General features: G+C 37.0%; 1 protein-coding gene across 4 annotated transcripts; it reads left to right on the plus strand.

Moving 5' to 3' along the window:
* Positions 1-658: 658 nt before the first annotated feature.
* CEP120 (centrosomal protein 120) lies at positions 659-81469 on the plus strand. 4 transcript variants are annotated; one of them, XM_023197146.1, is made up of 21 exons: positions 659-742; positions 1227-1307; positions 5646-5802; positions 7822-7936; positions 11366-11507; positions 22704-22852; positions 28534-28731; positions 30696-30923; positions 31921-32137; positions 33478-33652; positions 35309-35458; positions 36848-37030; positions 38907-39003; positions 39101-39253; positions 39774-39863; positions 48515-48607; positions 49406-49567; positions 54116-54238; positions 62191-62289; positions 75023-75168; positions 79621-81469. In XM_023197146.1, the coding sequence occupies exons 2-21, from the start codon at positions 1259-1261 to the stop codon at positions 79853-79855; spliced, it is 2961 nt and encodes a 986-aa protein (XP_023052914.1). In that variant the 5' UTR covers positions 659-742; positions 1227-1258; the 3' UTR covers positions 79856-81469. The 4 variants fall into 4 exon arrangements, with proteins under 4 accessions (XP_023052914.1, XP_023052909.1, XP_023052907.1 ...); XM_023197141.1 differs by lacking the exon at positions 659-742 and adding an exon at positions 859-970; XM_023197139.1 differs by lacking the exon at positions 659-742 and adding an exon at positions 862-1129.
* Positions 81470-144179: the final 62710 nt, after the last annotated feature.

The raw sequence follows: 144179 nt of genomic DNA on the forward strand, positions 1-144179 counted from the left end.
TCCACGATTGCTCCAACCAATTTGGTTATTTAGGTTTCAAGCTAGATAACCTCCAAAAGAATTTTGCCTTTGACTTGAATACATGCTTCATGCAATTTCAGTAGTATTTAGGAGGCCGTTCCCTTTACAAGTCTTGAACCATTTCTTAAGTCTGAATTTGGGAGATGTTAAGTGGAAAGGGTCAGCAGACAGCATCTCAGTGCCTTGGTTTTGACTTTGCTAATAACTTTGTGATGGGTGGCGGGGGGTTGGAAGAACCTATACCTTTATGTTTCATTGCCCACGTGACAATGTTTTTGTTTTAGGGGGAATTTCTAAGGCACAGGAAATTCTCGGGGAGTTTACGTCAGCTCCAACGAGTACTGTGATTACCGTATTGACGCTACTTGTTTTCAAAGGTCGGAAATTTGAGGTGCCGCGTGAGCCCGATTTAGGGACTTCAGAGTTTAGATTTAAGTTATTATTTTTCTGTGATTTAATTTTTTAAGCAGTGTTGACACTGGGTACCTCAACTTAGCTAGGTTTTTTTATTTTTTTAATTCCCACTAACAACTCTCAGGTTGTCGCTGAGGTGTACCTCAGCCACAACCTCAGCTTTGTAAAAGCACGTAATACGCTACACTCATGCTCCTTAAAGGCTACGCAGTTTCAGGAAGTGTTTACAGCAGTAGTGCGCCTGCGCAGCTGGTCCCACACCAAGTCGTCCGCCTCTCCCCGTCCGGCTAGCAGAGGGCGCTGTGAGGTAATGAAGGCGTCCCCCTTAGGGCTCTGGAACAGAGCGTAAAAGGGCGGGAGGCGAAGCTCGCTGACGGGCGTTCTAGCCTTGACTGCTCTGTCTCTATCACCCTTTGTCCTCCAACCTCCCTTGGGCACTGGGCCTGCGGGCCTGGTTGCTAGGCGGAAGCTGGGCGCGGCGGCTGCCGCTGCGGCCGCCGGGGCGTTTGAAAAGCGGCTACGCAGGCGGCAAAAGGTCCTCGGGCGCCGGGCTCGTCTCTGCCTGCAGACTGGCAGGGCTACAGAGCGGCTTTTCCCTTGAGTCGGGGCAGAGTTAGGGTCTGGGCTGGCGGCTCGGGGCAGAGGAGCCGGGCGCGCTGCAGCAGACGGCGGTGGGACCTGGCTGCGGAGCGGGGTCCGGGCATCAGGGACCGGGACCCGGGGCGGGCAGTGGGGGTCCCGCCGGGGGTCCCGAGTTACCCGCGACTCACCTGGACCTCACTTCCCCCCAGGCGACTTCGCCCCCAGACCGCCCACCGCAACCATGGTCTCCAAATCCGACCAACTGCTCATCGTCGTGTCCATCCTAGAAGGTGAGCGGCCTGGGGCTTGCTTTTGCAACTGCTGCCTCCCGAGTTTTAAAAGATTAGTGTGGGACCGAGGCCTTGTTAACCTTAAGAACCCTGTCATCTGTGCTTTTATGGTCCCCACAGACTTGTTCAAAGTTGTACGTAGTGAAGTCTGTTAGGCAATTGATTTAAAAATCTCTCCAGGGATATGAGCGCTATTAGGAGTAAGTGATATTTAGCGTGACTAGCCATAGCCCCAGAGAATCTAGAGAAAACGATTTTCATCCAAAGCAGCACGTCGATGGCTTTTATATATGAGCTGAACGTGGTCCTGGAAAGCGCGTTCTGATCAGCGGTTCCCAATAATAGCACTTGTAAGAGCTTTGACTTGAATACAGGTTTCCTGCAATTCCAGAGTGTTACGGAGGCAATTCCCTTTACACCTCTTGGTGGAGGACTCAGGGGACAGTTCTTAAGAGGGTATATTATACATTTCTTTTAAAGTGTGTTTTAGATGAATGACATTTGTTTATTGGGGACTCATTGAGTGTCAGACACTGTGCCGGGAATGTCATAATAACAGTCCTGATTCTAAAAAGCTAAGGATGTAGCTTGGAGAGGGTGTCAGCAAATAATTCATGGGGATATGAAAGACCCTGATGAATGACCACCTCTGTCTGAGGAAACTGGGGAAGAGTCACCAGAGGAGGTGGCATTTTTTTGGGTCCTACAGATGATTAGGAATTTGTCAGGTGAAAAAGGGAAGGGCATTCCAGGCAAAGGGAAGAGCAGGGAGCATTTCAAGTATGGAAAAGCAAGACACGTTTTGCGTTGCTTCGTTACATTCATTCAGTAAATGTTGCTTACATTCAGTGTAGTTGGAGAACAGATTTGCAAGAAAGTGGAGAGCAGAGGAGATAACAGGTGAATTGAGGACACTTTACGAATACTATGTTAAGAAGGAGTCATCTTGAGCCAGAGCAGAGGCCTGGCTGCGTTCTTTCCCCCATGGGAGAGTATTTTATAAAGGCCTGGCGCTGTGTGAGGGATGAGAGCAAAGGACACACTGTAATCCTAATCTTTGAATTTTGAGACAAGAGACCAGAAGCCATAAAGATTTGGAGCACTATTAGCTGTTAGATTACTTACTGTTTAAAAACGCAGGACTGAAATAACCTTAAAATTTGGTTAACAACACTTTTTAGACTTAAAACTGACCATGTTGTGAGAAAACAAATATCTACTTTCCCTCCAAGGATGCAGAGGTCTGTCCATGTGGGGCGATCACAGGACACAGTATGTTGGGGTATAATATAATATTTAAAATATGTGATATGGATTGTAAATATAGGTTTGACGGTAGGGTGGGTGGGATGGCTGAAGTTCTTTAAGTAATAAGTGAGCTTTAGATATGTGACAGTTGGATTCTATGGACAACCCGGGACATACATGCAATTCATTTGGGGAAGCTAGTTTTAGAGCAGCAGAAAATGAGGTCCTGAGAGAGGCCTGTTAGTGCTAATTGGGAGAGCTGTGCGATGTGTGTTAATATTCCTGATACAAAGTTTCAAGTGAGAGCCTCAGGCTTAAACTAAAAACGTTAGCAGTCAAGGTCTTTCTGACCAGCTTGATTCCCAAACAAGTAGCTTGTGCCAGGGTGAGCATGGTGGGTGGAACATTGAAAAGATCAGCAAGATGACCAGGGTGAATATTTAGAAATGTCATGGTAAGAAATGAGCTTGTACAACTAGAGCAAATAGGCCTTGAAAGCCAGTTTAGAATTAATGTTCTAAGAAATAGATTGGCAGCATGTATTCCTAAATAGAATGCTTTTCTCGAGTTCAGTTTAGTAGCAGTGTGCAAGGAAGAGAACCTGGAGTCAAGAATTTGTCAGTTAGGTTGTTACCACAAACATACCCGAAACTAGCATGTGGTCCTTTCTCCAAACTATTCTTCTCTTTTGTTTGTACTGTATTTCCATTCATAACCATGCTGTTGCCTCAAGCCAAGAACCTAGGAGTCATCCTTAGCCTGGATTCACTCTCCATTTCTAACTTCCAAATGATCGCCAAGTGAAATGGATTTTATTTCTGAATAATAATAGATTCTACATGTGAGTTTTTGAACGAATGAGTTAACATTGTGAGTGCCTTAGTAAGGGGCGCTCATCATCCACCTAACTTACTGTAATAGTCTTTTCAATAGTCTGATTCTTGAATGTTTTCTTCCTTTCCAGAAACATCTAGACTTCCTCCATTACTCACTAGGGATAATCTTTCTGAAATACAAATCTGATTTTCTTAAAGTCCTTCAGTGTCGTAAAGGGTTATGTCTGTATTTCTCAGAATGGCATACATGGCCCTTTGTGGTAGACCCCTTGCCTACCTTTTCAGTCTCATTTCCCCTCATGTATTCCCAGCTCTTCGGCTTGGTAGAGGACTCGGGACTATAGCCCTTAAGAGTTACTTGCAGTTTCTTGACTACACTTTTAGAAATGCCCTTTATTCAAAAGAAAATGGTTAAGCTTTTACCGTGAACAAAATTTGGGCTATGTACTAGATTCCAAGGATGAAGAAGACGGTTTCTATTCTCTCTGTATCATTGTCTGCTGCGAGGCAGGCACCTGTTTGTTCCACTTCACATCCTCTGTTCTCAAGCTTGTTGGAAGCTGTTGGTTCTAATAATATGGAAAATATAGGTTCTTTGACATATATGACATTTCATTTGGGGAAGCTGGGTATCTTTTGGAGCAGAAATGAGGTCCTGAGAGGGGCCTCTGTTAATGCTAGTTGGGAGAGCTGTGTGATGCGTGTTAATACTCCTAATACAGAGTTTCAGTGAGAGCCTCAGGCTTAAACTCACAAGGTTAGCAGTCAAGATCTTTTTAACAGCTTAATTCCTACACTTCCCCCACAAGTAGCTTGCGCCAGGGTGAATAGCAGCAGGGATTTCTTTATTAATCAGTGGATAAAATTCCCCTCACTAGGATCCACCTTAGCAGATTTATAAACAAGAGGACTAGTTGACTCAGGGCAAGATTCTTAGTGTTTCTTTGTTGATGTTCTTTAGCTTCCTGTTTTCAGTTTTTTTGGTTATTTCTCTTAACTAGACCCTCAGGTTTTTTAGAGCAAGTACTCTATTTTACTCATTTTGCACTCCACCATCTGATATAATACCTGACTCTGAATATGTCTTCAGTAAACATTGATGAAATGGGGTTTAGCAGTACAAATGAAAAGTGATGTGTATTGCTTGATAGAATACAGTGTTGTCCTTGAGAATAGAATGAAGGAATCCATGTGGCTATTTTTCTTTAGCTAATTTGGAAAGTATTCTTTTTTTTTGAGATGGAGTATTGCTCTGTTGCCCAGGCTGTAGTGCAGTGAAATGATCTCGGCTCGCTGTGATCTCTGCCGCCGGGGTTCAAGCTATTCTCCTGCCTCAGCCTCCCGAGTAGCTGGGACTACAGGTGCTTGCCACCACGCCTGGCTAATTTTTTGCATTTTTAGTAGAGACAGGATTTCACCAGGAAAGTATTCTTAACTGAGTTAATGGAAAAATTAAGATGCAGACAAGTTTGTTTTTACTAATTTATCTCCCAGCTCTTCAGATGACTGTTCTCTATTAAGTACTGCTGTAGTAATGTCTAAAATTCATGTAATCACATTAAGTCTTTAATTCCAGATGTTGTTGAGATCATTCCTACTCAAAGTGTGAACCAAGGACAGCAGCATTCACATCACCTTAGATCTTGTTAGAAATGTGGAATCTTAGGCCCACCCTAAATCTACTGAGTCAGAATCTGCATTTTAACAGGGTCCCTAAGTGATTCATGTACACACTAATGTTTGAGAAGCACAGATTTGTAAATTATAGCTTTCCATTTGATTCATGTTTCTTATGAATTATGAAGGTGGGTGTATATGTGAGCCTGCATTAGTGAGGTAGCTTATGGAATGCATGTCCACCACACTTAACAGATACTAGTTTTAAAAAACACGTGCTAGGCTGGGCGTGGTGGCTCATGCCTGTAATCCCAGCACTTTGGGAGGCTGAGGCGGGTAGATCACCTGAAGTCAGGAGGTCCAATGTGGCAAAACCCTGTCTCTACTAAAAATACAAAAATTAGCTGGGTTTGGTGGCGTGCACCTGTAATCCCAGCTACTCGGGAGGCTGAGGTAGGAGAAGAACCTGGGAGGCGGAGGTTGCAGTGAGCTGAGATCGCACCACTGCACTCCAGCCTGGGCGACACAGTAAGACTCCATCTCAAAAAAAAAAACAACCAAACAAGAAAACACATACTCAATGATCCTGTTTGATTTTTGTACACTTTTAATTAATCTGTATATTCTGTTTCTCCAGGTCGCCATTTCCCCAAACGTCCAAAGCATATGCTTGTAGTGGAAGCAAAGTTTGATGGAGAACAGTTGGCTACTGATCCTGTGGACCACACTGACCAGCCAGAATTTGCTACTGAGTTAGCCTGGGAAATTGACAGGAAGGCACTTCATCAGCACAGGTGATTATCATTTTCATTTTAAAGTAGCTTCTTTATTGGTTTCTTGTTTTTCAGGCTGTTATAAATAAATGCGGGTTGAGTATTTAATACTTGCGACCAGAAGTATTTCAGATTTTTGGAATATCTGCATAATCAAATACCTCGGGGATGGGACCCAAGTCTAAACATGAAATTTATTTGTGTTTTACATTATACACATAGTCAAAGGTAGTTTTACATAATGTTTTAAATAAATTTTTCATAAAATGAAGTATGTGTTAAATGCTTGTGTGTGGAATTTTCCATTTGTGGCATTACGTCAGCACTCAAAGTTTTAGAATTTGGAGCATTTCAAATCAGGAATGTTCAACCTATAAATTTTGTATCTCATTATGTTATAGTAATAATTACAGTTATTGAGTGTTTTTTTTAATGTGACAGGAAATTTTTAAAGTGCTTTGCAACAAAAACAGTTAAACATCAGAAGAACACTATGAAGCTGGTATTTTTATTTCCCCTGTATTATAGGTGAGGAAACTGAGGCCTGATAGGTTAAGTATTAGTAACTTGCTTTGAGTCTGTTAGCTTAGTAGTGGTAGAGCCCAGCCAATCCAGCTCCAAAGCCTAAACTTTTACACTACACTTACACTGAGCTGTTTGGGTTTTTTTTTCCTAATGTGTGAGACAGTAGATATTCTAGAAATACCTTGATGGTACCTACTCAGTGCTAAATATGGTTGGAATTCATTAATTCTGTTAATTGTTGTATATTTACCTGGCTTGCCAAGGATATATAGAGGGGTATCCAGTGAAAAGCTATGAAAGTAATTCTATCAAGGTTTCTTTCTAATTAATTTATGTTTGATTTTAAACAAAACCACTTTATTAGTATATAAAATAGACTTAAAGTTATAGTATATATTTTTTGTGAACTCTGTGACTGGAAGCAGGCAACAACAATAAAAGCAATACTCTTATTTATTAAAGGATTAAAAATATATTTTCTTCTGGGAAACCTGTTATCACTTTAATACTTGCTTGTTCTCAGTACTAAATTAAATCAAAATGGAAAGTTAAAGGAAAGCAAGGAAAACTCAATTTGCCTCTATTGCTAGAGTAGTCCATGGATTTATTTGAAGAATTATTGCATCTTTAGAGAATATCAATGTTGGATTTCCTTTTAGTGGTGTCTGTAATGGAGTCCTGCTATGAGTTGTTAGGGCTTCCATTTTGTTAGTGCCAGGTTAGTACCACTCTGATTGTTGTAGGCTGAGAAAATACAGATAAATTGAATTTATAAGTGATGAGTTTGTGCTAAGCGCAGTTCTATAATAATTCCACTAGATAAAAGCAGTGGCAAAATCTATTCAGCTTAATGCATGAGCCAGTTTAGGGGTTCCCAACTAAGACAGAGCCCATGCTAAACAAGCCAATATCACTCTTTCAGAATATTGTCTTGTGTTAAATTATTAATTTAAATTTTAATTTATTTTATATTCCTGTTTGTTTTTTTAGCTACAAAAGAGCTATAAGCATGTATTTCTAATTTTATATATGTTACAGTATAAGAAAAATAAAATAGATCCTAAAAATTCATGGTAATTTTTTACTTTCAGAAAGTTTTACACGTTACAGAAGCTTGAGAAACATTGACCTACATGATGGCTCCCAGGTTCACGTGATTCCCCTGCCCCAGACTCCTGAGTAGCTGGGATTACAGGCACATGGCACTACACCCAGCTAACTTTTTTTTTTTTTTGTATTTTAGTAGAGATGGGGTTTCACTATGTTTGTCGGGATGGTCTCGATTTCCTGACCTTGCGATCTGCCTGCCTCAGCCTCCCAAAGTGCTGGGATTACAGGTGTGAGCCATTGCACGTGGCCTAGTTCTTGCCTGTTGAAGAGTTTTTTAGACAATATGAAATAGATACAGTTTTATCCATCAAAATTATAAGTATCTTGATAATAGGTAATATTTTCAAGGCTAATAGAAAGTTTATTAAGCAAAAACCATTTTATTTATCACATGTTTTGTTATAGGCTACAACGTACTCCTATCAAACTCCAATGTTTTGCCTTGGATCCTATAACTTCAGCCAAGGAAACCATAGGTTACATCGTTCTCGATTTAAGAACCGCTCAAGAAACAAAGCAGGTATTGCCTTTTTGATGTTTTGCTAATGATTACGTTAGACAGTTGATTATTTTCAGTAGATAACAGATTGATGAAAAGGACATGAAATACTAGACCTGATCAATCATAGGCTTGAGCCAATATGGCAGTTCTTTTTTTTTTTTTTTTGAGATGGAGTCTCTTACCCAGACTGGAGTGCAGTGGCACAATCTTGGCTCACTGCAACCTCCACTTCCCAAGTTCAAGCAATTCTCCCTGCCTCAGCCTCCTGAGTAGCTGGGATTACAGGCGCTCATTGCCATGCCTGGCTAATTTTTGTCTTTTTAGTGATGGAGTTTTGCCATGTTGGCCAGGCTGGTTTCAAACTCCTCACCTCAGGTGATCTGCCTGCCTCAGCCTCCCACAGTGCTGGGATTGCAGGCGTGAGCCACTGCACCCAGTCAGTGTGGCAGTTCTTATGTTTTAGTTTATGAATTAGATTTAGAAAATCTCAACATTTTAATCATTTCCTTGGCCAAGAACTGTCTTTCTCAAAAAACGTCTCTGAACTCACTTGTATCCAAGTTGCTATTTTCAGAAACTTAACATGCCTAGCCCCTGAGCTTTCCTTTTGAAGGTGGTTCATCCTCTTCCAATGTTGCCTGCTTCAGTGAATTGTCGCCACTCCCCTTTCAGTTATACCAGTTAGAAATACAGAAGTCTTCCTTGACATTTTTCCTTTTCCTTCCCCTATAACCACCTATTCCAGTTTTTTCCCTCCTGATCTCTCTGCTATTCTGCTTTTCACTGCTGCCTCTCCAAATTCAGCTGCTATTGTTTCTTGCCTTGGCTAGTATAGTAGCCTCCCTGCTTCCTGCTCTTGCATTCCTTGCATAGCAGTCAGAGCAAGTGAACTTATTGAAACACATTTGATGTTATCCAACCAGTACCTCTCTCTCTGCCCCACTAGTCCCAAGAAAAGGAACTCAGAATCGTCCTGATTGCTGTGATAATAGTGGCTTTTATTATTTAACATGGTGCTCTTTAGGGCTTTTTTTTTTTTTTTTTGAGATGGAGTCTGCCCAGGCTGGAGTGTAGTGGCGCGATCTCAGCCTATTGCAAGCTCCGAGTCCTGGGTTCACGCCATACTTCCGCCCTAGCCTCCTGAGTTGCTGGGACTACAGGTGCCTGCCACCATGCCCGGTTAATTTTTTTTTTTAATTTTTTTTTATTTTTAGTAGAGATGGGGTTTCACCACGTTAGCCAGGATGGTTTCGAACTCCTGACCTCATTATCTGCCTGCCTGGGCCTCCCAAAGTGCTGGGATTCCAGGAGTGAGCCACTGCGCCCAGCCGCTGCTTAGGGCTTTGAGTCTCTTCTGCCCTTTTCGTATGTGACTGCCTTTAGAAACCTCCCTTGCAATGTTTCTGCTTGTCTTGGGTCATAATTTTCTTAAGGGGGAAAAAAAGTTAAAAAATTAAAATAATATCTTCTCTTTTATTTAAAACTCCTTTCTTGATTTGAATCTTAATTGATATTCTGTGAAGAAAAATTTATCTCTTACTAACGTTTTTGCTGCTGATAGCAATGATATTTGCATATGATCAGTCAGCCTAGCCCAAGGTTGGAATAATTTAAACTACAATTTTAAAATGCTTTAAAAGAGGACTTGTTTTCCTCCCATCCTTGGTACTCATTACCTCTCTGCCCCTAAATCTTATCCTGAAAAGGTTTTTCCTTCTTTAGTTTTAGACCCTGGGCCTTGATGGGGCTCTTGATGTTTCTTTTAACCACCTTCTCTCATGTAATGTGCAAGTGTCTAGAAGACACTTCTGCAGTCAGTTGAGTTGCAGAGAAGGTAAATCCTCTTAGGAGGGTATCTGAGGGATGAGGTCTTGCCTCCAAATAGTCTTGGCATTCCTTGTCCCCTTGTCCTTTAGGACAGTTTGTCAAAGTATTTGTAATCAAAGTTAGGGAGAAATGGCTCAGTTATTTAAACCAAATGTTGTATTGCTTATTCTCTCCTGTTTGTCAGCATAAATATTTGAAATTGGATGGTACAATATTTGAAGTTCAAAATAAATTGATTCTCTGTAAATAAATATAAACAGAAAAAAATCCAGATTTATTTTTCTGAGTTATGTAACAGAAAAAGTCATCAATTCTCTGAGTAACTGAAAATCTTTCTTTCAGGCTTATATTCAAAAATATAACATATTTGTCATAAGAAATACATCAACAAGTATTATGCGTTTTTATCTTTAAAAAATTAGGTTGTTGATTTTTATTTAAACCTATGGCCTACTTAATTCTGTTTTACTTATCAAACATGACTTGAATGTAAAATAGCAGTATAGGCATCATTTATTAATGTCTTTATATAACAAAGACAATATAAGCACCATCTACTATATCTTTATATAACAAATTATCAGAGTAAAAAATGCTGTTTCCAAGTATTGAGATGGTGTTCCCACAGACCAGTGATTCCTGCACTAATAATATATGTAGGCATGATATTTTTCAGGTGGTCTTGAGTACTAGAATTTCTGAGGTTGGTCTAGTGGGGATATTCAAATAATTTAGGATGCTTTATTCTGTAAGAAGGATTTTGTTTCAATATTAGTCAAGTACCTGGTTCATAATCCACCACTCTTCCATCAGACCTTGACTTTAGTATTTTGTTAATGCTTTTTATTAACACTAATAAGATTTTCTTTTTTCTTTTTCTTATTTATTTATTTTTTTTGCAACAGGGTCTCTCTCCTGTTGCTCAGTCTGGAGTGCAGTTGTGCGATCATGGCTCATTGCAGCTTCAATTTATCACGCTCAAGCAATCCTCCCATCTCAGCCTCCCAGGTGTGCACCACCATGCCTGGCTAATTTTTCGTATTTTTAGTAGAGACAGACGGGATTTCGCCATGTTGCCCAGGCTGGTCTTGAACTCCTGGACTCAAGTGATGTACCCACCTCGGCCTTCCAAAGTGTTGGGATTACAGGCATGAGCCATCCATCCAAGATTTTCCTTTGCTTATTGATATAAGCAGAACGAAGCAGGTCTATGGCAGAAAGAAAAGGTATACTTTTAAAATGTGAGAAGATAGAGGTTAAGGAATTAGAAAACTGGTAGTTTTTTGTGTTGCTTAAGGGATGGAGTGAGATTGGGGATATAAGGTGCAAGGTAGAAAGAAATATATTATGCTTTCTTCCTTTTAATATTTTACCTCTTGAAGCATAGAAGACAAGCAAAGAAAACAATTTAAACTTCTACATAGTTTTTCCAGAGGAAAATTCAGTTGATGGCTTCCTAAGGAGGATTAATTTGTTCTGAGGAAAATGTGAAAAAACATTGTTTATAGAGGATAAAGTACTGAAAAGCTACAAGAAATTTATTTAGAACCATATAGCATTTCCCAGTATTTTTTTTCCCTTATTAACTAGTAGGTGTTTTGTTATTTTGTTATTCTCTAGGCACCAAAATGGTACCAGTTGCTGAGTAATAAATACACCAAATTCAAGTCTGAGATACAGATAAGTATTGCTTTGGAAACCGATACAAAGGCACCAGTGGATAGCTTTAAAGCAAAGGGGGCTCCCCCTCGAGATGGAAAAGGTTTGTGCATCATCTCTAAAAACATTCTCTGAGAAGTTCCATCTTTGGACTAGAGCTTTAGGAAGGGGGCGTGTTATAGGGAGATATATGCAGGGTATAAACTGTTCATCAGACAAGTGTTGTGACATTGTTACACATGCAGCACTTGTTGCTCTTAGCTCTTGTTTACAAATCTTAGGACATTTTTTTCTTTATTTGTTATGTAATAGAACAAAGCACAATGTTGTATAGTTTTAAAAATTTGCTACTTAGGACAATTTTCTTCCTAGGATGAGTACAGGAAAGCCCAAAATGGTCATGCTGTTCTCTATTTATTAACTCAACTGTAGTTTAACAAAACCTTTATATTTTTTCTTTTTTAATTAATACACTTTATTTTTTAGAGCAGTTTTAGTTTCACAGTAAAATTAAGCAGAGAGAAATGAGAGTTCTCCTATATACTCCCTGTCCCCACGTATTTGCAGCCTGCTTGCTGTCAACATGCCACACCAGAGTAGTGATGCTACAGTGCATGAACATATATCATTCATATCAGTGTCACCCAGGGTCCATAGTTTTACATTGGGTTTCTCTCTTGGTGTTGTACATTCTATGGGTTTTGACAAATGTAAATGACTCGTAGTATCCACTATTGTAGTATCATACAGAGTAGTTTCACTACCCTAAAAATCATCTGTGTTCCTCCTATTCATTCCTCCCTGCTCCCAGCCCCCTTGGCAACTATTGATCTTTTTTACTGTCTCCATAGTTTTGCCTTTTCCCGAATGTCATATCGTTGGAATAATTTCATATATAGCCTTTTCCAGATTGATTTCTTTCCCTTAGTCATAGTGCATGTAAGATTACTTCATGTCTTTGCATGGCTTGATAGCCCATTTCTTTTGAGTGCTGAGTAACAGTCAATTGTCTGGATGTATCACAGTTTATTTTTTCACTCAGCTCCTAAGGGACGTCTTGGTCGCTTCTAACTTTTGGCAATTATAAATAAAGCTACTGTAAACTGCTGTAAACATCTGTGTGCAGGTTCTTATGTGGACAGAAGTTTTCAGTTCATTTGGGTAAATTTCCAGGATTTCAGTCATTGGATCATGTGGTAAGAGTATGTTTAGTTCTGTAAGAAATATCCACACTACTTTCCAAAGTGGCTATGCTATTTGGCATTCCCACCAGCAATGAGTGAGAATTTCTGTTGCTCCATATTCTTACCAGAATTTAGTGGTGTTAGTGTTTTGAATTTTGGCCATTCTACTAGGTATATCATAGTATCTCGTTGTTTTAATTTGCAGTTCCTCAATGACATAGGATGTTGAGCATGTTTGCACATGCTCACCTACTATGTGTATATCTTCTCTGAGGTGTCTGCTCAGGTCTTTGGCCCATTTTTAAATTGGGTTGTTCATTTTCTTGTTGAATTGTAAGAGTTCTTTGTATATTTTGGATAATAGTTCTTTATCAGATATAAATTTTACATATATGTTTTCCCAGTATGTGGCTTAACTTCTCATTCTGTTGACATTGTCTTTCCCAGAGCAGAAGTTTTAAATTTTAATGAAGTCTAGCTTATGAGTTGTTGCATTCATGGATTGTGCCTTTGTAGTTGTATCTGAAAAATCATTGCCCCCACCGAAGGCCATCTAGGTTTCTCCTTTGTTATCTTCTAGGACTTTTATAGTTTTGCAGTTCACATTTAGGTCTGTAATCCTTTCTGAGTTAATTTTTGGAAAGGTCGCAAGGTCTGTGTCTAGATTCACTTTTTGCATATAGATGTCCAATTGTTCCAGCACCATTTGTTGAAAAGACTTTCTTTGCTTCATTGCATTGTCTTTCTCCTTTGTCAAAGATCAGTTGACTTTACTTATGTGAGTCTATTTCTGTTCTCTTTATTATGTTCCATTGATCTGTTTGTCTATTTGTTTGTCAATGCAACACTGTCTTGATGACTGTAGCTTCAAGTAGGACTTGAAGTCAGTGCCAGTCCTCTGACTCTATTCTTTGTCTTCAATATTGAATTGGCTGTTCTGATTCTTTTGCTTCTCCATGTAAACTTAAGAATTAGTTTGTCAGTATCTACAAAATAATTTGCTGGGATTTTTATTGGGATTGTGTTGAATCTGTAGATCAAGTTGGGAAGAACTGACATCTTGACAATATTGAGTCTTCCTGTCTGTGAACATGCACTCCATTTATTTAGTTCTTTGATTTCTTTTATCAGAGTTTTATAGTTTTCTTCATATAGATCTTACATATTTTGTTAGATTTATATCTGAGTTCTTTATTTTTGGGGGTGTTCATGTAAATTTTCTTTGTTCATTGCTGGCATATAAGAAAACTGTTGACTTGTGTATTTGTATCTTGTAACCTTGCTATAATCTTGTGTGTGTGTGTGTGTGTGTGTGTGTTTTGCTTTTTTTTTTTTTTTTTGAGACAGGGTCTCGCTCTGTCACCCAGGCTGGAGTGCAGTGGTGTGATCTTGGCTTACCGTATCCCTGTCTCCCGGGTTCAAGCGATTCTCCTGCCTCAGCTTCCTAGGTAGCTGGGACTACAGGTGTATGCCACCATGCCCAACTAATTTTTGTATTTTAAGTAGAGAGAGGGTTTCACCACATTGGCCAGGCGGGTCTCAAACTACTGACCTCAGGTGATCTGCCTGCCTCAGCCTCCCAAAGTCCTGGGATTATAGGTATAAGCCACCACACCTGGCCTTTTTAAAAATTCTTTTCGTCGTCGTCGTTGATTCTTTCCACAGACTTTGTTCTCTGTGAACAAAGACAATTATAGTTTTTCTTTCCTAATCTGTATACTTTTTCCTTTTCTTTTGTATTAGTAAGGCTCTAAGTATGATGTTGAAAAGGTGTGGTGAGAGGGGACATCCTTGTCTTGTACCTGATCTTGAATGCTTCAGGTTTTTCACCATTAAGTATAATGTTAGCTGCAGGTTTTTAAATATTCTTTATTAATTGAGGAAGTTTCCTTCTAATTCTGGCTTACTGAGAGTTTTTATCATTAATAGATAATGGATTTTGTCAAATACTTTTTCTGCATCTATTGATAAGATTATGTGATTTTGTTTTTCTTCATTAGGCTGTTGATGTGATGGATTACATTAATTGATTTTCAAATGTTGAATCAGTCTTGCATATCTGCGATAAATCCCACTTGATCATGGTGTGTATTTTTCTTTCTAAAAACCTTTTGTAGAGATCGAATCTCCCTATGTTGCCAAGACTGGTCTCGAACTCCTGGGCTCAAGTGATCCTCCCACCCCAGCCTCCCAAAGTGCTGGAATTACAGGTGTGAGCCACCATGCCTGGCCTATAATTCTTTTTATACACTGATGGATTTGATTTGCTAATATTTTGTTGAAGATTTTTGCATTTGTGTTCATGAGAGATATTGGTCTGTATTTTTTGTTTTCTTTATTGTAATGTTTTTGATTTTGGTATTAGGATGATGCTGGCCTCATAGAATGAGTTAGGAAGTATTCTCTATGTTTCTATCTTCTGAAAGAGATTATAGAGAATTGGTATAATTTCTTCCTTAAATGTTTGGTGGAATTCATCAGTGATTTCTAGACCTGGTGCTTTCTGTTTGGGAAGGTTACTGATTATTGACTCAATTTCTTTAATAGATATGGGCCTATTCAGATTGTCTATTTACTCTTGTATGAGTTTTGGCATATTGTTTCTTTCAAGGAATTGGTCTGTTTCATCTAGATTATCAAATTTGTGGGCCTAGACATCTTCGTAGTATTCCTTTATTATTATTTTAATACCCATAGGTGCTATAGTGATCCCATCTTTCATTTCTGATATTGGTAATTTGTATCCTTTCTTTTCCTTTTTTTTTTTTTTCTTTCTTATTGAGCCTGGCTAGAGGCTTATTAATTTTATTTATCTTTTCAGAGAACCAGCTTTTGATTTTGTTAATTTTTCTCTCTTGATTTCCTGTCTTCAGTTCCACTGATTTGCTCTAATTTTTATTATTATCTTCTGCTTACTTGGACCTAATTTGCTCTTCTTTTTCTGGTTTCCTAAGGTGGAAGCTTAGATGTTTGATTTTAGATCTTCTCTTCCAACAAACGTATGCATTTAATGCTGTAAATCTTCCTCTAAGTACTGCTTTCATTGCATGTCACAATTTCTGTGCCCAGCGAAATTTTCCTTCAAAAGTGAAGGAGAAATAAAAACTCTCAAATAAAAATTGTGTCTCACAATTTTTGTTGTGTTTTCATTTTCATTTAGTTCAAGATATTTTAAATTTATCTTGAGATTTTTTTTTTAACCCATGTTTTATTTAGAAGTATGTTGTTTAATCTCCAAGTATTTTGGGATTTTCCAGTTATCTCTGTTACTGATTTCTAGTTTATGTAGCCTGACAGCAGACATGATTACTATTCTTAAATTTGTTCATATGTGTTTTATGGCCCAGAATTGCTCTGTCTTGGTGAACTTTCTATGTAAGCTTGAGAAGAATATGCATTCTGCTGCTGTTGTTTGAAGTGGTCTATAGATATCCATTGCATCCAGTTGATTGATAATGTTGAGTTCAACTATGTCAATGATTTTCTGCCTGCTGGATCTGTCCATTTTTGATAGTGTGTGTTAAAGTCTCCAAGTTGGATTCAACTGTTTCTCCTTGCAGTTCTGTTAGTTTTTGCTGCATGTATTTTGATACTCTGTTAAGTGCATTCACATTAAAAATTATTTTGTCTCTTTGGAGAATTGACTCCTTTATGATCGTGAAATATTCCTCTTTCCCTGTTAACTTTCTTTGGTCTGAAGTCTGTTCTATCTGAAATTGATATAACTCCTACCATTTTCTTTTGATTAGTATAGTTTTTAATCTATATTTGTTTTTATGTTTACAGTGGGTTTCTTGTAGATAACATATAGTTGGATCTTGTTTTTTGATCCACTCTGACAATCTGTTTTTTAACTAGTACATTTAAACTATTGATGTTCAAGGTGATTATTAATATGTTGTGTGAATAACCTTATTTGTTAGTGTTTTGTATTTGTTTCTCTTGTTCCTTAGTCCTGTTTTTGTCTGTTACTCTTTTCCCACATTTGTGGTTTTAATTTTATTTTCTCTTTCTTGCATATCAGTTATACTTTTTTGTTTTTGTTCTTTTTTTACTTTTTTAGTGGTTGCCCTAGAGTTTGCACTATACATTTACAAATTTCAAATAACAGTATACTGCTTTTACTTTGAAGGTCCAGCTTCAGATAGCACTATTCTGCTTCACAGGTTGTTTTAGGTATTTTAAAATAAAATATTACTAATCCCTCCTTTTTGTCCCTTGTATCATTGCTTTCATTTCAGTTACACATCAGCATACACACGCACATGCGTGCACACACACATAATTGAAGAACCTTTTATCTGTTAGATCAATTAAGAATAAAAAACAAAAGTTTTTATTTTACTTTCATTTATTCTCTGATGATGTTCATTTCTTTGTGTAGATCTGAGCTTCTTACCCATGCCATTTTTCTTGTCTGTGAAGAGCTTTTTAATATTTCTTGCACACAGGTCTACTGGCAACGAATGCCCTCAATTTTTATTTGAGAGTTTTTATTTCTTCTTCACTTTTGAAGGATAATTTAACTGGGCACAGAATTCTAGGGTGGTGGTTTTTTTTTTTCCTCTCAACATTGTAAATACTTCACTCTACCCTTCTTGCTTGCATGGCTTCTGAGAAATTGGATGTAATTCTTATCTTTGGTCTCCTAGAAGTAAGATTTTTTTTTTTCCTGTTTGACTTCTTTCAGCATTTTCTCTTTAGCTTTGATTTTCTGATGATGTTTTTATATGGGATGCCTAGCAGCAAGTTTTGTTTTGGCATTGATCCTGCTCAGTGTTCTCTGAGCTTCCTGAATCAGTGGTTTGGTGTGTCATTAATTGGGGGAAATTCTCACTAATTATTGCTTCAAATATTTCTTCTGTTCCTTTCTCTCTTTTTTCTGCTGGTATTCCCAGTCTGTGTTTATTACCCCGTTTTTAGTTATCTCACAGTTCTGAGATGTTCTGTTCTGTTCTGTGTCCCCCCCGCCCCCGGCCCCCCCAGTCTTTTTTCTCTTGATGTTCCTGTTTTGGAAATTCCTATTGTCATATCAAGCTAAGATTCTTTCCTCAGCCTGTGTCCCATCGACTAATGAACCAATTCTCATAGTCATTCATTTCTGTTATAGTATTTTTTTGTCTCTAGCATTTCTTTTTTATTCTTTCTTACACTTGATCATCTTTCTGCTCCCATTATCTCTCTGTTCTTGTATGCTGTCTACTTTTTTTGTTAAATCCTTATAAGGCATATTAATCATAGTTTAAAAATTTTTTTCTGTTTTGATGATTCCAACATTCCTGCCATATGCTTGTTTCGTCTCTTCAAAACTGTGTTTTTTCTTTCTGTTTTTTTTTTTTTTTTTTTCCTTTTAGTATGCCTTGCAATTTTTTGTTGCAAGCCAGACATGATGTATGGGGCAAAAGGAACTGCTATCAGTAGACCTTAGTAATGTAGGGGTCAGGAGTGGGGAAGGGGAAACATTCTATAGACTTATGGTTAGGTCTCAGTCTTTTACTGAGCCTGTGCCTCTTGGGTCTGAACTTCACCATTGCTTCTCAGTTTTTTCTCCCCGTAGATGAGGCAGAGTGTCTGGAGGGGCTGGAGTTGTGTATTCCCTTCCCTTGCATGGAAGACCAGAGGCAGCTGGAGTTGGGTATTTCTCTTCTCCCAGGTCAGTTAAGCTCTGATAGAACCTCAACAGGTTAGGTTTTGGCAAATAGTTTCTCCCAAGGGCAGGTCTTGTTAACAAAAGCAGAATTGTCTTTTCTCTTCCCTATGCCAGAAGAATGAGGGAACTTTTCTCTGATATTCACTCTGAGGACCTGGTAGAGCTCCTGGAGGTAAAAGTCACAAAAGTGTGGGGCTCCCTTGTGACTGGGTCCCCCTAGAGTTTTTATCTCTCAGGCTGGTCCACACCAAGCTAGTAGCAATTCCTCCCAGTTCAGGTTTTCCTACTTCCTGCATTGGCTCTTTCTGTTCCAAAATTGTGATTCTCTGTAGCTTCCTGTCTGTTTCCTTACCTTTTGGGGAGCAGCAGTTTTCCTGAGACCTCACTTCTCTGACAGATCTATGGAGAGTTGTTAATTTTTAGTTTGTCCAGCTTTTTATTTGCTATTAGGGCTAAGTGAAGATTTCTAAGCTCTGTGTGCCAGACTGTATTATTTCTTCCTCAATGTTTTACAGTCCCTATTTTCTTTTTGGTAAAATGATGGAATTGAATGAGATAGTCTCTAAAGTTCTTTCCTACTCTAATATCTTGTGATTCTATCTCTTGTGTAAACTTTTTCTATAGAGGAAGAAGGTGTCTTCTGGAAGTGAGAGAAACGAATAGTGAAATTGAAATCATACAATTGGTATTCTGTGCTTCAGTCATGTTGCATGCAATGTCCTAGACTTATCTGGAAAATAACGTTAATAGCGCTCTTTGTATTGGCACATATATTCTTAGTTCAGTGAATTTATAAATAGTCTTGTTCTAAAAGTTTAATTCTGAGTTGAGAATTACCTTTTGAATTGAGAAGATAATTATAATTCAGTATTTTAACAATAACTTTTCCTCAGTTTCTTCTCTTACCAGTACTTCTTAACTTCCTTTTAGCCTTTTCATCCTCTTCCCAACCTTTACATATTAAAGAACTCTTTTCTCATTCTGTATACACTCTTCCAATGCAATCTTATTTATTTACCAGGCATCAATCATACTCTTCTGTGCCAAAGACCCACCACTTAGGCCTTTGAACCCAAATATCTATTGCCTCCTGGACATCTTCTTTTGGATGACCTCTAGGCACCATGAACCCAATAGATGGTTAAATTGAATTTCAGCAATGTGTTTGCCAAAATGGCATATGTCATAAGTAGTGAAATCAGGATATGAACTTGGAAGTCAGATTCTAGAGCCTTTATTATTTTTTCCCTCAGTGAAAACATATGTTTAAGAATTTGTTTTCCGTTGTGAAATAATCTTCCCCAAAAGTTGGAAGTATGTTATGAAGAAGAATATTTTTCCCTGGACTATTTGAGAGGAATTTACTACCTAATGCACCTGAATATTTGGAGTATTTATTAGAGCATTCTCCTTCATAATCATGGTATATCCATCAGAACTGGGAAATTTACATCAATATATGAACACATGTAACCTTATTACGTTAATGAAATATTGATACATTATTACCACCTAATTTCACTTGAGTTTTGTTTTACCAATTGTCTTTTCCCAATAATTTCTGTTATAGGTAAAGGATTTAGTTTATAATTAGATGTTTACATTGAATTGTTGTATCTGTGTATTCTGAAATAGTTCCTTAATCTTTCCATGACCTTGAAATTTTGAAAATTGCAGGCCAGTTAATTTGTAGATTGTTTCATGACTTGAGTTTGTCTGATGTTAGATTTAGCTTATGCATCTTTGGCAGGAATATCACCGAAGAGATGCCACGTTCTTCCCATTGCATCTTATCAGGTGGTGCACAATTTTGATTTGTCCTATTACTGATGCTAACTTTGATGACTTGATTAAAGTGTTGCGTGTTAGTGTTCTCAACTGTAAACTTGTTCTTTTTTCCTTTGTAATTAATAATTTTTGTGGGGCAGAATTGTGAAATTATGAATATATTCAATTTCTTATTAGACCTTCAATTCGTTTATTTATATCAGTCTGAATTTACAGTTTTCTCTTTTTGTTTAGTGTTTTATAATATTTAACTACCCTTGAATATTTGTCCCAGATTTGGGCAGCCCTTTCAAGTTGCTTTAGTTTGCTTTTGAATGTCTCCATGATTCCTTGAACTTATCAACAAGTATTTTCAGGCACAGCAAGATGTTCCAACCTCATCTTGTGCTTTCCCTGTCTCAGCTCTGGATTCAGCCATTTCTCTAAGGAGCCCTGCTTCCTTTTAGTAAAGAATGATTTTTAGAAGCCAAGATCTAGGTGCTAGGTATGTTAGCTGATATCAAGGTGTCACTGCTCCCAGGCCCTTTCAGTAGACAAAGCAAGGGAATTTGTGCATATATGTGTACACACATTTGTATATATACATATGGTCTTACCTGTTTTGTGCTGCTATGATAGAATACTACAGACTGAGTAATTTATAAAGAACAGAAATTTATTTCTCGCAGTGCTGGAGGCCAGGAAGTTCAAAATCAAAGCACTGGCATCTGGTGAGGGACTTTGTCCTGCATCCTCACATATTGGAAGGCTGAAAAGCAAGAGAGGAACTCTCTCCACCAAGCCCTTTTATAAGAGCGCCTGATCTCATTCATTAGGGAGGAGCTCTCATGGCCTAATCATCTGTTTAAGACCTTATCTCGTAATATCATCACATTGGCCATTAAGTTTCGACACCTGAGTTTTGGAGGGGACACGTTGAAACCATAGCACATATACACCATTTTGCTTATGTTTATCAATATACATTGAACAGGGCCAGGTGCAGTGGTTCACACCTGTTCCAGCACTTTGGGAGGCTGAGGCAGGTGGATCACTTGAGGCCAGGAGTTCGAGACTGGCCTGGCCAACATGGTGAAACCCCTTTTATACTAAAAATACAAAAAATTAGTCTGGCTTGGTGGCACAAGCCTGTAATCTTGGCTACTCAGGAGGCTGAGGCGGCAGAATTGCTTGAACTCCGGGGGGGCAGAGGTTGCAGTTAGCCGAGATCCACTGAAGCCTGGGTGACAGAGCGAGACTCTGTCTCAATTAAAAACAAAAACAAAAAACACCATATATATGTGTATGTATATACGTGATATCTGAATTGATGCTGTTCTATATATATTGAATTCAGATTCAGTATCAGAATTGATGCTCTTCTATATGTGTATATAGATTGATGCTTCAGTATATATATTATCAATTCAGATTGACACCTTCAATTCCATTCCAACACCACAAGATTTATTCTAGTTTTCACCTTCACCCTATTTGTAACACCCTTCCCTGTCAGTGAGAACATGTCATAGTTATTTTAACTTCTAAGCTCTGTCGGCCTTACTATGTAATGGCTACCTTTATTAAAGTGCTTAGTGGGTCAGAGGCTGTGCTAAATGCTTTGCTTTCAGTATTTAATTTGAATTTTCAACAACTCTATAAAAGCTTTCTAGAAAAAAAAATGGAGACTAAAAGAGATGGATATAGTTTCCCTATGCAACAAGTGAAGGACAGAACTGAGATTGGAACCTTGGTCTATGTGACTTAGATATCTGTGCTCTTAATCATTATACTGTTTTCAGCCACTGCTACTGTGAGCACAACTCTTCAGGATTAACTCCTAGAAGAAGGATTGCTTGTTTATAGGGTATGCACATGTAAAATTTTGATAGGCCCTGATACATCACCCTCTAATAAGTTATTCTAGTGTATACCTGCCAACATTGAGAGCACTCACTTTCCTGCATTCTCCTCAACATTGGATGTTATCAATTATTTTCGTTGTGTATATTTTTTGTTTTTTAAATCAATTTGAAAAACCCTGTCCCTCTTCAGTCTTCTCATACTAAAGCCTATTTGATTACGTCAGTTTTCTTCTCAAAACTTGTTTCATGATTTTCTCTTATTCTTAGAAAACTATCCAAAAATGTGTCTGGATAGCATACAGAAAGAATGCATGGTATGGCTTCTGCTTATCCAGCCCCACCTCCCTCTGTATGGCAGCTCTCACTCTGTAATCTGGCACCCTCTGCCTGTGTCAGTTTTCTCACACATGCTTTCTCTTGCTTGCTTCTGTGTTTTTGTACATACTGTCCCTTCTGTCTAGAACACTCTTTTTTTTTACTCCCCCATTCCCTGTTCAGCTACCCTTTTCTTCTTAGCCAAATCTAGTTTATTCACTTTCCAGTTTAGATTCACTATAAAACCTATGTTAGATGCCTTTTCTATGTGGTTTATTACCTTAAGGTTTTAAAAGGTTACTTCAGAATTTTATATACAGAAAGAATATGCTGGTTAAGTAAGGTTTCTTTGGTGAGTGAGTATGTAAGAGAGTATGTAAGAGAGTAAAGGAAACCTTACTAGATATTAACTGTATTCATGAAAATTACCAAGCAAATTAAAAAATATCAGTTTTAAAAATCTTATAATGGTTTATAACAAACTGCAATGTAGTTTAATCGTGTTTTTCTCTGTAAAGTACCTGCCATCCTGGCTGGACTTGACCCCAGGGACATTGTGGCTGTGCTCAATGAAGAGGGAGGCTACCATCAGATTGGACCAGCAGAATATTGTACTGACGCCTTCATTATGTCAGTGACCATAGCATTTGCCACCCAGTTGGAACAGGTGAGACTTTCCATGAGATTGGTGACTTATGAATAATTTGAAAACATTATGTAAAACATTTTAGCTTTCAGCTATTAAAGAGACTTGCAAGTAGACTTTTTTTTTTACTTTTGAAAAATGAGTAAAAAACATGTTTTCTTTCATACTAGAAAGAAAACTTTTTAATTTAGAAAAAAGAATAGATTTTGATGATCTTGATTGTGAGAGAAGAAATCTTCAGGATTTAGGAGAGTGACCATCAGTTAACATTGTTTTCCATTGTGCTGTGTGGCATTGTAAGGACTGACATGAAAGGATTTTTAAATTTGTGAATAATTTACTTTTTGGAGAAACTTAAAATGTCAGGAATACTTTCTGCCAGTAATACTTAATGCATATACAGTTTTGGGTTCTGTTTTACCTTGTTTATAAACTAACAAATTGAGCTGTTACTATCATGGATGCTAGCAGAAGACACAGGTTCTTGGATCAGACGAAGGAATTTATTACCCTTAGCACAGCAAGAACATGAATATTGGTGTATTTCCTTCAGTTGCCCTTACCCCAAGTCCCATGGGGACTACACAGAGGGGCCCAGGTGGTTGCTCTGCACATAGTGGGTTTTATCACAGCTGAGGAAACTGAATTTGGGGAACCTGCCACTTTTATTGTAAACAGTAAGCAGGCCTGGTGTTTGTCCAGGAAGACACATTACCTTATCTCTCAAGCTGCTTAAACGACCCTGGGAAATGGGCTGAGTAAAAGAGTGGTCTGGGCCTTGCAGTCTTGTCATACTCTGCAAGAATGTGTAGGGATGCTCAGGGCTCATGGTAGATTGCTTTCCTCCCAACAGCAGCTCAACACAAAACTAGCTGTTGTTCCACTGTCCTTCTCAAGTCTACTTCCTTTTTTTTTTCCCTCCTCTGCCATCACCTTGGTTTTAGAGGTCTACTTTTCTTGACATTATGTTGTTCTGTAGTAGCTGAAATGAATTAATACTTATAAAAATAGATGATATGGCTTATAACTGTACAATTTTTATCAGATGATTCCCCTTCCCCTTTTTTCCCCTAAGAGACAGGTCTTTCTTTGTTGCCCAGGCTGGAGTGCCTTGGCATGATCATAGCTCACTGTAGCCTCAAGCTCCGAGACTCAATTGATCCTTCTGCCTCAGCCTCCTGAGTAGCTGGGATTACAGGCATGTGCCACCACACCCAGCTAATTTTTAAATTTTTTGGAGACAGGGTTTCACTATGCTGCTCAGGCTGGTCTCGAAATCCTGGCCTCAAATGATCCTCGCACCCGAGCCTCACAAGATGCTGGGATTACAGGTGTGAGCCACCGTGCCCAGCCTTGTTTACTTTCTTAGAGGAACAGAATATCCATGTAATCCACATTCACAAATGAAATATGCAATTAGTGACCACATTTTTATTTTACTTGCAAGGTACATCAGGTAAAGATTTTTATCCGGAAATGTGTTTACTTTGTCACACTGAATTCATGCCCACTATATAAAGAACTTGGTGTTCTTTGAGTATTTACTCTTCCTCTCCCAATTTGGTACTGTGAATTTCCTTGTTGATACATACATACTTTTGCGTTTATATCGGTTTCCCTATTTTTCTTCTCTTCTTAAAGCTCTGCTTCTGGATTTGTTATAGTTTAATATGCCACTCTAGTTGCAAGGAAAGACAGATATCTGTTGGCTTTTTATTTATTAACCACATCAGAAAACTCTTGTCCACATGTCAGATAATTAGGAATGTACTGTATTTTTACTGTGTTGTTACCATATTTGCTAAGCTTTTTATTTTCTATTTTTATTTTTTTGAGATGGAGTCTTGCTCTTGTCGCCCAGGCTGGAGTGCAATGGTGCAATCTCAGCTCACTGCAACCTCTGATTTCCCAGTTCAAGAGATTCTCCTGCCTCAGCCTCCCGAGTAGCTGGGATTACAGGCGCCTGCCATCACGCCTGGCCAGTTTTTATATTTTTGGTAGAGTTGGGGTTTCACCATGTTCGCCAGTTTGGTCTCAAACTCCTGACCTCAGGTGATCCTCCTGCCTTGGCCTCCTAAAAGTGCTGGGATTACAGGCGTGAGCCACCATGCCCAGCTGAATTTTAAATCACTGTTTTAACAATTTTATCCTCTTTAGGGAGGCATAATTGTTCATATTTATTGATTACTGACTGTGTAATGCTTTGTATAATAGACATTGTGCCACCCACTCTGCATATTTTCCATTTAATCCTACCACAATCTTAGAGTTGATCATTTATTTTCATTTTAGAGATAAGGAGACCAAGTTTTAAGAAGATCTTACGGCTAGTTAATGGCCCAAGTATTTCTGACCATGTGGTCATTTTTAATATTCTTTTGGTCCCATATAATGCTCTCTTGCCTCTTAATGAGTTTGGAATAAAATAGATTTGAGTTGTAATCTCATTCTATTTTCTAGTTCCTTGAACGTAGGCAAGTTACATAACCTTTTTGAGGCTTGATTTTATAGTTATACGGTGGTGATATTTACCATCTTTTCAGTTGTGCATGAGGAATGAGGTAATATTAGTAAGTTGCCTACCATGTTGTTTGTGAGAAAGTACATTTGTATGGTAAAGTTTCCTGCGGGTAATTGACCTATTGGGTCCATAACTTTTAAAAACCAGTATAATACAGTTCTTGGTAATACAGGTGAATCACTGGGACAAATTACTATTTCAGTTTAGTTTAAAAAAAAAAAAAAACACACACACACACATACAGGTTGATGTCTGGCAAACTGTTTACTATCTCTATAAAAAAGTAAGCCAGATAGATTCCTCACAATGTTAAACAGAATTACGACATGATCAGCAATACTACTCCTAGGCGTGTACGCAAAAGTATTGGAAACAGGTGTTCAAATAAAAATTTGTATGTTAGTGTTTATAGCAATACTATACACGATAGCCAAAAGGTGAAAACTACCCAGATGCCCATCAATAGATGAATGGATAAACAAACTTTGGTATATGTACACAATTAAATACAATTTAGCTATCAAAGTACTGCCTGTGGGTGGTGTGGCACACAGCTGTAATCTCAGCTCCTCAGGAGCCTGAGGCAAGAGAGGATCCCTTAAGTCCCAGCAGTCCAAGACCAGCCGGGGCAACATAGCGATATTTACTATATCCATCTTTATAGTAAAAAAAAAAAAGAAATGAAGTACTGATACATGCCACAACATAAAGGAATGTTGGAAACATGCTAAGTGAAAGAAGCCAGACACAAAAGGCCACATACTGTGTGGTTCCATTTATATGAATCATCTACAATAGGCAAAAGTTCCTTCAAGCAGATTTGTGATTTCCAGGGACTGGGGGCAGGAGAGTATGAGTGGTGGGGTGTTGCTGCTTAATGATTGTATTGTTTATGTTTGGGATGAAACTAGCTGTTTAGTTTTTTCCTCTCAACTTAGTCAAAGGCAATGTGAGAAAGCATCTAGCAATAAACAAATTTACAAACCTTTTCCGATGCAAATCAGTGGCTTAGCACATGTTACTATAAAGTTTTAATAGAATGGAGGATTGAGTTTGGAGCAGGAACACTGGCTAGTGACAATCTTGCTTCCTTCTTTTCTTAAATATTGAAAGTTAAGAGTAGGAAAAAAATACAGTCTCTAAATATCAGGATAATAAATAATTTTTAAATAATTTCTTCCCATAATGGGAATAATTTAGAATTAAATATACTGTAAAATAGTTAAGGGTCTTTATTTCTTAATATTTTTATTGCTTTATGATTATGAAAGAAAGTAAAAGAAAATGAAAATCTTCTCTAAACTCCTCCAGAATAATCACTGTAACGGATAGTATGTTCTTCCCCAGGATTTTCCATTCTCACATAACAACAGCTAACTGTGTGCTAGGCATTGTTGTAGCAGCAACTATGTATCTCTTTTAATCCTTCCAACCCTAAAACAAGTGGATACACACAGTGATGAAGTAATTTTTCTAAAATTTCACAGTAAGTTACTGATGGAACTAGAGTTAGGGTTTGGGATCTGACTCCAGAATTTGTGACTGTAACAATTATAAGTGCATAGGTGCTCCTCTCAATGTGTGTTAAGTCCACATGATTAAAATCTCCTCACTTAAACATGAATACATTTTAAAGTAGGATTAAAATAGCTTACATTTATTATGTGACTGGTACTGTGCTGTTGTAATCTAACTGATTAGTACTTTTATTTTCACAAACTATGCAAACTATCCTGTAATTTTTTTAAACCAACAGTGTATCTTAGAGAGGGCTCCTCAACCCTCAGGCTGTGGACTGGTACAGGTTTGTGGCCTGTTAGGAACCGGGCTATATAGCAGGAGGTGAGCAGCGGGCAAGTGAACATTCGGCCTGAGCTCTGCCTCCTGTCAGATCAGTGGTGGCATTAGATTTTAATAGGAGCATGAACCTTATTGTGAACTACACATGCAAGGGATCTAGGTTGCATGCTCCTTATGAGAATCTAATGCCTAATGATCTGAAGTAGAAGTTTCCTCCTGTAACTATTCCCCCTATGCCCTCCTGTTTATGGAAAAATTGTCTTCCATGAAACCAGTCCCTGGTGCCAAAATGGTTGGGGACCTCTGTCTTAGATAACTTTCAAGTTAGTATTGTTACTGTTTAGCAGCCATGGTGTATGGTAATTATATTTAAACCATCCCCTATTGATGAACACATTGAATGTTTATAGCTTATTGTTTAACAATATGCTAGTGAACATTAAAGGTCTGTTAGAAAATATTTTATATTGGCCGGGCGCGGTGGCTCAAGCCTGTAATCCCAGCACTTTGGGAGGCCGAGACGGGCGGATCACGAGGTCCGGAGATCGAGACCATCCTGGCTAACACAGTGAAACCCCGTCTCTACTAAAAAAAATACAAAAAACTAGCCGGGCGAGGTGGCGGGCGCCTGTAGTCCCAGCTACTCGGGAGGCTGAGGCAGGAGAATGGCGTAAACCCGGGAGGCGGAGCTTGCAGTGAGCTGAGATCCGGCCACTGCACTCCAGCCTGGGCGACAGAGCCAGACTCCGTCTCAAAAAAAAAAAAAAAAAAAAAGAAAATATTTTATATTTTGTAGGACAGGAATCCCATCTCTTGGTCATATGTGGCCATGAAGCTAGCGACTCTGAAGAGTAACACTCATAGTACAAAAGGTATTTTTTTGGTGTTAATTCATAGGCCTCTAAATTTTGACAGAATAGCTAAAAACTTTAGCGGAGACCTCAACTAAGATGTTATATATTGAATAGCCTGGATTAAATTTTTTACAAACCTTTTTTCATTCATAACATAGACCCTCTGATGGCTGAGGAAGTATAAGATGAAATAAAATATGTGAAAATAAGGAAAGCTCAGTTTGAAACACTTAATCTCTTTCTTCTAAGTAGAACTTTCACATATTCATGGACCAGTTGAATGCAATGAAAACTTTAAAACAACATAAATCTATAAAGTCTTTTAGACTCTGCTTTTCTAAGACAACCCTTTTTTAAAACAGTAATTTCGTAGCAATTTGGCAGAAATTCAGAAATTTTATTTGAGGGTTAAGACATCAAATTAAAAAATCAACATTTTAGCAAATATTTTTGGAATGCAATAGATACGCTAAGCATGTTTAGTGGTTTAGAAAGTAATACTGTTTTCTTTTTCCTGAAATGTTTAGCTAATTCCATGTACCATGAAACTTCCAGAAAGACAGCCTGAGTTTTTCTTCTACTACTCTTTACTGGGAAATGATGTTACAAATGAACCCTTCAATGATTTGATCAACCCAGACTTTGAGCCAGAGAGAGCATCAGTTCGCATCCGTAGCAGTGTAGAAGTTCTTCGTGTTTACCTGGCTCTTCAGTCTAAACTACAGGTGAGTACTGCAGCAAATCGTTTTTAACTGGAGGTGGTCTTTTAAGCGTTAATTTAGTATCTAAACTAAATGAGAGTTTAGTACCTAAACTTAATCCTATTTCAGTAGTAGAGGTTATCTTTCTGCCACATCTTCTAAATTTTTTTAGGTACTATCCTGAGTCATGACGTTGTTGGCATTACAGTTACTTCAGAATTTTATGAGATAGCACCTCTTTTCCCCATAATTGAGAAAAGAGGTATATCAATTACCAGTCCTTTTGCAGTAAAAACAATTATACCTGGAGCCTAGAGCAGTGGGCTTGGGCAGGGTTTGATTATTGTTAGTGGAGATATTATGTGTAGTCACACAGATCACACTCTTGGTTTCAAAATATATATGCCTTGCTGCTATTAAAAGCAATGAGGTAAGACAGCTTTCTAAAATCTGCCCTTGATTTGAGTATTTTTTATGAACTATTTTTGAATTGGACTCCATTTAAAAGCAAACACTGGCTGAGCATGGGAGCTCACGCCTAGAATTCCAGCACTTTGAGAGGCTAAGATGGGAGGATCACTTGAGGCCAGGAGTTCAAGAATAGCCTGGGCAACATAGCAAGACCCTGTCTCTACAAAAAATAAAAAGTTACTTAGACGTGGTGGTGTGTGCCTGTAGTCTTAGCTACTCGGGAAGGTGAGGTGGAAGGATTGCTTGAGCCCAGGAGTTGGAGACTGTAGTCAGCTATGATCACACCACTGTACTCCAGCCTGGGCAGCAGAGCAAGACTCTATCTCAAAAAAAGGACAAGTTAACCTTACCTAGTAAACATTACTCTTCTGTCTTTTATGACACTTCCTTTTGATCAAACTGAAATAGGGTGGTGTTGTATATGGTTAGATATTCATTTGTTTACAATAAAGTAATGGACAGGAGGTGAGAAGAAGCATTGGGAAATTTTAGTAGAACTGAATTTTAGAGATGGTTCTACTAAACCCAAGATATTTAGAAAACTGAAGACTATATAAAATGATGGCATGCAGGAAAAAGCAGTTTGAATTTTATTCTGTATCTGACGTATCAGTCCTTACCAAAAGTATTGATTTGTTTATTAGTTTCTAATGGAGGACATTTACATCATATAAATACTTTTTTTTCCAGCCCATAAAAATATTACACCTTAATATAATAACTTTGAGACTAAGTTCCAGGTCTCTCTTAACTCTTTCACTGATGATATTAGAGCTAAATATATTTTACAGCATGATTGCTTGTTGATTATTCATTAAAATACAAAGTTTGCTAAGGCTTCAATATAGTAAGGGAAAATAAGTTATATATAATTTTCTGGAGCAGTCTTTTTTTTTTTTTAACTTGTCAAAAAGTGGTAATATTGAAGTTTTAATTAGCTATCAGTGATTAACAGTATATTCCACTCCAGAGATATTCTTTTACTTACTGTTTAGCACTCTTTTTAATATGAGGTCTGAAAAGCAAGAAAAGAGAAATGCTCAAGATATCTTATGAGTGAAAACAAAACTATTTGAGGTTTTTAAATTCCAAATCAGGATTGATCCACTGACTTAGTTTTTGAAACCGTGTTTAAATTAATGGTAAAATGGAAATAGAAAAATGTTGAGGTTTTTTTTTTGTTTAAATTCATGCATTAGTTATTTTCTTATACACTTTGCATAGTAAAATATTACAGTAGTTCATCAAAGAGGCAGAAAAAGGAGCAATAACATATGATTATGTAATACCAAAAGAAATGAAAAGGGTAATAGCTATTATTGAGTTTCTAGTAAACTGTGTTTTATCACCAGTTTTAACAGTTATGTGTGAGAATTCATTACTTAGTCACTTCAGGTCAATGAGGTGCATTATATTTTCTTTCCGTGAATCATTTTACAACTTCTTATTAAGTTTATGATGTTTAGGAAAAAGGAGAAAGTATAAAGCCCTATTTTGATTTTTCCCTTTCATATTAGATTCATCTCTGCTGTGGAGACCAGTCACTTGGAAGTACAGAAATACCTTTAACTGGATTACTTAAAAAGGGCAGTACAGAAATCAACCAGCACCCAGTCACAGTCGAAGGTGCTTTTACCCTTGACCCTCCAAACAGAGCCAAACAGAAGCTTGCACCGATTCCTGTGGAGCTAGCCCCAACTGTGGGAGTGTCTGTGGCTCTGCAGAGAGAAGGCATAGACTCCCAGGCAAGTAGTGGCCCTCCTTCATTCCCCCAGCTTCACTAGTCCCACTCATGATTACTTACAAAAGTTGAATTTCGGAAGAGTTACCTTCATAAGGATGTGTTTATTAATCTTAGTTAGTGTCCTGTGTTATATGATACCCCCTTTCTGAAAAGACCTTTCTGAAAAGTGTTGTGACTTCTGTTGTGGTTTATAAGTGATCCTACCCAGAGCCCTCTTAGCCTTTGGGACAGTCTTCTTATGTAGTGGTAACCCACTTATGGTCTCCCCCACCCCCAACTCAGTTAATGACTAAGGCAGAAAAGGAACTCCAGTGAAAGAGAACATTTTTAGACCTAGTTTCTGAGAATCTGCATTACTGGTATCTTTTTGGTTAATGCAACCGAAGCCAAAATAAAATCCTTGGTTCCTTAGTGCTTTGTAGTCCTCATACTCTCTTTAGTCAGTTTTCATAATACAGATGATCATTTATTTGGCCGTGTATTTTTTTTATTGTATCTATTCCCAGAATCAACTTTATCTTGTTCTTTCAAAAAGCTGATCTTTATACAGGTTGTGAATTAAAGATAGGAAAACCGAAATGAGTGTTTAAAAGATATATGTAGATATATTTTTAGTGGGGAGTGGGATAAAGGAGAGACAGAAAGTCATAGTAGACATCTGTTTTTTCTCTTTAGGAGTATAGTTCTCCATTGTACTGCCTTGGTAGGAATAACCATTCCCAGGGACACCTATGCCTGACTTCTTTTCTGAAATATCCTTTCTTACCCATTAGGATGCATTTTGGTATTCAGCTCTGGATATCATATTTCCTCTGTTCATCTTCCTTTTTCTGGTCCTAGATGCTATAAAGAAATTTGCAAATTATGAAGAAAAATAGACTAGGAATATCCAAACTGGGAAAGGAAGCTTATATTTTTAAAACACAACGCCAAGTTTTTTGCTTAATTATGAAGGAAAGTTCTTTGCAAATTATACTTTATTTAAAAATTGTTTTTAGTCTTTAATTGAATTAAAGACCCAGAATGAACATGAGCCAGAGCATTCAAAGAAGAAAGTTTTAACCCCCATAAAGGAGAAGACACTTACTGGGCCAAAATCACCAAGAGTGTCCCCTGTTCCATCTCACAACCAGTCACCTCCAACAAAAGATGATGCAACAGAAAGTGAAGTGGAAAGTTTACAGTATGATAAGGACACCAAACCAAATCCAAAAGGTAAGGTTTTTTTGTCTGTTTGTTTACAGATCTTTGAGGTGTTGCATTTTGCAGCCATCTAAAAAATGACTATGAGAACTTAAATGAGTTTTAAGTAAAAATTATGGGTTTGTTAAGAACCAATAAGGCTGGGCGCGGTGGCTCACGCCTGTGATCCCAGCACTTTGGGAGGCTGAGGCAGGCGGATCACCTGAGATTGGGCATTTGAGACGAGCCTGACCAACATAGAGAAATCCTGTCTCTACTAAAAATGCAAAATTAGCCGGGCATGGTGGCTCATGCCTGTAATCCCAGCTACTCGGGAGGCTGAGGCAGGAGAATTGCTTGAACCCAGGAGGCTGAGGTTGTGGTGAGCCAAGATCGAGCCACTGCACTCCAGCCTGGGCAACAAGAGTGGAACTCCATCTCAAAAAAAAAAAAGAAAAGTAAAGAAAAAAAACCACCAATAATGTGTGGAAATATAAAAAATTTCAATGCAAAGTCATTGCAATCTATCTAACTTCAAAATAGAATTCGCTAAATTTAGGTAAGGGATTTTTTATTTTACTTGTACACTGGAAATATCCTATTCAATAGACATTAAATAATACAGTTTTTGCAAATAGATTTTTTAAATGATTAGATTCTTAAATATCTTGAATTTTGGAGAGAACAGTTATTAACTGCCTCTTACAGTAAACTCATAATAACCATTTTTGATCCTAAAGTTAAGGGAAAGTCTGATAATGCATGATTATCTGATTTAATAAAAAATTTCCTTCCGTTGCAGTTATAGTTAGTAGTGTAAATAACTAGTAGTGGATTAGGAGTTAGATCTCTTTGCTGTAAGTTACATCTCTGTCACTGAGTAGCTGTGTGACTTAGGCCACTCACCAAGTCTCTCTGATCTATAATAGGGTTGGACTAGATATCTGTCTTTTTAAGTTTTAGCCTTCTGTTATTTTAAATATGCCTAAAATAACCGAAACTACTTTAAAAAGGTGATGTCATTATATCAGTAAGTCTCATATACAGCCCTTCAAATGTTAAGTTATGTGCCTCTTGGAAATAAGTTAGTGCCTACTAGGCTGCAGTCATACATATTTCTCTGTTCTGTACATTTTCTATATGTGTTGAGAGTAAGCTCTTTTTTCACATAATTCTAGAATGGAAATTGAAACCTGGGTTATTTTGTATGAGTTACTTTTAAGATACTTATACCTCAATTCATATGTTTATGATACAAAATAGCCCAATTCCTGCTTAAAGGTAAATGAGATGATAGCCTTAAACTATCTGTACAATTTAAGATAAACTGTTAGCAAGTGTGATTGTTTTGTTTTATTTTATGTTCATTTTAGCCAGTTCTTCTGTACCTGCTTCACTGGCCCAGCCAGTGACTACATCCAATGCTTCAGAAGTAGCTTCAGGACAGAAGATTGCTGTTCCAGCAACATCTCATCATTTTTGCTTTTCAATAGACTTAAGGAGTATACATGCCTTGGAGATTGGTTTTCCAATCAACTGTATATTAAGGTGTGATTTGATTTTGTTTCAAAGTATTATTTTCTGAAGAGAAAGGACTTTCCTGTGTTTGGGGAATTGCAAAGAGAAATGTCACCAAAGAAGTTATAACATTTGTTAAATCAGTGGACTAAAAGGGGGTAAGGCTATATCCTAATGATTTTGAATTCAAACAAGGGTAGCATTGGTAGGGGAGAGGTAACTGTCTTATCTATTCTGTTATAATAATTGTAGGCATTTATAATAATTTATTCTAAGTAATATAACTATTATATGTATTTTGATATACATAATATGCCATTTAAAGTGCAGTGCCTCTTAAACTTCAGAAGTGTTTTTTTTCTGGAAAAAGGTATTACCGGTCAAAATAATGGTAGTGTATTATCTGATTTTTCTATATAACTGTATTATAATGGGAGCTCATATTCCTAATACCCACATTTCATAGCTATGAATCTAAACACCATACTTAATCAGCTGTAAGTAGAATGTGTCTACATTGTTCTATATTAAGAATTGTATATAATATGTCAAGTAGTTTTACACAATTTGTTTTTAATGATTTACATTTTTATAGTCTTTTGTGCCTGAGATATAAATTAAATATAATACAATAATGTGTTTAGTTTAGGGTAGTTAGCATCTCCTTATAAATTTCTTTGGAACAAGTTGAGGAAATAAATTGTTAAATCCATGTAACACTCTTCATAGAATTCACTTGATACAGACGAATAGTTCTATCTTTGAATCATTTTAAGGCACTTTAAAAATGCTGACCATTTAACTTTTTCTGTTTGATAAATTTTCATACAATGCTCTCTATTGGTATGGAATTGTAGTTTGCAACTGTGTCATGGAATTTGTTAGGTAACACTGGTATTTGAAAAGTTTCTCATCTGCATGACTTCCTTTATGTATTTATTTTTCTTTTAATCACTAAATCCTATAGTGTGGTGGTAAGCATAGGGAGTTGAAACTCTAGGGCATTTAACTTTCTCAGAGATAACTTGATTTAAATGGATATGTAATTATATAGGAATTGGGTGACTACATAGAATTCTTGTAGGAAAGCAGTTTTTACTATTAGTGTTTGAATTTTAGTTCTCATATATGAATAACAAGATGGAAGATTAAATTTAAATGAGCATTATAATATCTTTATGTTTGGCTTTCAATACAAAGGAAGTTCAGCAGTAGTCAGGCATTCTTCCATTTAATCTAGCGTGGGTTTGTGATAACAGGGAGAAGCAGTGTTGTCATGTCACTCTCTGATTCATCCATAATACATTCAAATTGCTTGCATCCTTGCAAGATTACCATAATTACCAGATTACCCTGAATGCATCCTTTTGGAGTTGACTAGGGCTTTTTATCCCATAAAAAATCAGGACACTATTGTATGAAAGAAACGAGGTTTACAAATAAAATTAGGAAACATTTCTTGAATATTATATATGGCAGAAACTGCCTGTGTCCCTGGGAGTGCAGAGATAAAAAAGGTAGGACATGTGCCCTCAAGAAACTTCTTATACAGATGGCAGATTGTGTTTCTACCATGTTTCTATTAAAAAGTTATATTTGCTCATAATATTGTACTTTTTTTCTAAGAAACAGACTATATCTCGTCTGTATACCATATCATAAGATTTTTTTTTTTTTTAATTCTAGGTACTCATATCCATTCTTTGGAAGTGCAGCTCCTATTATGACTAATCCTCCTGTAGAAGTTCGGAAAAACATGGAAGTTTTTCTTCCCCAGTCTTACTGTGCATTTGATTTTGCAACTATGCCTCATCAGCTGCAAGACACCTTCTTAAGGTAATGCATACAGTGTATGTATAATACTAATTATTTTAAGTCAATTCTTGAAAAATTTGTATTTTATTAAAAAGGAATTCCTATAGGTTTAAATCCATAGCAGTGTATGCATTTGAGGATCAAGAAACAAATTTACTAATGATGTGTATGAAATTTGTGCATCTGCTACAGGGTTTTGCATGGTTTATTATAAAGGTTCTTTTTAGATTTTCCTATCTTATTTACCTGAATTTGGATATTTTAACTTTGTTAAAACAAACTATATGTAATGAGGGACCTTTGAAAAGTGGTCTTGTCTTTTCCTAATATAATATGGGAAGATAAAAAGCTAAGAACTAAATATTTTTGTTGATTCACCGAATGAAAAAAATTGCTTTTTCTATTCTGAACCTATAACTAGAGATGTTAATCTGACTATTTGAAATGGATTCATGAAAAAATCTGAGATCTGCGAAACACCTTTACTTTCTCAGAGTATCACAATTCAAATTTATACATTATTTAAAAAAAGAATGAAGGATAACTTAAATCTAACCATTTGTGGGAATTACAGCATTTGAAGGTTTTTATTACATAGAAAATGGTACAAAAAATGTAATAGTAGGCCTGGCATTGTGGCTTACACCTGTAATCCCAGCACTTTGGGAGGCCAATGTGAGCAGATTGCTTTGAGCCCAGGAATTTGAGACTAGCCTGGGCAAAATGGCGAAACCCTGTCTCTACAAAAAATACAAAACTTAGCCAGCATGGTGGTACGCACCTGCAGTCCCAGCTACTCAGGGGGCTAAAACGGGAGGATGACTTGAGCCCAGGAGGTTGAGGCTGTCGTGAGTTGTGATTATGCCACTGCACAGCAGTCTGAGTGGCAGAGCAAGACTCTGTCTCAAAAAAAAAAAAAAAAAGTATAGTCATGAATTACTTAAAGATAGGGATACATTATGAAAAATACATTATTAGATAATTCTATTGTTGTGAACATTGTAGAATGTATGTACTTAGACAAACTTAGACGGTATAACCTACTGTGCACCTAAGCTAGATGGTATAGCCCATTGCTTCTAGACTGCGAACCTGCACAGCATGTGACTGTACTGAGTACTGTAGGCAGTTGGATAAAGGTAAGTATTTGTATGTCTAAACGGAAAAGATACAGTAAAATATGATATAATTTTATGGGACCACTGTTGTATACGAGGCTCATCATTGATGGAAACATCATTTCATATTTGCTGCCTGTGAAATTTAGTGTTCAGTCTAACAATTGTGTTAGATGACATTCCAGGTAACAAAAACATCTTTGACTCCATTAAGGGAATTCAAAGAATTTAGTTCAGAAAAGACTTTAGGTCAGAGTTGATAGGTATGAACACATGTTTCTCTCTTCCTTAGGATTCCATTACTGGTTGAACTATGGCACAAGGATAAAATGAGTAAAGATTTACTTCTGGGAATTGCGAGAATCCAACTTTCTAATGTCTTGTCTTCAGAAAAAACTCGTTTTTTAGGTTCTAATGGTGAACAGTGTTGGCGTCAAACTTACAGTGAAAGTGTGCCTGTTATAGCAGCACAAGGGTAATGCATTTCACAGAATTGGTCTTTGCTTTTTCTTTTTAATTCATTGAATGATTTTGATTAGCCAGCTACCATTTCACCCTTTCATAACCTCTTTTTTCTGATCCACCACTTCACCCTTTCATAACCTCTTTTTTCTGGTCTTCTCTGACCTGTGGCAGTTATACCCCACTTTGCCCTTTAGCTTTCTGATACGCATTTCACCTCACAAAAGTCAAGAGTCTGTGCTACCACAGTATTGTAATAGTCAGATGGCTAATTATTTTCCTTCCCCTCTCTAGCTTTAGAATTTTAAATGTAAGACCTATTTTTTTTTATTTTGTGATTTGAGATTAAACTTTATAATGTGTTTTATATTATTTTGCATTGGGAATGGCTGAGACTGTTTTCCCACTTAAAATATTTCACTCCTACCCCAAATCAAAAGTCTGAGGACATTATAGATATTTGGCAGTCAGAGGCAGTTTTTAAAATAATTATTGGTTTTTTGCCCTGAACTTCATTGCCACAAAGAAAAACTTGAGTATTTTTAAATGTATTTTAAATACAGTAAAATACTTGTTGAATTATCTTTTTAAAATTAACAATAAAAGTTTAAAATTTAATTTAACATTATATATCATATGCCCTTTATCGTTCAAGATAAGACTAAAAAAAGATAGAAATAAGGCTCAGTAAAATTTTAGATCTAAAAGTATTATGGAAATATCTTTCCTTATTCCTCACCATTCGTAGCCATTTTGTTTCAACTCCTATTATTGAAGAATCTTTCTTAAAAATTAGTTTTTTTCTGTCATCATAAGAGGATAATAAAATCATTAATCATGAAAGCTATTTTAATGCTGCCTGTTTGTTATGAATATTTACTTTTATTGCCCTACTTTGTAGACAGAAGTTTTAGGAGATTTACTTAAGTAAGAACCTTAGATACTCTCGGGAGTTTCTGTCAGATATAGTCATGTTTCATTTAACCTTATTCACTTCTTCTGAAATCTGTGAGATTACAAGAGGAAAATGTAAAAGTTGGTTAATTAAGATTTCTAATTGTGTGAGAACCATTCGTTCAAGTTTTGTTTGACCAGAGTATATTTGATTTAGACAAAATCATGGTTTTGTATTGCTAATATTTTATTTTCTTCTAATATTTTCTCTTGTTTTCATTTGGCTAATGGCAAATGCTGCATGCAGTTCTATGATGCAAAGAGGTGCTCATTATGACAATACTAACATATAATTATCCTAGAAGCATTGCTTATGTGCCAATTATGCCTGGAGGCATTGCTTATATCTAGTAAAATATTTATGAATAGTGTGTACATCCCAGGAAAAGTAGAAAAAAGAATTCAGAATAACCAATATAATCAAGAGTAGGGGAATTGTTAAGTATATTTTACTACATAAATTCATTTGTGTATTTTACAGGCAATAAAAAAAATCACATTTTTAAATTAATATTATGATGTGAGAAAATGCCCCTGATGTAAATAGGAAAACAAGACAAAACTATATGAAGTCAACATGGATGTGTGCATGTATATCTATATGTAAATAAAACAGGAAGGAAATAAACTACATATTAGCAATAATTACCTGTGGGCAGTAAGATTTGAAATTTCACCTTTATACGTTTTACAGCGCTTAAAGGGGTCATTTTGTAGTAAACGTATGCATGTATTTAGCAGGGTGTTTGTGATGATCAGTTTATATATGTGGAAGGTGTTGAAGCCTACAGAAGCTACTGCAGTTTCAAAAACAATAGAGTTAGGTGCAGAAAATATCACTTACTCCCCATTGCTAAAGCACTGTGGAAATAAAAGGAAAAATAATATAAAAGTATTTCTGTGAATTTTAAGGTTATTTCTTATTTTATTTGTAGATCAAATAACAGGATAGCAGATCTTTCTTACACAGTGACTCTAGAAGATTACGGACTAGTAAAAATGCGTGAGATTTTTGTCTCTGATTCATCTCAGGTAAATACAATTGAATGTTATCAAATTATTTTTTAAAAGGAATCTTATGTGCGTATGTGTGTGAGTGTTTAAATGTACTTTTTGGTTCATCTCTTAGGGTGTGTCTGCCATACAACAAAAGCCATCTTCTCTTCCTCCAGCACCTTGTCCTTCAGAGATCCAGACAGAGCCTCGTGAAACCTTAGAATACAAAGCAGCACTTGAACTAGAAATGTGGAAGGAGATGCAAGAAGATATATTTGAAAATCAGGTTACTTTTTAAATGTTACTTTAAAAATTCTGTTTTGTCTCTTTGTATATTTTTCCTTCTCCATAGCAAGGTTTAATCTCTAAGTTCTGTAGGTACTTTATCTAATTTCTTTGAATGTCAACAATGCCTTAAACAAAAAAATTGAGAATCAAAAAATACCTGAAATGTGGCAACTTGGCAGAAGCCACTCAGAATTCTGTAAACTTTCTTCATGATTATTGGGTAAAATTAGGAAGTTACTCTTTAAATTTCATGTCCTCATTTGGCATACGCTCCTGGAACTTGCATCATTAGTCTCCAAACAAGAGTTAGAAAGCACAACCCACTGTTAGCTTTATACTTTCCTGAAGTGAACTCAAATGGATATTATTTGCCTCAGGCATCCTTTTTTTTTTTTTAAGAATAAAAAAGAACGCGTGAAAAAATCATATTAGTGATTAGCATCGGTTCTTTGACAACTGATTCCTTTATTTGACATATTTGGGGTTTTTTGGCGACTTTATTTTTCTTTCTTTTGTAGCTGAAGCAGAAAGAACTGGCTCATATGCAAGCTCTTGCAGAGGAATGGAAGAAAAGGGACCGAGAAAGAGAATCACTAGTAAAGAAAAAGGTAGTAACTTGTGTAAAAGTGAGGAAGAAAAGGAAGAATATTAATGATAGTATCTTGTATTTGCATTAAAGACAGTCTCTGGAAGGAATAACTAATTATAGTGGTGATATGTTGGCATGGAAGAAGTGGATGGTGGCTCTGGATAGAAGGGAGGCATTTCACTGTAAAGTATTTTGTGCTTTTGGAATATGCAAATGTATTACCTATTCAAAAAATATATAAATATAGGCCAGGTATGGTGGCTCACACCTGTAATCCCAGCACTTTGGGAGGCTAAGGGAGGATTGCTTGAGGCCATGAGGTTGAGACCAGCCTGGACAACATAGTGAGACCCCCATCTCTTAAAAAAAGTGTGTGTATGAATACACAAAAATGAATAGAGAAAAACCCAGCTGATGTATAAAAAAGAAAAAGCACATTTCAATATATATATAACTACATATTATAATCTGTAAGTTAGTAAGATGTCTCAAATGTTTAAGCTATTTTTAAGAATTATGAAATAAATCACATTTTTAAAAATGATAACATGAGACCATCTGATTTTACTCCTGAAGCAAGAGCTTAATATTTGTCCATTTACACTCAAGTTATTAAATAAAACAACCCTAACAGTTAGACTTTCTTCAAATGTTCTATTAATAATTTTAGGACTTTAGAAATACCCTTAGTGGTTAGTCAGTATTCAGCTTCAGATTTGAGGGGATGGCTCTACAGGTCTCCAGTGCTCCTTCTCTCTGTAACCCCCTCCTCTCATCAACTCTAGTTGCCTCAGCCTCTCTAGTCTCCATTCCAAGATTGCTAGTGTCTGTTTGGGTTCCCCTTTCTTGAGCTACAGTCTTCAGGCAGTAAGCTAGATATATTGTAGGGGTTGCCTCATTTATTTCCCCCTTTTAGGGATCATCGTCCTGTGCTGCCAGTTGCCCAATGGCTGAAAACAGTTGTTTCATAAATGTTGTTTAATTTGTGTTTATAGAGGAGGGCCATTTGTCTTTTATGGGTGGAAACAGAAGTACACAGGCCTTTGATTTTAAAATAACCATATCAGCTTTTTCTAACTTAATTCTCACCATTAAAAACTTGAATAGCCAGTGAACTTTTACAAAAGCTGAAAGACAAAAATAAGAGGACATCAAAGTCTCTATTCTTTAGAAAAGTTCAGATAATCAATATGACAATAATTAGAAGCCCTGACATACATTTTAACATTATACTAGTTATCTTGTGATGTAAGAGTGAGTTTTATATTACGTAGTATTTACAGACCTCACCTATTAGATATTCATTGAATCTGGGGGAGCTGGAAAATATCATTTTAATTTTTAAACTTTTTAGCCTAGCCTTTTAGACAAGATGAGTTTATCCTTGAACCATTTTTCTTCATTGCTGTTAAAGAGTATTTTAGTATTGAGGTCTGCAAAATTCAAATCAGGAAATATTTGAAAAGTTAATAAAATTACTAGAACCGTGACAAAAATTCAATTTGTGCCATAATTAAACTTTCTGTGAAAACTCACCAAGTAATTTTTGGTTTATTGTCATTTTGGTAATAATGATCTTTTCAGCTGAAATTTGTAATTGGTTTCCATTTATACAGCTTCTACTCTTTCAGCCTGAAATCATGAGTTCCTGGCTAGTTAATAACTCCAGTCAGAAAACAATGTGATGCCTACCTAATAAGTGATTGTGCTGTTTACTCAAATTAATCATATAGTAAAGGTAGATTTGAGACTGAGATTTGCCATTTTCTTTCAACCTAAGTGCATTTTTGAGACCAAATACTTTAATTCATTTGTCTTAAAGTATCCTGTCTTGCATGGGATCAATTTTTCTTTTAAATTTTTTCAACCACTACAAAATAAAGTCAGTAGTGAGAAAAAAAAAAAGTTGCTTTTCAGTATGATCAAATATTTTAAAGCTAAATACTCAGACTCTCACTATAGTATTTTTTAAATGTCAATTTTATGTGAGCCTTTTCTGTTTATTTTTGTTTTATTTACCTAATTTAAAGAAAAAAAAAAAAAAACGATGTATAACTTCTTTCATACTTTGAAATTTTACCTGAAGGAGTAAATCTATACGTGGTTCATGTTCTGCCCTCTGGAGCAACTGAGATATACTCTGTCTTACATATGACTGTCCATCAGATAGCTGAAGATAGTCATTACCCACACAGAAGGAAGACCTCAGTTCTACATAAGGGAGCATGAGGAAGGGTTCTGTAGATAAGATCATGTAGATAAGATCATGCTTTCACTTTGGTGAAGATTGGTGAATATTGCCAGTAGACTCAAAAGGTATTCCAGACACAGCCCCTATAGCAAAAGGCAAAGAAGTTTGAAATAGACTCTGCATTAAGAAAATTATAAGTAGTTTGATGTTGGAAGAGGGGAAGAGGGGAAGAAAGAGTGTGCCTCAAGAAATAAGAGAAGTTGATGCCCTGGAGAATAAATGATCTCATAATCCATTATGTAGAGTTTAGACTAGATACTGTAGGGTTTTTTTAACCAGGCCTTCCTGAGAGAATGAAGCCCTTAATACCCTAAGGGATCCATTATTGGTAATAAATTCACTTTATCCTATGCATCTAAAACGGTAGTTATGTACCATTTTAGGAGAGAATGGAGAAAATAATTAAATCATTTTCTGTGATTTGTGGTTCAGATGATAAACCCTAGTTGAGAAAGGTAGAAATATCAGAATTTTTTTAAATGAAGATTTTTTTATTTTTAATTTTTTAATTATACTTTAAGTTCTAGGGTACGTGTGCATAACGTGCAGGTTTGTTACTTATGTATACTTGTGCCATATTGGTGTGCTGCACCCATCAATTCATCATTTATATCATGTATAACTCCCCAGTGCAATCCCTCCTCCCTCCCCCCTCCCCATGATAGGCCCCAGTGTGTGATGTTCCCCTTCCCGAGTCCAAGTGAGCTCATTGTTCAGTTCCCACCTATGAGTGAGAACATGCGGTGTTTGGTTTTCTCTTCTTGTGATAGTTTGCTAAGAATGATGGTTTCCAGCTGCATCCATGTCCCTACAAAGGACGCAAACTCATCCTTTTTTATGGCTGCATAGTATTCCATGGTGTATATGTGCCACATTTTCTTAATGCAGTCTGTCACAGATGGACATTTGGGTTGATTCCACATCTTTGCTATTGTGAATAGTGCCGCAATAAACATACGTGTGCATATGTCTTTGTAGTAGAATAATTTATAATCCTTTGGGTATATACCCAGTAGTGGGATGGCTGGGTCATATGGTACATCTAGTTCTAGATCCTTGAGGAATTGCCATACTGTTTTCCATAATGGTTGAACTAGTTTACAATCCCACCAACAGTGTAAAAGTGTTCCTATTTCTCCACATCCTCTCCAACACCTGTTGTTTCCTGATTTTTTAATGATTGCCATTCTAACTGGTGTGAGATGGTATCTCATTCTGGTTTTGATTTGCATTTCTCTGATAGTGAGTGATGATGAGCATTTTTTCATGTGTCTGTTGGCTGTATGAATGTCTTCTTTTGAGAAATGTCTGTTCATATCCTTTCCCCACTTGTTGATGGGGTTGTTTGTTTTTTTCTTGTATATTTGTTTGAGTTCTTTGTAGATTCTGGATATTAGCCCTTTGTCAGATGAGTAGATTGCAAAAATTTTCTCCCATTCTGTAGGTTGCCTGTTCACTCTGATGGTAGTTTCTTTTGCTGTGCAGAAGCTCTTTAGTTTAATTAGATCCCATTTGTCAATTTTGGCTTTTGCTGCTGTTGCTTTTGGTGTTTTAGACATGAAGTCCTTGCCCATGCCTATGTCCTGAATGATACTACCTAGCTTTTCTTCTAGGGTTTTTATGGTATTAGGTCTAACATTTAAGTCTCTAATCCATCTTGAATTAATCATCGTATAAGGAGTAAGGAAAGGATCCAGTTTCAGCTTTCTACTTATGGCTAGCCAATTTTCCCAGCACCATTTATTAAATAGGGAATCCTTTCCCCATTTCTTGTTTCTCTCAGGTTTGTCAAAGATCAGATGGCTGTAGATGTGTGGTATTATTTCTGAGGACTCTGTTCTGCTCCATTGGTCTATATCTCTGTTTTGGTACAAGTACCATGCTGTTTTGGTTACTGTAGCCTTGTAGTATAGTTTGAAGTCAGATAGTGTGATGCCTCCAGCTGTGCTCTTTTTGCTTAGGATTGTCTTGGCAATGCGGGGTCTTTTTTGGTTCCATATGAACTGTAAAGCAGTTTTTTCCAATTCTGTGAAGAAACTCATTGGTAGCTTGATGGGGATGGCATTGAATCTATAAATAACCTTGGGCAGTATGGCCATTTTCATGATATTGATTCTTCCTATCCATGACCATGGTATGTTCTTCCATTTGTTAGTGTCCTCTTTTATTTCACTGAGCAGTGGTTTGTAGTTCTCCTTGAAGAGGTCCTTTACATCCCTTGTAAGGTGGATTCCTAGGTATTTTATTCTCTTTGAAGCAATTGTGAATGGAAGTTCATTCCTGATTTGGCTCTCTGCTTGTCTGTCACTGGTGTATAAGAATGCTTGTGATTTTTGCACATTAATTTTGTATCCTGAGACTTTGCTGAAGTTGCTTATCAGCTTAAGGAGATTTTGGGCTGAGACGATGGGGTTTTCTAAATATACAATCGTGTCATTTGCAAACAGGGACAATTTGACTTCTTCTTTTCCTAACTGAATACCCTTTATTTCTTTCTCTTGCCTGATTGCCCTAGCCAGAACTTCCAACTCTATGTTGAATAGGAGTGGTGAGAGAGGGCATCCCTGTCTTGTGCCAGTTTTCAAAGGGAATTTTTCCAGTTTTTGCCCATTCAGTATGACATTAGCTGTGGGTTTGTCATAAATAGCTCTTATTATTTTGAGGTACGTTCCATCAATACCGAATTTATTGAGCGTTTTTAGCATGAAGGGCTGTTGAATTTTGTCAAAAGCCTTTTCTGCATCTATTGAGATAATCATGTGGTTCTTGTCTTTGGTTCTGTTTATATGCTGGATTACGTTTATTGATTTGCGAATGTTGAACCAGCCTTGCATCCCAGGGGTGAAGCCCACTTGATCATGGTGGATAAGCTTTCTGATGGGCTGCTGAATCCGGTTTGCCAGTATTTTATTGAGGATTTTTGCATCGATGTTCATCAGGGATATTGGTCTAAAATTCTCTTTTTTTGTTGTGTCTCTGCCAGGCTTTGGTATCAGGATGATGTTGGCCTCATAAAATGAGTTAGGGAGGATTCCCTCTTTTTCTATTGATTGGAATAGTTTCAGAAGGAATGGTACCAGCTCCTCCTTGTACCTCTGGTAGAATTCAGCTGTGAATCCATCTGGTCCTGGACTTTTTTTGGTGGGTAGGCTATTAATTGTTGCCTCAATTTCGGAGCCTGCTATTGGTCTATTCAGGGATTCAACTTCTTCCTGGTTTAGTCTTGGGAGAGTGTAAGTGTCCAGGAAATTATCCATTTCTTCTAGATTTTCTCGTTGATTTGCGGAGAGGTGTTTATAGTATTCTCTGATGGTAGTTTGTATTTCTGTGGGGTCGGTAGTGATATCCCCTTTATCATTTTTTATTGCATCTCTTTGATTCTTCTCTCTCTTCTTCTTTATTAGTCTTGCTAGCGGTCTGTCAATTTTGTTGATCTTTTCAAAAAACCAACTCCTGGATTCATGGATTTTTTGGAGGGTTTTTTGTGTCTCTATCTCCTTCAGTTCTGCTCTAATCTTAGTTATTTCTTGCCTTCTGCTAGCTTTTGAATGTGTTTGCTCTTGCCTCTCTAGTTCTTTTAATTGTGATGTTAGAGTGTCCATTTTAGATCTTTCCTGCTTTCTCTTATGGGCATTTAGTGCTATAAATTTCCCTCTACACACTGCTTTAAATGTGTCCCAGAGATTCTGGTATGTTGTATCTTTGTTCTCATTGGTTTCAAAGAACATCTTTATTTCTGCCTTCATTTAGTTATGTACCCAGTAGTCATTCAGGAGCAGGTTGTTCAGTTTCCATGTAGTTGAGCGGTTTTGATTGAGTTTCTTAGTCCTGAGTTCTAGTTTGATTGCACTGTGGTCTGAGAGACAGTTTGTTATAATTTCTGTTCTTTTACATTTGCTGAGGAGTGCTTTACTTCCAATTATGTGGTCAATTTTGGAATAAGTGTGATGTGGTGCTGAGAAGAATGTATATTCTGTTGATTTGGGGTGGAGAGTTCTATAGATGTCTATTAGGTCCGCTTGGTGCAGAGATGAGTTCAATTCCTGGATATCCTTGTTAACTTTCTGTCTCTTTGATCTGTCTAATGTTGACAGTGGGGTGTTGAAGTCTCCCATTATTATTGTATGGGAGTCTAAGTCTCTTTTTAAGTCTCTAAAGACTTGCTTTATGAATCTGGGTGCTCCTGTATTGGGTGCATATATATTTAGGATAGTTAGCTCTTCCTGTTGAATTGATCCCTTTACCATTATGTAATGGCCTTCTTTGTCTCTTTTGATCTTTGATGGTTTAAAGTCTGTTTTATCAGAGACTAGGATTGCAACCCCTGCTTTTTTTTGTTCTCCATTTGCTTGGTAGATCTTCCTCCATCCCTTTATTTTGAGCCTATGTATGTCTCTGCATGTGAGATGGGTCTCCTGAATACAGCAGACTGATGGGTCTTGACTCTTTATCCAATTCGCCAGTCTGTGTCTTTTAATTGGAGCATTTAGTCCATTAACATTTAAGGTTAATATTGTTATGTATGAACTTGATCCTGCCATTATGATATTAACTGGTTGTTTTGCTCATTAGTTGATGCAGTTTCTTCCTAGCCTCGATGGTCTTTACATTTTGGCATGTTTTTGCAATGGCTGGTACCGGTTGTTCCTTTCCATGTTTAGTGCTTCCTTCAGGGTCTCTTGTAAGGCAGGCCTGGTGGTGACAAAATCTCTAAGCATTTGCTTATCTGTAAAGGATTTTATTTCTCCTTCACTTACGAAACTTAGTTTGGCTAGATATGAAATTCTGGGTTTAAAATTCTTTTCTTTAAGAACGTTGAATATTGGCCCCCACTCTCTTCTGGCTTGTAGAGTTTCTGCCGAGAGATCTGCTGTTAGTCTGATGGGCTTCCCTTTGTGGGTAACCCGACCTTTCTCTCTGGCTGCCCTTAAGATTTTTTCCTTCATTTCAACTTTGGTGAATCTGGCAATTACGTGTCTCGGAGTTGCTGTTCTGGAGGAGTATCTTTGTGGCGTTCTCTGTATTTCCTGAATTTGAATGTTGGCCTGCCCTACTAGGTTGGGGGAGTTCTCCTGGATGATATCCTGTAGAGTGTTTTCCAACTTGGTTCCATTCTCCCCCTCACTTTCAGGCACCCCAATCAGACGTAGATTTGGTCTTTTTACGTAATCCCATACTTCTTGCAGGCTTTGTTCATTTCTTTTTCTTCTTTTTTCTTTTGGTTTCTCTTCTCGCTTCATTTCATTCATTTGATCCTCCATCGCTGATACTCTTTCTTCCAGTTGATCGAGTCGGTTACTGAAGCTTGTGCATTTGTCACGTATTTCTCGTGTCATGGTTTTCATCTCTGTCATTTCGTTTATGACCTTCTCTGCATTAATTAGTCTAGCTGTCATAAATGAAGATTTTTATATAAAATAAGATAATGAGGTTTTCATTCTGTAACAGTAATTCTGATGGAAGTATAGTGGATAGAATAGAGGAATGTGAAACTAACGTCCAGGAGACCAGGAAAGCAATATGTCTTAAAAGAAAACGAAAGCCAAAAACTTATAGTAGCGAAAGGTTATGGAGAAAAGGTGGGTGTTATAGAGATGATTTTAAGGAGGTTTAGGACCTCAAGCGCTAAGACGTCCTCACGGCTGCTCACAATCCTACTGCTTTCCCTAGTCAATTCATTTTCTCACTCACCAGAACAGTTAGTTTTTGTCTTAACAGACAGTCCTTCCTCATCCTTACTCAGTTTATCTCTGTCTTTGAAACACTTCCTCTACTTGGCTTCTTTGACTATACCTTTTTTTTTGGGCTATACTTTACTACTGTTGTATTCTGCTGTGTTCACTGGTCTCTCTTTCCTAATTGTCATGCTAGATTCTCCTCATGTTGGCTTTATTGGCTTGTCCCAGAGCCCTGTCCTCAAATATCATCTTTTCTTCTCTCGGTATGCTCACTCCTTTGATGATTTCATTCACTCTCTTGGCGTTATATACACCAAGACACCCACCACACACACACCCCCATCCCCTTACTTCTTCCCTGGACTCTGTACTTGGCTATTTAGTTGCTTACACTACATACGCGTTTCAAATTTAACAGTCTTTTGTTTTCATCCTCTGTAAATTTAGATTAAGTCTAATATATTAGAGGATGTGGAAATCATAATATATGAATAACAGTTAAAATTTGTGTTTATCTTGGAGAAGAAAAAAGACCAGAAGGAGGAAATATGGCCATCACCACTCTCAAATTCATAAAAGCACATTTTTTCTTTGAATTGGAGGATGTAAATTGTGACTTTCCTATTCTCAGGTTCTGTGTTTCAGTGAAATGATACATATTTTTGAATTTGTGTGTGTTTTAAGTTTGGGAGAAGGTAGGTAACTTTTTTTTTTTTTTTTTTTTTTTTTACTATATTTTAGGTGGCTGAATATACTATTCTAGAAGGAAAACTTCAAAAAACTCTAATTGACTTGGAGAAGAGAGAACAGCAGCTTGCTAGTGCGGAATCAGAGGTATTTCATTCATCTATCATATTTTTTTTTTTTTTCAGCATAGAGGGATTTCTTGTAAAGTAGAAATACTATTTTGAAAGTTAGGTGCAAAATAGTCCCGAGAGAGAAGGGATTCAGGATGGGCTGCTTATAAGAATGAGACAGCAAAGACTGGAACTAGAGGGATTCCATTTATGGGAGTCTTACATAATTATTTACAAAGAGGTGGAAAGTGGTGTTATTAGTAAGCATGTCATCTATCATATATCTTTATTTCGTAGTCTATATATGAAATTCTTACTGTTTATTACTTTGTGCTCTATATATTTCATGAAAATTGTCTTTTAGACATGCAGAAAACTGCTGTTCAAACTGCTGTTCAGCATATCTTACATATTAGAATAGGTAGAAAAGTATGTCAGAGTGTTTAAACTTAATAGTGTAGATATGTTCCTAATACGAAGGCTCTATTCTGTGCGATTAGGCAAGAGTCAGACGTTTCTAAAAGAAGAGAAATTTGGGCATATTTGCTTACACAAATAAAAAGGTTTTATTCAAATGGAAATGTTAAGTGGTTAGGGTTTTGAAGTGAATTTATACAAATTGTTTATGGATTTTTATATGTGTATAATAGTATTAAACAGTGATTGAAAATTTATAATGGTACACTTGAACATTAACTCTCTAATAACTGAAAAATATGTGAAAATAAATTTGTCAATATCCTGAACATTTGAGTGTACAGAAAGATATTGGAATGTTGAATAGTATAATACAGCTAGTAATAAACCAACCTCTTAAAGATGCCTTTGTTTTAAGCTTCAAAGAGAAAAAAAGGAACTGCAATCAGAACGTCAACGGAACCTGCAAGAACTGCAGGACTCTATCCGTAGGGCCAAAGAGGATTGTATTCACCAAGTAGAACTAGAAAGGTTAAAAATCAAACAACTTGAAGAGGATAAACACCGCCTTCAGCAACAGGTTGGATAACGTACTTGTCATCTTTTTATACTTAGTTTATTTGCATTCTAGTAATAAGAGAAATAGTTCACTACTAAAAAGTGGTAAAATTCACAGTGCTTTAGACTATTAATCATATTTATTGCACTGAGATTCAAATATACTTTAAGTTGGATCTTCTAACTATTTTGTGTGAAATTGTGCATATTTCAGGTCATTTCCAACTTAAATCTTTTTCTGATAAGTCTTCTTTAAGCAAACAGATATTCTTCATGTAGCACTAAACCAAATTCATTTAAGGACCAAATTTAGTTAAGATCCAAATTTCATGAGAGAATTGTCAGTGTTCCTATTTCCTCTCCCTATACTCAGTAAAGCTGATTGATATAATCAATACTGTTGTCCTTGTTTTTGTATTTTCTCTTCTCAACTTCCACATCACCACTCTCCTTGTTTTTCTCTTTCTGGCCACCCTCAGGCTCTTTTGCAGGCTTGTCTTCCTTTAACCATTACATATTGGACTTCCTCCAAGCTCAGGACTTACTTTCTGCAAAAATAATCTTATTCATGATTTCATGCCCATGATTTCAGAGACAATCTGTACATCTGGGGACTTTCACATCCAGGGTCATATCCAAGACCTTACCTTTGCCCTCTAGACCCATATATCTGATTGCGTTTTTGGCATCTCTATTCAGATGTCTTAAAGGCATTTAAAACCCATTGTGGCCCTTGTCTCCATACTTGACCTTCTACCTGTAAATGTTCTTTGTTTCCGTGATGGGCCCCTCGAATCTACTCCTCATGTTGTAGCCAGAATGATATTTTTGAAATTTGGGAATCTTGATACTCTCCTCTTTAAAATCTTTCAGCATTGTCTCGTTGCTCATAGGACAAATATCAGAATCATTGCCTTGTCCTGCAGCCCTCTGCATAGATCAGAGCCTGTCTGTCTGACTTCATCCCACACTCTTGTGCCTGTGCTGTATACTCTGTGGCCATGCTTGTCTTCCATCAGTTGCTCAGGCATGCCATGCTCACTTCACCCACAGGATCTTCATGTTTGCTGCCATCATCTGGGCCTGATGTACTCTGTTCCTCTTTCGGTTTTAAGCTAAGGCATCACCTACTCCTAGAAATCTTCCCTATTTCATGCTCCCCAAGTCTAGGTCAGGTTTTTATTTTATGGTCTCATAGGACATTATTCTCCTATTTTTCTTTATGATATGTCATATCAGTTTGTTTTTATTTTCATTAGCATGATAATTTAATCAGTATCAGATTGTTTGCTCCATAAAAACTGCTCTGGTTTATAGCTGTATCCCAGGAGTCCAGGCCAGTTGTCAACACATAATAGGGGCTCAATAAATATTTGCTAAAAATAAAGAATCAAGCTGTTAAAAATTAAGCTTATCTTTCTTGAAAAATTCCAGTGTAGATTAGATATGTATGATGAATGCCTCCCAAGTCTTCAGTAAATTTTCTCATGAACAGTTTCCACAGCAGCACAGGGCCATTATTTAGGTGGTTGTAAAAATATGAATTTGATTGTTACCAAGTAGGGTAGACTCGTTTAAAATACAAAAGATAAAGTTGTAAAAGTGGGCACTTGTGGGATTCACCAATAATGCTTCTCTTCTTCCACTTAGCAGGAAGATTCAACCATCTAGAACAAAGGCTCTTAACACGTATTAGAGTCACCAGGAGAGCTCTTGAGAAATACGCATGTTTGTACCTTGTCTAAGACTGGTATAAGCAAGGCACGGTGGTTCACACTTGTAATCTCAACACTTTCAGAGGCCAAGGTGGGAGGATTGCTTGAGCCCAGGAGTTCAAGACCAGCCTGGGCAACATGGCAAAACTGCACCTCTGCAACACATATAAAAATTAGCCAAGCATGGTGGTGCACACCTGTGGTTCCAGTACTCAGGAGTCTGAGGTGGAAGCATCACTGGAGCCCAGGAGGTCAAGGCTCCAGTGAGCTGTAATCACAACATTGCACTCCAGCCTGAGCGACAGAACGAGACACTTTCTCAAAAAAAAGAAAAAAGACTTGCAGATAGTGTTGTATATTGTGTAGTTTACTTCTTTGTAGGAATAACTAACTTTGGTGGGAAGAACTGGTATTTTGGAAAAATTACCCGGAGCACACTTCTATTCGTGAACTACTGTTCTAAAACCTGGGGGAAAAAAGGGGAGGTAAGAAGGACAGGAGAAGTTACTAAGATGCCCAGATTGCTAAGTCCATGACTGTATACGTATCACATTTTAGGTATGGAAAAGCTCTTTGGGCCCTTACCTTGACCATGTTATGTGTATTATACACACAATTCTAACTAGACTGGCAGAAGGGACAGTTAAACACACTGTCAGTGAGAGCTGATGAAGATAAAGTATCTGTACTCAAATAGATTATAGCAGGCACCGGAACTCAAATCACTATATTTATGGATCACTTAGCAAAGGAAGAAGAGCCCAACATGCCTTGATAGCTTATGCTTTATAACCCTATTGTAACAAGAATTGTTTATGATAATGTTCTGGAATTGTGAAGAAACTACCAAATTTAATGGTTTCATAGCTTTTGTTTAAAACAGAAAAGTGAGAGACTTTAGAAAGGTTTCTATTCAACTTTGGATGTTAAAAAATAGGTAAACTTCTGTCATATGGAAAATTCTCATGTATGGAACACCACATTACCTAAAGATGCTAGATAAATCCTAATTATTACTGATGATTTCCATTTTTGCCACATATTTTCTTAGTATTAATATTTCAGATTTAGGTAAGTCCTACGCCTTAGGGAAGAGATAATTGGTTTATCTAATGATGGATAGTCATAGCAGTACATGTTTTAGGAAAACATCTTTAGCAGTCTTTGTTCGCATTTCAAAAAAAATCTCATTCAAGAAGAACATCTTCATACCGTTTTTTAGAAAAAATTTGAAACTGTTCTAAGAGAAATTTGAATGTTCAGTCAAGGCTGACTGTCGTGTCATTTTGTTTTTCAGGAAGTACTGACTGCTTTAATGAAAGCATTATTCAAGGGGATAAAAAAGTCTAAAGTCGCTTTTTGCCCCTGCTACTGACTTAGCTCACTAGGTCTTTGACACTACCTCAATTATTTAGCTTCTTTGACTTTCAGTTTTTTTTTTTTTTTTTAACCTATTAGTATGAAGGAATTGAACCAAATAATCTTTAAATTACCTTAACTTGTAATATTATCTGAATTTGTAAAATTCATACGGTACCAAATTCTAGAAACAAGAAATGCTACATTAAAATTGAGCTTATTTTTATTTACATGGGTACTTATCTGGCATATCTGTAATGCTCAGTCTTTTTTTGGCAGGGGGTCAGGATTATTCATTTTTTTCACATTTTATTTTCATTACATTGGGCCAAGCAGAGTCATGCACCAGAGTATTGATGATTATGTTATTCTTTTGCTTTCAAACAGAATTGGGATCCAGGTTGTAACTGTCTCTAAATTCAAGATCTGGAGCAGAATCAGAAGAGGTTGACCACTGCTACTGGGGGCTAGGGGTCTCTGGGAAAAAGGAGTCAGCGTGGAGCTGACTATGGAGGCCTTATGTTCCAGGGCTCCATTGGGGTACCCGAGGATCTTCCATGTGGCTCAGAGGAGCTCCTCAAAACACAGGCCTGGAGTTAGAACTTAGGAATTGGAAGGACGACCACATTTGTAAAGACAGAACCTGAAAAGATGTCGTCCTTCCATCTGTATCCCAGAATCCTGTGTAGGCCTTCTCCTTAAGCAGAGGGCCAGGGTTGGGTTGTTGGCATCAAAGTAGTCCGGTAAAAGTCTGGAAACTTGTCACCATCTCTTCTTTATGTTCCTGTGCTTTGGACACTGGGCAGTTGCTTTAGACTATTCCTGATTGTTCGTCCTCAACTCTTCAAATTCAAGAAATTTCCATTCTTTTATAAACTGAATCTCCCAGTCACTCCTTGATTTACTTAACTGGGCTGATGGTTTTTCTTTTTCCTTCTTTGTTTTCTGAGGATTTCTAGTAATTTTAGCCTGAAATCTTTTTCTCTGTTTTTATTCCTGAGTCTTCTCCTGAGATTCTTTTCCACTGTAGCTGTAGGGCCTAATCCTGGGTTGGCAGAGAACTTGCACTTACTCTGCTCTAATGGAATCCAGGAGAGACAGAGTTGCCTTAGTGTTGAAATGTGTTAGCTCATCTCTGCTTCTGTTGGTCTCTTGCTGAATTTTTTCTTACATGCGACATCTTAAGAAAAGTGTAAAAAAAGTATATTTCTGAAGGTAACTTTTAAATTTGACGTTTGAGCTTTACCAAAAACATTTTCATGATACTATTTGATAAGAAATTTCATATTCTTCAAAAGTTTTTGTATAATCAGTTGATTCACTGAATTTTTAATTACTAAGGATCTTTATTTTCCTCATTATATCTAGCAGTTTTCCAGATTTTCTACTATGAGCATGCTTTAGAATAAAAAAAAAAAGACCCTGTTGAATTGAATTCTTTATTGTTAAACTTTGCATATCATTGTTTTGAAATGGCTAAACTTTTTTTAATACAGCTTAATGATGCTGAAAATAAGTATAAGATTTTGGAAAAGGAGTTCCAACAGTTCAAGGACCAGCAAAACAACAAACCAGAAATCCGTCTACAGTCTGAAATAAATCTTCTCACCTTGGAAAAGGTACACATGTTAATTTTGCACAGTTTAACTAGTCCCAGTGATCAATTTATAAAATCAGTAAATAATGTGTATACAATGTAATAATGTTTTGCTGTAGTGTTCTGATGTCAAATAAGAACACATCAGAGAATTAAAGGCACATGATATTATTAGTACTTGAATTTCTTGGCTTATGTCACTTGTAGCTTATACAAATTAGAGTCCTTGGTTGCAGACATCTCAGAATTGACTAACTCTAGTAAGGAAGGAATTTACAAAACTTTCAGGAGGCTAAAGAACTATGGGCAGGATAGGGAAAGCAAGGCATAGCCAAGATCCTGTCAGAAAACAGTCTACTTTGGATGCTCCTGTTGGTGCTGTCACTGCCATGTCACTGGATTCCCTGCCCTCTGATTCTAGTGTCATGCTGTTGAACTGTTTTGTGGTAGCCATTGTGAGTATTCTCTCCATGTATCACCCCTGTAGATTCGATGTCCTAGGTAGGAGTATTCATTTGAACCACAGACTTGCACTCTGTCTGTCAGCTAGAAAGAAGGGATGGTTGTCTTATTTTGTTTTCTATTGTTGGAAGCCATGTTCTTCTCATTTAAATTGAGATTCCTCCACAAACAGAATGTTTAGGTGCTAGGCATTAAAAATAATGTCCATTGGACAATCTAAGTTTGACAATATGTGTTCTTGCATTTTATGATTTGATAACTTTTAGGCATGATTTTAAAAATGTAGCATTCAGAGGAAAATAACACAGGTAATACATAGGAACATTACCTTCAAAGTTTAAGGATTTGATTGTACCAGCCATTCCCTGTCTTTTCCTACTCAGCTTTGTGTTGAAGGCTTCCTTGCCCTCATAGACTCACCACCAGGGGGCACTAGCAGAAGACTGGTGGGTGGGAGTTGGATCTATGCTGCAGTAGTTTTTTCCATCTCTCTACTTCATTTTCACCGGCAGTAGTAGAATCTTTTTATGGTTCCATGTCCCATCAAAGAGCCCTTCTCTCCAGCTTCCTTCGTCACTGTCATTCTAGTTCACTGGACAACAGAGCTCTGGTGAGCATTTCCTTTGGGCATTTCTATAGTTTGGCTCTGTGTCCCCACCCAAATCTCATCTTGTATCTCCCATAATTCCCAGATGTTGTGGGAGGGACCCGGTGGGAGATAATTGAATCATGGGGGCAAGTCTTTTCTTGTGCTGTTCTCCTGATAGTGAATAAGTCTCACAACATCTTATGGCTTTAAAAAATGGGAGTTTGCCTGCACCAGCTCTCTCTTTGCTTGCCGCCATCCACATAAAATGTGACTTGCTCCTCCTTGCCTTCTACCATGATTGTGAGGCTTCCCCAGCCACGTAGAACTGTGAGTTTTCCATTAAACCCGTTTCCTTTGTAAATTGCCCAGTCTCAGGTTTGTCTTTATCAGCAGCATGAAAACAAACTAATATAGGCATCATGTTGACATTCAAAAAGTTTCAAATGTTGGAGCATTTTAGATTTTTGGATTAGAGATGCTGAACCTGTAGTAGTAGTTTACAAAATAGGGCTGATACGAGAATGCTGGAAGTAAAGGTAATTTTTGGCCATATGGGGGAAGGTCTTAGATGCTAAGTGAAAGAATTCAAATTTTATCTGGTAAGAAAAGTCAGATGTTACTCCCAAGTTTGTAAGATTGGTGTAATGGATGTTAATAGAAATGAGTTTTGATGAATCGTAATCAGAAAGCAACACTGGGGGCTGCGTGCAGTGTCTCATGCCTGTAATCCCAGCACTTTGGGAGGCCACGGTGGGCAGATTGCTTGAGCTCAGGAGTTCAAGGCCAGCCTGAGCAACATGGAGAAACCCTGTCTCTACAGGAAAAAAAAAAAAAAAAAATATATATATATATATATATATATATAATGTATGTGTATATATACACACATACACGTATATATGTGTATATATAATGTACATACACACTAGCTGGATGTGGTGGCATGTACCTGTTGTCCCAGCTACTCAGGAGGCTGAGGTGGGAGGAGCACTTGAGCCCAAAAGAGACTACAGTGAGCCATGATCCCACCACTGCACTTCAGCCTGGGCGACAGCAAGAACAAAAAACAAAGTAGCACTGGAGAGTGAGAGATAGACTTCCATGTTTGGGAAAATGGACTAAGGAATAACAATCACAGCCAAGAGTACTTTGGGAGAAGTAGTGTCTGGTGTCTGCTAAAGTGTGGCAGGGAGAGAAAGACTGGAATAGCTTCAAAACCTTTTACTTAATAAATCCAGCACTCAGATCCTTAAAGCTTATGTTGAGATACTATAATCTGACCGTCGGCTGTGGAATAGATTCCTTTAGGAACTTTTAATACTTACTGTGTACTTTCTACACTTATTTCAGAACTACCATAATCCAAACTAAATTCTAAACTTTCCAAGGCAGAAACCATGTTATAGCTATTTTCATATTACCTGTTCTTAGGACAGCACACTGTACCTTATAGCACTGAGTAAACATTTTGTTAATCATGATGATGAACCAGCACCATCTTTGCTACTCAGAATTTTCATTCATTCATTTATTCAGCAAAAATTAATGGAGGGCATGTTGTCATCTTGTTACAAAACTGTTTTGAGATGTTAAGTTGCTGCTAATCATTCCACCAGCTATTTATTGAGTACCTTCTGTGTTACTAGGATTATAGTTAGTCTTGCATTGAACAAGACAGATTCCTCAGGGAGATCCATTATAGAGGAGAGAGTAAAAAAAATAACGAGATCATTTTTGTTTATGTCAAACATAAAAGTAATAAAAAAGGTGATGTCATATTGAATGTGGCAATGTAGGTGGCCTGTCAGGATAGATACTACCCCACATAAGGTGGTTAAGGAAGGCCTTTTTGAGGAGGTAACTAACATTTTAATTGGGACCTGTGAGAAGAGAAGGAGCTAGCAATGTGAAAAGCTGTGGAAGGTGTCCAGGGAACAGCTGCAAAGGAACTGAAGTGGGACTAAGCCTGGATTGTTTGAGGTTGAGGACGAAGGCCATCCTAGAGCTTGAGGGAAGGAGAATATACAAGATGAGGTTCAAAGTATGGGCCATTAAAGCCATGACAAGGAGTTTAGGTTTTTATTCTAATAGAGTTATAGTATAATAGTCGTTAACAGTATGAAAATGAGCCACATCACTTTGGTTCAAATCCTAGCTCTGCCACTTGTTTTACTTCTCTCTACTTATTTCCATATCTTTTAAATGGAGGTAGTAAAGTAATAAGGTTGATGACAGATTTAAATGACTCAGTATTTGTAAAATGCTAAGCACAGAACCTAGGACATTGTTTTACTTAAATCCTGTGTTTGTAAATATAAGAGTTAAGTAAATAGTGAGATACCATTGAAGGGTTTTAAGTAGGAGAGTAACTTGATCTTTACATTAAGGAAAAAAATTATTCATCTAGTGTGTAGAAAATGTGTGTTAGAGGACAAAACCTGTCTCTTTGGCTTATGACCCATATATTCAACTGCCTACCCAACATCCTTTCTTGAATGCCTTAGAACAGTAGTTCTCAAACTTTTGGACTCAGGGTCCCTTTACTGATGATCACTGTATTAGAAATGGGAAAAAATACCTAGATAACATTTTTATGAAAAATATTTTCTAAAACAAAAAATTGAGAAGAGTAACATTGTTTTACTATTTTACAAATCTCTTTAGTGTCTGGATAATAGACATCTGAATTCTTATATCTGATTTTGAATTCACTCTGTTGTGATACTATACATCATGTAGCCTCTGGAAAATTCCAGTGTACATTCATAGAAGAATGAAAGTGGAAAAGACAAATAATCTTTTGGTATTATGAAAATAGTGTCCATCTCCTGGACCCTTGGAGGTCATTCTTCAAGATATCCCTGAATGTCCAAAACTAAACTCAGTCATCTCCCTGAAATACATTTTTCATCTAGTGTTTCTGAACTCAGTAAATGTTTCTGTAGCCTGTTAACTGCCAAGCTATCTTGGGGTACTCTGATGCCCACATTGATTTAATTGCAAGTCTTAATTGATTCTTTTTCTTACCTGTTTGGACAGTCTCTTCATTTTTCTGCCAGTGAACTTGAATCCAGCTGGACATTTCCCACTTCTAAAGTATTTCTGTATTTATAAATATGAATTCTTTTGTACCTACTGGAAATATTTAAAGCACTCATTGGATAATGTCACATCGATTCTCACAAGATCTATTACGTGGGTGTCTAAGAGTACTTCTCTTTTACTCTGGGGAAATTTAAAGACCAGAAATCAAAATAGTAACAGAGGTATTATCTTATTCATCCCTGAATATAGACTGGTTGACTAGTAATATCCATGATAAAAATAAATTTTAAATGACTTTTAAAATTTATTCCAACTCCGCTTTTATCAAAAGGATAAAAATCATTAAACATATTAAAGGTATAAGCAGTACTGTGAGCTTGCATTGAGAGAGAAAAGTACATAATTGATTTGCCTCTATTTTAGACTTAATACGTTCATCCAGCATGTTTAAGTGCCTGGTGAAACAAGGCTTTTCAGCTCTTCTGAAAATTCCTTGTAAATCTTTTTGGAGCCAGAAGAGGGCAGAATCTTATCTCTTAAAATAGTGACAAAGAGATAATTGCACAAAAAGAAAGACCCAAGTTTAAAAGTATCTGATTTAATTTGTAAGCTCTGGTTATGTCTGATTGAGAGCTTTTTTCTTTTCTCATTACCTATTCTTTTCAGTGTAATATGCATATTCCTGTTTCTTACTGAAATTGTCTGAAAATAAGTTAACATATAGTTTTAGCAAATGGAATTGTTGATTCTTTTTACAGGTTGCGTATCCCTTATCCAAAATGCTTGGGACCAGAGGTGTTTCCAGTTTTAGATTTTTTTGAATTTTGGGATGTTTGCATTGTATTTACCTGTTCAGCATCCCTAATCTGAAAATCTGAAGTCTGAGATGCATTTCTTATGTGTCATGTCAGTGCTGAAAATGTACTGGATTTTGGAACACTTTGGATTTTTTGATCAGGGATACCCAACTTGTATTGTGTAAGAAGTGAGTATTAGTTTATGGTTTTCTTTTAGTTAGGAAATTTTTTACTATATATAGCTTAAATAATGGGGACTTTAAAAATGAAATGTGGAAGGCATGTAATTTAGTAGGGCCTACAGAGGTTGAAAAGACTGAAGATATATTGAAAGAACATAGATATTTTTAATTAAGCTAAAATTTATGTACGTAAGAATATTTGGCGAGTATCTACTATATGCCTCCCCTGACTTGGGGCAAATGGGAAAGTAAGAGAAAAATCAAAGATAGGAAGAGAAAACTTACATTATCCTTTTGGGACTTCCTTTTGTGACTTCACTTAAAGAGTTCGTAAAGTAATTGGGAGATTACTCAGAGAGCAGTAAATGACCTTGAATAATCAAACTCCAAGGAACGTGATAGAAACCATCTGGCGTTCGGAATCTAGTAGTTTTAAGACAGCTTCATGTAGAGGTAGAATCTGAGTCGAGCCTCAAGATTTAGGTAAGCAGAGGAAAAAGAATTGGCAGGCTCAGGACGTAACTTGGGCAAGGAGTGGGGAAGACACCTGGTTGGAGTAGATTTCCTGTTGAGGAAAGCAGGTTGAGCAGGTAGGACAGATACTATATTTTGCAGTGCCTTCAATCCTAGGTCAAGTAGTTTAGGTTTATTACTGTAGATAAATAGTAGCTACTATAGATTTATTTAATAGTGGTTTTTACAAGATTTGTAGATAGAATAGATTTGAGGCTGGGGAGGCTGGAGAGACAAGAGAACCTCTTATAGTCAAGATGAGTTGAGAAGAACCTGGGCTAAGGACGGTAGTGGTAGGAATATAAAGGAATAGAATTTGAAAATATTTCAAGAGAGAAATGCAGAGTTCCTTGTGACAGAATTGACCTGGGAATAGCAGATTAAGAGACAAAGACAATGCCATACTTCTAGTAAAGAACTAGAATTGTAGGTGTATCAAGGGTAGAACTAGGGAGATTGGAAACCAGTGGATTTTCATCTATGCTTTGAGTTTTACTAGCCTCTGAATGGACTGTAGGTCCTGAGCTGAGTTTTTCTTTCAGGAGTATATAACTTGGCTTATGGTCTATTACCTCAGTCATGACCAAGAAAACCTAAGGAAAAATATAAGTACAAAGGCTTCCAGAAGTTTAAATCTACTTACAGTAAGGGCTCTTAAGAACCCAAGGTCTTTGAATGTCTTGAAATTATAAAATTTTAGTTGTGTACATTGTTTCTGGGAATTGGGTCTATATATTTCTTTAGAATCACAGAGACATCTATATCTTAATAAGTTAGGAATCGTTGATTTGGGTGTAGGAATAAATTAGAAGAATGAGGTTTGTGTCTCAGATTTACTAGCTACAAGATTTTATTAAGAATAAAGAAATTATATCTATAACTATAGCTGTGTTTTAAATTAGTGTGACTATGCAAATACAAATTATTTTAATAATTATGGCAGAACAGATATAACCTATCCACAATTTTTTCTGATGGTGCATTGAGTATAAATAATCCCTCTAGGTTCATCTCTGGCCTAACTCTCATTCTTGGGCTCATCTAGTATACTAGACCTTCTCCAAGACCCATGGATATGATTGCTTATATAACTGAATACTATCCTCTTATCCCACAGGTATAAAAATATTTTTTTCTTTTCTTGTGAGGTATGGCCTCTTGTTAAATTGACAAGTAGTAGGTATACATCTTTGGGGCGTAAGTAGCAGAGATCATCTTCAATAATCTCAGCAGTATTATTCAACTTAAGATGCCTGAGTCTAGTTGTGAAATGTCAACACATTTAAATCCAAGCACTAGGGATTTGTAAAGCAGAAAAGAACTTGACTCCATGTAGTCATATATTACTGCAGAAAATGTTCTGCACTTTTGTGAAGGGAATTTGGCCATCTGCTTTTCCTTTCATTTTATTTTCATATGAGTTTTCTGAAGTTGGAATTTTTGGACAGTATCTTCATTTTTGTTTTCCTGTAAAATACTACAAGCTATATGTATGGGAAAAACTAGACTTGATATAAAAATTAGACTGGTTCAGAGTAACAGTGTTTTACTGTAATTCAGGCAGATTATTACATTATCACTTAATAGTAAAACTATCTGTTGGCTACATGAATTTGTTTGGTACTTGGTTTGAAACACTGAGTACATTCCAAAACATAGCCAAGTTGGCTTCAGTTCATGTACAACAGATTGCCTGCTGCAAGTATAAATAATCATATTTTTAATTGAATCACTTTAATGTTTTTCTTTATATATTTGAGGAAAAATAGAAAATAGAATGTGTGTTATTAAGGAACATTATTTTTCTTACTCTTGGCTTTATGTTAACATTCTTAAAATATTTTTGACTTTGTACTCTTTCTTAGTAAACTGCTTTCTGATAAAACATTTCACTGTTTTCAGAGTTTCACAATTTTGCCAAAATACAGTTATAAAAGCATCTCTACTGGCTGTCTTCATAAGACAAAATTCCATATGAAGATAGGCCTCCAAAAAGAAAATTTGGCTTCTAAGATTTAGAGTGCCAGCTAAATTGGAATGTTAACAGTTAGAACTGTTTTTTTGTAAAAAATGAATGTATTTCTCACTCCATGATCTTTATATAATATATATGTTTAAATACATTTATAGTAACTGTCTGGAGGTTAAGACTAATTCAGTTCTTTTTAGGATAGACTGTTAGGCAATAAAAATAAGACTATATTTTAAACAAGAAAATGTTCATGTGCCATAATATTTATAGTAAATTATATAACAGTTTTAGATGATGTCGTATGTTACACTGTATAAACTCTTTTCTTAAGCCAGACTCTTTGTATATATTATCTTTCAGTGGTTGTACACAGTGGTATAGTGTTTCACTTGATATGATTTTAATCACTGTTAGGTTGAACTTGAAAGAAAGTTGGAATCTGCAACTAAGTCTAAACTGCATTACAAGCAGCAGTGGGGACGAGCTTTGAAAGAACTTGCCAGACTTAAACAGGTATGTAGTTTACAGCTTATTCTTTTTATATCTTTTTCCCTTGTTTCTTTGCAAATTCGCATGTTTGGCAATATCTGTTACATTCAGATGTCTGCATTTGAATATTGCTATTTTTTGAGATTAGAGGTTTTTATAAAAATATGTTGTAAAGGCAAGATCTTTCTTTTTTATAGTTAGAAACTGAAACAATTGTGTCTTTAAAAAAAAAAAAAATGCCAGCTATCCCTTTCCCCAGAAGAAACTGGGAATAATTTATTTTACTTTCACTTATAAAACAACCACTCTTTTCTTTCTTAGGATTAAACTTTCCACTGGGAGTGCCTTTTAGGACGAAATTTAAGGATAACTTGAACATTTTGTCAAGTTTAAGAATATATTTCAAATGTTATTCTTAAGACATAGTAATTCAGTCAAGAAAAGGAATTACAGGGAATTTTTGCATGATTTTTAAAGAGTTTTTTAAAAACCTTGATAGAAGTTTTCTGAATTGTTACATATTTTTTTTCTTTCCTGCTACTAATCAACAAATGCTGCATGCTTCAGAAGAACTTAGTCTTAATTTTGAACATATTTGATCTGAATCATTTGAAGAAATTATGAATAAGATTTTTATTTTGAATCTAACCCTAACTGACCTAAATCTTTTAGAGAGTAATAATGGTTTGTTTATTCCAAGTGCACTTTTACTTAATGTGTCAGTTTTATTCTGAATGAAATTTCACACATAGGGTCTTTCAGGTTTTATTTTTCTTAATGTGTCTCCATAACCGTCAAATACTATTAAAAATCATTATGTTATTATACTAAATGCTTACCACTTTCATAGAGTACTACCAGTCTACATGAGAATTAAAAACTAGGGTAGATAGTTTACCCTAACATAGATGACAGAGGAGTTGGGATTGTAAGCATTACAAATGAAGACAGGTAGATAATAGATATAAAATAATGTGCCATGTGACTGTGTTAATACTGACAGGACTAAGGATAGACATTATGTGTAGTACTAAGAGTCTCCTGTGTTGAAAGCAGTGTCTTACATGTATAATAAGTATAAAATAGTATTATACCAGGTGTAAATCTAGGCAAGACACTGGCCTTTCCATCACAGAGCTGGCAATTTAGTAGTAAGGAAGAAACAACCATAAATATAAAATTTACTGCCTAACAGTAAGAGCCTTGACGCAGACCATATGGAGTACTCGGGAGTTGGAAAGGTGTCATAGGAGAGGAGGTGTTTGTGATAGGCCACTGGAGATAGATACTTAAGATTTTAATAGAGGAATTGGTTGTGATTTAGGAAAGTAGTGGGGGAAATGTGAATATAATGAATAGAATGATCATAGCAAAGAGGCATGAAGTGGGAAAGCATAGGCTGTTCTTATAAAACAGAGGAGGACCCATTTTCTAACTCATTTCTGGTGATAAGGGCTGGAACTTTAGTAGCAGTAGGAATGCAACAAGAAGATTCTTGTCAAAGATGATGCCAAGGGCCCAAGCTTCAGTGTCTGGTCCAGTTTTGGAAATATAGTTATGAAAAAGCTGTTTGGAGGGTGGGAAGGAGATAGGATTTGCAAATTTGGATGTTTTAATTTTTACAGAATGAAATTCGGCTACCAGTTAGAAAGAATGATTGGGCTTAAAAATAGACATAAAGGAGTCCTTTGCAGAGGTAGTGTTTAAAGTTGTGCCAGCTAGAACTTGGAATTCTTGTGTTTAAGAAAGAGAAAAGAAAGCTAATGAAGGAAATAACAACTAGAGAAAATGTGAAGATCATTATGATGATACTGGTAGAGCAATTAGCGTGTATTGAAGGCTAACTTTGTGCCAGGTGTAGCACTAAGCCCTTCAGAATTTATCACTTAATCCTGACAAAGATCCCTACATAGCAGGTAATATTCCTGTTTTATTAGGTTGGTGCAAAAGTAAAACGGTAGAGGTGCAAAAGTGAAAGTGGCAAAAACTGCAGTTACTTTCACACCAGCCTAATAGATGAAGAAACTGAGACTTAAAGAAGTTAAGTTTCATGTGATCACATAGGTACTAGGTGATAGACCTAGCGTTGAAAGCTTTTGAGGAATCCAGCCTCAGGCTTCTTTCCCTTTTATGATATTACGATCTTAGTCCATTGATGTCAAGGAATGAAAGAATTTCTAGAAGAAAATTAGCCACTCTGACGAGAGTACTGAGCTAGGCGAGTTGGTGTAGCCTAAGAAGGAAAATGGCATCATTGACCACAAGAGAGACCAGGTCTGGTAATGAGAATTAAAGTGATTTTGAGAGAGAAGCAGCTAATATATGGTCCTGCTGCCAAGATATTTAAATTGCATATAGTATAATAGAGAGGAGTCCCTGTGGAATTGGGGCCAAGGAAATATGATGAGAATGGCTGTTAAAGGTAACAAGATATAAACTCCATCAAAAGCAGCATAAATAGTAATTAAGAACATGGCCCTGGAGTCAAGAGAGCTAGATTGAATTTTGGTTCTACCTCTCTGACTTTGGTAATTTAACTTCTCTGATTAGTCTCTTCATTTAAACAATGAGAAATCTTCTTCCACAGATTATTCTGAGAATTAAACGAGTGGTTTTAAAGTGTGTATTTAATACGGTGTTTGATACATAGTATGTGCTCAGTAAATGGTACATAACTTATTAAAAAGAGATGAGCCATAAAGCCATTCTGTAGTGGTGGTGCGTTCAGTCAGTGGGGACCTAATTGGACAGTAGCTTTGGATATTGATGAACAGAACAAATACTAGAGGGCTGTGTGACTGAGAGTCAGAATTCTTAAGTGTGTATAATTGAGGGATGTTGTTATGCAGTGATAGTTAGACGTTCTGTAGAAAACTGTACAGAAGGAAAAAGTATGTAAGGGCTAAATGTGCAGATGTGCAAGAGTGTCAGTAGGTAAACTTCCCAAGTTTGAGTATAAAGGAATGTGAGTACGTTGAGATGAAGAAACATCTGTAGTTAGTTCATTCTTTCATTCATTCAGCAAGTGCTTATTGAGAGCCTGCTATGCACCTTGCACAGTGGGATGCTATAGATATAGCAGTTGCTCCCATGTGGAATTTAAAGTTCACCTAGGAGGACTGATACTTAGAATATAGCAGGGTGGTAAGAAATGTAAATGAAGTCAGCAAGTATTAGAAAAACAAGGGGACCACTAGGGGCTATCACCACTCAAAGCTAAGGGAGAAATATTTCAAAGAGAAAATGCTTCAAATAACACTACTAGATAGGAAATCATTTCAAGTTTTTAAATGGAGAGTAGATGGGGAAGAAGTGGAAGATAGCGCTTCCATGGAAGAAGCTGAGTAGTGAACAGTCATTACACATTACCCAAATCAGCTGAAAAGGGAGAAAACCGTTAGCTATTGGTTAGGTCATTTTCTGTGCAGAACTGAATAATCATTAATTATTGAAACTTAATCTCATTATAATTGACATGTTTTTTTATTGAGAAGTGTCTACGCAAGAACTTTTTACTTTGTCATGTTCATGTGTGTATATTATAGATTACATTCTTTAAGTTTTTCACCATTTGAGGTAGTTTCAAAAAATATAAGTAAACAGTGTTCTGAATAGAATCCCCCAAATTTCTGGCTTTTGATTAGTTTTACACTGGGGTATTGAAGGAGTCTCCTTTAAAAGAAGATTCAGTGTGAAAGGCTCCAATGTAAGAATTTCTCCTTCCTAACACACGCATCCTCATACACTTTTGTTATCTTCTGGATCTTTTTTCCATTTAATCCATTTTTTATTTAACCTTCTTCCTGTGTATTTCCTACCCTCTTGCCCAAAAAGCATTGCAAAGTAATTTTAGCTATTTTATTCAAATAAGGAGGATATCACAAACATTCAGATACCTTTTGTAAATAAAAGGAAAAAAAAGTTTTAAATTAGTGGTTCAATTCTGAAAGTTATACTTCATGAAAGAAAAGTTCTTTGAGTGCAGAGATGCTCATTGCTTTTTCATTGCAAACCAATTTAATCCTTATCCCACAAACTTTCTGCTTTAGGGGCACCTCTGTAAACACATTTTGAGGTCACTAGGAATCATTGATGTTCTGCAGACTACACTGAGATGCAACACTTTAAGAAGAAAAGTAATAGACCTTGGGGTTACCATAGTGAGTTGTGCTCTGCCCCTAACTGTTTTAGTAAGATTAAAATTAATAACTTCATCAAATAGGCACATTTCATGTGTGTGAAAATTACTCAGTTATTTTTCCTTAAAGTTTTTATTAAAAACACATTGATTGTGCTTGAATATAATTTTGGAATCATCTATCTGGTTTTGTTCAGAAGATTGTTTGTGCAACTTCTTGTTTAAATTGGATTAGTACCATGTTAATTTTACATTGCCTCTGGTGAATAGCCACGGGGCTGTAATCTCTGCCAGTAATTTGTCACATCAAAACCCTCTGGAGGGCCATACAAAACATTTGTGTAGTACGGATTAGATGGTGAAAGCCATATCTTAGATTGTTAATAAATGTTAATGACAAAACCCAGCTGGTAAAGCTTGGAAATAAGACCTAATGCTTGGTGCCCATTGCCAGAAGAATGTTTAAACAGAGATTTCCATTACTCGAAGGTGACCCAGAATAGTAAATTTGTGAATTAAAAAATATAACCTTCTAACTATTTTATAACCTTCTAATTATTTAGAAAAAAATATTTTCTTTTGATTCGCAACTGTAAAAGCCTGTTTCCCAGTAGAAAGCTTTTTTGTTCTTTGGTAACTGGGAAGGCAACAGCTGTAAAATATAAATAAGCATAACATAAAATGAGCCCTGATTTAGAAAACAAGGAAATGATACCCTTAAGTTTGATATCATGGGACAAAGTTAAAAGTTCTACTTGTTAGACTTGTAAGAGGTAATTTAGTTTCCTTTTTTCTTCTTCAAGATATACTATAGAAATATTTTAAAACCAAAAGAAATACTTGAATTGCATTGGTCTACAAATACTCAAGCGAAGTTGTCTGCTTTCCTACTTGTGCTCTAAATAACCTATTTGCATATTTACTTAAAAACATTTCTTGACACCTTAGAATATCATTAAGTAGAATAAAGCCTACTTTTTAAAAATATAAATGAAGCATTGTTATGAAGTATGAGTTTGTTGTAGACAATTTAACATTTTTATGTCAGATATATTCAAAGTAGGTATGTATGTTCCCAGGACAGGAAAGAGAAGTAATATTTTGGGAAGGATTGTGGGTCTGTTACCATATTTGTGCACAGTAGATCTGTTTAAAACTGAGCTGATATATTTAGTTAAAACAACACAGACTTCATTGGCTGACATCAGCACTATCTTGTCCAGCCTCCTGCTTACCCACTCTGAGTAATTAATTTGATTAATTTATAAGTAATTTAGCCAAGGATGGGATGTAAATCTTTGTTTAAGAAAACAGTTGGAGGTCCAAGTCTTGGTTAAAAACTGTGTCTTGAAACCATCCAGGCCCTCCTACTGACTTGTCAGCTCTGGGTTATTTTCAGAAAACTTTACTTGAGTTCCTTAGTTTAGTTGTAAGTTTTTTCCCACAGACTTACATGGTATGTGTGAGTGGGAGAGTAAGTAGTGGCCACTTTTTAGCCGCTGTTTAGTCTAGTGTATGTATGTTTACATCTCCTCTCTGGATTTATAGGCAGCCAAGGCAAAATAAAGATTATACTCACTTGATTGAGGAGCCTTTAACCCAGAGCACCTGGCACTGGAGAGGACTTCTTTCACTAACCTCTAATTTGTGTGTGTGTGTGTGTGTGTGTGTGTGTGATTATTATTAATGCCCTATTCTTGATTCAAAATTCCAAGCATTTAAAGGGTTTTCTTATGTTTTAGAAAATGTTAAATTTTATCAAAAACTTAGTTTTACAGGGTAAAGCTAATAATCAACTTTTATTACTTATTTCCTGCTTGCAGTCATACTTACTCAATTTGCAGCACCATGTAACATAGACACTACAGATCACCAGTAATCCTCTCCTTAGCCAAAGAAGACAGTTTGGTGCATTTTTGTCCAGATATGTTTTTCTTTTTAAATACCTTTAAAATGAAATACACATTTCAAAGGAGGTTCTTCTCCTCTTTCCACCTGCCTCCTGGTTTAAGAAACAGAGCATTATGAATGCTTTAGAAGCCCTCTGTGTCCCTTTCTCAACTGTGTCTTCTGTTTCCAGAGGTAATTACTATCCTGAATTTGATATTTATTATTCCTTTGCTTTTTTTCATAATTTCGTGACATAAGATATATTAAAAGTCTATTTGCAAACAACGTTGCTTAGTTTTGTCTGTTTTGAACCTTCATATACATACATTCTCTAAATATTGCACAGTTTTATCCAGGATAAGAGAACCCTGAATGTGTTAGTGCCTACAAGAGTTTCTCTAGTACTTATATCTAAAAGTGGGATTTCTGGTACTAGGGGACATTCATTTCTTCAGTTTCACTAAATGTTACATAATTATCTTTAAAGTGGTTCCCAAGAGTAGCATATAATCGTTCCTGTCCTTCACATTTTTGCAAACAGTTGGCTATTGTCAGATGTCTTAAATTTTTCAGTTTGGTTGGCCCCAAGTAGTGTCACATTGGGGCTTAAATTTTCATTCCTGTAGTTACTAATAACTAACTTTGAGCATCTTTTCCTATGTTTGTTTTTGAAACAAGGTCTCACTCTGTCACCCAGATTGGAGTGCAGTGGTGCATTCACAGTTCACTGCAGCCTCAACCTCCTAGGCTCAGGTCATCCACCTCAGCCTCCCAAGTATCTGGGACTCCAGGTGCACGTCACCATGCCTGGCTAATTTTTGTAATTTTTTTTTTTTTTGTGGAGACAGGGTTTTGCCATGCTGCTTATATTTCTTCATCTGTGGAGTGCCTGTTTATGTCTTGTGCTCAGTAGAAATTAATCAACAAGTGTAATTCAGATTCTGGAATATCAGACAAGAAGTTTGAAATACTACCATCATTATACTGTAGAAAATAGGTGATATGATGAAGAAATGTATTAGAGAAGTGGTATATTTTGAGACTGTTTTATGTGTAATTGGAGAAAGAATGGGGAGAAAGCAATATTTAAAGAGATACTGGCTAAGAATTTTCCAAAGTAAAACAGATATCAGTTCATAGATTCAAAAATATCTATGAACTGCAAGCAGGATAAATACAAAGTAAACCTACCTAGATGCATCACAGCAAAATTGACAAAAAGCAGAGAAAAACCTTAAAACCTGTTGGGAGCAGGGGTGGACAGATACATTGCCTTCAAAGGAGCAATGATAAGACTGACAGATGACTTTTTAACAAAAGTAAAGGAATTTGTAAGATGGTAAAATAGCATCCCTAAAGTACCAAAGAAAACAATTGCTCAACTAAAATTTTGTTACCCAGTAAAAGCATTATTTATAAAGGAAAGACTTCAGACCAACAAAAATTGGCAGAATTTGTCATGGCAAATCTGAAGCAAAAGAAATACTTGGGTTCTTCAGGCAGAAGAAGAAGAATGATCCCAAATGAAAGCTTTGAAATGCAGAAGAGTAAAGAACAATGGAAATAAATATCAGGCTAACTGTAAATGGATATTGGTTGTAGGAAAACAATAAGAGTATTTGTTGACTTTAAAATATACATAGAATTAAAAGTTATGACAAAAATAGTGCAAAAATATGAAGAGAGTGAAATAGTTAAAGTATGTTAAATTATCTGAAGATGTAAAAGTCCTAATTAAATTCTGTTAAGTGAGGGATACATATTTCTAAAAGAAGAGTTAAAAATGATTTAGTAACAAGATAGGGGATGAAAATTGAATGACAAATTATTTCATTAAAGGGAGAGAGAAGGAACATAAAATAGATGGAATGAATAGAAAATCATAAGATGGAAAGATTTAAATCTATATATATCACCAATTGCTTTAAATATAAGTGGACCAAATGCTCCCATTAAAGACAGATATTTAAAAGCTGAATTTTAAAAAGTTAACAATATGCTTTGTAAGAGATAAACCTTAAATATAAGAACATAAGATGGTTGAATTCTGACAGAAGGAAAATATATACTACAGTAATACTAAGAGAAAGCTGGTATAGTAATACTTCATATTAGGCAAACCAGACTTCAGGGTGAGAGACATTTTACTGTAGGTAAAGGGAGTTTTCGTAGTTACAAAAGGGGGTTAATCCACCTGGAAGATGACAATTCTACATTTGTACCTGGTAACATAGCAACAAATTAGATAAATTAATAGAGCTTAAAAGAGAAATAGGTAAATCTATAATGATAGAAGATTTTACCATAACTCTCCTGAGAACTGATGGTGCAAACAGACAGAAAATAAGTAACAATGTAGAAGATTTGGGCAACACAACTAACCATTGGTATATTCTAGAACACTTCATCCAAAAACTCCAGAATATACACTATTTTCTAGTGCACATGGAACATTTAACCAAGTTGCTTATATGCTGGATTAAACTACAATTCTCAACACAGTCCAGAAGATTGTAATTTAGAATATGTTCTCTGACCACAGTGATATTAAACTAGAAGTAAAAAGATAATATGAAATGTGCCCAAATGAATGAATATTAAGTAGTATACTTCTCGTAACCCATGGTAAACTGGAGACCACAGTAAAATTAGAAAATATTTTGAACTGAAAAATAGTGCACATAAAACACATCAAAGTGTGGGATTTAGTGAAAGCTGTGCTTAGAGGGAAATGTATAACCGCAGTTGTGTTTAGAAAATAAGACAAGAATAAATTTGTTCTCTAAATATTCCTTTCAAAAACTCAGTAGAAGAACAAGAAAGTAAAGTGGAAGCAAGGAAATAAGATGAATAGAAATTAATGAAATGAGGGGAAAAGTACAATAAAAATCAATAAAGCCAAAAGTCATATCTTTGAAAGGACCCCTCTACTCCCCCTTAGCAAGTATTCAAGGACAAAAAGAATAGACAGTAACTATCCATATCAGGAATTGAAAAAAGAGACAAGACTACAGATGTCAGCCATTTACAGAGATAAGAGGATAGTATGAACAATTTCATGTGAATTTGAAAAAAGAACTTCCAAAACGGATACACCAAGAAACAGAAAATAGAAATAGTCTTATAGCTATTAGAGAAATTGAATCTGTAATAAAAAACCTGCCCACAAAGAAGGCTCCAGACCCATATGTCTTCACACTTGAATTTTAGTGAACATTTTAGGAAGAAATAACACTAATCTTACACAAAGATTTTAGAAAATGGGAAGTGAAAATGCTTCTCACCTTTTTAAAATGAGACTAGCATAACCTTGATCCTAAAAGCCTACAAGGACAAAATTAATTGGCCAGTCTTTTAAAACATTAAAGATAACAAGTTTAAGGTATTAAACTTGTAAGCATTACAGCGAAGTTTATTTATTAGGCAAATGCAAGGTTGGTTATTTACCACATTCAAAGAGTAAAGGAGAAAAAAATACCAATAGCTGCAGAAAAAGTCATATTCCTTAACAAACTAAGACTAGACAGTAAATTTGTTAATCTAGTAGAGTTTTTACATAAAGCCTACAAAAAACATTCTTAAAATAATGAAACTTTCCTCAGATCAGAAATGAGAGAAACATTCCCTCTATTACCATTTCTTTTCAACATTGTATTAGAGGTGTTCTTGCCAGTGTAATAGGGCAAGAAAAAGAAATAGTGTGTCATTTGGAAGGGAGAAAGTAAAACTACCTGTATTTGCAGATAACACAGATGTATTTAGAAAGCTAAAAAGTATCTAAAATGACCTATTAGGAATAAGTGAGTTTAGCAAGTTTGCTGGAAACAAAGTCAATATGTAAAAATCAATGTTATTTGTCTACTAGAGTAATTAGGAAATGAAAATTGTAAAGCTCTACCATTTACAGTAGCATCTAAAATCAAATATCTAGCAGTACAATCAAAGAAATATGTTAGTCTTAGCATATAGAGGACTGTTAACTATTATTAAAAGTTAAGACCTACATCATTAGGTAAACCCTTTCATTGATTAAAAATCAATATTTTAAAGACACTGGTTTTGGCCAAATTGATCTGTGGATTCAATATAATCATAATAAAATCTCAGCAGGTTTTTTTTAGCCTTAGAAATTGAAATTTATATGAAAATGTAAGAGCCAAGAATAGCTAAAATCATTTTGAAGAATAGCCAAAGGTAGAAGAACTTACACTATCATATATTAACACATTGTTACAAGAGTTGAAGTAATTAAAACAGTGTCGTGTTAATGCAAGAATAAATAGATCAGAGCATCCAGAAACAAAAACATACATATATGGATGGAGGTGATATGTGACAAGTGGTAGTAACTGCCAAGCAACAAGAGAAGAGGTGTTTTTCAGCAAATGTTGCTAGGTCAGTTTGAGCTCTATATGGGAAAAAGTGAAACTTCAGGAGGGTAACATAAAAGAATATCTAACAGACGGAGACAGGCAAAAAATGTCTTAAATAGGAAAGAGCACTAACCAAAAAGGAATAAACAGAAAAATCTGAACTATGTTAAAATCAAGGACTTCTCTTTTATTAAAAACAACATTAAAGGAGTGAAAAGACAGGCCAAAGACTACTGGGAAATGGTTGTAATTTATGTAATTGACAAAGGACTTATCCAATATTTATAAGCATCAATAACAGAAGATGGACAACCAGGTAAAGTACCAAAAACTTAAATAGGAACTTTATAAACAAAGATACCTAAATGTCATAAAACTATTAAAATGTGTTCAACCTCACTGGTCTTTAAATAGTGCAAGATAAAATCACAATGATATTCTGCTACGTAACCTATCAAATGGCTAAAATGAAAAAAAAAATGACACCACCCAGGGCTGGCAAGAATATAAAGCACTGGAATGCTCAAGTGGAAGTATGAATTGATATGACTACTTGCAAACTGTTTGGAAATACAGCTTGAACATCCCTAATCCGAAATGCTTCAAAATCTGAACTTTTTGAGCCCTGACAGGATGCCACAAGTGGAAAATTCTACGCCTGACCTTATGTGACAGTTCACACAGAAGTGTGTAAAACATTGTGTAAAATTACTTTCAGGCTGTGTATACAAGGTGTATGTGAAACATAAATGAATTTCATGTTTAGACAGTCCCATCCCCAAGGTATCTCGTTATGTATATGCAAATATTTTCAAAATCAAAACACTTATGGCCCCAAGCATTTCAGATAAGGGATACTAAAACCTGTATTTACTAAGGCTGTTCTAATTCTTACATCCTCTGACCACGCAATTTGAAGCCTATGTATATATCCAGTAGGAATGCATACAAGTGTGTTCCAAAAGACATGTATAAAATCTTCACGTCAGCATTATTTATAATTCAAAACTGGAAACTGCCCAGTGTCTTTCAGCAGTGAATGAATAAATTGTATATTCATTCAGTGGAATGCTGTATAATAATGTAAATGATTAACTACATAGAACAATGAGTCTCAAAAGCAATGTTAAATGAAAGAACCCTGACACAAATACGTACTGTACAGATTCTGTATTAAGTTCAAAACTTATTTGTGTTGTTAAAATTAGGGTAGTAGTTATCGTTGGGAAAGGGTGAATGGTTAGTGACTGGGAGGAGACACAGATTTCCGGGATTCTGGCAGTCTGATCTCCGGATGGTGAGTATGTGAGTGGTCTACTTTGTGAAAATATATCAAAATGTATCTTGTCATTTGGCAGTTTTCTGTTTCATTACAATTCAATAAATACTTTAAAAAATAGTTAACAGAAACCTATTGACCCAGCTTTCCCACTTGGGGATTTTGTCCTAAACAAAAGAAAATGACTTAAGGATTCCTGAGCTAACCTGTGTGATAGATGACAGGGTGTCCTATTACAGCATTGTTTGTAGTAACAAAAGTGTCTGTTATTGAGAAAGTGGTTGAATAAGTCATGGAATATGCATTATGTGGAATGTTACTCATTTATTTTAAGACTTTATCTGTTGACTTGAAGAATTGTTAAACTTTTTTCAAAATGCAAACTAGAATGTATTGTTTTCATTTTTGTTTAAAAACATATGTGCATAGGTTTTTGTATGAGTCTGGAAAACAGAGTGGAAAGGCATATTTACTGACGTAGGAGTGGAATTAGTGATTTGTACAGGGACAGTTACTGAATTTTTCTAGGTGCATCTTTGTATAATGGTTTTCTCAGATGCTGCTCTTACCACCAGTCTTTTGGCAGTTCATTGTGTTGACAGTTCATTGTATTGACAGCTGCCTCTTTCTTGCCTTCAACATCTATTGTCCTGTGATAGTCAGCTAATATCAATCACTGATTGAAGGATTATGACTTATAGTAAAAGAGAAGTAATAGAGTGTTTAGAGAAAACTTACCTGGGTATTTTCTGGATAATATATAACTCATAAAATTAGCAGTGCAAGGGTGGGCACACACCTTGGGCCCAGGTACTCCTACTTGGGCCCAGAGGCCGAAGCAGGAGGATTGCTTGAACCTAGTAGTCTGTGGCTTTAGTGTGCTTCATTGCTCCTGTGACTAGCCAGTGCACTCCAGCCTGGGCAACACAGTGAGATTCTGTTCTTAAAAAAAAAGAATTGGCAGTGTGTGGCTATATCATGGGTGTTGTCAAATAGGATTATAATCACAAGTCAAAGTCATATGAAATATTTGTTCCTAATATTAAGGATATGGCTTGTTTCTTTGTTTCTTTCAAGAGGGAACAAGAAAGTCAAATGGCTCGTCTTAAAAAACAGCAGGAAGAATTGGAACAGATGAGACTACGTTACCTGGCTGCTGAGGAAAAAGATACAGTAAAAACCGAGCGACAAGAATTGTTGGATATAAGAAATGAATTGAACAGGTATAATAACGAAAAGAGTGTTTCTTTCAAAAACCAAAGTTTGGTTCAGGGAAGGTACAACTTCAGGTCTCTCAAGGATAAAGTAGATCGTATATAAAAATATAGAAAATGTGACAGACATATACAATAGAAAATCCATGCCAGCTGAGTACTGTGGCTCATTCGTGTAATCCTGGCGCTTTTAGTGGATGGTGGGAGGATCGTTTGAGCCCAGGAGTTCTGGGCTTCAGTGAGCTGTGATCATGCCACACTGCACTCCAGCTTGAGTGACAGAGTGAGGCCTTGTGTCAAATTTAAAAAGAAAAGAAAATCTATGCCAAAGACTATTAAACCTTTTTTTTTTTTTTTTTTTTTTTTTTTTTTTTTTTTTTGCTATGAATACAGCTGTGGAAGTCCATTCAGCTCTTGTGTTTCCATTTATAGCATTACTACTTTAAAATTTATTTTTGTGTAGTGATTTCAGGATTATTGCTACTATTGAACTGAGTCTTGACTTACATAAAGTATAAGAAATTTCAAATTTAGTTATATTATTAATATCTGTAACAATAGCTCTTAATGAGCCCTTACTTTGTGCCAGGAACCGTTTTAAATGTCTTGTATTGCCCAGCTCTTTTTTTTTTTTTTAAATCTTCAAAGCTACTTTGTGAGGAAGATATTTTCACCATTTTTGAGATGAAGAGATTGAAGATTAAAGACAGAGCTTAAACACATTATTCAAGGTCATGTAGCTAGTAAATCATGGAGCCAGAGTTCAAATATGATTCCAGAGATTGCATTTTTAACTACTATGCTACACTAGGCTTCTCTGTAGTGCTGTGTTCATCTTAATCACAACTTCAACGGTGTTTCATGTTAGAAAAGTAATCACTAGGAAGCAGCATAAAAATGAGTTCTAGTTTTTTTGGAGGGTAGTTTTGGGGGAAGACTTTGGCTTAGTCTATCAAGGGTCTAGTATATTTTTGTTTGAGCAAAGTGCAGTTTTAGTTAACTTGGACTGGTTAAAAAATATACCATACACTGGGTAGATTAAACAGAAGTTTATTTTCTCACAGTGCTAGAGGCTAGAAGTCAAAGATCATGGTGCCAGTGTGGTTGGTTTTAGAGGGCCACCTTCTCGCTGTGTCCTCTCTCTGGTGTCTCTTCTTAGGAGAGCACTAATCCTATGATGAGAGTTCACCCTCCTGGCTTCATCTAAACCTGATTATCTCCCAAAGGTCCATCTCCAAATACCATCACATTGGAGGTTAGGGGTTCAACATCTGAATTTGGCAGGGACACAGTTCAGAGCATACACATTACATTTAACACAGTATCTTATTATATCTCCATGTATGAAGTGGAGAAAAATGTATTCACTATATTAAGTGGGTTCCTAGCTGAATTAAATAATTGTATTTAAAAGATAATTGAAGAAATACCAGTTGTAAAAGGTCAGCTCCAAGTACCATGCTTAACAGGGTTCAATCTGTGGTACTTTTATTCTCATTTATTCAGGATATATTTATTTGGTATCTACCATGTTGTAGACTTTGAAGATATTACAACTTAATGAATTATAATATCCTTGCCTTCCAAAATTTTGCTGTCATATATAGCACTTTCTTGGTTCCAGTTTAGCAAATATATGTTTAGCTCCTGCTGTTTGCTAAGCACTGATTTGGTGGGTTAAAGATATCCATGTTGCCTATCAAATCTGTAGATCATACACAATCTTACTAATGCCTTAATAAATTAGGATTCTGAGAAAACTGAAACCAATAAGATTAAATATATTAGAGACAAAAGCAGAGTCCTCTGTATAAGCTACAAGAAAAATCAGTTAAGTGATAGATAAGACATAAAACAGTTGATATGTAGAAGCCTACGAGAACTTCTGTGGCCACTAATAATGGTGTGATTTGGCTACCGAAGAGTCAGTAGAGTTAGGGTCATTCATAGAAGTAGTGTTCATTTTCAGTACTGGTAAATCACCTCTGGGGTGTTCTTACCACTATGCAGCACACTTTAAGGGAAATTAGCTACCTAGAGAGCTTCCAGTGGAATGTGACCAGGACAGTAAGGGGCAATATATCATGCCATCCAAGAAGTGGTTAAGAGAGTGAGGGATATTGAACTTGGAGAACTCTTGGGCAAAGTGGTAGGTAACTGTTTTCACATATCTGGAGAGCTACCATATTAAGAAGAAGTAAGTAGGCTTCTCCTCTTAGGCAATATCATAGGCAATTATTGAAAATATAAAGAGGCATACCGAGTTCAATATAAGAAGGAACTTTCTAAGTTAGAGCAGTTCTACGAAGTAATATGTTCCTAGTGGCAGGGAGTGTGCTTGTAGAGTCCAGAATAGCAGTTGTCAGGAATGTTCTAAAAGTTTTCTTTCTGAACATCAGGTTTCTTCAGCCATCAGGTTCTAAAATTCTTTTGTGATCATGACTGATAATTGCATTTTAGCAAAGATTTGGTAGAGATGATCTATCAGTTGTGCAAAAATTGCATTTGTCCCATATGCATAGACAGATGATGCACAGAAGGGAAATGGTTAAACTTTCTGGTACATAGTTTGGCACTGTGTGCATTAATTAACCTAGAGGACCCTATCCTCCAAGGCAGCTATAAGAGTTAGCGTAGGGGAAACGACGATTCAGAAATCTGCCCTTCCTTATCCACATGAATCACTCAAATTCCATGGAAAGACTTGGTACCAGTGTCTCACTAACCACTCCATTTCCCACCCAGGTCCCAGAGTACAGTGCCCTGCACTGTTCAGGCTTTTTGTTTTAGAATAGATAAAGACATTTGGTATCCTTCTTGGACTGTAGTTTCCTTTTTTGTGTGAGGAATTATAGGAGTTTCATGTTTCAGAGGGTCATCTGAACAAATGAAAGTGTGTTCTGCCAACAGTCACGTACCCTCTGGGGCCATCCTGGTCTGTGAGAGCAGGACTTGTTCCTCACTGCTGCTTTCTCCCTCTCCCTCATCCTGTGTGTAAATTTAGAAATAGACTTAGTCTTCAGAGGAAATAAGCCACGGAAAAGCCAGTCTCAAAGGGAGGAACTTAGATGCAACTGCTTTGTCTTACAATCAAGACAAAATATCGGAATTGTTGCAAATTAAAATACTTTTGTAGCCACTAATATAGAAAAATATAAAATTGTATCTTTTTTTTTTTTTGAGACAGAGTTTTACTCTTGTTGCCCTGGCTGGAGTGCAATGGCTGATCTTGGCTCAACATATTCCATATCCAAACTTAGTGTTATTATCACTTAGTAAGTAGGCCAGGTACAGTGGCTCACACCTGTAATCCCAGCACTTTGGGAGGCCGAGGCAAGTGGATTACTTGAGCCCAGGAGTTTGAGACTAGCCTGGAAAACATACTGAAATGCCGTCTCTACAAAACTATATATATATATATAAAACACACACACACAAAAATTAGCTGGGCGTGGTGGCATGGCCTATAGTCCCAGCTACTCGGGAGGCTGAGGTGGGCAGATCCATTGAGCCCAGGAGGTCAAGGCTGCAGTGAGCTGTGATCGCACCGCTGCACTCCAGCCTGGGCGACAGAGTAAGACCTTGTCTCAAACAAACAAAATATACTAAGTATTATTATTACTGCTCCATTTTCAAGACAGTTTGACCAACAGTGTTCTGTTGGAAATACCCAAATCGCAGGTCAGCATCTACTCTCCTTTTCTCATCCCCAAATGAGATTATAACAAACATAACTTGAAGATACCCATACAAAACCTTAACATGCATATGCCCTTTGAACCACACATACATACAGAATTTCACTTTCTACAAATAATTAGAGATACGACTCCATAATAGGGAATTTTCTTGGTTCACTTCTGTATCCCCAAAACTTGTTTGGCACAAATAAATGTTTGTTGAATGAATTTTTAAAAATATGTTCAAAACAGCAACAACAAAGGTTTAAAAACGAGCAACCTAAAGATCAATAATAAAGGATGACTAAATGATGATACCCCAAATGATGGAATATTATAAAACAATTTAGAAGAACATTTAATGATATTAAAAAATCACTATATAAATGAGAAAAGTAGTATACAGAATTGCATATGTAGTATCATTAAGTTTTTCAAGATATACGTATTTTAAGTACATATATGCATTTTTTAAACTTGAAAATACAGAAAAATGTTACTCAAACTGGGATCACATTACAGATGATATTTTTTTCTTCTTTACATAGCTCCAAAATATCTAGTTTTCATGTATTTTGTAATTAGAAAAGCAAGTATTGTTTTTAAAGTTGCCTTTTATAAATGTGCAGACTGTTGACTAGCCAAGTGGAACATTGTTTTTGTTTTCTTCCTGAAAATATTACTGAAACCTCATTTTACCATTGAATCATTTTGTTTTTAAATAGTGATGTTAAGAAAACCAACACAGTTGCTAGAGTGGCATTTGTTCTTGACTTCTCAGGTTAAGGCAACAAGAGCAAAAACAATACCAGGATTCCAGAGAGATTGCAAGTGGAAAAAAGGATGGTCCCCATGGCAGTGTATTGGAAGAAGGCTTGGATGATTATTTGACTCGCCTAATAGAAGAAAGGGATACTTTGATGAGAACGGGTGTGTATAATCACGAGGATCGAATAATAAGTGAACTCGACCGACAGATCAGAGAGATTTTGGCAAAAAGCAATGCCAGTAATTAATAACATTTGGAAAAGCTTTATAGAGACTCTAAGTCTAAATTTTAATTTCTTTGTAAAACCTTCAAAAGTGAGGAAAATGGATGTTTTAAAATGGTATTTTCAATTTTTTATAAGCAAAATTTTGTATGTTACTGTATAGTATTTATTTGATCTTATTTACTTTATGCTACCTCTCCCACACTGGTTTTATTTGTAATTTGCATTTTATATACTCATTTTAAATGACTTTTCAGTGTTTCTCATAGTTTATAATCTGATGGCTAACTTTCAAAACAGCTTTTCACTAAGTTAATTGTAGGAGAAATGACTGCGGTAATTTCCAGTTCTATAATATTTCATGTTGAGCCAAAAGAATATATCTTGCACTTTAAAAATGCTGCGTCCTATTCCATTTGAATGTAAATTCTTAAAAGTTGAAACCAGTTGTAACCAGTTTAACTCATTTTAGATGACCTTTTTTTCTTAACTTATAATATTTGCAAGTGACAAGTTTGAAAACAAAGCAAGATCAGTGCAGAGAAGCCATATGACATGTTGGGTGACAAATTGGTCATTTATTTAAATAAAGTTAATAGAGATTAAATTTGTTTCAAGAGCTATTGAATTTTCAAATTCTCAGTGTACTTATAACTTTTAAGAACATGAAGTATTAGCTTAATATAGTTTTCTCTGTTGGTTTCTTCCTCAAGTTTGCATTGTTTTATTTTGTTAAAATTAGAGATTTGTTTTTATTTTCCAGTTATAGTAATACTAGCTGTCAGCTTAAACCCTCTGTAATAGAACATGGAAACAGACACATAAAGACATTAGCTGAAAAAATAGAATGAAAATCAACTATTTTTTACTCCCCCTAATTTCAATCAATCTTTTTCAAAGTGCACGAGATTCAGTCATTGAATTTATTCAGTGCCATGTCTGTATAAACTCTAAGAGTTCCTTTATATCATATTCTTCAGAGCCAACATTTGTCCTCAAAGCAACGCTTCCCACCTCCTTTTACAGAGTACTGAAAAAGTTTTAGCAAAGTCACAGATTAGGTTGAATTTCAAAATATATGTACTTTAAAAAGTTCTGATTTCCAAATGTAATTAAGTATATACTTTAGGAAGTTACCAATAACTTCCATCAAAGCAGAGTAGGATATATGGTAACATTAATTTTCTGTCATTTTAAATGAGATGTATTTCTTATTAGGGAAATTAAAGTCCCTATGCTTTTATTTTTTTCCTTATTAACAGAGCATTAATCTTCTAAAAAATAACCCAGCAGTAAATAATAAATTACTGAATGAGAGGATAATGAATCTGTGAATCATAGCAGGAATTTGCAATATTAATTATGATTAGCTATTTTTCTCTCATTGATTTTTGTGCCACTTGAATGGAACAGAAGTATGCCTTTTGTTTTGAAAGGTCTGGGGTAAAATGCTGTGACTGTTTACTGCAATTGCATTGTGTGTTGCCTGAGACTGCTTTCAAACACTAGAGGGGGCCTCTGATTTAGAGAAACAAAAAGGACTTTTCTAAAATGGATGTGTAGTTTATTTTGCCTTCTGTAAAGCTCTTTTGGCTATTGTAATTTAACAAATAAAATCATAATTGTGTGCATCTCTGAGTTCTTGAGCAGCTTGAGTTCTTTTTTTTTCTAAACAGAGTTGGCAAAGTGTTTGGGTTTTCCTATTTCAAATGACTGTCTTTTTTTCTCAAGTGTTTACATACTATTTTTGTCTTACAACTAGGGGAGTCTGAAATCTTAACTCTCTTTTGTAGTCCTTTTAGCAATCACCATTCCATTTGTAAGTGGCATCGAGTGTTTTTACACTGATTTTGCCTAGGAGTTAATGAGTATGACCACAGTAGATAAATCAGGGAGTGGGTGCAGGCATGGGTGGGTGAATAAGTTTCCAATAACAGGAAAACATCAAATATTTTAAGGTGAAATCAGATTTACCTTTAAAATTTCTGTGGTTTTTTTCATGGAAAAAGTCTAGTTTCCATGTTTAATGCAGGCATGTACTGCATAGGAGGGGTGTTTAATGTCTACCAGGTATATCTAATACCATATCTGTATAAACATGGGAGTTCCCTTGCAGATAAATCCTAGTAATTTCTATCTGTACCTGAATTCCTATTGCTTCAGGCATATGTGGGAGTTTGAATGTGGTTTAAGGATGTATTAGGGCCTCTGCTGACGGGGAGACAGTCTCGTCTGACCCGATGATTTTCTCCTCTGCTTCCTGTCCAGATGCTGCCCAACCTGAATCTGAGTTCACAGATTGCCCCAGCATATATTGCCTGTTTGCAGCCACTTCAGAATGGACCGACCTGTTTTTTACAGTCTGTAGGAAGGGCCCTCTGGTAGCTATTTATGGACTTAAAAGATGTGTTCTCACTACCTTTTTGTCTAACTTGATTGAATACCTAAATTTTTTATTTTTTAAATTGATATAATTCACACACCATAAAATCACCATTTTAAAGTATACAGTTCAGTGTTTGATATAGTCACAAGGTTGTACAACTGTCACCACTATTTTATACGTTTTTATCACCCCAAAAAGAAACCCCTGTACCCATTAGCAGTCACTCCTCATTCCCTTCTATCCCACCCCTAACAACCACTAATCTTTTGGTCTCTTTGTATTTGCCTATTCCCGGCATTTCATATAATGGAATCCCAAATTGGATATTGAAAATAGAAAATATTAGAAAACCTAAACCATCACTAGTTTCTATATGTTTTATCGGATGTTGAATTAAATGATACAGAGATTCAGAAGACCAACATAAGGGCATAATATTCATCATCATATTCATCCATTGGGAAAAGAGTTCAACTTTTCTTCTATCTATCACCTCTAAAGCACTGACCAAATACAACAGTGAAAAGTGGATAATGTTCTAGCAATTCTGATACTGAAAATGGGGTTATTGACACATATCAGTATCTCATCAAAATTGCACACACTTCCATGCTTTTCAGAGTTTGGGGATAAATGAAGCAGTGTCAACCAGAATGTGAGGTCTGCGAGGGCAGCGACCAGGTCTGTCTTAGTTTCTTCCAGAACTAAAAGAGTGCCGGCCATATGTAGGCACTCAGATAATATTTGCTAAATTCATAAAGAAATAAAAAGATTGTGTATGGTCTACCTGTCAAAATAGATGTAAAAAAATTTGACGGCTGAAATGCAGGGGAAAATAGGACCCCATGGCCTCACTGACAGGTTTATGAACTTGTGGTCTGACTGCCTAGGCCCTGTAGAAGTGGAGGAGTTCTGTTTGTTGAATTGTTTTTTGCTTAAAAAAAAAAAAGTTTGCTTTAAATTCATAGATGTAGAAAGTAGACTAGTGGTTACCAGGGGCTGAAAGGAACTAGGGGAAAAGAGGAAACGGGAATTACTGTTCAATAGGATCAGAGTTTCTGTGTGGGATGGTGGAAAAGTTCTGGATTATGGATAATGGAAATAGTTGCACACATTGTGAATAATTCCACTGAATAGTACACTTAAAAATAAGATGGTACATTTTATGTTCTATATATTTTACCACAATTTAAAAGTTTGCTTCAAACTGTGCCTCAAATCTGCCTACCCAGTGTTCTCATGCTGAAAGTTTTCTGCACAAGAGTCGCTTGTCAAGTCATTTCTGAAGATAACATCTTGTCATTCTTTGATTGTAGAAATGGATCAAAGATGCTTCCCTGAATGTTTATAGCACCTTTACCAAAATCTGAAATGAGTGAAAACTAATGGCTACATTTAAATCCTGAGTTCTAAAGATAAGTTCGAGACTCCTCGAAACTTAGAATTGTAATGCCTTCATGTTTTATAAAATTATGTCTTGTTATCTTTAATGACAATTTAGGAAAAAAAAAATTGGTTTTTAAAATTTAACAGACAGTCCAGACGATGGATGTAAATTGGAGCGAGAATTAAAAACAAAAGAACAAACCCCAAAACATATTACTAGTACCCTAAAGTAGGCTTAGTGTCTTTTTTTGGTGGTAGGTTGTCTTACTGTCGGTTAGTGGTCTTACTAAGCAATAACATGGTTTGTGTAAGCCTGTGAAAGTCTGGCTGAGTAATTTTAAATTATGACTTGAAAATGTAAATCCGTCTTAGACATTTGTGTTTTGGCAATTGTATTAACAGCATATCCCTTGGAGCCTAGACGTTTCATCGTACCCTTTTTCTGCCACTTGCTCTAGTGTACGATCATGCTTCTTCCTAGCTAATGTGCCCTCTGATTCCAGGTCTTGGAGACACGTAATCCATCCATATTGGCATAAATGGGGAAATAGAGACAGAACTGCCAAAGTACCTAAATGTTCTACTGAAACTAAAAGAACTAGATTGCTCACTGATTTTGTTATATAACCTCTGTTTGGCATCAAATTAGAATCTGCTATTGTTAGGAATGTAACTGTAGAAAGGCCGCTATATACTTAATTCCCATTTTATTTGCTTCTCTGGGGGTTGTCTTAGTGTTTTCATTTGAAATGTTTTTACAGATGTAGGCTCTTCAGATATGAAGTTGCTGAAGTGGAGACTCAGAAGTTTAGCTTTCGAATTGAGAGGGGTGGAAATCTGTTTAGGAAGATTAATTTTTAGATAAATAATTTACTGACTGATATATTAATGTACAATAATCCCTAGAGGCTTTTAAAGATGTTATTATATTCTTAAGGTTTCTAAGAATGTTAAACCTGTCATTCGTAATAGGAGAGAACTAAAATAGAGTCCATTTATAATTTCTTCTTGGAAACATTTCACTCACACATTCGTCGACAAATATCTTTTCTTTTCCAAATAACTTATTTAATAGTTGGACAGCATAGCTCTTTTCTTGATTAACATGTTAACTAGTCAAAAGCATGCAGATGCACTGGATGAGTGCAGAATTTTCCCCAATAGTTTAGATTAAAATTTGGCTAGAGCAAATAAAACTTTACTATAAAATCTTACTTTGACATAATTGTAAATTTTAGTGAATGTCAACCCAATAGTGAGAGTCTATGTCTAGTAGGTTACAGTATACTGCTCAATTCTTCAGCAAGTTCTCATATTAGTGAATAGATTGAGCAGGATTAAAAACATTATTAAAGCACTAGTTTCATTTCTGACTAATTTGCAAAGAAGGATTTAGTTACTAAAATTTCAATCTGTTTTCTTGAAATTTGGAATCTCAAGACTATTATCACATTACTTGAATTCAGTTCATATTGTGAGCAAAATGCGATGCCCTGCAGATGGTAAGTCAAATCAAGAATCTGAGGTGTTACTATTAGTATACATCTTCAGTTATTCTGTTTAGATCAGAGAAGATAGTGTAGCAGTCTGCTTGGTGTATTCACTTAATTGTTGCCTTGAGGAAGGAGATTTCAGTTCCTGATTTAGCTTCATTGTTGGCAGATGAGATTAATGGTCTTCTCTTGGTTTCTGGCAGAAGTTTATTTAGGTAACTAACTGAAATTTGTAAAATTTGCACAAAGAGAATAAAAGTATCAAATAGGAAAAAGACGTGTAAATAGTTTTCAGAAGTAATTTAGCCCACGGACTTTTTTTCCTTTTGCCAGTAAAAATTGCATTTGCAAGTTCACATTTAGCCTACCTCTTCTCCTCTATTACCAATCCTCATTTTTTTTTCTCTTCCATCTCCTTATCAATGTATAATATTTGCCAGGAACAATGACACTCCAAATTTGTCTTAAAAAGATTATTTAGAAAACTCAGAGCGAGAGAGAGATGCTGAGAGAGAGAGGGATAGACAGACATAAAGAAAGAGAAAGAGATGGAGAAGAGACAGAGCTTGGAGCTCAATTTTCATTTGGGCTATGTTTTCTTTTTCTTTCTAAGGTCTATAAAATTGTTATATGGTTCCACTGCTTCTACTATTATTTTTTGCCTCATATTGTCACTTGAACCACAGTGTCATTATCACATCTATCTGAGCATCTCTATGATCCCAGCAGTGCAAATATGAAGAGATGCAATTGTCAACCTAGTATGTTTTGGCATGACTCCAGAATTTAAAATTTCCTCTATATGTGCAGTAGGCATTTTAATGCTACCCTCAGTGCATATACACATTTAGTATAATTCCCAATGGTGTGCCCTTCTACTAGATAAAAGAGAATAATCTCCTATTTACTGTGATCAAATAAATTGAGGAATTCATTCAACTAAAATGTATATATTTAGCAACTATATGGAAGCTTTTTAGTCTAAAACTTTACATAGTTGTGTATAAAGTATTACTATTGTTCTTCCCATTATGGTATCTTGGAAAGAGATTTACACATTTCTTTGTTATTAAGAAATTATGAAAGTGTCAGGGGGCCTCCAATGCCTTCATGTAATCAATAGCAAAGACAGAATAAAACATATATAGACAGACAAATAGATTTCTTCTTGTTTATCTACACTCACTGCTCTCTCAATGATGGCTTCAGTTGCTATGATGCACAGTACACAAAAGTTTCTAATCACAGCATTATTACTAAAAGCTCTAATTATACATGTTAATTATTTTATGTCAAGAACCTTTTTCTCAGATTCAGTAAGAGGAGATACTAAATTTGAAACTACAAGTATTACCAAACCCATTTGAACCAGAGAAGCAATTTGTCATAAATTACATTAGATTAGCTGCTAGTCATAAGGGAACTTCAGAGGTAAGCTTATTGAGGAGACTAGAACACCCCAATCTATTTCTAGGCCTGTACTCCAAGAAAGTTGGCTAGCAAAGGATGAGGGAATGAGTATATGCAAACTCAGATGGACTCTAAGGTACCCTTAAAATCCATAGGGTCCAATGCACTCTATAGAACATAACATTTTTGACATTTGGGGTATAAGGGATGCTGTTGTCTGAATGCTTGTGTCCCTCGAAGTTCATCTGTTGAAACCTAATTACCAATGTGATGATATTAGGAGGTGGGGCCTTTGGGAGGTGATTAGATAATAAAGGTGGGGTCCTCATGAATGGGATTTGTGACCTTATAAAAGAGAACCCAGAAAGCTGCTTTCATTCTTCTACCACATGAGGACACAGCTATCAGGGACATCTATGCATCAGACAGTGGACCTTCACCAGATATCGATACTGGATTTCTTAGCCTCTAGAACTGTAAGAAATAAATTTCTGTTATTTATAAGCTACTCGGCCTTTTGTATTTTGTTATATCAGGCCAAACAGACTAAGACAAGTGATAGTAATGGTCAAAGAAAAGAAAAGAAAAAAACTCCCCAGCAAACTTAGAGGAACTTTCTCAACCTGATAAAGGACACCTATGAAAAACCTACAGCTAATGTCTCGCTTAATGGTGAAAGGGAGATGCTTTCCTTCAAAGATCAGGAACAGAAACAAGAACACCTGCTCTACTCAATAGTGTATTGGAAGTTCATAACCATTGAAATAAGGAAGAAAAGAGAAACTAAAGTCATCTAGATCGCAAAGGTAGGAGCAAAACTATCCTTGTTCACAGATTACATGATTGACTATCTCAAAAAATCCAATGGAATCTACAAAGTTTCTAGAACTAATAAGTACATTCAGCAAGGTTGCAGAATACAAGGTCAGTATGAATAATAACCAAAAATCAGTCACATTTCTATATATTAGTCATACACAGTACCAATACCATAAAAATATGCAATATTTAGGAATAAATATAACAAAAATGTGAAAGACGTATGCACTGAAAACTATAAAATATTATTGAGAGAAATTAAAGAAAACTGAAGTAACTAGAGAGACATGACGTGTTTATATATCAGAACAGTCAGTGCTGTTAAGGTGTCATTTTGTAATCCCTATCAAAATCCCAGCATACTTTTTCGTAAAAATTGAGAAACTGATTCTAAAATTTCTGTTGAAATACAAAGCACCTAGAATATCTTTCTAAATCTTGAAGTCAGGTAGTGTTACTCTTCCCATTTTGTTTTTCTTTCAGAAAGAAAAAGTGGGAAGACTAATATTACCTGATTTCAAGATTTTTAAAGCTACAGTAATCAAGACCGCACATACATAGACAGCTAATTTTCAACAAAAGTGCAAAGGCAATTCAGTGGAGAAAAGATGGTCTTTTTGACAAATACTTCTGGAAAAATTGGATGTCCATAAGTAAAAAACTAAACTTTGATCCCAACTACTAGACACAAGTTAATTCAAAATAGTTCATAGGTATAAATGTAAAAGCTAAAGTTATAAACCTTCCAGAAGAAAGCACAGGAGAAAGCCTTTGTAGCTTTAGGTTAGACAAACATTTCTTTCATGTGACACCAAACGCACAATCCATAAAGGAACAAACTGATAAATAGAACTTCATCAAAATTAAGAACTCTGCACTTCAAAGACACTGATTAGAGAATGAAAAACAAGCCATGCTTAGAAGAAACTATTTGCAAGTCAAGTATCTGATTACAGGATTTATATCCAGAATACATAAAGAATTTTTGAGCATCAGTAAGAAAACAGCTCAATCTTTAAAAAGATAAATCATTTAAATAAATGCTTCACTACAAAACATATACGGATAGCCAGTCAGTACAGGAAAAGAAGCTCAACATCCTTACTGATTAGGAAAATGCAACTTAAAACCATAACGAGACACTGCTACACAACTATTAAAATGGCTAAAATTAAATGGACTACATAGACTGACCATGGACTCCTAGGTATTTACTCAGGAAATAAAGCATACATCCATACAAAAAATTGTACATGAATGTTCATAAAAGCTTTGTAGCTAAAAAAGAAACATTCTTCAATAGATGAATGGGTAAACTATGACATATCCATACAATTAAATATTACTCTTCAATAAAAATGAGTTACGGATAACATGCAACAATATAGAGGAATTTCAGGATAATTACACAGAATGAAAGAAGCCCAACGAAAAGTACATTATGTACACTTCCATTTATAGAACGTTCTAGAAAGTGAAAATCTATAGTGACAGCAGATCAGTGGTTGTTTCCTGTGGGGATGCTGGGTAAGGAAATGAACAGGATGGAGAAATTATAAAATGGCATGAGGAAACTTTAGGGGTAATGGATAGGTTTATTATTTTGATTCAGGTGATAGTTTTACAGGTCTATACATGTCAACATTTTCAAAATGTATACTTTCAATATGTGCCACTTATTATTTTTTGGCATGTATTTATCTTATGGCAATTAAACCTAAATAAAGATGTTGAATTTTTTTAAAAATACCAGTACTAAAATAACAGCTGCCAATCCACCCTTGGTTGTCTTTTTGGATTGATTGATTGATTGATTGAGATGGAGTCTCAGTCTGTCACCCAGGCTGGAGTGCAGTGGCGGGATCTCGGCTGACTGCAAGCTCTGCCTCCCAGGTTCACGCCACTTTCCTGCCTCAGCCTCCTGAGTAGCTGGGACTACAGGCGCCTGCCACCACGCCCAGCATGTACTTTTCCACATAAGTAGATTTTCCAGATAACTGAGGCTTAGCATTTACTCCATTGGAAACTGCTTATTTTAACCATTTTAAAAGTAAACCTTCAAAAAATGTATCACAGCCTCCTTTGAATGTTGAATCACAGACTACAGAAACTGAGTTACCTTTTCTGTATATCACAGACTACCATGACGGGCTGCTGCAGCAGAGGGGAAAAAGTACTATATTTGGAGTTATTTGATATTATGTTCAGGTTTATAGCTTGCTTCCTTTCACAGGGAATTTGAGGCACTTTGCAAAATTATATTTAATTCAAAAGGAAAATAATAAATTATTGAAGGAAAGAGAAAATACAGACTAGCAAGTACTAAAGCTAGGGAAAATATTAGTGAACTGGAATATTGTCATAATCAATGCTCTTACTGTAAGTGACAGAAATTCATTCTGAAATCGCTAAGCACCAAATAGAAAATAATTACCCTGTAAAAATGATGGCGGTAATGAAGAATGGTGGAAATGGCATTGAGATTAACACCAAGAGGACCCTCTCTGTATGTTCTTGCTTCTGATTCTGTGTTTGCAGACTTCTTTCCTTCACTGCATTAAGGGAGTGAGAAAAAAATAACATAGAAGACCTAAATATTAATATTAATATTAATATTATTATTATTTTGAGATTGAGTCTTGCTCTGTCACCCAGGCTGGAGTGCAATGGCACGATCTCAGCTCACTGCAACCTCCGCCTCCTGGGTTCAAATGATTCTCCTGCCTCAACCTCCCAAGTAGCTGGGATTACGGACACCCACCATCATGCCTGGCTAATTTTTGTATTCTTTAGTTGAGATGGGGTTTCAACATATTGGTCAGGCTGGTCTTGAACTCCTGACCTCAGGTGATCCACCCAACTCGGCCTCCCAAAGTGCTGGGATTACAGGTGTGAGCCACCACACCTGGCACTAAATATAATTAAAAGGTATAATTTGTTGTAGATATGCGTTCTATATTCAGAGACCAGAAAATCAACCTTTACAAGTTTACTTGAAATATTCAGAAACAATGAGCATATATTATTCCACAGAAAATATTACATTGTAAAAATATTGAGTAGGGGGTGGCTGGCTAGATGGCCAAATAGAGACAGCTCCAGTCTGCAGCTCCCAGCAAGATCAATGCAGAAGGCGGGTGATTTCTGCATTTCCAACTGAGGTACCTGGCTCATCTCACTGGGACTGGTTAGACAGTGACTGCAGCCCGCAGAGGGCAAACAGAAGCAGGGTGGGACGTTGCCTCACCTAGGAAGTGCAAGGGGTTGGGGAACTCCCTCCCCTAGCCAAAGGAAGCCATGAGGGACCGTGCTGTGATGAACAGTGCATTCCAGCCCAGATACTATGCTTTTTCCATGGTCTTCGCAACCCTCAGACCAGGAGATTCTCTCTGGTGCCTATGCCACCAGGGCCCTGGGTTTCAAGCACAAAACTGGGCGGCCATTTGGGCAGACACCGAGCTAGCTACAGGAGTTCCTCTTCATACTCCAGTAATGCCTGGAATGCCAGCGAGACAGAACCGTTCACACCCCTGGAAAGGGGGCTGAAGCCAGGGAGCGAAGTGGTCTAGCTCAGTGGATCCCACCCCCACAAAGCCCAGCAAGCTAAGATCCACTGGTTTGAAATTCTCGCTGCCAGCACAGCAGTCTGAAGTTGAGCACGACCTGACCATGCTCCAGGTTGGTGCGGGAAGGGGTGTCCACCATTGCTGAGGCTTGAATAGGTGGTTTTCTCCTCACATCATAAATAAAGCCACCAGGAAGTTCAAACTGGGTGGAGCCCATCGCACCTTGGCAAAGCCACTGTAGCCAGACTGCCTCTCTACATTCCTCCTCTCTGGCAGGGCACCAGAGAGGAGGAATGTACCTGCTGAAAGAAAGGTAGCAGCCCCAGTCAGGGCCTTATAGATCAAACTCCCATCTCCCTGGAACAGAGCACCTGGGGGAAGGGGCGGCTGTGGGCGCAGCTTCAGCAGACTTAAATATTCCTGCCTGACAGCTCTGAAGAGAGCAGCAGAGCTCCCAGCACCGTGCTTGGGCTCTCCTAAGGGACAGACTGCCTCCTCAAGTTGGTCCCTGATGCCCATGCCTCTTCACTGGGAGACACCTCCCAGCAGGGATCAACAAACACCTCATACAGGAGAGTTCTGGCTGGCATCTGGCAGGTGCCCCTCTGGGTTGAAGCTTCAAGAGGAAGGAACAGGCAGCAATCTTTGCTGTTCTGCAGCCTATGCTGGTGATACCCAGGCAAATGGTCTGGAGTGGACCTCTAGCAAACTCCAACAGACATGCATCAGAGGGGCCTGACTGGTAGAAGGAAAACTAACAAACAGAAAGGAATAGCATCAACATCAACAAAAAGGACCTTCACAACGAAACCAAATCTGAAGGTTGCCAACATCAAAGACTTTGGTCTTTGATAAATCTTTGGAGATAAATCCGTGAAGATGGGGAGAAACCAGTGCAAAAATGCTAAAAATTCCAAAAACCAGAATGTCTCTTCTCCTCCAAAGGATCACAACTCCTTGCCAGGAAGGGAACAAAACTGGATGGAGAATGAGTTTGATGAAGTGACAGAGTATGCTTCAGAAGGTGGGTAATAACAAACTCCTCCAAGCTAAAGGAGCATGTTCTACCCCAAAGCAAGGAAGCTAAGAAACTTGAAAAAAGGTTACATGAATTGCTAACTAGAAAACCAGTTTAGAGAAGAATATAAATGACTTGATAGAGCTGAAAAAAACAGCATAAGAACTTCGAGAAGCATACACAAGTTTCAACAGCCAAATCGATCAAGAGGAAGAAAGGATATCAGAGATTGAAGATCAACTCAATGAAATAAAGTGTGAAGTCAATATTAAAGAAAAAAGAGTGAAAAGAAATGAACAAAGCCTCCAAGAAATATGGGACTATGTGAAAAGACCAAATCTATGTTTGATTGATATACCTGAAAGTGACAAGGAGAATGGAACCAAGTTGAAAAACACTCTTCAGGATATTATCCAGGAGAACTTCCCCAACCTAGCAAGACAGGCCAACATTTAAATTCAGGAAATACAGAAAACAACACAAAGATACTCCTCGAGAAGAACAACCCCAAGACACATAATTGTCAGATGCACCAAGGCTGAAATGAAGGAAAAAATGTTAAGGGCAGCCAGAGAGAAAGGTCAGGTTACCCATAAAGGGAAGCCCATTAGACTAACATGGATCTCTCTACAGAAACCCTGCAAGCCAGAAGAGAGTGGGGGCCAATATTCAACATTCTTAAAGGAAGAATTTACCCAGAATTTCATATCTAGCCAAACTAATCTTCCTAAGTGAAGGAGAAATAAAATCCTTTACAGACAGGCAAATGCTGAGAGATTTTGTCACCACCTGGCCTGCCTTACAAGAGCTCCTGAAGGAAGCACTAAACATGGAAAGGAACAACTGGTACCAACAACTGCAAAAACATACCAAATTGTGAAGACAATTGACACTATGAAAAAACTGAATCAACTAAAGGGCAAAATACCCAGCTAACATCATAATGACAGGATCAAATTCACACATAACAATATTAACCTTAAATGTACACGGGCTAAATGCCTCCAATTAAAAGACATAGACTGGCAAATTGGATAAAGAGTCAAGACCCATGGGTGTGCTGTATTCAGGAGACCCATCTCACGTGCAAAGACACACATGGGCTCAAAATAAAGGGGTGGAGGAAAATTTACCAAGCAAAGCAGGGGTTGAAATCCTAGTCTCTGATAAAACAGACTTTAAACAAACAAAGATCAAAAGAGACAAAGAAGGGCATTACATAATGGTAAAGGGATCAATACAACAAGAGTAGCTAACTATCCTAAATATATATGCACCCATTACGGGAGAATCCAGATTCATAAAGCAAGTTCTTAGAGACCTACAAAGAGACTTAGACTCCCACACAATAATAGTGGGAGACTTTAACACCCCAATATTTCTGTCAATATTAGAAAATTAACAAGGATATCCAGGACTTGAACTCAGCTCTGGACCAAGCAGACCTAATAGACATCTACAGAACTCTCCACACCAAATCAACAGAATATACATTCTTCTCAACACCACATTGCACTTATTCTAAAATTGCCACATAACTGGAAATAAAACACTCCTCAGCAAATAAAAAAGAAGAGAAATCATAACAAACAGTGTCTCAGACCACAGTGTAATCAAATTAGAACTCAGGATTAAGAAACTCACTCAAAATTGCACAACTAAATGGAAACTGAACAACCTGCTCCTGAATGACTACTGGGTAAATAACAAAATGAAGACAGAAATAAAGATGTTCTTTGAAACCAATGAGAACAAAAACACAATATACCAGAAACTCTGGGACACATTTAAAGCAGTGTGGAGAGGGAAATTTATAGCAGTAAATGCCCACAAGAGAAAGCAGGAAAGATCTAAAATTGACACCTTAACATCACAATTAAAAGAACTAGACAAGCAAGAGCAAACAAATTCAAAAGCTAGCAGAAGACAAGAAATAACTAAAATCAGAGCAAAACTGAAGGAGATAGACTCATGACAAACTATTCAAAAAATCAATAAATCCAGGAGCTGGGTTTTCTTTAAAGATTAACAAAATAGACCACTAGCCAGACTAATAAAGAGAGATGAATCAAATACATGCAAAAAAATGATAAAGGGGATATCACCACTGACCCCACAGAAATACAAACTACCATCAGAGAATACTATAAACACCTCTACACAAATAAACTAGAAAATCTAGAAGAAATGGATAAGTTCTTGGACACATACACCCTGCCAAGAATAAACCAGGAAGAAGTCAAATCCCTGAATGGACCAATAAGTTCTGAAATTGAGGCAATAATTAATAGCTTACCAACCAAAAAAGTCCAGGACCAGACAGATTCACAGCCAAATTCTACCAGAGGTACAAAGAAGAGCTGGTACCATTTCTTCTGAAACTATTCCAAACAATATAAAAAGAGGGAATCCTCCCTAACTCATTTTATGAGGCCAACATCATCCTGATACCAAAACCTGGCAGAGACACAACAAAAAAAGAAAATTTCAGGCCAATAATCCTGGTGAATATAAATGCAAAAATCCTCAATAAAATACTGTCAAACTGAATCCAGCAGCATATCAAAAAGCTTATCCACCACGATCAAGTTGGCTTCATCCCTGGGATGGAAGGCTGGTTCCACATACACAAATCAATAAACGTAATCAATCACATAAACAGAACCAATGACAAAAACCACACAATTATCTCAATATATGCAGAAAAAGCTTTCAACAAAATTCAACACCCCATTCATGCTAAAAACCTCTCAGTAAAGGGCTAGATATTGATGGAACATTTCTCAAAATAATAAGAGCCATTTGTGACAAACCAGCAGCCAATATCATACTGAATGGGCAAAAACTGGAAGCATTCCCTTTGAAAACTAGCACAAGACAAGGATGCCCTCTCTCATCACTCCTATTCAACATAGTATTGGAAGCTGTGGCCAGGGCAATCAGGCAAGAGAAAGAAATAAAGAGTGTTTGATTAGAAAAAGAAGAAGTCAAATTGTCTCTGTTTGCAGAAGGCATGATTGTATATTTAGAAAACCCTATTGTCTCAGCCCTAAATCTCCTTAAGCTGATAAGCAACTTCAGCAAAGTCTCAGGATACAAAATCAACGTAGAAAAATCACAAGTATTCCTATACACCAATAACAGACAAACAGAGAGCCAAATCATGAGTGAACTTCCATTCACAATTGCTAGAAAATGAACAAAATATCTAGGAATCCAACTTACAAGGGATGTGAAGGACCTCTTCAAGGAGAACTATAAACCACTGCTCAAGAAAATAAGAGAGGACACTAACGAATGGAAAAACACTCCATGCTCATGGATAGAAAGAATCAATCTCATGAAAATGGCCATACTGCCCAAAGTAATTTATAGATTCAATGCTTTCCCCATCAAGCTACCATTGACTTTCTTCACAGAATTGGAAAAAACTATTTTAAATTTCATATTAAACCAAAAAAGAGCCTGTATAGCCTAGACACTCCTAAGCAAATAAATAAATAAATAAACTTTTTTTAAAAAAGCAAAGCTGGAGGCATCACGCTACCTGGCTTCAAACTATACCACAAGGCTGCACTAACCAAAACAGCATGGTACTGGTACCAAAACAGATATATAGACCAATGGAACAGAACAGAGGCCTCAGAAATAATACCACACATCTACAACCATCTGATCTTTGACAAACCTGACAAAAAGAAGCAATGGGAAAAGGATTCCTTATTTAATAAATGGTGTTTGGAAACCTGGCTAGCCATATGCAGAAAGCTGAAACTGGATTCATTCCTTACACCTTATACAAAAATTAACTCAAGATGGATTAAAGACTTAAATGTAACACGTAAAACCATAAAAACCTTAGAAGAAAACCCAGGCAATACCATTCAGTACGTAGGCATAGGCAAAGACTTCAGAACTAAAACACCAAAAGCAATGGCAACAAAAGCCAAAATTGGCAAATGAGATCTAGTTAAAATAAAGAGCTTCTGCACAGCAAAAGAAACTATCATCAGAGTGAACAGGCAACCTACAGAATAGGAGAATATTTTTGCAATCTATCCATCTGACAAAGGGCTAATATCCAGAATCTACAAGGAACTTAAACAAATTTACAAGAAAAAAACAACCCCACCAAAAAGTGGGCAAAAGACATGAACAGACACTTCTGAAAAGAAGACATTTATGCTGCCCACAAACATGAAAAAAAGCTCATCATCACAGGTCATTAGAGAAATGCAAATCAAAACCACAATAAGATATCATCTCATGCCAGTTAGAATGGCAATTATTAAAATGTCAGGAAACAAAAGATGCTGGAGAGAATGTGGAGAAATAGGAATGCTTTTACACCATTGGTGGGAGTGTAAATTAGTTCAACCATTGTGGAAGACAGTGTGGCAATTCCTCAAGGATCTAGAACTAGAAATACTATTTCACCTAGCAATCCCGTTACTGGGTATATACCCAAAGGAGATTATAAATCATTCTACTATAAATACACATGCACAAATATGTTTATTGCAGCACTGTTCACAATAGCAAATACTTGGAGCCAACCCAAATGCCCATCAATGATAGACTGGATTAAGAAAACGTGGCACATATACACCATGGAATTCTATGCAGCCATAAAGAAGGATGAGTTCATGTCTTTTGCAGGGACATGGATGAAGCTGGAAACCATCATTCTCAACAAACTAATAAAAGAACTGAAAATCAAACACTGCATGTTCTCACTCATAAGTGGGAATTGAACAATGAAAACACATGGACACAGGGAGAGGAACATCACATACTGGTGGGAGGGATAGCATTAGGAGAAATACCTAACATAGACAATGAGTTGACGGGTATAGCAATCCACCATGGCACGTGTATACCTATGTAACAAATCTGCACATCCTGCACATATACCCCAGAATTTAAAGTATATTAAAAACAAAAAAGAAAAAATAATAATTGAACAAAGTCTCTAAGAAATTTGGGATTATGTTAAATAGTCAAACCTAAGAATAATTGGTGTTCCTGAGGAAGAAGGGAAATCTAAAAGTTAGGAAAACTTATTTGCCAGAATAATTGAGGAAAACTTCCCTGGCATTGCTAGAAATCTAGATATCCAAATACAAGAAGCTCCAAGAACTCCTGTGAAATTCATTTCAAAAAGATCACCACCTAGGCACATAGTCATCATGTTATCGAAAATCAAGGTGAATAAAAGCTGTGAGACAAAAGCATCAGGTATCTATAAAGGACAACCTATCAGATTTACAGAAGATTTGTCAGCAGAAACCTTATCAGCAAGAACGATTGGGGTCCTATCTATAGCCTTCTTAAACAAAATAATTGTTAATCAAGAATTTTGTATCCAGTAAAACTAAGCTTTATAAATGAAGGAGAGATAGTCTTTTTATGACAAAAAGAAATGTTCAAACAATTTGTCACCACCAAGCCTGTACTACAAGAAACACTAAAAAAAGTTCTAAATCTTGAAGCAAAATCTTGAAATACACCAAAACAAAAAATCATTAAAGCATAAATCTCACAGGGCCTAAGAAACAATAACACAATGAATAAAAAACAAGGTACTTAGGCACCAACTAGCATGATTAATAGAACAGTACCTCATATCTCAGTGCTAACATTGAATATAAATGGCCTAAAGGCTCCACTTAAAATGATACAGAAAGGCAGAATGGATAAAAATCCATCAACCAAGTATCTTCTGTCTCCAAGAGACTCACCTAACACATAAGGACTCACATAAATTTAAGGTAAAGGAGTGGAAAAAAATATTCCATGCAAATGGAAACTAAAAGTAAGCAGTGGTAGCTATTCTTATATCAGAAACAAACAAACAAACAAAAAACCCAGACTCTAAAGCAACAATAGAAAAAAAAGAAAGACAAAGAGGAACATTATATAATTAGAAAAGGATTAGTCCAACAGGACAATATTACAATCCTAAATATATATGCACCTAACACCCAAATTCATAAAACAATTACTACTAGACCCAAGAAATGAGATAGACAGCAACACAATAACAGTGGAGGATTTCAATTTTCCACTGACAGCACTAGACAGGTCATCAAGGAAGGAAGTCAACAGAGAAAAAATGGACTTAAACTGTACCCTAGAACAAATGGACTTAACATATATTTACAGAACATTCTACCAACCACTGCAGAATATGCGTTCCAATCATTAGCACATGGAACATTCTCCAAGATAGATCACATGATAGGCCACTAAACAAGTCTTGATAAATTTGAGAAAAATCAAAATTATATCAAATATCCTCTTAGATCACAGTGAAATAAAACTGGAAATTAACTCCAAAAGGATCCCTCAAAACTATGCAAATACATGAAAATTAAATAATCTGCCCTTAAATGATCTTTAGGTAAACAATGAAGTCAAGATGAAAATTTAAAAATTCTTTGAACTGAATAACAGTGACACAACTTATCAAAGCCTCTGGGATACAGCAAAAGCATTGCTAAGATGAAGCTTCATAGCATTAAATGCCTACATCAAAAAGTCTGAAAGAGTACATTTATGCAGCCAACAGACACATGAAAAAATACTCATCATCACTAGCCATCAGAGAAATGCAAATCAAAACCACAATGAGATACCATCTCACACCAGTTAGAATGGCGATGATTAAAAAGTCAGGAAACAGGTTGTTGGAGAGGATGTGGAGAAATAGGAAAAATTTTACACTGTTGGTGGGACTGTAAACTAGTTCAACCATTGTGGAAGGCAGTGTGGCGATTCCTCAGGGATCTATAACTAGAAATACCATTTGACCCAGCCATCCCATTACTGGGTATATACTCAAAGGAGATTATAAATCATGCTGCTATGAAGACACATGTGCATGTATGTTTATTGTAGCACTATTCACAATAGCAAAGACTTGGGACCAACCCAAATGTCCATCAATGATAGACTGGATTAGGAAAATGTGGCACATATACACCATGAAATACTATGCAGCCATAAAAAACTATGAGTTCATGTCCTTCGTAGTGACATGGATGCAGCTGGCAACCATCATTCTCAGCAAACTATCACAAGAACAGAAAACCAAACACCACGTGTTCTCACTCATAGCTGGGGACTGAACAATGAGAACACTTGGACACAGGAAGGGGAACATCACCCACCATGGCCTGTTATGGGGTGGAGGGAGTTGGGGAGGGATAGCATTAGGAGATATACCTAATGTAAATGACGAGTTAATGAGTGTAGCACACCAACATGGCACATGTAGACATATGTAACAAGCCTGCACATTGTGCACATGTACCCTAGAACTTAAAGTATAATAATTAATAAATAAATAAAGTTTTTAAAAAAGAGTACAAATTTACAATCTAAGGTCACACCACAATGAACCAGAGAAACAGGAATGAACTAAACCCAAACCCAGCAGGAAAAAAAAAAAATAATAACAAAGACCATAGCGGAACTAAATGAAATTGAAACAAAAAAAAAAAAAAAAAAAAAAAAAAAAATGGAAAGGATAAATGATACAAAAGCTGGTTCTTCAAAAAGGGAAATAAAACTGATAGACCACTGGTAAAATTAAGCCAATTTCTAGAAGAGTTTTTCCAATGTTATCTTCTAGAGTTTTTATGGTTTCAGGTCTTAGACTTAAGCCTTAGTAGATCACACATTAGGCCACAAACTAAATATTCATAATTTTTACAAAGTTGAAATCATATGAAGTACTTTTTCCAATAACAATGAAATGAAATCAGAAATCAATAGCAGACTGAAAAATGAAAAATCCACAAGCATGTAAAAATGAAACAATGAATATGTCAAAGAAGAAATCAAAAGAGAAATTCCAAAATGCCTTGACACAAATGAAAATGAAAATGCAATATACCAAAATTATGGGATACAGTGAAAGCAATGCTGAAAGAAAAATATATAGTTAAAAGTGCTCAAATGAAAAAAGAATAACCTCTAATTGACAACCTAACTTTACCCCTTAACTAGAAAAAAGAACACTCTAAACCCAAATCTAGCATAAGAAAGGAAATAGAAATTAGAACATAGACAAAATAAAGAACAGAAAAACAACAGAAAAAGTAAGTGAAATTAAGTGTTGATTTTTTGAAAAGGTTAACAAAATTGTCAAATATTTAGCTAGTTGACTAAGCAAAAGAAACGAGACTTAAATAACTAAAATCAGAAATTAAAGAGAAGACATTACTATGGATTTTTACAGAAATAGAAAGCACTATAAAAGAATATTATAGACAATTGTAAACTAACAAATTGGATGACCTAGATGAAATGGACAAATTCCTAGAAACGCACAACCTACCAAGACAATCATAAAAGAATAGAAAATCTTTTTAAAAATCTATAACTAGTAAAAAGATTAAATTAGTAGTGAAAAATATCCCAACAAAGAAAAGCCCAGGACCAGATGACTTCACTGGTGAACTCTATGATGTATTTAAAGAATTAAAACCAATCCTCCTCAAGTTCTTCCAAAATATTAAAGAAGAGGGAAAACTTTCATTTGAGGTAGCTTTCATTCTATTGGAAAACTTCCATTCTTTGAGGCAACATTAGCCTAATCACAAAGTCAAGAAAAAACAGTACAAGAAAAGAAAACTACAAACCAATATCCTTGATGAATACTGATATGAGAATCTTCAACAAAATACTAACAAACAGAACTTAATAGTATATTGAAAGAATTATACACTCTGACCAAGGGAGATTAAATCTTGGAAAGCAAAGATGGTTCAACATACAGAACAAATAAAAATATTAGTTTAATCATCACATTAATGAAGAAAATCTTCATATTATCTCAGTTGATTAGGAAAAACATTTGACAAAATTGAACACCCTTTCATGATTACAACATTTAAATTAGAAAAACTTCAGTAGTTCTTTTCTATTCCTAGTTTGAGTGTTTTAATCATAAAATGCCCAATCTTACCACTTCTATTCAACACAGTTCTGGAAGTCCTAGTCAGTGCAATTGGGCAAGAAAAATAAATAAAAGGCATTTATATTAGAAAAGAAGAAGTTAAATTGTCTCTGTTCACAGATAACATAATCTTATATACAGAAAACCCTAAAGTTTCCAGGAAAACAATAAATTAATTTAGCAGGACCAGATGGCTTCACTGAATTCTACCAAATATTTTAAAAAGAATTTTAAAAAATCTTCCTCAAGCTCTTTCAAAATATTGAAGAGGAGGGAAAACTTCAACTAATAAATGAATTCAGCAAACTTTTGGAAAGCAAAATTGACAAGAAAAAAGTCAGTTGTGTTTCTATAAAATAACAATGAATGATCCAAAAGGAAATTAAGAAAACAATTCTATTTACATTAACATCAAGAAAGTACTCAGGAATAAACTTAACCTTAACCTCCTTGGTTAAGTTTATTCCTAAGGACTAGTACACTGAAAACTACAAAATGATGTTGAAAGAAATGAAAGAAGAAACCAATAAATGGAAAGACATCTCATGTTAATGGATTGAAAGATTTAATATTGTTAAGAGGTCAATACTACCAAGAGCATTCTACAAATTCAGTGCAATCCCTATCAAAATCCCAATAACATTTTTTTTCCAGAAATAGAAAATCCCATCCTAAAATTTATAGGGAATTTTAAGGAACTCTATCTTAGTTCCTTTGTGCAGTTATATGAGAATGTTTAAGTTGGAATAATTTATAAAGAATAGAAACTTATTTCTTAGAGTAATGGAGGCTAGGAAGTCCAAGGTCAAGGCACTGGCAGGTTTGGGGTCAAGTGAGGGTCACTGTTTGCCTCCAAGATGGCACCTTGCTGCTGCATCCTTCAGCAGGGGGGATGAACACTGTGTCTTCATATGGTGGAAGGGAAGGATGGACAACAGAGTACTTCCTCCAACCTTAAGCATTTCTATAAGGGTACTGATCCCATTCATGAGAGCAGAGCCCCCATGACTTTGTCACCTTCCAAAGGCTACATCTCTTAATACTGTTGCATTGGGGATTCAGTTTCAACATGAACTTTGGAGAGGACACCACCATTCAAACATCAGCAGACTCTGAATAACAAATACAATCCTGAAGAAAAAAAGTGAAGTTGGAGTTTGCACATTTCCTGATTTCAAAACTTACTACAAAGCTATATAATCAAAATAGTGTGGTACTGGCATAAAGTCAGACATATGGACCAATGGTCTAGAAATGAGAGCCCAGAAATAAACCCACACACATACGGTTAGATGATTTTTATAAAGGTGCCAAGACCATTCAATGGGGAAAGTACAGTCTTTTTGACAAATGGTGTTGGGAAAACTGGATATACACATGCATAAGAAAAAAGTTTGACCTTTACCTTAAATCACATATAAAAATTAACTGAAATTGCATCAAAAACCTAAATTAAAACCTAAAATTATAAAACTCTTATAAGACAACATATGAGGAGATCCTTATGGCATTGGATTTGGCAATAATTTCTTGGATATGACACCAAAACTGCAGACCACAAAGGAAAAAAATATATTGGACTATATCAAAATGTAAAATTTCTCTGCAAAGGACATAATCAAAAGAGTGAAACGCTAACGCATGGAATGGGAGAAAACAATTGCAAATCATATATCTAATAAGGGGTAAATATCTAGAATATATAAAGAACTCCTACAACTAAAAAATGACAACAAAACAACTTGATTTAATAATGGCAAAGGACTTGAATAGGCATCTCTCCAAAAATATGCAAATGGCTAATAGGCCAACACACATGATTAGAAGACTGAGACTTTCAGCCTCACCCTCCCATCCTCTTGGGAGGGGAAATGGGCTAAAGGTTAGGCTGATAATCAATGGTCAACAATTTAATCAATCATGCCTACATAATGAAACTTCTGTAAAAACCCAAAAGGATTAGATTTGGAGAATTTCAAGACAGCTGAACATGTGCCAGCTCCTGGAGAGTGAGGCACCTGGAGAGGGCATGGAATCTCCATGTCCCTTCTCCCATACATCACACTATGCATCTCTTCCATCTGAGTATTCATCTATATTCCTTATAATATCCTTTATAATAATAAGTAAATGTAAGTAAAGTGTTGCCCTGAATTCTGTGAGCCAGCCTATCTGATTAATGCAACCCAAAGAGGGGTCTTGAGAACTCTGATTTATATGGTTGGTCAGAAGGATAGGTGACAGCCTACTACATATGATTGATGTCTAAAGTGGGGGATGTTATACTACAGGTAGAATTAAATAAGGGGACACCTAACTGATATTTGCTGCACAATTGCTTGGTTGGTGTGTAGTTAAAAACAACAAGGGGATCTAGGTAGATGGCTGAATAAGAGCAGCTCCAGTCTGCATCTCCCAGTGAGATCAATGCAGAAGGCAGGTGATTTCTGCATTTGCAACTGAGGTACCCAGTTCATCTCATTGACACTTGTTAGGTAGTGGGTGCAGCCCATAGAGGATGAGTAGAAGCAGGGTGAGGTGTCACCTCACTTGGGAAGTGCAAGTAACCGGGGGACCTCCCTACCCCAGCCAAGGGAAGCCATGAAGGACTGCTACCTGGCCTGGATACTATGCTTTTTCCACAATTTTTGCAATCCTCAGACCAGGAAATTCCCTTGGGTGTTTATATCACCAGGGCCCTGGGTTTCAAACACAAAAGTGGGCAGCTGTTTGGGCAGAACCCGAGCTAGCTGCAGTTTTTTGTTTTTGTTTTTGTTTTTCATATCCTAGCTAGGGCTCCAGGGAGACAGAACCATTCACTTCCCTGGAAATGGGGCTGAAGCCAGGGAGCCAAGTGGTCTCACTCAGCAGGTCCCACTCCTATGGAACCCAGCAGGGTAAGAACCACTGGCTTGAAATTCTAAATGACAGCACAGCAGCCTGAAGTCAACCTGGGACGATCAAGTATGGTTGGGGGAGGGACGTCTGCCATTACTGAGGCTTGAGTAGGTGGCTTTCCTCTGACAGTGCTAAGGAGGCTGGGAGGTTTGGACTGGGTGGAATTCACAACAGTGTGGTGAAGCTTCTCTGGCCAGACTGCCACTCTAGATTCCTCCTCACTGGGCAGGGCATCTCTGAAAGAAAGGGAGCAGCCCCAGTCAGGGACTTGGAGATAAAACTCCCATCTCTCTGGGACAGAGCGCCTAGGAGAAGGGGCGACTGTGGGTGCAGCTTCAGTGAACTTAAACTTTTTTGCCTGGTGGCTCTGAAGACAGTCACTGATCTGACAAGGAGGATTCTCCCAGCACAGTAGTTGAACTCTGCTAAAGGATAAATTGCCTTGTCAAGTGGGTCCCTGACCCCCGTGCCTCCTGACTGGGAGAGACCTCCCAACAGGGGTCAACAGACGCCTCATACAGGAGAGCTCAGCTGGCATCAGGCTGGTGCTCCTCTGGGATGAAGCTTCCAGAGGAAGGAGCAGACAGCAATCTTGCTATTCTGCAGCATCCACTGGTGATACGCAGGTGAACAGAGTCTGGAGTGAACCTCCAGCAAACTCCAGCAGACCTTCAGTAGAGGTGCCTGACGGTTAGAAGAAAAACTAACAAACAGAAAGCAGCAACATCAGCATCAACAAAAAGGACCCCCACACAAACACTCCATCCAAAGATCATCAGCCTAAAAGATCAAAGGTAGATAAATCCATGAAGATGAGGAAAAACCAGTGCAAAAATGCTGGAAATTCCAAAAACCAGAATGCATCTTCTCCTCCAAATTATCGCAACTCCTCTCCAGCAAGGGCACGAAACTGGACAGAGAATGAGATTGATGAATTGACAGAAGTAGGCTTCAGATGGGGTAACAACAAACTCCTCTGAGCTAAAGTAGCATGTCCTAACTTAAGTAAAGTAGCATCTCTTAACTCCATTCAAGGAAGCTAAGAACCTTGATAAAAGGTTACAGGAACTGCTAAACGGAATAACCAGTTTAGACAGGAAAATAAATGACCTGATGGAGCTGAGAAACACAGCCTGAGAACTTCGTGAGGCATACACAAGTATCAAGTGTTGAATCAATTACATGAAAGAAAGTATATCAGAGACTGAAGATCAACTTACTGAAATAAGGCAGGAAGACAAAATTAGAGAAAAGAGAATGAAAAGGAATGAACAAAGCCTCTAAGAAATATGGGAAACAAAGCCTCCAAGTGAAAAGATCAAACCTACGATTGATTGGTGTACCTGAAAGTAATGGGGAGAATGGAACCAACTTGGAAAACACACCTCAGGATATTATCCAGGAGAACTTTCCAAACTTAGCAAGACAGGCCAACATTTAAATTCAGGAAATACAGAGAACACCACTAAGATACTCCTCGAGAAGAGCACCCCAAGACGCATAATCATCAGATTCTCCAAGGTTGAAACAAAGGAAAAATATGTTAAGGGTAGCCAGAGAGAAAGGTCAGGTTACCTAAAAAGGGAAGCCCATCAGACTAACATCAGATCTCTCTGCAGAAACCCTAGAAGCCAGAAGCGTGTGGTGATAAATATTTAACATTCTTAAAGAAAAGAATTTTCAGCACAGAATTTCATATCCTGCCAAACTAAGCTTCATAAGCAAAGGAGAAATAAAATCCTTTACAGACCAGGAAAAGCTGAGGGATTTTGTCACCACCAGGCCCACCTGACAAGAGCTCCTGAAGGAAGCACTAAATATGGAAAGGAAAAATTGGTACCAGCCACTGCAGAATATAAAGACCAATGACACTGTGAAGAAACTGCATCAACTAACGGGCAAAGTAACCAGCTAGCATCATGATGACGGGATCAAATTCACACATAACAATATTAACCTTAAATGTACATGGCCTAAATGCCCCAATTAAAAGACACAGACTGGCAAATTGGATAAAGAGTCAAGACCCATCGATATGTTGTATTTAGGAGACCCATCTCATATGCAAAGATACACATAGGATCAAAATAAAGGGATGGAGGAAAATTTACCAAGCAAATGGAAAGCAAAAAAAAAAAAAAAGCAGGAGTTGCAATCCTAGTCGCTGATAAAAACTGACTTTAAACCAACAAAGATCAAAAAAGACAATGAAGGGCATTACATAATAGTAAAGGGATCAATTCAACAAGAGAAGGTAACTATCCTAAATATATATACATCCACTACAGGAGCACCCAGATTCATAAAACAAGTTCTTAGAGAACTACAAAGAGACTTAGACTCCCACACAATAATAGTGGGAGACTTTAACACCCCACTGTCAATATTAGATCAGTGAGGCAGAAAATCAATAAGGATATTCAGGGCTTGAACTCAGCTCTGGACCAAGCAGACCTAATAGACATCTACAGAACTCTCCACCCCAAATCAACAGAATATACATTCTTCTCAACACCACAAAGCATGTATTCTAAAATTGACCACATAATTGGAAGTAAAACACTCCTAGCAAAATGCAAAAGAACAGAAATAATAACAAACTATCTCTCAGACCACAGTGCAATCAAATTAGAACTCAGGATTAAGAAACACACTCAAAACCACACAACTACATGGAAATTGAACAACCTGCTCCTGAAAGACTACTGGGTAAATAATGAAATTAAGGCAGAAATAAAGAAGTTCTTTGAAATTAACAAGAACAAAGAGACAATGTACCAGAATCTCTGAGATACAGCTAAAGCAGTGTTAAGAGGGAAATTTATAGCCCTAAATGCCCACATCAGAAAGCTGGAAAGATCCGAAATTGACACTCAAATGTCAAAATTAAAAGAACTAGAGAAGTAAGAGTAAACAAATTCAAAAACTAGCAGAAGACAAGACATAACTAAGATCAGAACAGAAATGGAAAAGATAGAGACACGAAACACCATTCAAAAAATCATTAAATCCAGGAGCTGGTTAACAAAATAGACCGCTACTAGACTAATAAAGAAGAAAAGAGAGAAGAATCAAATAGAGACAGTAAAAAATGATAACGGAGATATCACCACTCATCCCACAGAAATACAAACTACCATCAGAGAATGTTATAAACACCGCTACACAAATAAACTAGAAAATCTAGAAGAAATGGATAAATTCCTGGACACATAGACACCCTGAAGACTAAACCAGGAAGAAGTCAAATCCCTGAATAGACCAATAATGAGCTCTGAAATTGAGGCAGTAATTAATACCCTACCAACCAAAAAAAGCCCAGGACCAGATGGATTCACAACCAAATTCAACCAGAGGTACAAAGAGGAGCTGGAACCATTCCTTCTGAAACTATTCTGAACAATAGAAATGGAGGGACTTCTTTCTAACTTATTTTATGAGGCCAGCATTATCCTGATACCAAAACCGGGCAGAGACACAACAAAAAAGGGAAATTTCAGCCCAGTATCCCTGATGAACATCAATGTGAAAATCCTCTATAAAATACTGGCAAATCGAATCCAGCAGCACATCAAAAAGCTTATCCACCATGACTAAGTCAACTTCATCCCTGGGATATAAAGTTGGTTCAACATATGCAAATGAATAAACATAATCCATAACATAAACAGAACCAATGACAAAAACTACATGATTATCTCAATAGATGGGAAAAAGGCCTTCAATAAAATTCAACACCTCTTCATGTTAAAAACTCTCAATAAACTATTGATGGAACATATCTCAAAATAATAAGAGCTCTTTATGACAAACCCACAGCCAACATCATATGCATGGGCAAAAGCTGGAAGCATTCCCTTTGAAAACCAGCATGAGATAAGGATGCCCTCTCTCACCACTCCTATTCAACATAGTATTAGAAGTTCTGTCCAGGGCAATCAGGCAAGAGAGAGAAATAAAGGTATTCAAATAGTAAGAGAGGAAGTCAAATAGTCTCTGTTTGCAGATGACACGATTATATATTTAGAAAACCCCATCATCTCAGCCCCGAAACTCCTTAAGATGATAAGCAACTTCAGTAAAGTCTCAGGATACAAAATCTATGTGCAAAACTCACAAGCATTCCTATACACCAATAACAGGCAGAGAGCCAAATCATGAGTGAACTCCCATTCACAATTGCGAGAAAGAAAATAAAATACCTAGGAATACAAGTTACAAGGGACATGAAGGACCTCTTCAAGAAGAACTACAAACCACTACTCAAGGAAATAAGAGAGGACACAAACGGAATAACATTCCATGCTGATGGACAAGAAGAATCAATATTATGAAAATGGCCATACTGTCCAGAGTAATTTATAGATTCAATGCTATTCCCATCAAGCTACAAGTGATTTTCTTTGCAGAATTAGAAAAAACTATTTTAAGTTTCATATTAAACCAAAAAAGAGCTCATGTAGCCAAGACAATTCTAAGCAAAAAAGAAAAAACAAAGCTGGAGGCATCACGCTACCTGACTTCAAACTATACTACAAGTCTACAGTAACCAAACAGCATAGTACTGGCACCAAAACAAATATATACACCAATGGAACAGAACAGAGGCCTCAGAAATAACACCACACATCTACAATCATCTGATCTTTGACAAACCTGACAAATTAAGCAATGGGAAAAGGATTCCCTATTTAATAAAAGGTGCTGGGAAAACTGGTTAGCCATATGTAGGAAACTGAGGCCTGGTGTGGTGGCTCATACCTGTAATCCCAGCACTTTGGGAGGCTGAGGCGGGTGGATCATGAGGTCAGAAGATGGAGATCATCCTGACTAACACGGTGAAACCCCGTTTCTACTAAAAATACAAAAATTTAGCCAGGCGTGGTGGCATGTGCCTGTAGTCCCAACTACTCAGGAGGCTGAGGCAGGAGAATCACTTGAACCCAGGAGGCAGAGGTGGCAGTGAGTCGAGATTGCACCACTGCACTCCAACCTGGGTGACAGAGCAAGACTCCATCTCAATAAATTAAAAAAAAAAAAAAAAAAAAAGGAAAGAAAAGAAAACTCAAACTAGCCCCCTTCCTTACACCTTACACAAATTTTAACTCAAGATGGATTAAAGACTTAAATGTAAAACCTAAAACCATAAAAAACCTTAGGAGAAAACCCAGGCAATGCCATTCAGGACATAGGCATGGAAAAGACTTCATGACTAAAACACCAAAAGCAATGGCAACAAAAGCCAAAATTGACAAATAGGATCTTATTAAACTAAAGAGCTTCTGCACAGCAAAAGAAACTATCATCAGAGTGAACAGGCAACCTACAGAACGGGAGAATATTTTTGCAATCTATACATCTGACAAAGGGCTAATATCCAGAATCTACAAGGAACTTAAACAAATTTACAAGAAAAAAAACAAACAACCTCATCAAAAAGTGGGCAAAGGATATGAACAACAGATACTTCTCAAAAGAAGACATTTATGTGGTCAAAAGACATGTGAAAAAAGCTCACCATCACTAGTCATTAGAGATATGTAAATCCAAAGCACAATGAGACACCATCTCACGCCAGTTAGAATGGCGATTATTAAAAAGTCAGGAAACAACAGATGCTGGTAAGGCTGTGGAGAAATAGGAACACTTTTACATTGTTGGTGGGAGTGTAAATTAGTTCAACCATTGTGGAAGATAGTATGGCAATTCCTTAAGGATCTAGAACCAGAAATATCATTTGACACAGCAATCCCATCACTGGGTATATACCCAAAGGATTATAAATCATTCTACTGTAAAGACACATGCACACATATGTTTACCACAGCAGTGTTCACAATAGCAAAGACTTGGAACCAACCCAAATGCCCATTAATGGCAGACTGGATAAAGAAATGTGTTAAATTTTTTTTAACACCATGGAATACTACACAGCCGTAAAAAATGAGTTAATATCCTTTGCAGGGACATGGATAAAGCTGAAAACCATCATTCTCAACAAACTAACACAGGAACAGAAAACCAAACACCGCATGTGCTCATTCATAAATGGGAGTTGAACAATGAGAACACATGGATACAGGGAGGGGAACATCATACACCAGGGCCTCTCAGGGTTGGGGACAAGGGGAGGGAGAGCATTAGGACAAATACCTATTGCATGTGGGGCTTAAAACCTAGATGATGGGTTGATAGGTGCAGCAAACCACCATGGCATATGTATATCTATGTAACAAACCTGCACATTCTGCACATGTATTCCAGAATTTAAAGGTAAAAAAAACCCTAAAAGACATACTATATGAGAAAGTGATTTGCATCCTGCAATGTATTGCATGCATTAGCAACTATTTTAAAAAATCAGCAAGAAAACCAGGCAAAACCAACCCACACATCTGTGTCAGAAGTGTTGTATTGAGCAACTGAGAATAGGAAAAATGCTCTTCTTTTTTTTTTCTATCTTTTTAATATTCAAGAGAATTGAAAGCAGGAACTCAAAGAGATATTTGGACACTCATGTTCACAGCAGCATTATTCACAAGAGCCAAAAGGTAGAAGCAACCCAAGTGTCCACTGACATATGAATGGATAAACAAAATGCAGTGTGTATATACAATGGAATAGTACTCAGTCTAAAAACAGAGGGAGGGGTTTAGGCCAAGATGCACCTAGAAGTAGCTACAGTGTGTGGTTCTCATGGAGAGGAACAAAAGGGGGAGTAAATATGGAACTTTCAACAGAAACATCCAGGTATTTGACCCATGGAGACAAATCAAGGAAATAACTGGACCCATGGAGAATGAAGAAATGCAAGGCAAAATGATGGCCCACCTGGGAGCAAAATGGAACCAAGGGAATCTTCCCCACTCAAAGAAGCAGTGAGTGAATGTGTGACCCTGGGAAACCATACTTCTCCCTTGGACCTTTGCAACCCTTGGGTCAGGAGATCCCCTTGTGAATTCACTCCACCAGGGCCTTCAGTCTGACATACATTTCTACATGGAGTCTCAGCAGAGCAGCCACTCAGGCATGCACATTGGCCCAGGAGCTTTACCTACTCCAGCTCTGGGCTTCCCAGCAAAAGTGACTGCAACTCCAGCAAGGCAGGAGGTTGGACCTCCATACATGCCCCAAGGAAGGGGGCTGAATCCAGGGTACTGAGCAGCAACACTTGGCAGGCCCCACTTCCACAGTGCCTCACAGGATAAGACCCACTGGCTTGGAATTCCAGCCAACCACTGGCAACAATATTGACCCAGCACAGCACAGCTGCTCTACCATGTGGCCAGACTGTTTCTTTAAGTGGGTCCCCAATCCATTCTTCCTTACTGGGTGTGACCTCCCATCCAGGGCCTCCAGTCACCCCTGCTGGTATTGTCTCACCGACAGAGATTTTAATTCTTCCTGGGATGCAGTTCCCAGAGGGAGGGACGGACCACCATTTTTACCGTTTGGGTGACTAAGCCAATCCAGTCTGTGGGCTTTGGGGAGCCTATGCTGACCGGGGCAGAAGCAATACTCCAGTGTAGTGTGGCTGCTCTATGAAAATGTGGCCAGACTGTGTCTTTAAAAAGGTTCCTAATTCCATTTCTCCTCCAACTGGGTGAAACCTCCCAACTAGAGCCTCCACGTACCCTTACTGGTATCTTCCAGCTGACAGAGATTTGAATTACCCTCAGGACAGAATTCCCAGTTGGAGGGGTGGACCACCACCTTAGCTGTTTGGGCAACCACCATTCCAGCTTGTGGGCTTTTGAGAGTTCAAACTGACCCCAGGTGGAAGGGATCCCCCAGCACAGCACAACTGCTCTACCAAAACACGGCCAGAGTGCTTCTTTAAGCGGGTCCCTGATTCATTCCTCATCACTGGATAGGACCTCCCACTTGGGCCCTCCAGCCACCCTTGCCAGTGTTCTCTGGCCAACAGAGATTTGAAAACTTCCTGGGACAGAGCTTTGAGAAGGAGGGGTGTGCTGCCATCTTTGCTGTTTGGGCAACTTAGCTGTTCCAGCCTCTAGACTTTGGAGAGCCCAAACCAAGTGGGAGTGGAAGCAGTATCCCAGCATAGCACAGTTATTCTATGAAAACATACTGTGACTTTAAGCAGGTCTCTGATCCCATTCCTCCTGACTGGGTGAGACCTCCCCACTGGGGTCTCTAGCCACCTCCTACAGATGTGTTCAGGTTGGCAACAGGTCCGTACCTCCCTGAGACAGAGCTCACAGAGGAAGGGGCAGGCTGCCCTCTGCTGTTTTGCAGCCTTCACTGGTGATACCTCCAGGTACTGGAAAATCTGAGGTAACTAGGGATTGCAGCAGACCCCAGCAAACCACAGCAGCCCTATGGAAAAGTGGTCAGACAGTTCAAAGAAAATGAAAATCCCATCCGAAGGTCAGCAACCTCAAAGATTGTTGGTAGATAAGTCCACAAAGAGGAGAAAGATTCAGGGCAAGAATTCTGAAAACTCAAAAACCTAGAGTGCCCTATTTCCTCCAAATGACCACATCACCTCTCCAGCAAGGGTTTAAAACTGGGCTGAGGCTGAGATAGCTAAAATGACAGAAGTAGAATTCAGAATGTGGATAATAATGAACTTTACTGAGTTAAAGGAATGCGTTGTAGCCTAATGCAAGGAAGCTAAAAGTTATGATAAAATATTTCAGCTGATAGACAAAATAGCCAGTATAAAGAAGAATGTAAGTGAACTTCTAGAACTGAAAAACACAATAAAATAATTTCATTATACAGTTACAAGTATAAATAGCAGAATAAACCAAGCAGAATAAAGAATCTCCGAGCTTGAAAACTGTCTTTCTGAAATAAGACAGTTAGGCAAGCCATGGTGGTTCACACCTGTAATCCCAGCACTTTGGGAGGCTGAGGTGGGTGGATCACTTGAGGTCAGGAGTTCAAGACCAGCCTGTTCAACATGATGAAACCCTGTCTCTACTAAGAACACAAAAATTAGCTGGGCATGGTGGTATGCACCTGTAATGACAGCTACTTAGAAAGCTGAGGCAAGAGAATTGCTTGAACCCAGAAGGTGGAGGTTGCAGTGAGTTGAAATCATGCCACTGCACTCCAGCCCGGGCAACAGAGTAAGACTCTGCTGCAAAAAAAAAAAAAAAAAAAAAAAAGAAGAAGAAGAAGAAGAAGAAGAAGAAGAAAAAGAAAAAAAGAAGAAGACAGGCAAACAAGAAAACAGATAAAAGAATAAAAAAGAATTAACAAAATATCCAAGAATTATGAGATTATATAAAGAGACTGAATCTATGACTGATTGGTGACCTGAAAGAGATGGGGAGAATGGAACCAATTTGGAAAACATATTTCAGAGTATCATCCATGAGAACTTCCTGAACCTAGCTAGATAAGCCAACATTCAAATTCAGCAAATGCAGAGAACCCCAGTAAGCTACAAAGGCAGATAGAAAGGACAGATCACTTACAAGGTATTCCATAGTATTCCATAGTATTGCTCATCAGACTAACAGCACACATCTCAGTGGAAACCTTACAAGTCAGAAGAGATTGGTTCCCAAAATTTAACATTCTTAAAGAAAAGACATTCCAACCCAGAAATTTATATCTGGCAAAATTTTCGTAAGTGAAAGAGGAATAAGAATCTTTTCAGACAAACAAATGCTGAGGGAATTTATTACTACCAGACCTGCCTTGGACACACTTTACCTATGTAACAAACCTGCATATGTACTCATAAACTTACTTTTTAAAAAAAAAAAAAAGGATGGGAATTCTGACACATGCTACAACATAGACGAAGCTCAAGGTCATTATATTAAGTGAAGTAAGCCAATCATAAAAAGGCAAATACTGAATGCTTCTGCTTATATGAATTACCTAGAATAGTCAAATTCATAGAGACAGAAAACAAGATGATGGTTGCCAGGGGCTGTGAAGGGAGAAATGGGGAGTTAGTGTTTAGTAGTACAGAGTTTGCAAGATTAAAAAATTTCTGTGAATGGATAATGGTGACAGTAGCACAACAATGTAAATACTTAAGTCTGCTGAATTATACTTAAAAATGGTTAAAAATGGTAAATTTTATATTATGTGTATTTTACCAGCATTTAAAAATTTTGTGGAGAACTGTACATAAACACACACTCCAGAGTACATGTAATGCTGTGAAATCTAAATAAGTTTGGAAGATTATATCAATGTCAGTTTCTTGGTGGTGATATTATACTATGGTTATGCAGAATGTTATTATTAGGTGAAATTGGGTGAAGGGTATTCAGAATTTCTCTGTATTATTTCTCACAGCTGTGTATATGAATATACAGCTATCTCAAAATAGAAAGTAAGAAAGACAAAAAAAAAAAAAGACGAAGAACACACATACATTTCTATCTGTGTAACAGGGATGGAGGACTCCAGGAGAGGTGAGTTTCTATACCTCAGTTTCCTCACTTTTAAAATGAGGCTAATATCACCATTCTGTGGAAATGTAAGAGAATATTTATTATGAGGACATGCCTATGGAAGTAAAAGTATTACAAGGGCATTATGTATGCTACCTACTTTAAAAATGTGCGCACACACACACATTCTATTTATCTATACATGGAAAAAGGGAATGATAAAGCAAATATGACACAATTTTAACATTCTTGGTAATCCCAATTATTTTCAACTTTTCTATAAGTTTGGAATTATTTCAAAATAAAAAGTAAAAAATAAAGGTTGAAAAACAGATGGAAATCTTATATCAAAATTAATAAAATTATATTTCTTTAAGGATACAAAATATAAATATTAAATTATGCTAAAAATTTATATTACCAAACTTACATGATACTCAGAGAAAAAGTCATAATATTGATTAGTATTACCAAAAAAATGACATTAAGTAAATATTTAAAAAGTTAGTACACTCAAATAATATAAGAGCAGAACTAGAGGGCTGGGTGTGGTGGCTCACACCTGTAATCCCAGAACTTTAGAAGGCCGAGGCAGGAGGACCACCTGAGGTCAGGAGTTTGAGACCAGCCTGGCCAATATGGTGAAACCACACCTCTACTAAAAATACAAAAATTAGTTGGGTGTGGTGACAGGCACCTGTAGTCCCAGCTACTCAGGAGGCTTAGGCAGGAGAATTGCTTGAACCGAGGAGGCAGAGAGGTTGCAGTGAGCCGAGATTACACCACTGAACTCAGCCTGGGTGACAGAGTGAGACTCCGTCTCAAAAAAAACAAAAAAGAAAAACAAAAAAAAAAAAAAAAAAGAAAAAGAAAAAAGTATAAATACAGAAAATAAATTATCATGAAGGGGGAAAATAGATTCATAGCAAGTTATTAAAATCATTTTGGTGTATTCCTTGAAAGTAAATTTTAAAACTTTGATGAAAGGCTTAAGGGACCAATTTTAATGCTAGAAATTGAGCAAATTGTCAAATATCTAAACTCTACAAATTGGTCTAAACCCAAGTGGTTTCACAGGGGATTTCTACCAAACCTTAGGAAATAGATTATTTAAATGTCACTTAAATTACCCTAAAATATAAAAATATAAGAAAACCTTCCCAAAAAACTTTTTGTGAAATAAGCATAATATTTACACAAAGCTTGGCAAAGTAATGAGAGAAAGAAAATGTGCCTGTGAGTGTACTCTAGAAAGCTAAAGCTTTATCTCACTTGTTTGAATATCAACGCAAAATTCTTAAATGTTCCAAATAGTAGCTAAGAGAATCCATCAGCACAACCAAATTATAATGTACCATGACCAAATTTATACCAGGTATGCAAGGATCTTTCACCATGAGAAAACTGGTACTACACCATATTAATAAATCTAATGCAAAAAATAATTTTATTATGATATAATCATGTTTAGATGCCAGAAAGGCATTAATAAAATTCGACATCCGTTATTGATTTTTGAAAGTGTGTCCAGAGTTGAAAGTGTGTTCCATTGGGTTCTTGGTCTCACCCACTTCCAGAATGCAGCTGCGGACCTTCACGATGAGTGTTACAGCTCTTAAAGTTGGCACAGACACAAAGAGTGAGCAGCAGCAAGATTTATTGTGAAGAGTGAAAGAACAAAGCTTCCACAGAGTAGAAAGGGACCTGAGCGGGTTGCCGCTGTTGGCTAGGGTGGCAGTTTTTATTCCCTTATTTGTCCCCGCCCTCATCTGCTGATTGGTCCATTTTACAGAGTGCTGATTGGCGTGTTTTTCCAGAGTGCTGATTGGTGAATTTACAATCCTTAACTAGACACAGAGCACTGATTGGTGAGTTGACAATCCTCTAACTAGACAGAAAAGTTCTCCAAGTCCCCATTAGACCCAGGAAGTCCAGCTGGCTTCACCTCTCACAAGTATTAACAAAATAAGAACAGATGGTGTGGTAGGCTGAGATGGCTTGCCCAAGATGTCCACTTCCTAACTCCTGGACCCTGTGAATATGTTAATTTACATAGCAAAAGATATTTTGAAGGTGTTATTCAGGATTATGAGGTAGAGAGATAATCCTATTATAGATTATTGGATGGGCCTATTGGTGTAATCATGAATTTCTTTGTAAGACACAGGCAAAGGGAGAGGGTTGATAGTACTGAGGAGGAGAGGTGATATGAGGAAGGAAGCAGAGATCAAAGTGCTGCTGCTGTGAACTAAGAAACCCAGAAATTGCAGCATTGCAGCAGCCTCCAGATGCTGGAAGAAGCAAGGAATGAACAATTTTTCCCTGGAGACTTTAGAAGGAACCAGACCTGCTGAAACCTTTAGTCCTTCAGGTTCATTTGCACTTCTGTCCTCCTGTAATTTTGTTTTTTTTTAAATGGAGTCTCACTCTGTCACCCAGGCTTGAGTGCAGTGGCACAATCTTGGCTCACTGCAAGCTCCACCTCCCAGGTTCACACTATTCTCTTGCTTCAGCCTCCCAGCTACTTGACATTAGTACTGTTATAAAGAAACTCCAGAGAGCTCCCTTGTCCCTTCTACTATGTGAGAAAGGTGCCTTCTATGAACCAGAAAGTGAGTCCTCACCAGACACAGAATCTGCTGGTGTCTTGATCTCAGACTTCCCAGCCCCAAGAACTGTGAGAAATAAATTTGTTTATAAGCCACCCAGTGGATGGCATATAGAACGTTTTGTTACAGCAGCCTGAATGAATGAAGACATGTGCCTTCTCCCTACTCAGAATACCCCAACTCATATGCCCTGTCTAAGCTAGGAGCAGGTCGGAGGTTCACGACCCAGTGAGTAATTGAGTGATTTAGAAAATAACTTTATTTTGTTTTTTTCAATAAGTAAGATAATAACAACATGGTTCAATAGTCAAAAGTAACTAATGATTTCAAGGTGAAGAGTCTACCTCCATCACATGTGTCCCAGTCAAATAGGGTCTCACCAAAGGAAAACCAGCATGTTTAGATCTTTGTGCAGCCTTTTAAAGATATTACAGGAGTGCCACTGCACTCCAGTCTGGGCAACAGAGCAAGACTCTGTCTCAAAAAAAACAAAACAAAACAAAAAGATATTCCGGGCATGTACAAGCAACAATCACTATTAACCATTTTTAGTTTTTCATTTGAAAGTATAGGAAACGATCACAATATGATACTACTTCCCACCTGGCAGAATGGATAAAATAAAAAAGATTGACTCTGCCAAACACTGACTTGAATGTGGTAATGGAAATTCCCGTATATTACTGGTCAAGAGTGTAAAAGGTCCTTATAGAACGAGTTTGGAAGTATTCTCTCCTCTTCAGTTTTCTGAAAGAGTTTGAGAAAATTTAGTACTAGTTCTTTAAATGTTTGGTAGAATTTAGCAGAAATTCTACCAAATATTTAAAGCAAATCGATCAGATCCTGGGCTTTTCTTTGATGGGAGAGTCTTTATTACTGCTTCAATCTCATTACTTGTTATTGTTCTCTTCAAGTTTTCTATTTCTTCTTGATTCAATTTTGTTAGATTCTGTGTCCAGAAACCCATCAATTTCTTCTAGATTTTCCAGTTTGTTGGCATATAATTACTCATAACGGTCTCCTGTGATCCTTTATGTTTCTGTGGTAGCAATTGTAATGTCTCCTTTTTCATTTCTGGTTTTATTTGAGTACTCTCCTTTTTTTCTTAGTCTAGCTAAATGTTTGTCAATTTTATCTTTTCAAAAACACAACTATTTGGTTAATTTTTGTATTTAAAATCTCTTTCATTTATTTATCTTCTCATCTTTTTTAGTTCTTTCCTTCTACTAATTTTGGGTTTTGTGTATTCTTGTTTTTCTAGTTCCATGAGGTATGAAGTTATGTTATTTATTTAAGATCTTTCTACTTTTTTGATGTAGGCATTAATTGGTATAAACTGCCCTTTTAGAGCTATTTTTGCTGTGTCCCATACGTTTTGGTATGTTGTGTTTTCATTTTCATTTGTCTCAAGAATTTTTAAATTTCCTTTTTAATTTTTTCATTGACCTATTTTTTGTTTAGGAGCATGATATTTATTTTCCACATATTTGCATAGTTGCTAATGTTTTATCTGTTATAAATTTTTAGTTTTATTCCATTGTGGTCAGAAAAGATACTTGACATTATTTCCACTTTTAAAAGTTTGTTAAAACTTATTTAGACCTCACACATGGTCTGTCCTAGAGAATATTCCATGTGTTGTTGAGAAGAATGTATATTCTGCAGCTGTTGGATGGAATGCTCTGTAAATGTCTGTAAGTTTCCTTTGGTCTAGATTGCAGTTTAACTCCAATGTTTGTTGATTTTCTGTCTGGATGTTCTATTGTTGAAAGTGGGGTTCTGAAGTCCCTTACTATTATTTATTGTACTATAGTGTATCTATCCCTTTAGGTCTATTCATATTTGTTTAATGTATTCTGGTGCTCCAGTGTTGGGTACATATACATATACACCCACCCGCTACCCTCCGATAGGCCCCAGTATGTATTATTGCCCTCTATGTGTCCATGCATTCTCATCATTTAGCTCCCTCTTATAAGTGAGAACATGTAATATTTGGTTTTCTGTTCCTGCATTAGTTTGCTAAGGATAATGGTCCCCAGCTCCACCCATGTCCCTGCAAAGGACATGATCTGATTCTTTTCTATGGCTATGTAGTATTTCATGGTGTATATGTACTACATTTTCTTTATCCAGTCTATCACTGATGGGCATTTGGGTTGATTCCATGTCTTTGCTATTGTGAACAGTGCTGTAGTGAACATATAGGTGCATGTGTCTTTATAATAGAAAGATTTATATGCCTTTGGGTATATATCCAGTAAAGGGATTGCTGGGTTGAATGGCATTTTTGTCTTTAGGTCTTTGAGGAATCACCCCACCATTTTCCACAATGGTTGAACTAATTTACATTCCTGCCAGCATACTACTGCATTTTTTAAATGTATTATCTGGTTGTTTTGAGGATCACGTTTTCTTCTTTTCTTCAGTTACCCTTCCTTTGTGTTCATGTGGTTTTCTTTAGTAGTGTCTTTTGGTGTCATGCTATTTGTTTTCACGGTATGTATTATAGGTATTTGGTTTGCAGTTACTGTGAGACTTATGAAAAATATTTCATAATAAATTGTTTTAAACTGATAACTTTGAGCACGAAGAAATAAAAATCCTCTACACTTTAACACCATTCTCCACCCCCACATTTTGAATTTCTGATTACTTTTTTTTTTTACATATTTTTACATTGTCTATTTCTTAACCAATTGTTACAGTTACTATTGTATTTGATAGTTTTATTTAGTCTTCACACTGAAAATAGAAGTGGTTTACATGCCACAATTACTGTGTTATTCTGAATTTGTCTATATACTTTTATGAGTGTTTTTTTTTTTTTTTTCAGATGGAGTCTCTCTGTAGCCCAGACTGGAGTGCAGTGGCCAGATCTCCGCTCACTGCAAGCTCCACCTCCCGGGTTCACGCCGTTCTCCTGCCTCAGCCTCCCGAGTAGCTGGGACTACAGGCGCCCGCCACCTCGCCTGGCTAGTTTTTTGTATTTTTTTCAGTAGAGACGGGGTTTCACCATGTTAGCCAGGATGATCTCGATCTCCTGACCTCGTGATCCGCCCGTCTCGGCCTCCCAAAGTGCTGGGATTACAGGCTTGAGCCACCGCGCCCGGCCATGAGTAATTTTTTTATACGTTCAGATGTTTCCTTGCTGCCCATTAGTATTCTTTTGTTTCAGAATTCCCTTTAGTATTTCTTATAAGACAGAGCTGGTATTGATGAACTCCCTCAGCTTTTGTTCATCTGGGAAAGTCTGTATCACTCCTTCATGTTTAAAAGATATTTTTGGGGGGTACAGTATCCTTGGCTGACAGTTTTTTTTTCTTTTAGCACTTTGAATATATCATCCCACTCTCTCCTGCCCTGCAAGGATTCTGCTGAGAAATCTGGAAAAGCTGTACTGGGGCTTTGTTGAATATGATGTTTCTTTTGTCTTGATGCTTTCAGTATTGTCTTTGTTATTTTAAAAAACAATTTGGTTTAGGGACAGGTTTTTACTATGCTGCTCAGGCTGAAATCAAGCTTCCAGGTTCAGGGGATGTTTTCCCTTCAGCCTTCTAAGTAGCTGGGACTACAGGCATTCACTACCATGCCTGGCTCATTGTCTTTGATTTTTGATAATTTGATTATTATGTGCCTTGGGTAATTCCTCTTTGGATTGAATTTGATTGGTGATCTCTGAGCTTACTGCACCTAGGTCTTATATTCTTTCTACAGATTTGGGGAATTTTCAGCTGTTATTTTCTTGAATATGCTTTCTATCCATTTTTTTCTCTCATCCCGTTTGAGAATTTCTATTATGCAAATGTTAGTTCACTCGATGATGTCATCTAATTTTTTTCCCCCTCTAATTGGGAAATTTCATATCCTCTACCTTTGAGTTCATTGATTCTCCTGTTTGGTTAAGCCTGCTGCTTAGGCTTTCCAGTGAGTTTTTCAGTTCAGTTATTATATTCCTTATTTCTAGAATTTCTATTTGGTTTTTAAAAATTGTTTCTATTTCTTTGTCAAATCTCTCATTTTGTTCCTATATTGTTTTCCAAATCTCATTTAATATTCTACCTGTATTTTCTTATGATCCCTGAAATTCCTTGAGAGGATTATTCTGAATTCGTTGTCAGACATTTAATAGGTTTTCAAATTTTCTGGTTCAATTATTGGAGCTTTGTTGGTTTCTTTTGGTGATGTCATATTTCCCTGAGTTTTCACATTCCTTGTGTCTTTACATTGGTACCTGCACATTGAAGAGATGGCCACCTCTTCCAGCTTCTGCCCAAGTGTTATTTGGTACAGTTAGACCTTCACTACTTAGTGTTGAAACTTAATCTACAGGCTGCTGTTTCTTCCCATTTGGGGGAGGATGTATAGTGAGTATCAAAACTAAAACATGGTACTGGAACTAACTCACTGCCCTGCCATTGTTTCCTGGTCTGAGGAAGACTTCTAGTGAGTATCAAAACTTAACCTCAGCACCAAAACTTAAAGACAGAACTGCAGTAGTTTCCAAATCTGGAGAAGACTTAAGTACCAGATCTTAATTCTGTCCTTTTAGTTTTTCTGAGTCATGGGAAGGCTCCACATTAACACCTAGGAAGTGTGGAAAATCTGTCCAGGGATTTGAGCTTTCCCACAGATCATGCCCCCTACAGTGCTATGGCGCTGGCCATTCTCCTCAGTGTGGTGTCCCCACTGATGGGAATGCAGAGAAGCTGCCAAGATTCCTGTGCCAGTCACTGCAATGGGCACCTCCATTCTTTATGTATAATTCACTCTGGTAATTTTATATCTTCTCAAGAGACATATTAAACAAGAAAAGTTCAAATTATATAACTCTTTCACTAAAATATGGATTAGATAAAAGAGCACCTATAATAGTTCATATTCAATATGTGTAATAAAGTATCAGCTGGCTGAGATCATTACAGTAATAATTGAGAATACATCATGTTAGTTGCTAAAAAGAGATGGTCAGATAATGCCAGTAACAATAACAAGTCATGAGAGTCTGAGATTTGGATTATACAAATTTCAAAAGGGAAATACCCCAAACCTGCACTGTGGAACACTAGGGGAAAAACTGATGGCAGAATTAGAAGATGTGGTTTTAAGTCTCAGCTCTGCTACTTTACCTCTTAGTACCTCCTCTGCTTTCTCATCTATCCAAATGGCAGTGACTCAGACCATGCCTCCTTCAAAGGGTTATACTTTGACCATCAACTATGTTGGGTCAATGTGCTTTACAAACTACAAATCATTATCAAATATAGTTGTTACTAGTCAGGTATGACTTAAACTATAAGATGTATCCAACCAAGACTTTACCCCATTCTTGTTTTCACTAGTGCACTGTATAAATTTTGCTGAGAAGAAGTCGAAAAGTCCTCTTCACAGTAGTAAAGTTTTCTTCCACTCTGCTAAGCCTTTATTTCCTCATCGGTAAAAGCAGGATAGTAATAGTATTTCCCTTCTGGAGTATTGTGAGAATTAAATAAAATACCACATTTGAGGTGCTTGGCAAAATGCCTTTCATGTGGTAAGTACCCATGAAATGATATGTCTTGTTATTATGTTGTTTGTATTATTATGAGCAATGAGCAAGCACTCATTAATATATTATGTAAGTGCTAATTGGAACACCAATGTTCCACAGTTTGTGAATCTAGTTTGTACAATTCTTAAGAAGCTGCTAAAACAATTAAATGGGAGTCCATTAAACTGAGGTGGCTGTAACACCCTGTATTCCTGTGTAAGCAAACCAAAACTTAGATTCATTTCCTGTAAGTGGCTAATTTAAAAGAAAATAAAACTTAAGCTCAGCCAATCACAGGCAGCCAACAGGGGCATTAGTTGTACTGTTTTGAATGACTCACTGGACTAGTCCAAATAAGGCCACTGTGCAAACATTAAACAATAAAATAATTGCTTTGCTTCCGCATTCACCCTATAAAAACTTTCCTTTCAGCCATCTCTGGAACAACTCAAACTGCTTGTGGTTTGGTGCTGCCTGATTCATGAATCACTGTTTGCTCAAATAAACTCTTAGAAATTTTAATGTGCCTTAGTTTATCTTTCAACAGAGCTATGAAACAGTGTTTTGAAGTTAAGGGTTATATTTAAACAGCTTTTTCTGGAATTATGCATTTAGATATTTTCCTAACATGTCTCATTAAAATTTTTAAATTATATGTACTTATTTCTTTTCCTTGAAACAATTCATTTCTTATTTCTTCTATCAGTTTTCTGATGGATTGGGCATAGTTTCTTATGCCCAAGTAGGGAATGTTAATAGAAGTACCACTTTCACTGTTACAAATGGTTTCAAGGAGTAGTCAGATCATTCCTGAGTGACAGAATAACAAAATAAAGAAAAGAAAGGCCTATTGAACGTTCACCAAGCCACAGCTATTCCAAAACAAATAAAGCTGGTTCACTCAATGTCATACCATAGGCCAAAATAAATCCCACCAGGATAAAGAGTTAAACAAAACAAAACAATAAAAAACAACCTCAGGGTGCTAAAGGTCTTTTGAAACACAGAGACAAGGGAATAATCCCTTAAGGAAAGGATTGATAGATTTAATTTCTTTAAGTCAAAAAATAACATAAATAAAACTAAAATGAAAACAGCAAACTAGGAAAAATATTTGTAACATATATGACAGATTTACGTCTTTATTATACAAGGGAATAAAGATTGTGTGCAATGATGTATGTGAAAGGATTTTATAATGGTGATAAATGAGACAATTCAGTTTATAAAATAGGGATAGTTTATAGAATGGCCAAAAATTATACATTTGTTACAAATTAGGTTGTAAAATAATACTTTAAAAAATACTTAAAATATATATGTAATCTTACAAATAAAATACTTAAAATACTTAGAAAGTGTTCACATATAATTAAATGGAAATTGTTATAACACAATATGTTTAATATGGTGTGAATTTTAAGAGTATGTTTTGACAAAACTGCCAAAATATGATTCTAAGAGATATGAGCATATTAAATGTTCTTTTGTTTTTCTGTTTTCCAAAATTTTGACAATGAATATATATTCCAACCAAACCCCTAATATATGTTATTTTAAAAACAGATCATAAACATAGTAAAAATAATGAGTGGGAAAAACATTCCAACATATTTAACAAAAAATTAACAGTTTCTTACCTTGATGCTGCCTCCTATTTTCTGAGCTAAATCTTAGTTTTATTCTGTTAATTACATAACTTGAACAGAGTTTCATCAGATCTTATATTTAAGAATGTATATCACAGAAAAATAAATATAAATTGTCTAATTTTATGGTTAAATAAAATTATGCTAATTCATAAGATAGAATGTTGTGCAACTATTAAATATGCATATTTAAAAGAATAATGCTATGATCAAAACAAATTGCATAGCAGTCTATTCAAAATAATCCCAATCATGCTTTTGCCCAAATTTCACTTTTTCAATAAAGCCTCTCCTGATTACTGCATTTAAAATTTCAACCCCCTCCCCTCCATCCCCAAATCTCTGACCACCTTGCTTAATCTGCACTATTTTTTCCATGTACTTCATACCATCTACCATACTAAATTTTTATTACGATGATTGTTTATTGTTGTTTCTTCATAGAATGTTGGTAGGCACCTAATGAAAATTTGTTGAATGAATGAATGAATTTGAGTAGAGCCATAGAAAAAATTAGAAAGAAATACAAGAAAAATTAGAAAAATATCAATTGTAGCTGTTTTTAGACAGTGTGATTATGAGTAGTGATTATTTTCTTCTTTATTCTTCCCTAGCTGTACAAATTTTCTGCAACAAACATGAATCACTTTTATAATGAGGAAAACATGTGTTTGTGTGCATGTGTGTATGTATATATACGTTTAAAGAATGTTAAACTACGTGTCAAGGTAGATCTTTACCCCTGAATCATTCTAGGTATTCTGTGTTTTCAGAAACCTCCTGGGGAAATGATTTTACAATCTTTCTCATCATTCTGCATGAGGGTTTAACATCTGGGAGAGTCAAGAAACATTTATTTCTGTCTCACTTAGTTCTGCTTGCCATTGGCAAGGTTAAATGCTGCCTGTGGATCGACTGTCAGGCACTAAGGCAAGCATTGAAGACAAGAAAAATCGGGCAGGAGAGAGACACATTATTTTACAGTGATGGAGTAATGACAATGAAAAGGTAAGTAGGAGGAAGAGAGAAGAGAAAAGACAACACAATGACAAGTTATAAACATTTGTTTATCCTCTTTGATGTGCTAGCATCCTATGCTGGGTGCTACAATGTGCACAGAGGAGATGGTAATACTGTTCCTGTCCTCAAGAGTTTATAATGTGGTAGGGGAGCTTACAGTCTAATATTTACTCCTTGTCTCCAGCCATAACCATAGCAGGTGTTTATTGACTTAGAGGGATCCTGCTCATTAGTAGCTGTGTTAAGTGGCCTCTGATGGGAATGGATGCTAGACAACTAAGTATAATAAAACTGTTTTGATACTTACTGTAAAAAAAAGTTTGACTACTTTAAATTATCCTTCTATGAATTATCCCCCTTATGCATTATCTGCAGCTTCATTTTGCTGGATCTTGTCTTTCTGCCTAATTTTGATCCTTGACTAGCTCTTCATTAGGACAATCAAGACACACACTTAAAACTTTTCAAAATAACTTTAAGACCGGCCTAGGTGAAACATAAATAGGTCTGTCTGGAATAGGAAAGACCATATTAAAATTATAGAGGCAAGCATGAATGATCTAACAGATTTTTGTTTGAAGTATTTGGTCTTAGGGTGTTTCTTTCTCTCCAAGAAATGGAGAATTGTTTGGAAGGCTGGTGTAAATCCTTCCACTCTCTATCTTCTGGGAGATGAAAAACACTAAGCTAATCATCGTCTGTCCTAGGATGTTCCTGATAAGCAACCTTTGATAGTTTTCTTCAAAAGAACCCAAATTTATTTGACTTTCTCCCTTGAGTCTTTTGCTTCTAACACTATTATTTTTTACAGAAACATTATCTAGTTCTCTGCACCATCCTGAAGTTGTGAGACCCTATCCTAACACCAGTGTTTCATTTGAGGTTTGAACTCTGTCAGTTCTCATGGGGTAGTTGTGTCTTGGCTCTGATTTTGAATTCTACTTCCATTTTTACATCTAGATAAAATATATTTCCTTAGGCACCAGTATTGCCACAGTCACTGCTGATTTATATGCACCTTTGAGTCACTTGTGCCTTTCTGTCCTGGGACTGCTGAGCCTCTGTGGTTCGGTAGAATGGACATGGGAACTGAAATTTAGAAACCTGGGTTTGGGTTCCAGCCTTACCCCTTCCCGTCACTGTGGCTTTAGTAAAATTTAATTTAGGTCTCTCAACCTACACCGGGTGTTTGTAAGCATTAACTAGGGGAGCAAATGTGAAAATGCTTTCTAAACTGGAATCAGAAATTAAAACACTGTTTTGTTTCAGGTTTGGGGGGATGAGCTTCTTGAATCTCTTGTTCTTTCCCATCAAAAGGCTCTCCTTTGCTTTTCCAGGCTACCCTGAGAGGGGTTAATAACCCCAGCACTTTCGGAGGCTGAGGCAGGTGGATCACCTGAGGTCAGGAATTCGAGATTAGCCTGGCCATCATGGTGAAACCCCATCTCTACTAAAAATATGAAAATTAGCCAGGCATGGTGGTGGGCCCCTGTAATCCTAGCTACTTAGGAGTCTGAGGCAGGAGAATCGCTTGAATCTGGGAGGTGGAGGTTGCAGTGAGCTGAGATCGTGCCACTGCACTGCAGCCTGGGCAACAGAGTGAGACTGTCTCAAAATAAATAAAATGAAATAAAATAAAATAAAATCCTCCTCCAGCCCCTTTTCACCTAGTTCTTGCCTCCTGTTCAGATACCATCTTAACAGTCCCTGTCTCAGGAAGCTAGACATCTTACCGTGGCAGCTTCCCCTTCAAATATGCTTGGGAGTACCACGGCCCTCTCCTCTTTAGCTCCTGGAATACTTAAAAGTTTCCAATGATCTATGAGATTTGATTATTGAAATTCATTGTGGCTCAGGAGGCAGACTGTCTGGATTCCACTCCTGGCTGACACTCACCAGGTACGTAACTTCGGGCACCGTAATGCATGCCTCTATGCCTCAGTCTTTATACCTATAAGATATAGATGATTATAGTGCCTACCCCATAGAACTATTGTGAGAATGTGAGGAGTCAGGGCAAACGAACCATGTAAACTGTGCTGGACATGTAGTGAGTACTCAATGGCGATCACCTGCCACTGTGTGAAGGGGACTCGTCTGCTGCATTTGCCACCTGTGTGGAAGCTCCATAAGGGACCATGCTTTGTCTTTGAAGTACAAGAACAAGGCCTGACTTAGAATAAGTGCTTAATAAAGATTTGTTGAATGTGATAATGAATTTATGGATTTAAATTCTAAATTTAAATCTAAACCAGTACTCTTAAAATGCTGGGATCATGGTTTCATTATCCCTGTTACATTTAATCAAGTCAAAAAGCAGAAGAATTAAAGCCAAACCTTTAGAAAAATAATTCCTCTGATGTTGCATCTAAATCACTGGTAACTATTTGTAGATACCATGAACTTCCATTCATGGCACTGCCTAGTCAATTTTGGTGTCTAAAATAATAATTAATAAATATTTGCCAGAGTACAAAGAACTCTGCTAGACATTTTGGATGAGACAACAAATGACTCTCTCTCCATTCAAGATGAGGGCTGTGAAGTTAGAACATAGTATCAAAATAAGTCTGTACCAAAAGAGTAGACAAGCCCTCTCTGCTGGTGGCAGATGGTGAACTTTGTCATGGGTCAAGGAACATGAGGAAATTCAAAATTACTCAGGTATGCTTCTCCCCCCTCCACCACGCCCATCATTTTGTTAATACGTAAATAACTCTGAATGTATTTTTTCTTACCCCTCTGCCCTGTATTTGCTATTTTTCCTTCTAATAGTTTGTTCTATAGTTTTATTGACAGAGGCAACTCAAATCATTTTCAGTCTTAAAAATTTTCTTAGTCTTAACAAAATATCTTAACAATTGTAAATGTAAAGAAAAGCTCTCATTGAAACAGTAAATGTTTTAATTAGTTCACATAAAATATATTCTTTTGGAAAAGAAATTAATATCTCCAACAGATGTTTATACTTCCCATGTTTATTACAGCATTATTCACAATAGCTAAGATATGAAATCAACTTAAGTTTCCATAAATAATGTTAGTATTATTCAGCTTTAAGAAGAAGGAAATCTTGCCGGGTATGGCAACTCACACCTGTAATCCCAGCACTTTGGGAGGCCAAGGCGGATAGATCACAAGGTCAGGAGATCGAGACCATCCTGGCTAACATGGTGAGACCCCCGTCTCTACTAAAAAATACAAAAAATTAGCCGGGCGAGGTGGCAGGCGCCTGAACCTGGGAGGCGGAGTTTGCAGTAAGCCGAGATCGTGCCACTGCACTTCAGCCTGGGCGACAGGATGAGACTCTGTCTCAAAAAAAAAAAAGGAAATCTTGTCATTTGTGACAACCTGGATGAACCTGGAGAACATTATGCTAAGTGAAATAAGTCAGGCACAGAAAGATAAATACTGCATGATTTCACTTCACTTAAGTGGAATCTTAAAATACTGCATTATTTCATTCACTTAAGTAAAATCTTAAGTCAAACTTGTAGGACCAGGGAGTAGAATGGTGGTGGCCAGGGGCTAGAGGAAATGGCAAGGTATTGGATAAAGGGTACATTTCAGTTATTCAGGATAAGTTCTGGAGTCACGACATGGCGACTATAGTTAGTAATATCGGGTTGTGTACTTAGAATTTCTAAGAGAACAGATCTTAGAAATGTTCTCACCACACACACAAACAAAAGGTAACTGGGAGGCTATATTTATATGTGTGTGTGTGTGTGTATACGTATATGTGTATGTATCAGAGGTGGCCAGTTAAATCTCTCAGGTGAGTAGCTATCTTAAAAGTGCTAATCAGATTATATCGTACGCAATGAACACCTTTCCCTGGAGAAGCAGGTAGTTTAGAGGATGAAAACTAGATCAGAGGTAGCAGTCATCGTGCTGCCTACCCAATGGCCTTCAGCCCTCTGTCTTCCTAGTTAGTAGAGCTCATCTCCCTAGAGAGGCCCCAAATGCCAAACAGTTTCATTCCCAGCCTGCCTTATAACATAGGCACAGGATTCAGGGGTGTGTGAGTAGAAGTCTGCTGAGTGGCTTCTGGGAAAGGCTTTTCTCCCTAATTACAAAATGATAATTAATAAACACATTTTTTTTCTACCTTGACATTGGTACTGAAGAATGTGAAGCCTGGAGCCATAGCAGTTTTCTTGGAACTCTAACATTAAAAACCAAATACTGAACATACTATAAAAGAAAGGAGGAAAGAATCTGGGCTTCTAATGACCTCTAACTGCTACACTCACCTTCTTGGTGTGTGAGAAGATAGATGTGCTTGCTACCACCTACCTTTAATTGACTATTCTGTTATAAGCAGTCAAAACTATACGATATATCAGGGTCACTTGGCTGTCATACTGCAAGACCAAATAGTATCAACTAAGCAACTTATTTTCAAAATGGGCCTATGTGAACCAGTGAAACATTTAGAACAGGGCAATGGATTGGCCCATGGGAGTTAGGAATTCCGGTTTCTATCATTTCAGCTCTGGCATCAACTAGTTAAGTGATTGGTACTAGATAAGTCATATAACCTCTCTGGTGTGCAATTTCTTTACCTGCAAAATGAGATACTTGGATTGAGAAAGCACTTAGGTCCCTCCCTTTCATTTCTAACATTCTCAGATTCTATGTTTAAAGTAGCATCTCAGATAGGGTTCCCAAAGAAGCCAACTGAATCTGACATAAGCTTGAAGGAGGTTTATTAGGAAGTGCTCTTGGGATCAGCATCTGTGAAAGAGGTGGAGAAGGTACAAGATTGGCCAGAGGGAGAATATGAGAATATGAAGGAGAATGAAGTCTCAATGGAGGCCTCAGCAATGGGATTGCTGAGGCTGGCATACAGGAGCAGGGAGGCTGGACCTTTGTTACTCCCACATCCATCAGTGGAGGAGGCTGCCCCAGGAGGAGGGGTGAGGTGGCTCTCTCTCCAGCAATACAATCCACATAAGGGGCAGATGGCAGAGGGCTTTCTGCAGGGAGCACTCCCAGCAGCTGCGGAATGTGCTTCATTCCTGAATGGGGATCTGAGTAGTGCACCCACCATGAGTAGGAACCAAAGTTTACCTGTGTTAACAACACAAGGTTGACATCTTTCATTCCATTTTAATTGCTGAGTTTTTTTCAGTGTGGAAAATTTCAAGCCTCCACAAAAGTAAAGAGAATAGTATAATGAACACTCATCTATTTCTCTCCCATTCTCAATAAAGGTCCACATTCCACCATTGTAGTCGCACATATTCCCCACCTCTATATTATTCCCCTCTGCTGGAATATTTTAAAGAAAACTCAAAATATTCTAATAATCACTTAGGGTTGATTAAATTCAACATGCCATAGATTGTTTAGGGTGTCCACATGTGTCTCCAATCGTAAAGGTGTCATTGATTAGAATATTTTAAATCATAACAGGTTACTATTTCCCCATCTTCTATGAGTTTATTTCAAGGACTTCTCATGAAGCCCTGAAGGGACACTTTCAAGCCTCAGAGATTTCACCTTCCCTTCTTTCACCCAGTAGTAGGAAACTACAAAGTGTGGCAGTGGGTTTTAAACTGGGAGCAGTAGGTCCCATTATGAGCCAAGCCAATTAGGGGCTCCTAGTCAGTAATATGTTTCACCACAGTATTTAGATGAGCAATGGTAAGCTGCAAAGCATTACTTGGTAAATGATGATTTTTAGGTTCCCAAGGTCAGTAGAACCAGGTTTTAAAATAGTGTTTGTTTTTGCTATGCCCTCACTTTTCAAAAATTCTTCCACATAATGGCCCTGTTCAATCATTTTTATTTCCAAATATTCATGTCCACTGACACTTCTGATAAAATGGAGGGTCTCAGCCCTATTGCCATAAAAGGGATCCCAGACGAAAAGGGATCACTAACAAAGTGATATGTTTAATTCCTTTCAAAAATCAACTGGAATGTGTAGAAAGATAGACACTGAAGGAAAGTTCAGATTGAATGCATCTCCCAAGCCGTGTGCTCACAGGAGTTCCTCTGAGCTGTCTGCTACTTACTTGCCACTTACATTGTTTTCTAGAGAATGCATCTTTAATTTGGTTTTGTTTTCTTTCTTATGGGAAGCCTGGCTACAGAGACAGACAAAAAGGTTTTAATTCCTAAGTGATTGTTCAGAAGCATAAAAGCCTGAGGCAGTCTAGTTCATGTGTATTAATACTATAGAAGGACAGATGAGGACTAAAGACGGCAGTGTCTCTCCTAAGAAAGCATGTAGTTCAATTGTGAGGAAAAGCCAGGCAAGCATGGAAGTCCAATAAGAACAGTTACTTGAAAGCACAAAAATAAAATCAGTGTAACATACATAGATACAACCACCTTCATGCAGTCTAAGAAATTTAGATGTTTCTCATGCTGCTTGAAAAGTTAGCCAAATAATGAATTCAAGGTTTAAAATTCAAAGGGTAGAGAATATACTTGGGAACTGAAATATTAACCTTACATGGTGCTTCCATGATGCTCATGAAAGAGGTTTGTATTTGGAAGTATATGTTTCAAGGTCACAAAGTGGAATATAATTTTAATAACTCTTCTCAGGCTCAGTATCACTGGGACTAGGCAAACACTAGTGAAATTATTTTGCTTCTAAGAAATAAAGACTTGGAATATGAGATAGAAAAGTTCTAAGAGAAGCAGACAAAATCCAACAATATAAAATAAAATTATATATCACAATCAAGTGTTTCCTAGACTACATTAGAAAATCAATTATAGAAAGTTATCACAGTAATAAACACATATGATTATCTCAACAATGAAAAACTATTGACAAAATTGAATGTACAGTTATAATAAAATATCTTATCAAGAAAGGCACAGAGCTATACTTACTGAACCTGATAAAGTATATCGACAGGAAACATCACACAATTAATGGTATTGTTGAGAGCCTTCCTTTTAAAGTCAGAAATGAGACAAGATTGCCTATTATTAATTCTATTCAACCTTGTATTCGTGGTCTTCTCCAATGCAGTTATGGCAAAAATAAATAATAAGTAAAATGTGTAAGGACTGGATAATAACAAAACTATCTTATTCCCAAATAAAATCATTGTGTAGAACAAAATCTACAGAAAAAGATTTACAAGTTGCTGGATATAAAAATCAATGTACAAAAATCAGTTGCATTTCTATACTCCAGCACTGAATAGTTAAGAAAAATTTAAACAGATCCCATTAATATATCATTAAAAACATAAAGATTCTAGGAATAAAATTTTAAAAATATGTGTAAAACTTCTATGAATAAAATGACGAGGCTTTATTGAAATACAACAGAGAAGGCTTAATCGCACCATATACCATGTTCATGGATTGGAAATTTCAATATTTTTAAGGACAGTGTTCCCCAAATTGATATTTAGATTCAATATGATTTCATTAAAACTACCAAAGGGGTTTTTTTTTTTTTCTGTGAAACTGACAAGCTGATTCTAATATTTATATGGACCAAGGGGAATTTAGCTTAACAGATATCACCATTTATAATAAATAATAATTGATCCAATATCTTATCAGTTTAGAGATGGTCAAATTGATCAAAGGAAAAGAATAGGGAATGCAGGAAAAAATATGTATATAATACATTAGTCTGCTTGTGATGCCATAACAAAATATTATAGACTGGGGGGCTTACATAACATTTACTTCTCACAGTTCTAGAAACTGGAAATCCAAAATCAAGGTGTGACTAAGTTGGTTTCTGGTAAGCACCTCTTCCTGGCTTGCAGATGCGTGCCTTCTCATTGTATCCTCACATGGCAGAGAGACAGCAGTCTCTCTCTTCCACTTCTTTTTTTTTTTTTTTTTTTTTTTTTTTTTGAGATGAGTCTCTGTCGCCCAGGCTGGAGTACAGTGGCGCGATCTCGGCTCACTGAAAGCTCCACCTCCCGGGTTCATGCCACTCTCCTGCTTCCGCCTCCCGATTAGCTGGGACCACAGGCGCCCGCCACCAAGTCCGCCTAATTTTTTTGTATTTTTAGTAGAGATGGGGTTTCACCATGTTAGCCAGGATAGTCTCGATCTCCTAACCTTGTGATCCACCTGCCTCGGCCTCCCAAAGCGCTGGGATTACAGGCGTGAGCCACCGTGCCCGGCCTCTCTTCCTCTTCTTGGAAAGCCCTACCCTTATAACCTCATATAATTCTAATTGCCCCCAAAATGTCCTATCTTGAAACACCACCATACTGGGACTTAAGGTCTCAATACATGAATTTTTGGAAGACACCATTCAGCATATGGATACTTAGTTTATGACAGTAGCTATTACGTTGCAGGGACTTTTCAATAAATAATGCTGGGATAATTGGATACCCACAGGATAAAAACCAAAAATTGGGTCTATACTTTATGCCACATGTGACAATCCATTCTGGTGGTTAAATGTGCAAGGTAAATTTATAAAACTCTTAGAAGACAATACAGACTATCTTTATAACCTAGAATTAGAGAAGTTCTTAAGACACACAAAACCCACAAACCATATAGACAAAGATTAGTAAATTAAACCGCCTTAAAACTAAGAACCTCAGTTCATCAAACTTCACCATAAAGATAGTGAAAGGAAAAGCCACAAATCAAGAGATAGTATTTGCAATATACATAACTAACCAACAAAAATAGGCAACGGAAAGCAGACCCTTCATAGAAGAGGAAATCCAGATAGCCAATACACACACAGAAAGTTGTGCAGCCTCTTTAGTTAACTGGAGAAATACAAGCTAAAATCCTTAATGATTTGTTTTGTTACCACTAAGTAGGCAAAAAGTCTGGCAATATTAAATATTGGTGAGAGAATGCACAATTTCTATATGTATATTGCTAGTGAGAAAGTACATTTGCAGATCCTGTAAAGAAAGCAATTTGACATTATCAGTGAAGATGCCCGTGCCCATGGCCCAGCAACTCCGCTTCCAGCAAGGCCTAGAGAAATTCTAGGGTGTACATTTGGAGAATTCTTTTTTTTTTTTTTTTTTTTTTTTTTTTTTTTTTTTGAGATGGAGTCTCACTCTGTCGCCCAGGCTGGAGTGCTGTGGCCGGATCTCAGCTCACTGCAAGCTCCGCCTCCCGGGTTCACGCCATTTTTTTTCCTGCCTCAGCCTCCTGAGTACCTGGGACTACAGGCGCCCGCCACCTCGCCCGGCTAATTTTTTGTATTTTTTTTAGTAGAGACGGGGTTTCACTGTGTTAACCAGGATGGTCTCGATCTCCTGACCTCGTGATCCGCCCGTCTCGGCCTCCCAAAGTGCTGGGATTACAGGCTTGAGCCACCGCGCCCGGCCGGAGAATTCTTTATAAATATGTTAACGACAGAACTATTTGAATAGAAAAAATAAATGGGAAGTAATCCAAATGTCCATCAGCAATGGAACACACGGATGCTGGAGTGAACATGAATGAACCATAGCCACATGTAGCAAAATGAATGACCCTTAAGAACATAATGTCACTTGGAAAAAAATAAACCACAAACAATATGTCTAATACGATTCTATGTATATAAAGTTCTAAAACATGCAGAAATTTAAAGCCATATAATTTTTCAGATAGAAGCATGATAAAATTACATATTAAGGTAATAAGGGATGACTACTGGAAAATTCAGGATGGAAAAGGAGATGGGGATCAGGTAAAGTCTTTGCTTATGCTATCTATTCATTGTATCATTATTATTTGTACCTCACATATATTTTAAATATTCTTTTGTATCAACTTAATAATCGATAAGTTTTTAAAAAGAGAAATACTGACCTGCAGCAATCTTTACATTGATTATATCTAATTTGTGTTTTTTAAGAGAATACTTTTCTATAGATATCATTTCCTGACAATATTGGAATACAAGCAAAAAATAAATCCTCATTATCCCAATAAACATGACAGAAAATCTTCAAAGAGGAACTGCAGGCAGAGGGAGAGAGAGAGAAGAAAATCACCACCCGCCTACACGAAGCCAAAAGTCTCCCTTGAAAAAAGAGTCTGCGAGACACACATCCCCCAGCCGACATCACTGTCAATTCCAGTGATAAGGCTGTAAATTCCCTTCCTGGGCCTGGAGTTTAGTGTAAACACTCCAAGAGCCTGCAGGACCACAGAGAGAGAAAGAAATGGCTTGGCTCTGGCTGTTTTTCCTCTTAGGGGAATGCTCACTATCAACTGTTGAATCACAAAACCCAAACTCCCGGCATCTACCAACGGCTGTGCGTCCCTGTTGCCCGGGAAGAGGGAGAGGGAAGAGGGGGAAGGGCGCAAGCGGGGAAGGGAACGGGTAGGTGGAGGGCAGGAAGGGCCGACAGCGCTGGGGCCCCGGGCAGTGGTTCCTGCGCCGCAGGCCCTGGGATCCCGCTGCACGGCCAGGTTCCAGCTCCACAGAACTGCCCACACCCCGCGCCGAGACCTTTTCAGCGTGCAGACTACACATCATTTTAGGAGCTAGAACTGACCACGCACACCTTTCTGCTCCGCTTCTAACTGGCCTCGGGAAATGGAAACATGGGTAATACTCCAGGACTGCCACTCGCGGAATGAAGAAAAAAAAAAAAAGACGCGCTGGGCACAAGCTTAATAGATCCTTATTTCCATGTTCATGTGGGAGATTAAAGCACATCTTGCAATTAATCTGGTTGCCCTGTGATCCATTACCGAGAATGCACACAGCAGCAAGGCCAACTATGCGCTGCTTCGGGGAGAACATGCGGCTCCGCCCGCAGAGCCAGCCTGAAACGTCTTCTCAGATAGCAGTTGGCAACAACAGCTCAGCCCGTCGGCTGCAGCACTTAAAGCTGATGGATATATATTATTTTTGTTTGGGAAAAAAAATCCATTCTACCGTTAATGACTCCTGGAGTATTAGCTCAACTATTTTGTGTTAAAATAAAGGATGATTTAGAGAAGTTTCCCATGGCCTCTCAGTAACTTATGTCAGTATATTTTTAAAAATCAACTTTATTGAAGTATAATTTACATACAATAAAATGCAGTCATTTTAAGTGTACGGGTTGATGAATTTGGTTTGTGCAACTAAGTACGATTAAGATGTAGAACATTTCCAACACCCAGCAGTTCCTGTCCTCCTTTTCTGTCCGTGGTCCCCATCCCTTGCACTCCCTGCCCCAGACAATCACTGATCTGCTTTCTGTCACCAAACATAACGTTTTGCTGTTTCTAGAATTTCAAATAAATGGAATCAGCTAATATATTTTAAATTCAGGGTCTCCCTCATTTTGAGAAACTTCTATTTTCTGAGGTGTTTTCTCTTGATTCTCATTGCTCAAAAGTGCAAGACTTCATTTTATTTACCCTAACCCAATCTAAATTTAAACTTAAGAACCAGAAAAGCTGAAGATTTCTAAATTGAAGGGAAAATACATGCAACTCACACAGAACTTTAAAAAAAAAATGCTTTTCTTTTACCTGTTTCGTGTGAATTAACTGGACAAGTTTCCCAACCTTATGGCTGACTGCAAGTGTCAGCTTCTGGGGGAATAAGACAAAATCCATTTACAATAGCCGCAAATAGAATTAAACAGAAAACTCTGACAAGCCAGCCAATTATAAAATAGTAAAAAAAAAAAAAAAAAAAAAAAAAAAAATTAAAAAGAAAGCTGCCTGTCAGAATTACCTATGGAAATTTCTTCTGTGTCCAGTCACTGACTGGGGCCACGGAGGAAGGTGGTAACTCTCTTCACATTTCTGAAAAGCCTCTGAGAGGCCAGGGAGTTTGGGGTGGTGTAATGATATTCCACTGACTGACACCTGTGCCCAGTTCCAGTAGAGCTGAAAGCTCTTCACAGTGAGCAACTCCAAGGTTCCCACTGTTCACAATCTGCCTATGCACAAGTCTTCTTAGGAACTCAAGAACAGGCACAATGTTTACTTATTCCCTACATCTTCTAGGCCATCACCTTTAGAGAGTTTTCAAGAGGCTGCAAGTCACAGGATTATAGAACTTCCATCTACCACAGCGGAAAATGAGAATACAGACTGTTTTCCTGCCTTCTATTTTTGTTACTCAACGTATCTATTTTAATGGCAATTAAACTCTGGTACCCTGCCTTATCTCTGTTGGCTAATGTATTTAATTCCACCACTCCCATAGGGAATAATCCCAGATCTACAGCCTGTACTATATTAAAGACTCATGAATGCTTAATCAGAGCAAACAGAGGATTTGGTTTGTATAAACTGCAAAAGCTTGTGTCTTTTATGTCCAAAGAGCAGGACTGAAAGAAGAAAATGACAATAAATCATTTCAAGAAACAGCCTAACGTAAATGTTGTATGTTTATTTAAAACTTCATACAATCATTTGTCTAGAGCTACAGCCCAGTTTCAGAAAGTGACTTGCCATAATGAGATTCAGAGGCAAGCAGCATTCAAGAGCCAAAAAGACATATTACCTCCTCCCCAAACTGGCTTACGGGGAAAATAATAAACTCTTAAATAGAAAGAACCACAGCATCCAAGAGAGTAATGCAACACTAACACAAACCTTTGATAATTTTAAAATAATTCTTAGTTAAGCGATTGGGATACACAAAATTAACATAGTTTTAAAGAGAGTAGAAGGAGGCAATTTTGTCCGAGTTGAAGTGAAAAAATCCAAGTTGATATCATCCTTAAGTTTCCTTCCAATAAAAAGAAACAAGAAGAATAGCAGTATGAGTCAGAGGTGGGGTGGGGATTTGGTTGCTTGTTAGGTATTTATTAAGTAAGAGGACGCATTGTGCAGGGATTTAGAGCTTGAGCAGGCTCTGGCTTCAGGGTGCCTTGGTTTGAATCTTGACTTTGCCACTTCTCAGCTGAATAGCTTGGGCATGACCATTCTTTTTCCCAGTCCCTTCATCTTTCAAATTGGATGACGATAAAAACACCAGCCTCAGAGAATTATTATAAGGATTAAACATATATGGAGCACTTTAATAGTGCCTGGCACCTAGTGAGTAAGTGTTGGGTTTTTGGAGAGATCTTCCATGTGTTTTAAATATAGCATGAGGGAAACCTTGGCAGTGATTTCACTAGAAAGTGGAGATGGGTAGAGGTTGACAAAAAGTTACTTGTTCTGTGACCCAAAGAGTAGATGTTTTGGAAAGAGTAAGCAAAATTATTCTCAAATTATTTTTGAGGTAAAGGGCAAATACAATTCTGTTCCTACATTGCCTCAAAACCAAGATATGTAAAGCCAGAGTCAATCCTTACTTCATAGGTTTGCACTGTCTTTTAAAGTATGCATTATTCTCTCTTTTATTGAGAACAGCACGGAATCAGCTGGCCATTAGTGCTTTCTCAATGCGCTATGGGCTTTCATAACTGGGTACACATGATCACATAAAGCCTGACTTCTCTAAGAGACAGTGCTGCCAACAAGTGCAACAAGACTGACAAGTCCAAAGTCTGGCCCATAGCAATATCCTAAAATCTGGATTAATCTGTTTGTAATATTCTGCTGGCAGTTGACGTGGTGATAGATTTTCTATTTTTTTCTCATTGATTTGTTCGATTGGGAAGAGGGGAGGGGGAACCCTAATGAACTTTCAACCCTGTAATAACCAAATAGAGAAGGTGGTGGGTAGAGGGGAGTTAATTTTATTATGTAGATGCTGATGTATAGTAATGCCTTCTGTCCTTACAGCTTCAAAGAGATACAAAAAATTCCAAGGAATCAACCATAGAAATAGAACACAGTTTATTTGTAATTATGTGAACTGATCCTGGGGAAGAAAACAGATGTGAAGAATGTACAAAGCAACCTTAAAAAAAACTTAACATTTTGCAGTTTGTAAGGATGTTAATACAAATTTCAACATAACCATAAGGAAAAGTGCTATGTTTCATCAGTTTTACTGCCATCAAACACAGCTCTTCTAAATCAGATAAAGTGACACTATTGTAATGCTAGGCTGCTGGCACTTATAGCTATGGATTTTCTTTTAATTTCCCCAAGAAAAGTCATAGCATATATGTGTGTGATTGTGCGTTACTTGTCCAGATAAATAAGCACTATCCTGGTTTTAAAAAATCAAGTATGTAATTCAGCTGAGATTAGTGTGCCATGAATGATGAAACCGAATTTAACCCAGCACTTTCAAATCCCGTTTTTGAGACACACTGAAACAGTAAGATAAAGTACCTGAGGTCTTGATTTTACCTTTCCCATTTAGTCTGCTTGAACATGAAAGTGACAGTTTCCTATAAAATCCAATCAATATTTATATTTGTATGAAAAGCATTGAAGAAGCAAAGTTGCCAAGCCCCTACCTTTCTGACATTTATAATCCAGATGGGGAGAAAGATATAAACATATGGAACATTTTATGACAAAAGACAATATAACTAGCTTTTCAAAAAAACTTTCAAAGAGATTTCACAGTCTGTATATGATTAATTCTTCATAAAATTCCCTGTAGAAATTACATTGCTAGAGAATTTCAGAGGAAAAATTTACTTCCACTGGAGAGAACTGGTGGGAGAGAGAAGGTAGAAGGCTTGAGGGAGGAATGGGGATGCCAGAAAAGAGGGAGGTAAGAGCCTGGGGCATGCTCAGGAGCCTGCATTCATCCACCTAAGAAATACTAAGCTTTTACTACATGCCAGGCACTGTGCTCCTGTATGAGTTGCAGGGGATAAAAACAGGTTTAGTCCTTGCCTTCCTAGAACTTACAAAAATTGTTTTACATATTTTATTTTTGTTATCGGACCCATTTGAACTCCTACTCTGTATGTGCCAAATAGAAGGATACCTGCTGCTACTTACAATAGCAGAGAGTTGAATTCAACCCAAATGCTCATCAATGATAGACTGGATAAAGAAAATGTGGCACATATATACCATGGAATACTATGCAGCCACAAAAAAGAATGAGTTCATGTCCTTTGCAGGGACATGGATGAAGCTGGAAACCATCATTCTCAGCAAACTAACACAGGAACAGAAAACCAAACACTGCATGTTCTCACTCGTAAGTGGGAGTTGAACAATGACAACACATGAACACAGGGAGGGGAACATCACACACCAGGGCCTGTTGGGGGTTGGAGGGCAAGGGGAGGGATAGTATTAGGAGAAATACCTAATGCAGATGATGGGTTGATGGGTGCAGCAAACCACCATGGGACATGTATACCTATGGAACAAACCTGCATATTCTGCACATGTATCCCAGAACTTAAAGTATAATAATAAGAAGAAGAAAGAAGGACACCCACTGGTTCACTTTCCTTCTCCCTCCATTATAATTCCTGTCCTCACTCAGGAATGCAGGTCCTTATGGACTCCCTAATCATCTCTCTATTTTAAAAAAACCATTTTTATGAACACTTGGATACATTCACATAAAAGCCTGAAGAGACTGAAGGACTGTCTCTCTCAGGAGATGTATTTTTAAAGGATATAGTTAATGGTGTAACTCCAGGTGCCAGCAAGATGGCCCAGGAGGCAATTTTAGTGTGGGGAGAAGGGGGACAGTACAGAGAGCCTTGACACCCCAATCCCCATACAAAATCACATCTCCAGGCTAAAATACATAGAATACTGATTTATCAAAGAGCTAACGTTTATTGAAAATAGCTTGAGTTTTTTCAACATGTCAACTAAGTTGTCCATCTCAAAGTATTTCTCAAAAGTCACTTAAGTGAAAAAAAAAAATGATTTTAACAACAAAATAAGAACCAGACTCTTTGGAGCAGACTTACTCTAGGCATACACCTTGTGGACATTTTCATGGTTTTCTTATTTGTGTTTCTTTGAACATTTTGAAGTACTATCCTTTTATTTGGGGAAACTTTCCACATGAAAAATATCAGTGGAAAATAACTTTAAATATGCTCCAAAAATAAGGGCAGTACTGCAGTTATCTTTGCTAGAGACTCGGGGGAGGAGGGCCATGAAGGTAATAAAATCGCAACATACAGCGTAGCGTGGTGAGCAATGCAGGGCCTATGGTTCAATTGCCCTAGATCGTATTTAGGTCTTGCCACTGAATAACTTGAATCACTTTGGGTAAGTTCTTTAACTTCTCTTGACCTCAGCTTTCCCATTTGAAAAATGTGGATAATCCAGCTTATTAGATTGGTATAAGAATTTGATGAACAAATTTATATCAAATTCTGAGCATAAATGAAGGGCTTTATAATTATTAGCTAGGATTCATTCATCTACTATGTGCCAGCTATTGTTTTAGGTATTGGGGATATTGCTGTGAGCAAAACTTTTTTCTCTTACGAAGACTGTGTTCTACATGGAGTTCACAGACAATAAGTGTATAAATATATAATACATAATATGTAAAATGTCAGGGGTGATAAATGCTATGAAGAAAAACTAAAGCAGAAGGGTAGAGGGAATGCCTGTTGGAAAGAGGAATTACAGCAGATAGGAAGTTAGAGTAGGGTCTTTCTGACATTTAGGCGGGGACCTGACTGAGGGGATGGAGAGAGCCATATGCACATCTGGAAGAAAACAAAGAGAGGCTGAAGTCACTGTTACAGGATTTTGCTTTCTGTTTGCCAGATCCGCTTTTGAGCTGTTCTGTGGTTTTTGGCATGTCTGTGGACGGACACTTTTACATGTTTCCTTGGAATTGCTGGGAGTGCTGAAGAGACAGAATCTGGGACGAGCTTCCAGGAATGAGCCCCAAAGTAACACCACAGTGCTACAGCCTGTGCTAGGAGGAGGAAGCAACCATGGGAACTAGGAGGCTTCCGCCACAGTTGCTGGCTCCAGAACCATCCGTGTCTGTAGAAATCTGCACCAGCAAAATGACCGTGCTGCTTCACATGCCTTGCTAATGTTGGGATCCACCTCTCCATGACAGTAATCTTCCCCAGACCCTGAACCAGGAAACCCCTTGGCCATTTGGAATCTCAGTTAGCCTGAGTAAAAACAGGTGCTAGTAAGAGCTTCCAAGAAAATTCGTTACCTAGCTGAATCCCAAATATGTTAAAACTAGTGTCAGTATCCAGCTTTGGGCCAAATATAAGCAATTGTTAAGCAAGAGGGTAAAGTTTATCTTAGCCAGAACATTATTCAATCCAGCTACCATTTATTGTGCTTTTCTCATGCACCACTATGACTGTTGTAGAAGCTGGGGCTTAGGGGGACTTCACTAGAAGAGACCTTCCAAACACGCAGCGTGGTTAGTGGAAAGTGCTTGATGCTTCGGGCAGGGATATCGGAGTATCAGGAAAAAGGTACAATTATTTTATACACGTTGCTCCCACCCGTTAGTGTCTATGACCTAGTTGACACCCTGCAATCTGTCCAGATTAATAGTTGCTCCTTCTGAGAAGAAATGAACTGGGAGATGGGAAGAGAAGAAAGGCGCGCAAGGTGTTACATAGTGGAGGAAGGCTAACTCTCCGTCCTGCTGCAACCACAGTGTGGCAAGCCCTGGTTATGAGACACGTATTGCATATGCCACAGCCCTCATTGAGTTATCTAAGTCCCTCAAAAGCCAAACTTGTGCAAGATGAGAGATGAGTCATTGTCACATTGTGTGCCATGGCCTACAGGTGCACCATAGCTTCCCACCTGCTGTTTTATCTTTACACACAATGGTGTTCCCTGAATTCCCACCTGACAGATGAGTTTCAAGGCTGCTCAGAATGTTTCCTCTTTCTGGGGCCCTACCCTGACCTCCCCAAGTCAGGGGGGCCCCCCTGAACCACCTGCTTTCCCAGTTGGGCTTCTGAGGATTTAGGTCACATTGCTCTTAGGTTCTGATCATTTCTGTAATTACTAGTAATTGCTCCTATAATTTCTAGTCCACATGCCTGCTTTCCCAGCTGGATTCAGAGGTCCCAGAAGGGAGGGCCTGTTCTAGAGTGAGGAGTCTCTGGTGTTACGTGACCCACTTTGTAATTTTCAGTCTTCATTTCATTCTGTGGGGTAGGCCTTACAGCTACCAGCTTGTAGTGCTAAGATTCACCCCCAAGTCCACTCGGCTCGACCAGGAGCCTTAAATCATGACACTATGCTTATAGTGTCATAACACTTTGGAATATTCTTATTAATTCTTTAATCCAAAGGAATGAATGAGGAATTTGACCACCTAGTAGGGCAAAAAATTGCAGGAAGGTTTCCAAGTCCCACCATCAAGATGTTTGCATAGTTGGGCAGGGGATGGGATGGGCTGAAGTATTAGAACAAAAGGCCATGCAAGGAGGAGCTCAGGACCTGTAGGATGACCTGGGGCCATGGTACTTAAACAGAGAGCGATTCTGGAAGCATCCCCTTCAGTGACTACATGTCTTTGTCACCCTGATGGAAGAGGTTTGGGCCCAGGTAAATTAAATCTGTGCTATTTTGAAATCCACCTGTCACATGTTCCCCTTTGCTTGACATGATTTGTGCTTACTGATAGCTCCTTTTTATAGAGATTACCTCTGCTGTTAAGCTTTCCCATAGGAGGGAAGTTTGAGGCTTAATAAAAGCACACAGTGACGTTTTCAGATTTGTAAACATAGCTTTTCTTGACCACTTTATCAAGCTTCATAATTAGGGCTTTGAGTTTTCTCGAATGGTTTTTACACTTTGGTTGAAATGTCTTTCCACACACAGTGTAATGGAAAAAAAAAATCCACACAATAAGAGGTCCTGCTGGCAGGTGTTTTAACAGCTGTAAAATTATAAAGCCAAGAGTTCATTCTCATATCTTTAAAAATGACCAGGTCCTTGTGGGCCCCTATTAATGTTTGCTCAATTCTATTAATAGACTTCCTCTGCCAGTGCCTTGCAATGTATAGCACATGGCATGTTTTATGGAAACACTACCAGACTCTGTTTTGGAAGTTTCTTTTTCTTTCTTCCAGACTTGACATTACATGTTTGATCAGAAGTAATAATAATTTATACTTTTTTTTTTGGTACAAGCTACTTGTTTTTGTTTCTCAAAGTGGGGAATGTCACTTCAGAGAAAGGTCTATTTGAGAGTTAAAATCCTTTGAAACACAGAGCACATTTGATTCTTGAAAATGGTTCCAAAGTCTGTTTGGTTTCCCTCTTCAAAGTGGTCAAATGCAAGCTGAAAAGTGTTTCGAATGAAAATCCCTCAGCTGTCTGTCATCTCCCTTGCTTGATAAACACAGGCAAGACCTGAAAACTACTGGCTCAGCACTGTAGTGTTGCTGACAACCATTCAGTCCGTGCCAATTTCTAAGGCTTAGTTAATTCAATGAGTTAATTTTTTAAAA

Source organism: Piliocolobus tephrosceles, chromosome 4 (assembly GCF_002776525.5).
Source record: "Piliocolobus tephrosceles isolate RC106 chromosome 4, ASM277652v3, whole genome shotgun sequence".
Classification (NCBI taxonomy): Eukaryota; Metazoa; Chordata; class Mammalia; order Primates; family Cercopithecidae; genus Piliocolobus; species Piliocolobus tephrosceles.

Coding starts and splice junctions, on each gene's coding strand:
- CEP120 (XM_023197146.1), top strand. CDS start 1,259: ATGGTCTCCAAATCCGACCAACTGCTCATCGTCGTGTCCATCCTAGAA. Junction 11,508..22,703: donor TCCCCCTCGAGATGGAAAAG/GTTTGTGCATCA, acceptor TTCTCTGTAAAG/TACCTGCCATCCTGGCTGGA. Junction 35,459..36,847: donor CTGCAAGACACCTTCTTAAG/GTAATGCATACA, acceptor TCTCTTCCTTAG/GATTCCATTACTGGTTGAAC.